This window comes from Muscardinus avellanarius (genome assembly GCF_963383645.1).
Source record: "Muscardinus avellanarius genome assembly, chromosome: 1".
NCBI lineage: Eukaryota > Metazoa > Chordata > Mammalia > Rodentia > Gliridae > Muscardinus > Muscardinus avellanarius.
In genome coordinates this window covers 113817842-113962020 of record NC_137786.1, presented here as the reverse complement: position 1 = coordinate 113962020, position 144179 = coordinate 113817842, and the positions used below count along the sequence as shown (strand labels likewise).

The window sequence follows — 144179 nt, the reverse complement described above, 5'->3', positions numbered from 1 at the left end:
AAGCCCTATTTTATTTTATTCTTTATTTGAAACAGGGTTTCACTGAATTGCAAATTGCCTAAGTAGTAGCTGAGGCTGTCCTTGATCTGTGATCCTCCTGTCTCAGCCTCCCCAGTACTCAGATTACAAGTGTGTACCACCATGTCCCGCTCTTAAAATTTAAGTTTCAAGACATTCTGTAGTATCAAAGACCTTCAACCTACCTTGATTCTATTTTCTATCGCAAACCACCTGCTCCACTTGAGACAGGAGCCTGGCTCTATCCTTGAAGCTACTCTTGGCTAGAAGCCTAGGGATAAGAAAAAGAAAGCTTTCTTCACAGGTTCCCTCAGAGGTAAACTAGCAGAGCCTTCCTGGGCAGCCTCCTCCAACCCAGGTAAGGCACTGAACTGCAGAAAAAGAAACTATGCATAGATTATGTGCTGTTCTGCTTCAGCATCTTGCTTAGGCTAGGCAAAACAAATCTCACACCCCTCCCCTCCGAAAATTAAGTGACCAAATGCATAAAAGAATTTGCATGTTTTGATCTCTGGATTCAGAACGGGTGCTTTGCTTATTGAGCTACATGGGTGAATAGAGACCTGCTTTACCCTACTCTAGCCTGTTTCTTGTTTCTGAGAACGAAGCCTCTGGAAACATACTCATGGTCTCTTGAAGCTTGTTTTCTTCAAAGTTTGTTCCTACTCCTTATAGCAATCTTTTCTAGCCTCTTGACTCTGAAGTTGGGTGGCATCCATCCCACCTCTTTACTACCAAATTATTCCTGAATATTTATGGGGAATTATTCCTCTTTGGTATTTACCAAATGGTTTTGAAGCTCTTGGTCTTCATATAATGCTTCCTATTCACCATGTTTCACCTGTTTACTTTTGTTGACATCTAAAGGTTCAATAAATGGAAACTATGTATGTATGTATATATATTTCCCACCTGAATCAGGATGCTTAAGGCAGTTATTTGGTGCACGATCTTTGTATACAAGTTTGTTCATCTCTATTTCTCTTGGTCTGATAGAAAATGCCTTTTTAAAAAGCTAGTTTTAGTTGAAAGGAAGCAACGCAGAGATGACGTAAATTAACACGTTCACTGAGGACACATGAACATATCTGCTGGAGCGCGGGAAGGAGCACTGTGAAGTGCTCTCGGGTGTGTATGGGGGTCTCTGGCCTCTTTGGACCATAAGGTCTGCGGTGCTTTGGGCACCCCGCTGTCTCTCCCACCGGCTCAAGTCGCTTTTGCTCTGGGCCACCTGTCAATATTTTGGATTAGCCGCGGTCGGCCCCGGTAAACGGTTAATAACCGCCCTTCTGGACCAGGCCTCTGCCCTCCATCTTTGCGCGGACAGGAGGGGCGAGGGCGCCAGGTGCAGCGGGCTGGCCAGGACTCGCGTAGATCCAGCCCCAACAGCCGCCAAGTTTTCAAAAAGCCCGCGCGTAGCGCCCGAGGCCGCATCCGCTGGGGGCGGCCCGGCGCGCTGGCCTCTCCTCGGGCCGGGGCGGGAGGCGGCGAGGGGCGACCGAGGCTCCGCGCCGGGGGCAGTAGCGGCACTGCAGGAGAGCGCGCCCGACCCGGCCGCCGAAAACGGAAGTGGGCGCGGGGAGTTGGCGGTGATTGGCTGGGCCGCCACGTCTCTCAGGGGCTGGCGCGAACGCACTGCAGAGTGGGGCGAGGGGAACGGGCCCGGCGAGGGGGCCGCCGAGGGAACCGCCGCGCGTCCGGAGGGCAGGGAGCGCGCGTCCGGAGGGCAGGGAGCGCGGCGGCGCGCGCAGCGAGCAGGACCCCCGGGGCCGCGGCGGGGGCGGCGGCGGGCGCGCAGGGCCGGCGGGCGGGAGCGGCGCCGCGCCGGGGGCGGGACTAAGGGCAGCGCGGCGGGGATTGGTGGGCCGCGCCGTGCGTGGCTGGTGACGCACGCCGCGGGGAGGGCGCGCGCGCTCAGCGGCCTCTTTGTGTGGTGCCCGGATCGGGGAGCGCAGGCGGCGGCGGCCTTGGTCGTCTTCCAGGCTCCTCGGTCGCCTCCACCGGCGCCTCTCCCCTCCCTCCCCTTCCTTCCTCTCTCCTTCCTTCCTTCCTTCCTTCCTTCTTTCCTTCCCTCCCCTCCCCTCCCTCCCCGCCGGCCGGCGGCGGCAGCGACGGCCGGGCCCTCGCGCTCCTGGGGAGGCCTCGCCAACGACCACGGCGACGGCGACGCCGCGGAGCGCGCAGGGCGGGGGCAAGGCCCGGGCGCTGGAGATGGAGAATTCCCAGCTGTGCAAGCTGTTCATCGGCGGCCTCAACGTGCAGACGAGTGAGTCGGGCCTGCGCGGCCACTTCGAGGCCTTCGGGACTCTGACGGACTGTGTGGTGGTGGTGAACCCCCAGACCAAGCGCTCCCGCTGCTTTGGCTTCGTGACCTACTCCAATGTGGAGGAGGCCGACGCCGCCATGGCCGCCTCGCCCCACGCCGTGGACGGCAACACGGTGGAGCTCAAGCGGGCGGTGTCCCGGGAGGATTCGGCGCGGCCCGGCGCCCACGCCAAGGTGAAGAAGCTCTTTGTCGGGGGCCTTAAGGGAGACGTGGCGGAGGGCGACCTGATCGAGCACTTCTCGCAGTTCGGCACGGTGGAGAAGGCCGAGATCATCGCCGACAAGCAGTCGGGCAAGAAGCGCGGCTTCGGCTTCGTGTATTTTCAGAACCACGACGCGGCAGACAAGGCCGCGGTGGTGAAGTTCCACCCGATCCAGGGCCACCGCGTGGAGGTGAAGAAGGCGGTCCCCAAGGAGGATATCCACTCCGGCGGGGGCGGCGGCCGGTCCTCCCGCGGCGGCCGGGGCGGCCGAGGGCGCGGCGGGGGTCGAGACCAGAACGGCCTGTCCAAGGGCGGCGGCGGTTACAACAGCTACGGGGGCTACGGCGCCGGGGGCGGCGGCTACAACGCCTACGGAGGCGGCGGCTCTTCCTACGGCGGGAACGACTACGGTAACGGCTTCGGCGGCTTCGGCAGCTACAGCCAGCACCAGTCCTCCTACGGGCCCATGAAGAGCGGTGGCGGCGGCGGAGGCAGCAGCTGGGGTGGTCGCAGTAACAGTGGACCTTACAGAGGCGGCTATGGCGGTGGGGGTGGCTACGGAGGCAGCTCCTTCTAAAAAAGTTTAAAATGCCTGGGAGTGGCTATAGGGGTAGCTCTTTTCAACAACCCAAGTGGGGTCAACTCCTAAGTTCCTTCCCCTCCCACCGCCTTCCCCGTTTTGCCCTTGGGGTGCCACTTCTTGGGCTGCCTACCCATGGAAGTGTTCCTCTATTTGCCTGCCACCTCTCTTGTCTCTCCCTATGAAGATGGACTCGGCCCCACCTACACATTTTTGTGTTACAGTCATTGATGGACTCTATTTTTTTATTATTACTTGGACCTTGGTCGTTTTTATACTAGCAAAATGTCCTGTTTTAATTTGTGGTTTTTTTGGGGGGGGTGGGAGGGAGTGAACTTGCTGATTCGTAGCAAAACCTGGGCGGGGGTTGGGGCGGGGGTGGGTGGTAGTTTACTTTGTTGTAAGGACTTGATACCTGGCTCCAGCGTTTTCTATGAAACCTATTTGGATCCCATGCCTGAAATTTGGAAGCATATGTAAAAAAATCATTTTTATGTTTTATTTTTAATAAATCATTGTGTTTGACCGTATATGTCTAACATTTTTTTTTCCTTAGGGTCTATTCCGTACCATTTTAAGGGATAATTAATTTAAGAATTTTCGTGTTAGTTCTTGATGTGGACTTTGAGAAACAAGAATTCCTGTTTTTTTTTTTTTCCTCTTTTATTTTTCCTGTTGCCCTGTTAGTGACATGTTGAATTTTATCCCATACAGGCAAAACTTTTTGAAGTGGTGGATGTGGCATTTTAAATTCTGTATTAAGTTTCTGTGCATCCATCTCTTGTACTAGGCGATTTGCTTATCTTGACATGGCTGGTCACTACTTTCTATAAGAATTTACTTCAAAGTATGTACTGTGTTGTTCTAAAAGAAATAGTTTGTGTTAAGCATGTGTTTTCGTTCATATAAACTGTTTTAAGAATTTTCCTAGTTTCATCCCTCTTACTGGTTAGTAGTGAATGGTTACAAATGAGAGTTATATTTTGCCCTCATTAAATGAGTTTGTGTTTTCAGAGCAGGTTTTAAAACATTTTTTCCCTTTATCTGTTGTCCTTAGGAAAATCTTCCTAATCTTTGTAGCACCATCTATTGGCAGAATAGCAGTACAGCTGCAAAACAATTTGTTAAACTGTTTAGGGCAATTGCATCAGATTTAGTTTTGCCCCCAAGAAATCTGTGCAAACTTGGAGGTTACATATTCACTTGTAACTGAGGTGGGCCTCACAGGAATGTAGTTAACAGTCTCAATCACAATTGCCCTTTTTCTATGAGATTTGAAAATGTAAACTGCTATACATAGCTTGGGCAGTAGCACCAAATTGCTATGACAACTAGTGAACCAGCTATGTGTATTGGTATCTTAGGTACAAGTTGTAAAACAAAATATCTGTATTCTGCTTGGTTAACAAATGTATATTTGTAGCCCTTTCATGCAATAGAATTTAAGTTGTTTATTTAAAAAAAACTGGTAATAGAAGGACATTGCCTTCCTGGATAGAAATAATAGAATAGCAACGTTTATGGATATCACAAATAAAGAATTCAATTCTTTACATGATTGAGTGAGAGTATGTATAACCTGGTGGGCGGGTTCAGAGTACCTATTAAGATCTAGTATATGCTTGAGTTAATTTCATGTTATAAATATTTAAGTTAGATCTTGAAGGCCCAAAACTTAATAAGTTTTCTGGAAAGGAGATTATTGGATACTAAAGGAATAATTTTCACTTATCGCCACTGTGGTTCCTAAGGTTTAATTCTTAATTTTTTTCTTGTCTGGGCTCTACTTTTTATTATAAAGAGATGAAAAGAAAGGTCAAGGTTACTAGGCTTAAGTTATGGCTGCTCAGTAGTTACTTTGGCAAAGGATGACTGTAGATTGGTACAAATACTTAAAATACACCTCTGAGAAGTGGAATTTTTGTACATTGAATGAAGTAAACACTGAAATCCTTTGCACTTGAATAGTAATACAATTTCCTTAAATTTTCTGCTTTATTTTCTTACTTTAGTGATAAGCTACAGGTGAGCTACTCAGTAATTTAGCCCAGCTTCTTTTTTTGGGGGGGGTGTGTCCTCGAATTCAGAAAATGATTTGCTTAAATTTTTCATTATTATTAAGCATTAACTCTGACTTAGTTTTGGTTGAAAGATCTGTATCTTCTGGGTCAGTTGGAATAGTTCATCATCTGAAGGGGTTTTCAGTCTAATTATTGTAATTTTATATTCCCAACCTAATAGCGTCTAAAAAATTGGCAAATTATATAAAAAGGATTTTTTTTAAGTTAGAAGAATAACCTACTGTTCTATACATGGTGTATTGGTACTTCAGTGTTATGTCTACCTTTATAAATTTCTATAGTCTGGACTGGCATTTAGTGAAGGAAAAAGTTTAGTGGTATTTAGTCTTCTGGGATCTTCTTGTCATTTTTTATGTAAATATTTTGGTGTGTGGTGCTATTTGGGTGTATGGGGCAATTTGTTTTCATTCATTTCACCTTTGAGAATCAGCATTGTTGCTTCTATATAAGAATTTATGTGAGAAGAAGGTATTACAGAACCTGAGTACAATTTTTGTGCCATGTTTGAATGTAACTTCGTAGATTAACAAAATAAAAAGCTATTTTTTTCTCAAATGTGAGGATCTTTGATATAGTACTTTTTTGTGTACTTTAGTTGAAAGTACTGAAAGGTCTTTAAAGATTGTAATTTCAGATCTTTTAAGGTTGCAAATGGTTAATGTTTGTAGAGATGACTATCAAATCTAAATGATACCATTGTTTCCTCCTATAACAGTGATTTGTAATATTTAATATTTAGATCTAATGTTTTTAAGGAAGGTTAAAGGATTGAGCATATTTTAGAGTTTGGAATTTGATTTTCTCAAGACCAGAAGTGACTATCAGTTGTCTGATTTGTAGGGTCACCTTTTAAGTGAACTTAATTTTCTCAAATTTGGAAATTTGCATTTTAGGTTAAATCTTGTGTGTCTTTGTCTTTGCTCACTGAAAGTATTGGGTGTTTGGATATTGGATTTGTTTGAGCATAACTTGCATCTAGAGAGTACTTGGATTTTACCCCCAAAACACTTAAACTTCGGGCAGATCTCTTCCTTTTTAGCCAACTTATCTCTAACAGTATGATCATTAGAAATAATTTCTTCTCCAGCCTATTCTGGCCTTGAAACAGGGCTACAAAGACTGCTTTAGAACCAAGATGGGACGGTGCTTTTTTTTTTTTGGTGTCTTATGGTAGGTTACCCTGATGTTCCTTTATCTTGTATGTTTTAATATAAGTAAAAACAAAATTTTTCTTTTAGTAAAATGCCTAGGAAATGTATTTTCTACTATTGCTACATTAAAAAGTATATGGTATAACATTTGGATTGTGCTTCTAAGTCACAGAAAATAGTATTACTAGGAAATAGAAATCTTAATGCTTTGGGCGTTGGTGTAGTTTTTAAAATAACTTGATTAGAATTCACTAAAAAGTAATTCTAACAGGAGCAAACCCCTTTCTTGTGTAACCACTATAAATAGGTATTTAATCAGCTAGATGCTTTTGTGTGTACCTACATTAGCTTTTAAAAATACTTAGTTTTTGCTGCTTATATCATAAATATACTTGCCTTTCAAGACAAGTAGTCCTGTCTTATTGTTAATCCCTGTATAATGTTCCTCTAGCATAACTTTGAGGGTTTTCCCCCAATTTCAAGTCTTACTCAGAAATGTGCATAACAATTTGTGGCTTTTTTTTCTTCTTGAAGCCTTGGGGTAAATTTCAGCCAAAATATTTTACTAAAAAATTTTCAAAGGTAGATTATATATGATAATACAGTGTTAGTAATTCATGAAGACCATTGAATTGCTGCCCTCTTGGTTTCCTCCAGTAGTTTTACTGAGTATTTTTTCATATGATGTCCATATTTATCTCTTAAGAAACTTCATTATTGTCTGAAGTAATAAAACTGTCATTTATCTGCAATGTGCCGTGTACTGTGGTAAGTACATGCATCATTTCATTATTTTAGTAATTCTACAAAGGGATCCAGTTATCTCTGTTTTGCATATTCGCTATAGGCTTATAACTTAAGCAGTTTGCCTAAGATCATGTATCCATTGATAAGAAATGGGGATCTTTAAGCTTAGTTTTAAAGTTATTTTGTAAAAAAAAAAATTATTTTGTTAACTACTTGTGTCCAGAGATAATGTATGTTCATTGTTTTGTTCTAGATTTTATTTGCATGAATACCACATTCTTTTTCAGAACAAATCTGGGACTCATATATATATATATATATATATATATATATATGCTTGAGTATTTTATATCAAGGACTTATAGCTATAGTTTATGGTCTTTATGGTTTGGAGGCACTATAATTTATTAACATTTCTGTTTTTCTTCTAATTAAAAACTTTTGCGGAATTTGTGTTACAATTTACAATGTAATGAAGAGGAACAAGGATAGAGTCTGAAGCTGTTTGTGACACTGGTGTCAAGGAAATCTGTGAGAGCCCTACAAGGAGTTGTTGGCTATTCTAGTCTTAATATTTCACTTTTTCTCTGTGAGCCCCCTTCCAATTTTTGTTTTAATTTTATGAGGTTTGATTAAAAAATACAACTTGTCTCCATTAAAAATAAACCTTAGTGCTTTTATTTTCTGAAGGTACTATATATTGAGGTCTGGGATTACTTTATAATTATGCCAATTATTACTCTTACTAGATTATCCCACCTAACACTTCAGCATGATATGTTCAGTAATAAGAGGTTTTCCAGGGCAGAGATTGCTTTTAATCAAATTTTAAGTGATTTACTTAATATTGTTGAGAACCCCTCTTAAAAGAGCTGAAAATATAACAAGACTGGAAAGGGTACCCTGGGAGAAGTTTGTTCTGGATCAGATGTGGGTAACACCAAAAATCTGAATTTTCAGTTGAATTGTGGATTTAGGTCTTGCTATTTACTTGGTAAGTAAATTTCCAGTTTAATACTTTGTTATTTAGTCACATTTAATAATTATTTGTAGCCTTCAAGAGGAACTCTTAAGATTTCATTCTTTTTGTGTATATGTGGTAGTAAGGATCAAACCCAAGGCATTCTATTTCCGAGCTACACCTCTAGTCCTATTATTTTTTTTTAATTTTGAAACAGGATCTCACTATGTTGTAGAAGGCCTCACTAGATTGCTTAGGCTAGCCATGAACCTGCAATCCTCCTGTCTTGGCCTTCCAAGTACAGGGATTTCAGATATTTTTGGAATTCACCATGCCCATCCATTTTTACTTTGTTATTTGAATTATTTTGGACTTTTATCAAGTATTAATAGCAAAAATAGTTGTGGGATGCAGAATTTAAAGTATACAATATTAAGATCTTACATGGGAAATGATCACTGTAAATGAGTAAATCGTTATAAAAAGTATAGAGCTGGACATGGTGGCACAGGCTTGTAATCCCAATACATGGGAGGCTGCGATGTCAGAATCACAGATTTGTAGCCAACCTCAGCTACTTAGGCCCTCCACAAGTTGGTGAGCCCCCTGTTTCAAAAAAAAAAAAAAATAGGATTGGGGTATGATTTGGAGATAGAAAGCCCTTGGGTTCAATTCCTATTACCACAATAAGAATAAAAATTAAAAGAAGTGTAATTCCTAAGCTGGGAGTGATGGTGCATGCCTATTAGTACTTGGGAGGCTGAGACAGGAGGAACGCAGATTTGAGACCAGCCTCAGCAATGTTGAGAGACTCAGTAACCTAGTGAGACACTGTTTCAAAGCAAAAAATAAAAGTTGGGGTAGATATAGCGTAGAGGTAGAATGCCCTTGGGTGGTTCCATCCCTAGTACCATAAAAAAAAAGTGAAATTCATATTTTGAAGACATCTTTATTAAGCTACAGGTTAGCAGTATGTTTGCTATTCTTAGGTTTTCTTATGTTTTCTCTACATTTTGACTTAATTTTAAAATTTTATCACAAAACCATTTTTATAGCGATTTAATCAGTTTGGTCAAAACAACTAAATTTGCAATAGTTGAAAGGCTATATATGTCCTTAATTTCATTTTAAATATAAAGTTAACAATTGTGTGATTTTGGATGGGGGTGCAATAATTCAGAAAGTAATGGCATGAATTAATAGGCTCAATGAAATATGAGTTTATTCCTCAATGTGTTATTGATGCTTAAATTTAGTCTCTTATTAAATATAAGGTGTGGAAGATTTACTTTAGAAATAGAAATTTATTGCTCATTCTATAGAGAATGTCAGGTATCATTTGGAAAAATTAGACTTTGACATTGGAACTGCTTTGGGTGAATTTCATTTTCTTCCTAAAAGAATTTAATTGGTACGTGTTAAAACATAAAGAGGTAATTTGACAGCTGGTACTTTAAGAGGAATTTCAAATTAGAAAGACTAGAACATGTAATTGAGTCTATCATACTTTTTCTACCTATTTTTAAAATTTTTCATTGGCATCTAAATGACTTGGATCTTAAGAGATGAAAAGCATTCAGAAAGATGTCTTAAACCAGGCTTTTCTTTCTCTTACGGTGCTGGATATTGGATCCAGGGTTGCTCAATCACTGAGCTACATCCCCAGCCCTTATTTATTTTTATTTTGAGACAAGATCTCACTAAGTTTCCCAGACTAACCTCAATTATCTTGTATCAGTCTCCTGAGTCCCTGGGATTACAGGCCTGTAATTACTGGGCATTCTTTTAACTATGCCCCCTTCTCTACCCAGGCCTATTCTTGTTGCCTTCTTTGATCATTTCACTACTTTGTATATTTTATTTTGTTTTGGGGGAACTCAAAGTTAAAGCCAGAGACATTCTACTTCTGAGCTATACCCCCACCCCTATATTTTATTCTTAATTTTGAAATAGGTTCTCACTAAGTCGCAGAGGCCTCATTAAGTAGATGATGCTGACTGCGAACCTGCGGTCCTCCTGTCTCAGCCTCCCAAGTACTGGGATTACAAGCATGCTTTACCACACTCAACTCTTTGTATAGTTTAAAAACAAAACACTGACTGAAATAAGTTTATTTTTATCTGTAAAATTTGTTCACATAAACTTGTGTCATTTAAAAAGTATGCTTGTTTCTGAGAGTTTACTATCAATTCCATCACGTTTATTGAACATCTTCATTGTGCAAAATGCTTCTGTGGTTTGCGGATATACAGTAGTGGGACAAACATGGTTGTGATCTTTATATAACTTGAATTCAGGTTGGAATTTAATTTATTTTGAAATGATGCATCTCTTTTTCTTTTCAGTATTGTGGCCTCATCTCAGATTGTTCATATCATCTAAGCAAATTGGAATTAGTCTGATTGCCATTGAATATACATTCTATGATTTAATTAAGACGTTTGTCTTTGGTGCTTATGTAATTTGCCTCATAGTGAGCATCTGGTTGAATATTTCTTAGATTTTAAGGACAGAAATCTTGGTGTCATACAGACCAGATTTCATTTCTCATCATGTTAATCTTTCTAGTGTAACCTGGAACAAACTGATCTGGGTCTTCCTATCTAAAAAATGAGAGACTACTGGTAATTCTTGCCTCATAATATTTACAAGAATGCATGAAAAGTCTGGTAAATAGTGATATTAATATGGCCCCTGAAAGGGAGATGTGACTAATAAAAAATATACCTTTATTTCACACCACCCCCCAACCACATAGTCATTTGAACAGGTCATAGATGAATAACTTTTTGAAAAGCGACATACATATAGCACTCATAGTAGCTGAGACCTGGACTTTTGGCTTTGCCTTTTACTTGCTGGTTGAGTGTCATGTGGGAGTCCCCTAAACCTCTGTTACCTTAATTCAAGTAGGAGACAGAGGAATTATGTTAACTCTGTAAAAATTTTAAGTAATTGTTACTATAAGGAAGGTATAAAAATAAATGAGTGTTGGGGAGAGGTGACTTCCAAATAGGAAACTGGATTAAGAGATTTGTCAGGTATGGTGGCACAGCCCTGTAATTCTAGTTCTTGGGAGGCTGAGACAGGATTGCAGGTTCACAGCCAGCCTTGGCAACTTAGTGTTACTGTTTCAAAAGAAAAAAAATAGGGCTCAGGGTATAGCTTGGAGGTAGAATGTCCCTGAGTACTCCAGTACCACCCCCCCCCCCCCCGAAAGAAAAATTTGCTGTGGGAGATTAAACATTTAAACTTTAAAAACTGGACTTATAACAGGAGGCTGGAAGAGAAAAGGCATTTCAGGTAGAAGACACACAGGCAGAGACACAGAATGCAGAGAAGTCTACCTGTTATGGGCCAGACAGTAAACTAGGTATAGTTGCCAAATGTTTTCACTGGATTCATTCAGGAATCTTCCACTTCAGAGATGGCAGCTGGAGCTTGCTTCTGAAAGGTTAAGTAATTTGTCCAAGGCCACCCAGCTGGTGAAATGGTAAGAGTTAAAAACAAATCTGAATGATCCTGTGGTCATATTCTTAGTACTATTGGCTTCCAAAAACAGTAGCTAATTAATACCAAGATTGTACTGAGAATAAAAATGGTATAAGAAACTGGGAAAAATAAGTTGGAACCATGTTACTGAGATTTTTTTTTTTTTTTTTTTTTTTTTTAGTAGAAGGCTGAGGAATTTGCACTTCACCTGGTGGGCTATGGAAGTCACAAGGTTCTTGAGCAATAATAATCCAGTGAAACTAGTTCAGAAAGATTATTCCAGTAACAGTGAGTAAAATAAGTAGCCATGGGGATATTTCAGGTGGCAAAGCTGCTAAGACAACTAATGTTTATTAGCTGAGAGAACTAGAGTATGAACAAAGTAATAGCATTGGAAATAGACTAAAAGGGAATTTGAAAGGAAATTATGCAAGTGTAAGTGGCAAATGATTGGATATTGAGGATATAAAGGGGAGGGGCCAGTTGAATCAAAGTTAGTGTGAGCAGAAAGATGGTGGTGACGTGGACAGGATGAGAAGATTGAGAAGCAATGTTTGGACTTAACGAGTTGAAGATGCTATAGCACAGTGAATATGATGTCCTGGCCACTGTGCTGGATATTCTCTTTTTGTTCTTCCTGACCCACCCTCCATCTTTTTTTTTCTCCTTTGCTATATTTCAGTGAAGCCAAGTTTCTAAAGAACTACTTGCTCTCTTGTCTAGCTTCATATATGTTTGGTTTGGGCAAAAGGAAACCCAGCAGATCTGGAGGATAAGTAAAAGGGGAGGCCAAGATATTTGTTCTTCTCTTCCCTAAATTAGCCTCTACAGCTCTGCTCCCATTGGCTCTTCCAGTTTGTCTTTTCTGGTTTATAGTAACCACTGTCTCCTGTTGTTTCATCAAGCTTCCTAGTCCCAAGGTAGTTCATGAGATTTTGCCCATTTCTCTTAACTGCGCACACCCTTGTAAATAGTTTCTCTTACTAAAACTCTTCAATAACTATATGAGTATATCCTCCATTGTGTTCTCTTCAGTACAATTTGTTAAATCTCTTTAACATTATCTAATGACTTACCTCCTGGGCATCACAGACTTGAAGAGGATGTTCATATTTCCACTTGGTCACTATCCTTAACTGTCATGAGTTTCCCCTCCATCCCTGAAATTTAGTCTCTCTCTGTTTCTTACTATGTCAGGTTAAATTTTACTAATCTTGATTCCCCTGACTATAGTAGAGAACAAAAAAGAAAAAAAAATCTATGTTCTTATATATTTTAGTAGGGAGAGAGAGACAATACAACGAAAAATTATATGGTATGTTAGAAAATGATGAGCACTGTGTGTGGGGGGAGGGTGAGGAGTGTTGCGAGGCAGGATGTTTTCTAAGAGTGTTTCCTTTTTTAATTGTAATATCAAGGATTGAACCCAGAGACATTCTAGTTTTTTTTTTAATACCAAGGATTGAACCCAGAGGTATTCTATTTCCTAGTTAACATCTGTAACCCTTTTCATTTTTATTTTGATATAGTCCCACTAGGTTGCTGAGAGTCTTGCTAAATTGCTGAGTCTGACCTCCAACCTGGGAGCCTTCTGCCTCAGCCTCCCAAGTATAGCAAAAATTTAAATGAAGTGGTATGGGTAGGTCTCTGAGAAAGTTGAAGTTGAAGGGAATGTAGAAGTGAGCACAAGATAAAGAAAGCATTTCAGGTAGAGGATTAAGAACAAGAGCCCTGAGGCAGGATTGTGCCTGGGCTCTATGGAACAGCAAGTTTAGGATGGCTATAGTGAGAGAAGGAGGAAGGAGAGAGGGACCAGATCACATACGGTTTGTATGTGGTTATAAGGATTCGGGGTATTGCTAAATGAATGACAAGTCATTTCATGATTTTGTGGAGAGGAATGATTTGAATTATAAAAGCTCTTGGCTTTCTTGATCTTAAGCCAGGCAAGGTGGCGCATGCATGTAATCCCAGCATTTGGGAGGCTGAGACAGGAGGATCATGGTTTGAGGACAGCCTCAGCTACTTCGCAACTTAGACCCTGTTTTCAGAATTAAAAATAGGGCTGAGGGTGTAGCTTGGGGGTAAAATGTCCCTGGTTTCATCCCTAGTACTGCAAAAACAAAGCAAATTTCTGTTCTTAGCAGGGCATGGTGGCACACACTCAATCCCAGTATTTAGGAGGCTGAGATGAGAGGATTTGCAGGTTCATGGCCATCATTAATTTAGTGAGGCCCTCTGCAACCTAGACCTTATTTCAAAATAAAAAGTAAAATAGGGACAAGGAGTGTGTAGCTCGGTGGTAGAATGCCACTGGGTTCAACCCCCAGTAAAACACACACACACACACACACACACACACACACACACACACACACACACACTCCTTTAGTACAGCTGTTTTCAATGAGAATCAGGAGGAAAGCAATTGGAATTACTTGGATTAAGGTGTAGAAGGTCTACAGTCTATAATTCTACTATAGGTGTATATAGTTTCTGTTATTTGATAGATGGTGCTTTGGGACAGAATGAGTGTTAAATTTGTGGCATGCAGAGAAAAGATTATGTATATGAGGGTTCCTGCCATCATTTTAGAGGGACCTATTTACAAAGTTGGTCTTTATCTGGGCACTTGGATGTAGGGAATGTTCCCATGTATCTGTAATTGATGAGGGTGGTTCACTGTGGCTAGACTGCAAACAAATGCCTGTTTCTCTGGGACTCTTAATTTTGATATGTGCCAGGTAAAAGGTACCTCACACAAAGGTACACTCTATGTGACCCTCCCGTCCTCTTAAAAGGAAGAGATTATAAAGAAGTTGGCATATGGATTCCTCCAAACTTCACCTGTGTTTTTCCTATGCAGTACTACTGTTAATGCTTTCAATGTCACTATACTCAACTTTAGTTGTGGGTACAATAATTACCAATTCTGAGTCTGTAAGCCCTTCTAGTAAATATCTGAACGTGGGGATTGATCTTGATGATCCGTGACACAGGTACCTTTTTAATTCAATTTAATTTTTTTAATTTTAATTTTTTTTGTGTGTGTGGTACTGGGGATTGAACCCAGAGGCATTCTAAGATCTACACACCCAGCCCAATTTTCTTATTTGGAAACAGGATCTAGCTAGGTTGATAAGAAATTCACTTCTTGCTGAGGCTGTCCTCCAACCTGTGATCCTCCTGTCTCAGCCTCCCCAAGTACTGGGATTTCAGATGTAGCGTATATGTAACCAAGTTATTTGAAAAAATGTCAGGCTGAAGATAAAATTTGCAGTTTGGGGCAACTAATGCAAATCAGCCCTGTGACTGGTGGAGAGCTCCTTGAGCTGTTTTTTTTGTTTGTTTAATTTATTCCTCCCAAAGCTTCCCTCCAATTGGCTTTAGTCACACTTTTGTAACTGAAATCATCAACAGTAACTCTATTAGGGTGGGGAAAATGTGAAATAAGGTTGATATAAAATATGGATTTATTTAGTAAGAACTACTAATTTATGTCCTTTGCCACTGTTATTAGGAAATTAACCTAAGAAAACAATCTGATGTAAGGAAAATAGTACTTGCATAAATATCATGGTTATTACATTATAGAAAAAAGACATTGTCAAACATTAGGTAAAAATTAAATTGTGCTTGGTCAAAGCTGAATTAATTAACCCAGTGTTCATTAACAGGTGAGTGGGTGAACAAAATGTGGTGTACACATAGAATTGAATATTATTCAGCCATAAAAGATGAATTTCTGGTATTTGATGCAATAGGGATAAACCTTGAAAATAGGATTTGCTAAGTGAAACACAAAAGAACAAAGTATTTGATGATTATGGTTATATGAGGTACTAAAAATAGGTAATTCATAGAGATAGTAGGATAAAGCTGGGACTATAGCTCATTGGTATAGCACTTGCCTAGCACAGTGCAAGGCTCTGGATTTGATCCTTAGCACTGTCAGCCCCCAACCCAACACCCTCAAAAAATAGATAGAGGTTAGTAGGGGACAGGAAGGGGAGGCAGTGGGAAGTTACTGTTTAATTAGAACGAAGCTTCTTTTGAGATGAAAAGTTCTGGAAGTAGTAGTAATGGTTGTACAATATTGTGAATGTACTTAATGCCACTGGATTTTAAGTTTAAAAGCTGCTAAAATAGCAAGGTTTGTATTATGTATGTTTTATAATAAAATATAATATATTTAATGTAACAGGTAAATATGAATATTGAAACTTACAATATTGAAGTAATGGCATTAAAAGCATCTTTATAGTAAATTTAAATGAAATCATGATAAATTGGAATTATCTAATTGCAATTATTCATAATTATAAATGACAGCCAAGCATGGTGGTACATGCTTATAATCCCAGTACTTGGGAGGCGGAGACAGTAGGATCTAAGGTTCATGGCCAGCCTCAGCTACTTAGGCCCTCTGAAACTTAATAGACCCTGTTTCAAAATAGAGTAAAAAGTAGGGCTGGAGGTATAGATAAGAGGTAGAATGCTCCTGGGTTCAATTCCCAGTACTGAAAAAAAAAAATTATAAATGGTCCCTTTAGCTGGGCATGGTGGTACATGTTTGCAATCCCACTATTTGGGAGGCTGAGAAAGGAAGATCTCATGTTCGTGGTCAGCCTCAGCTACTTAGGTGAGGTCCTCCACAACTTAGTGAGACCCTGTTTCAAAATAAAGAAATAGAGGGTTGGGGGTGTAGCTCGGAGGTAGAATGACCTGAGATCAATTCGTGGTCACACACACACACACACACACACAAATGGCCCCCTTTAAGAATGTAGTGCTGAGGTAGAACCAGTTTGCCTAGTGTGCACAAGGCTCTGGGTTTGATCCCCAAAACTGCCAGCAACTGTATATGATACATGTATAAAATGAAAGTGCTATAAAAAGCCAGACATGCTGGTGCATACCTTTCTTTTTACCCAGTGATTTGACTAAGGAGGCTGAGGCAGGAGGATCACAATTTTAGGGCCAATTTCAGCAACATAAGGAGGCCCTGTCTCAAAATTAAAACTAAATAAGGGCAGCCGGGCGTGGTGGCGCACGCTTGTAATCCCCACGCTTGGGAGGCGGAGACAGGAGGATCCCGCTGGTTCGAAGCCAGCCTCGCTGGCTTAAGAGACTCTGTTTCCACATAAAAATGTTAAAAATAGGTCTGGGAGTGTAGCCCGTGGGAGTGTATCCCGGAGGTAGAAGGGCTTCCAGGAACCCCAGTACCACCAAAAAAAAAAAAAAAAAAAAAAAAAAAAAACAAGGGCTGGGGCTATAATTCAGTTCCCCTGGTTTCAATTCCCAGTATTAAAAAAGAAGAAAAAAAATCCTCATAGAATTATTATGTTCTTAGTTTTATTTCTCTTTCTTGTGTTCTTTTCCTTTTTTTTCCCCAAACTGAAAGACTGAAAGTTGTTTCCTGCTCAGTTCCCATGGTACCTTCCTTTTCTCCTCTTGAGTATGTATATATATATATATATATATATATATATATATATATATATATATATATATTTACCATTTTTATGTTACAATGTAATTTTCCCAACCAGCTGTAAGGCATTCTATTCATATAGGATTTATGTTATAGCTTCCTGTGCATAGAAACTGTATATTCTGTAAAGATTAGTTGACTGAACTACAAACATGTATGAAGGTACATTAAAAGTTTTTGAGCCAGGTATGGGGGTGCATGCTTGGAATCCCAGCATATGGGAGGCTGAGACATGAGGATTGCCCTTCTCAGACAGTCTCTGCTACTTGGTGAGGCCCTTGGCAACTCAACGAGACCCTGTTTCAAAATAAATAATAAAAATAGGGCTGGGGGCAGAGCTCAGAGGTAGAATGCATCTGGGTTCTATCCCCAGTACTACAACAAAAAAAAAAAAGTTTTTTTTTTTTTTTTTTTTTTTTTTTGAGCTGAGTATGGTGGGGAGTACTTATATTTGGGAGGCTAAGACAGGAGGATCACAGGTTCTTGGCCAGCCCCAGCTACTTGGTGAGACCTTTTGCAACTTACTGAACTTATTGAGACCCTGTTTAAAGGTAAAACAACAACAACAAACAAAACAAAACAAAAAAACAGTACTAGGGGTGTAGCTCAGGTAGAATGCCCCTGGGTTCAGTCCTCAGTATCACACACACACAAAAATTATATATATATATAATTTATATATATATATAATATATATATAAAATATAAAATATATATATATATACATATATATATATATATATATATATGTTTGTATAATGGGTTTTACATTAAGTTTATGCCTATTCAGTTCTGTGTACCTGCTAGGTATACAGACATGACTTCACATATACATCAGTGTATTCTTGACTTTTGAGCAATGTGTCATCTTTCTTCTACATTTTTATATAAAACAGCCTAGCTTTCTTTGTACCCAGAAAGAGAAGACCTGGAGAGGTGAGGCAAGGGCGGCAGATAGAAGAGAAGATCTGTGCCATCAATTTAAAGTCATAAGTAATCCCATCAGTTTAAAGTTATAAGTAAGACTTAATGCTCACTCTTGAGCAGAGTGTCTATCAAAGGAGCAGATTTTTTTTCCCCACCTATTTCAAACCTGCTGGTATAAACTTGTTTCACTTTTATTTCAAAGAGATACATTTTTGCCAGCAGAGGGCATCTGTTACAGATTTAGGAAAGGAAGGCTTTTTAGGAAGCTTTTGAGAGGTTGCAGTGACCTGGTCTGTTGAAGCCCCCTTCCTGCTGCTGCAGTTGGTCTGGCTTTTCTGACCTCCCTTGAGATCTTGTGATCTCTGGTTTTCTCCAAGAACAGTTTTTGGCCAGGTTTTAAGGTAGGTGACCAAGAGGCTTTTTATAGTAGGCTTTTGAAAGCCATAGATGTCAACATGTATATAATGTTTTTAAGGGTTTGAATATTGTTGTCCCTTATCCAGAGGTTGTCCCTTATCCAGAGGTGAGGTAGAAATGGTATTAGGACTGCACACCTAGCTTGACCCTCTGAATGGTCTTGAGCCAGTTGTTTTGTGTCTTTCTCAGTTGGCTTATCTCTAAAATAGAGATAATAGATACGGGTAGTTCCTTCCCTGTACAGTAACTAAGAGTGGGCTTTGAGGTCTGGCAAATCATTCAAATTTCAGCTTTGCCACTTGTATGATCTTGGTTCTCTCATATTTACAGCCCTCACAGGATTTTAAGTTTTACTGAGAAGGATACACATAAGGGGTGGAGTTTAGAATCTGGCCCAAAGTAAATATACCAGGAATGGGAGCTATTACTATTCAGGGAGTGTTATCTTGAGTTAAAGAGGATGATGAACATGAAGCATGTTGTAAGATTAAAAGTATAACATAAATGCCATATGTTGATTATACTTTTGAATCTCTTTAGGACATGTATTTTTTTTTTTTTTATCTTTAGGACATGTATTTTTTTTTTTTTTTTATCTTCCAAGGAAGAGTCCTGAGGAAAACCAGACATTCCTCTGGATAAGATGCTGTCTTGTTTACCTTTTGACTTTTTTTTTAAATCTCAAGTTACTTTTCAAATTTTGCCTAGATTTTGGGGGGGCACTCTAAGCAGATATAGGGATGGTCTACTCAGCAAGTGGTTTGGAATCTGAGGGAAAGTTTTGGTGGTATATGGGCCTTAATTTAGCTCTGGTCTTAACCAGTCCTTCCTGACCTATTGGTAAGAGTCACCACTGGAGATATAACAATGGTTCCAGAAAGGACCCTACCCTGACTAACTTTTTGCTTGATTCTAGCACCAATGGCTGAAATGGCGCACAGAGGTTTAGTTTGGTAGCATTGCATAAAAAATGAAAATAGTAGCTGCTATCTTGGCATGGTGGTGCACTCCTTTAATCCCAACACTTGGGAAGCAGAAACAAGGACCACAATTGTGTTCAAGGCTTGCCTTTGCAATTAATCAAGACCCCATTTCAAAATCAAATAGGACTGTGGGTGTAGCTCAGTGGTAGAGTGCCCCTGGGTTCCATCTCTAGTACCTCCCACACATAGAAGAGAGAGAGAAAAAGAAAAAAAAAATCAGCTGATAATGGTTATTGAGTTCCAGTTATAGGCACAATTCTCTGCCAAATGTTTTCACATACTTTCATATTTAAACAATGCTGGAAGGTAGTTACTGTTATCACTCTATCCCCCTCCCCCTTTATTTATTTAGTGGTACTGGGGATTAAAGCCAGGGGCATTCTAACTTTGAGTTATATCCCCCACTCAAGCCTTATGTTTTATTTTTTGAAACAAGGTCTCTGAGGCTGTCCTCAAACCTGCAGTTCTCTTGTCTCAGCCTCCTAAGTACTGAGATTACAGGTGTGTGTCATCAGAGAAAATCAGGGCTTTTACAGTAATTTGCCTACAGTCATATTTCTGGTAAGTGTATTTGGTCATTGCCCTATCTGATTCTAATAATCTAGATTCTTTTTATTGTTCTAAGTGGTCTTTGCATGTATCTATGCATTATACATACCTCTGGTTTATTAAAATTCTTTTTCCTGTGGCTCTGCTTTTATAGATGTAAAGTAAAGCCCTGCAGTGTTTTTTTCCCCCAGTATATTGAGATATAATTTACATAAAATTTACCCATCTGTAAGTATATAGTTTAAAACATAGTTGTTGGATATAAGTCTTATAAGTATCATCACAATCAAGATATGGAACATTTACATAACCCTAAAAAGATTTCTTGTGCCTTTTGATTCCTGATGCCTACTTTGTTTTTTGTTTTTGCATGCTGGAGATTGAACCCAAGATACTTATACTTTTCACTGGATGGGCAAATGTTCTGATGCACAGATAGATGTGAGACCACTATATTATGATGACTGCAAATGTGAGGGACTGAATCCTACAAAGGAAGGGTAAAAGCAAGAGAAAGGGCCTATTTCTAAATAAACTGCAATACTACTCCCTGTGCCAACATGGAATACGAAAAAAAACTTCCTAGCTTAAACTCAGCTTAAAATTTTTTTCTTTTTTCAAACATGATTTCTTATCCTTCTACCTCTGGGCTATACTCCCAGACCTATTTTATATTTTTATTTGGAAACAGGGTCTCTTAAGCCAGCGAGCCTGGCTTCGAACCTGTGCGATCCTCCTGTCTTGCCTCCCAAGTGCGGGGATTACAAGCATGCGTCACAACATAATTTCTTTTTTTCTTTGTTTTTTGGTGGTACTTGGATTCCTTGAAATCCTTTTACCTCTGGGCTACACTGCCAAACCTATTTTTATACTTTTTTAAAATTTGGGAACAGGCTGGCTTCGAACCTGCACAATCCTCCTGTCTTCGCTGCCCAAGCACGGGAATTATAAGTGTGTGTCACCATGCCCTGCACGACATAATTTCTTAAAGCAACATAAGAGCTGAAGGATCTTGAACAAAGGTGGTGTGCATGATTGGATAAATTGCTGTGGAGTAGAGATGTGAGCTCACGGGATGTACTTGGTAATTTGTGGAGAGATCCTGGGGTTTGTGAGGGTAGGCACTATTGAGGGGAATCCAAGTATTGGAACTTTTCCTCCAGGCAGACACCACTTTCTTTTGACTCTGCAGAAATCTAACAGCAGCTCTCCTTAATCTGAAGTCCAGTCAGAAAAGTTAGCCTAGAGCAAACAGGTTCAAACTTTGGCATAGAGAACATTTGAGTAATAAGGTTGGAAATATAAAATTGAACTCCAAAACCAGAGATTTATACTAGCAGTCTAGAAACATTGATTCTTAGCTCTGCATCTGATTTTGCTAGATGGCTTTCTCTGAGTGTTCTCTGTTTTCTCATGGATAGTGGTAAATAATGCACACAGGTGTTAGCAGTATGTTTTTTTTTTTTTTTTTTTTTTTTTTTGTGTGTGTGTGTGTGTGGCACTGGGGTGGAACCCAGAGGCTTTCTACCTCCAGGCTTTACTCCCAGACCTATTTTATACTTTATTTGGAAACAGGGTCTTACTAAGTTGCTGAGAGCCTCACTAAGTAGCTGAGGCTGACATCGAACCTGTGTGATCCTCCTGTTTCAGCCTCCCAAGCGTGGGGATTACAAGAGTGCGCTACCAGGCCTGGCTAGCAGTATGGTTTTGACACATGTAGTGACATTGATTAGTATGGAAAAAGTCACTTTCAAAGGAAATTGTGTAAGATTTTTGTATTTCCTCCAATAGTTGTAATTTGAAGCTTGAATATACTAAAACCCTTACATCCCTTTCTGAACTCTTTTTCTTTCTCTGGTTTGTTAGACATAACATTTCTCCTTTCCTGTGTGGGAAGACGTGAATGAGGGCATGTGCGAAGGACACGTCATCTCATTCTCAAGTCCCTCTTATGAATCACTCAGCTGTCTTCCTGGTGGGTGCCTGCCGCTAGCATGGATTCTGGGATTGGATTTCCTTGTTTGTGATGTTCAGCTTCTTGTGGTCCCTGTGATTGACCTCAAGAGGAAATATGTGGAACAGAGCCATAGGCTGATTAGAGGAGGAAGGGGACATAGAGGGAGAAAGATAAGCAGAGTATTGTTGTGGAAGGAAAAAGTGAAGGGTTGTAGGGTGTAAGTAAAATAACCCATGCCTTTTCTCACTTGAAGAGTTTGGGTAATACCCCCATCTAAGAGGACACTTGGTGTCAGAGGGGGAAATTTTTTAAAAAAATTTTTTAATGGTGCACTGTAGTCATACATCTTAATGGAGTACAAGAGAGTAGAGGCATATATGCACACATAACTCATTTAGCCCTTTCCCAATTCCTACCCCAATCCCTCCCCCCCTCCCAGAGGAGGAAATCTTGAAAATAACATCCTAGTCATTTTGAGTTCAGGAGACTATATAATAAAGTTTAAGTTGCTTGTGAGTTTTTGTTACCTTTGTGTACCTCTCTCTGCTGTATGATGATAATGATCATTTTGTTATACTGGGGATTTTACCTAGGGAAATTCTAGCTCTGAGCTATTCCCCCAGCCCTATTTTTACTCTTTATTTTTTGAAACAGGGTCTAAGTTGCAGAGGGCCTATGTCACTGAGGCTGGCCGTGAACCTGCAATTCTCCTGTCTCATCTTTCCAAGTACTGTGATTACAAGAGTGCTCCACCACACTCAGTGCTCTGCCCCGTTATTTCAGTGAAGAAATTCATCAGGTCAAAATCAGAACAGTAAAAATAGATGTACTAAATGATCATACTTCTCTGAAGCTTCCTGCAATATATCGGAGTCTTGTAAATATTTTTTCTCAAATGATCATACAGATTATGCTGAGACTAAAAATGGGAAGGTTTTTTTTTTTTTTGGTTGTGGTACTGGGGATTTAACCTTGAGGTATTCTGCCTTCAAGATACACCCTCAGCCCTATTTTTATTTTGAAACAGGGTCTTGCTTAGTTGGTGAGAGTCTTGTTGCTTGTTACAGCTGTCATTGAACCTGTAATCCTCCTGTCTCAGCCTCTCACAGTATGGGAATTACAGTCACACACCACCATGCCCAGCTGAAAAATGAAAAGTTTAAGACCTTTTTAGTATCAAATGATTTAGAACTGAAAGGTACTTAAGAGACTGACTAGTCTGATGACATCTTATGGAGAAGGGACTGAATATGGGGTTCAAAATGGGGAAAAGACTAGTAGCTTAAGGATTCTCAGCCAGCTCATACAAGAGTGGATCCTGAAAAGCCACATGTAGCTCTGAGAGATCCTAGACTAGAGATGCTTCTGTTTGGTTTTTCTGAGGAACCAAGGAAGCTTTTTAACCAATTTTTGTGGCTAACTTCCCAAATCACCTCTAATCCTCTTGGCTGTGAATAGAGAACAAACTGGCTTCTTGCTTTCTACAAGACTGTATTTTGGTTTGGAGATAAAAATAAAAATGATGAATTTCCCAAGGCAATATATTAAGCATGAGCTGAACAGTAAGGACAATATGTTTTGTAGGTATTTTGGAGGTGATTTGCTATCCTTTCTGTGATTAGAGAAGGTTTTATGGAGACCTAGAAACTGATTGCCCTCCCAGAAAGATTCAAGGGTCAGGATTAAAGAAGGCATTCTAGGTAGGAAGTTATGTTAGTCAAAATAGAAGCTCAGCAGCTGGAATTTACATGGTATGAGATTTGGCTGGAAATAGGGATTTAGTGAACAATTTACTGGTTAGAACCACAATTCAATTTCAACACGACAGACTTTAGGAAGATGTTTTGGGTTGTATTATAAAATTGTTGGTCTTAGTGTAGCCTAGGACAATAAGCATATGCAGAATTCATTGTCATGCTTTGCTGCAATAGCCTTTGTCCTCTTGTAGTAAAATAGAGTTTGTTTCAGTTTCACTACTATTTTCTAATTTCTAATTTGTCTGTGTCCTATTAATTTTCTTTTTGGATCTTTTGGGCTCTTTCCCCATAATTTCTCTTCATCTGTCAGACTCCCAGGGATACAATAGATTTGGGAAGGATTAATTGAACTGCAACTGTGGCCCACAATTGAATTTCCTCAGGTGGATTAACCACTGCAGGCCACAGAGGGGCCTCCTCATTTCAGCAATCTGGCTAGCTTGATAGACTCTAAGCCTATGGAGAGGGGAGGAGGAGCAAGCCAGTGTTTCTTAAGCTTGTGAGGAACTGCTTGATTCTCTGAAGCCTTTGCAGAGGAGGCAGGAGTACCTACGGTGGGCCAGTTGCCAGCCTGGGGATGCCTGGGCAGATGCAGAGGCAGCTGGGAAGGTGGCACCTCTCTTGGGTCGCTGAAACTGCCGCTGCCACGGTTCCTAGGAGACGAGCCGCAAGCCTGCGGGGGAGGGGAATCCAGTGGGTTGTGCTGCTTTTAGCAGCTGAAAGGGCTGCAGGGAGCTCTGGGTAAGACATTTTCTACTGCTGCTGCTTCTGCGGTAGAAGCTGCCGCGAGTAAGTCAGAGGAAGGAGGATCTCGAGGGAGGAGGCTTCAGATGCAGCCATGCTGAATCACTGTTGCTGATCAGAGCTCGTGCCCGCTGCTGAGAGAACCAGAACAGAGCTAGGATATTCAGCATAAGCACTGTTCAGCGGCTACCACCCCTGCTGGGCCTCACACAATGGAGGGTGAAAGGTATGTAAGTACAAGTATATATACATTGTGTGTGTGTGTGTGTGTGTGTGTGTGTGTGTGTGTGTGTGTGTGGTCAGTATGTTCGTGCCATTAGCTTTTGTATTTGCATTGGCTAGTCAGGGTTGGAAAACCTGGCTACTGATGGATCCCAAAGGCTGACAGACTCAGAGCAGGAAAGCCCCTTTCCAAACCCATCCCTTTCCAGAGCTTAGAGTTCCAGAGACTGGCTTCTGCAAAGGCAGGTCTGGGTTTGCTGTGCAGCTGAATACACCAAAAGAAGGGACTTCCTGGCTGGTGTTTGTGATTAGTTTCAGCATGGGATGAATCAGGATTGCCTTTTAATGGCTGTTTCAAGGAGGCATTTACCTTTGGGGGCATGTTTCTTTGGTGGGGGTATTTGATGTCATAGCAGATCCAGCCTGGCATAGACACTTGCATTTTTTAAATATTGGATCATCAGAAAGTATGCCAGTCTAATGGCTTTCCTAAGAGTGTGTGTGTATGTGTGTGTGTGTGTGTGTGTGTGTGTGTTCAGAGATGAAAAGAAACCCAGTCAGATGACACTTGCTCAGAACTGAGTTCCTCTATATTGAAAAGTTTGAGTGACATGACAAGATCTGCACTTTAGAGGAACTCTTGATTCTTCCACTGGGATTTCCTATGAAATAAAAACCAATAGACAAGATTTTAAGTATTTGTGTTGAGGGCAAACTAGTCAGGGTTTATTTCCTGGCACTCTCATGTACATAAACCCTTATCTGAGATCTGATCCTTCCATTGTGAAGGTGTTCAGTGCAGTGCTGGGGAGGGTCATTCCTATTTATGATTATTGACCAGAAATCTCCTGAATGCCAAGCATTTTCATTCTGTGGGTCTGTGATGGCATGGGACTTACTATTTTTCTTGAGGGCAGAAGATGGTGTGTGTGGGGTGGTTAGGCCATGTCATTGCACTACTGAGGCAGTATGGGTTTGATGCAGACAGTAACTGGCTGTTTTAATGAGAAAAGGCTCAATTGAACATTGTCTGGAGAACACCCTGATAAATACTTTCCTTTGCATGGATTGTCATGAGCTCTGAACCTCATGGGGCAGTGTGATTCCATTAAACATCTCTTGACCCTATTAGAACTGTCATGATTGCTGAGTATCATCTTCTTGTCTGAAGAGGACCAAGGGACTGTGCTTGATGTTACTGCTGCAGGAGGAGTCTGGGACTTTGAGGGCCAAGTATACTTCTAGTGCACCCTCTTTTTGGGTAATGTTTGCAACATGAGTTTAGTGTTGAACTCTATGTGGCTTCCTGGGTAATAAATAGAAGGCCTTGGGGCAGCTGGGTATGGTGGCATTGGCCATAATCCCAGTATGTAGGAGTCTGGTACAGGAGAATCACAGGTTCTAGGCTAGCCTCAGCAACTTAATGACTGTCTTTCAAAAAATAAAAATAAAAAGGGCTGTGTGTATAGTTCAGAGGTAGCATGCTCCTGAATTCAATCCCCAGTACCACCAGATAAATAGATAAGTAAATAAATCTGTCACCTGGACAGTGCCCTCACCTTCTTTTGTCCTCACCATCACCTAGCAGAGGGCAAGGGTGATGGGATAGAACTGTAGAGATTCTGGACCTATTTGCTTGAACCATGGCATGCTGGGGCTGAGAGATTAGTGTGAGACTATTAGCAGGTGATCAGCTGTTTGGGGCACTTGAGCATGTGAAATGTAATGCGTTCTTCTCCCTCTCTGATATTCTTCAATACTCTAGTGCTTTCATCTGGGAAAGATGATATCTATGGCTTTAGAAAACCTAGTTGAAAATCTTCTTTTGCTCTTCTTTCCTCTGTTGGAGGCAGAGAAGAGACAAATCAAAATTGAGCACTTCCAGTGTTCGTGAGGTCACCCAGCTCATTACCTTTGTTTCATTCCTATGCCAAGTCCACTCACATGCCAAGTGTGTGAGTCTTCTTAGATCTGGTTGCTGTCTTCATTCCCATTGTTTACTCATGTCCACCATAATTTCTGTTGTTCTCTTTTGTGATCACCCATTCTACACATTACTCCATGTAGCCTTAGATCCTTAGCTCCCAGAGTTCCTTTTGCTGGATGTCTTTCTCTTCCTATTTTGCAAAAGTTATCTGTCAAGGATGTTTTGAAATTTTACTTTGTCTTGGAAACCTCTTTTTTTTTTTTTTATCCCCATTGATGTTCTTAGTACCTTTAGTTACCAGGTCTTTCGTGCTTTTGTTTCATATGTCTTATCAAATCCCCAAACTTGGAGTGAACCTCAAGCACAAGGATGGTTCCTTGTGCTTCTTTTTGCAAACTCCTCATTGACTGCTATATGGCTGCACAAATAGTAGGTGCTGGGCAGTTATTTGCTGGTTAACTTATAAATTTTGTCAGAAACTCTGATAATTAGCCAGGGGCATGATGACACATGCTTGTAATCCCAGTACTTGGGAGGATGAGACAGGAGGATTGTGGATTTGTGGCCCACCTCAGCTACTTAGTGAGGTCCTCCACAATTCAGTGAGACACTGTTTCAAAAGAAAGAATAAAAAAGAGCTGGGAGTGTAGCTCAGAGGTAGAATGCTCCTGGGTTCAATCCCCAGTACTGCCAAACAAAACAAAACAACCCAAACAACAACAACAACAAAAAAATGATAATCAAAAAAAGAAAAAAAATGTTAAGAGGTTGAAACCCTTGGCTAATAGATTTGAGCCTTACCTTAGCATGTGTAATTGACCTCATAAAATCATTTGAGGTATGAAGAGTACAGAAGAAGCAGCTTTATTTCATAAGTTCAAACTGTAGGCCAAAGAGGCTGAGTGACTGACTAGGATTACATGTCCAAACTCCAGGGACTGGAAGGATCCCAAATCTAGTGCTAGTTCCACATTTAACCTGCCATAGCTTAATTTGGGCTGTTTTTAAGCATTAAGAAATTTTAGACAAGCTTGGTGTGGTGGCGCATGCTTGTAATACCAGCATTTGGAAGGCTGAGACAGGAGGATCACGGTTCACGGACAGCCTCAGCTAGTTAGTGAGGACCTTTGCAGCTTGAGACCCTGTTTCAAAATAAAGAATTACAAATAGGGCTGGAAGTATAGCTAGGAGGTAGAATGCCCCTGGGTTCTATCTCCAGTACTAAAAAAGAAAAACAAAACAAAAGCCAAGAGATTTATAATGAATAATTTTCTTTCTTTCTACCTTGAAAGTTTATTAATTAAAAGCATAGGTATTTGAGACATAGATCTAGTAGTGAATCTGCTTTACAACCTATGACCTAGAGTATGTCAGAATTTTATGAAATTCATTTTTCTTTTCTGTGTAAAGGGAGTAATAGGTATCTGTACTGCATAGAGTTGTTGTGAACATTAAATGAGACAATATATACAAAACACTTAAATTTTTCTGGCACAGAATAAGTACTCAGTAGATAGTAGTTGCTGTTACCATTGGTGAACCTTTATTGCCATGTCTTATCCTATGACTCACTGTTGGGATACTAACTAAGGCATACTTTAGGGTTTTAACATCTGAAGCATATTATGTGGGACCATTCCCATGAAAAGATTAAGGAGACCTTATCAGCTATCATCTTGCTTCTTACCTAAACTATCTCCTTATAGTAAGATAGCTTACACCATTTGGTATTTTTTTTTCTTTTTTTTAGGTTTTACCAAGATCTACTTTAGCCTTCCTTTTCATAGACACCCTGTCTAGATTTCTTACTGGTTTAGAACCATAAGTTGGATACACCTTTCTTCAAATTTAGATCTTAAGAAATCTATGATTTCTTAATCATAGATCTAAGAAATCTCACTTCTGCTGCATCTCTAAGCTCTCCAGCTCTCTGCGGAACCTTCCGATGCTAATTTTTCCTCAAGTCTCTCTATGGAAGAATCACTGTGGTTTGATAAGTTTGAAGGAGGTGACTTTGTCTTCTGTTTTGCAAAGGAAAGGGATCTCTGGCTCTTAGCTACTACAGTGATAAATTCATATTCAAACACTCTCTCTCTCTCTCTCTCTCTCTCTCTCTCTCTCAGATAGACATTGAAAATGGCAGTTACACTTGCTAATAGGATTTTATTTCAGTTCTGAAAATCAGCCTTGTGGATGGATTAAAATAAATTTTCCACTTATATGATTAGTCAAATTCAGAGAGATGGAAAGTAAAATGCTTCCAAGGGACTTCAGGGAGGGAGAAATGAGTATTCTTTAATGGATATGCAGTTTCAATTTGGTAAGATGAAAAAGTTTTAGAGGCCGGGCGTGGTGGCACACACTTGTAATCCCAGCATTAGGGATGCTGAGACAGGAGTATTGTGGTTTGTGGACAGCCTCAGCTACTTTGTGAAGCCCTCTGCAACTCAGTGAAACCTTGTTTCAAAATAAAGAATATAAAAATAAAATAGGGCTGGGGGTGTAGCTCAAAGGTAGAATGCTCCTGGGTTCCATCCCCAGTACCACACACACACACACACACACACACACACACACACACAAAGTTTTAGAGATGGGTAGTGGTAATAATTGTATAACAGTGGAGTGCAATTAATGCTACTATATAGTGAAACATAATTTAAATTGTAAATTTATGTTTCATGTATTTTGCTATATACACACACACACATACACTTCTAGGGGATGGACTGGCAGATTTGCCAGAGATGCAGAGAACCACAACTTTTTGAGAAAAGTGTCATGAAAGAGAAAGTATGTTGTCTATTTTTTTTCAAAATTGTGGTTATATTTTTCATTGGAAGCATCAGGATATTTCTGCTTGAGAGGAGCATCCTATACCCAGCTCTGTGCTATGAATTTATTTGGGTTTTCTTCAGAAGACGATTCTTCCTGACTGATTCTTACTAGGAAAAGAATTTTTTTTCTTACTAGAAAAAAAAAGCCTGTTCCCAGATTTCAGGGAGCTTCTGAGATAAAGGGATTTATCTATTTGTCCTGATCCAAAAGCAGCAGATAAAATAATATATTTGGGGGAGTCATGACTTAGCCAATGTTCCTTAAATGCTAAGTTTTACAATGCCAGGTAAAAATCTGGTAACATAGAGGGAAGAGAAGTGTTGAGCAACCTAGTATTTTTTTTTTTTTCTATTCCTACTGGCAAATCACTTAATTCTCCCACAAAGTCATAGAATAGAAACTTTTATAGAAGTTTTTGGGCATCACTACTACTTCCTGAAGCAGATGTGTATGCATTTCAGCAATGATACTTGAAACCACATTTTCCACTTTGAAATACATTTTGAGTGAAAAAAGATTTTCAATCACAAAAGCAAAGTGAGAGAAACCTCTTGCTTTCCCCATGCTCAGATTTGGCTCTTTAGGATTTTCCTTGCTAAACTTTAAGTTACTAAGACCTAAAAAATAATATTTTACCTAAGTTTTCTAAAGCATGTGTTTTATCTGATAAAATTTGCTATTGTAGGACTGACCTATTTTTTTTTTCCAATTTTTGGATGAACACTAAAACTAGGTTAAACTGAACAGACCATTAATAAACTTTGTAAAAAATAGCCCAAACATGCTTTGTCTTTAGATTTTTTTCCCCTGTTAAATAAGTTCACTTGCTCTCAGGTTAAAAATCTGTATCTTTTTATAATTTATGGGAATTTTTAGACTCTGAGCACAGCTTTCCTGGATGTTTCTTTGTAGCCTGTTGAAAGCATATCGGTGGCTTCTATCAAGACCACACAGAGGGAAGAACTCAGCTCTCCTATTCAAACTAAATAATAAGCTTGGCTTTCAAAATGCCACATAACAAGGGATGTTTTTTTGTTTGTTTGTTTGTTTTTTAGTCTATCTGTCTGAACTCAAGTGTTTGGCTTATGTTTTACATTTTTATACAACTCGTGAGTTTTCCCTCTTGATTTTGAAGAAAGTTGTAGTGAGTAGGGCTTTTCGGAATGTGATTTTAGTAATGTCTGTTTGTGATCTTATTTATGAAGGAGCACATTATAGAATGGTTGCAGCTGCCTCTCAGCTTTCATGGATCATGGATCATGTCGAAGACCTGAGTATGGAAATGTCAAGTTCAGAACAATTGATAATATTGATTAACTTCAATACAATCTGCAAGTTTCCACAATCTATAGAGTAGAGCAGTGCTATGCCACAGGTCCCAGAAGATTTAGTGTTTTTTCATATGGTCTGATTTGGCTACCCAGAGAAGAACTTCAAAGAGTGAGACATAAAAGTTTTCATTACAGTTGGCCTGATAGGGTGTGAACATTATCCTAAATCAGTAACATTGCTTTTAAGAGCACAGGCCCTGGAGTGAGTAAACTTGGGTTTGAGTGTCGTTTCTTCATTTTCTAGTTATAGGGGATTTTGGGACAAAGTTTATCTTAGTGCCTCAGGAGATAATAGTACCTACTTTACAAGGATGTTCTGAAGATAAAATGAGATAATGGAGGTAAGGTGCTTTAATATATCATCAACAACTATAATTAACTAACTTGGAAGCTGTAGCTTACTGTTGCATGTCTTCTGTGTCCATATGGACTATTTCATAGCATCAGGCTGTGAAATGCCAGGGAGAAACTTCTGAAAAAGCATACCAAGTATGGTGTTCTGTACTTAGCACCTGTGTAAATGGTATTGATCCTAACCCAACTGTTAAACATTTACCAGCATGCACTGTGAGGAGGTAAAAAGTATTTACAGTATAATACAGAGAGGGTCTAGATGAGCAAAACAAGGTTGAAGAAGGAAATTCCCTAATGTACATGATGTACATTCACAAACCTATCAAAGTCAATCCCTAAGCCAACATGAGAAGGAAGGAGGGGGGAGAAATTGGGGTGGGAATTGGGGAAGGTCTAAATGAGTGGCATGTGCATGTATACCTCTGCCATCTTGTACTCCATTAAGATGTGTGACTACAGTGCACCAATAAAAATTTTTACAAAATACAGAGGGAAGCACAGAGTACTCTGAGAACACAGAATGAGGGAGACTAATCTCATGTATAGTGGAGGATGATAGGGAAGGCTTCCAAGAAGAGGCTTGAGGAACTGGTAAGAAATAGACCTAAGGAAGAAAAATAAGGATAGAAAGTATTTTCTAGGCAGACAAAGTTTCTCTAGGAAGAAGAGCCTAGTATGTGTAAGCAGCTGGAAGTATTTTAATGGTAATGGAAAATCCGCAGGGAAGTTATGGTATTATGAAAAGCCAGGTTAGGTCATTCTGAATAAGCGAGGGATAAGTGAGAGCCTTTATGCAGAATGCCTCAACCACACTGGTGTTCTGGAAAGGTTCTGGGGTTGGGGGGGCGTTATTGTAATAATTCAGGCAAGAAATCATGTTGTCTTAGAATATGATTATGGTGTTACTGTGTTGAGGGAATGGGGTGCAGAGATGTTAAGAGACAGGATTGCTAGGACTTGTGGCTGGATGTGAGGAATATTTTTTAAAAAGGAGAAGACAGCAGGGCAAATAGCCTGGTTTCTGGCTTGACTAGATGAGTAGGTAGTTTGTTGTACCTCTGAGAGATTGCAGCAAGAATTGTCTTGAGGGAAAGTGAAGAACATCATTTTCAGATATGCATGAGTTATCTATGTAAACTACAGAGGAGTTGTATTGTCAGGATTCACTAGAGTAACAGAACTCAGAGAACACGTGTATAGAAAAGGGGGATTTAATAAATTAGCTCACAGTCTAAAGCAGTGTAGTTGTCAGTTTCTGACTGCATGTGAAGAACTAGAGCTGGCTGAGCCATCCAAGAACTGGAGTCTTAACGATTAGAGCAACCACTAATTCAGTTCCAGTCCAAGATGGAAAGACCAGAAAACTCTCCAGAAAAAGATGGTGAAGATCCAGTTCAAAGACCTGAAGGTTGATATTTCAGATGCGAGTAGACATGCTTCCTTCAGGAAGAACCACGCATGCTTTCACGTGGTTTTCTCCTTTTATCTAGGTCCTGCGCCTATCAGAACCATGCTGCCTACATTCGGGGCAAGACTTCCACTTCAGTCTGCCATTACATAAACCAGTCATCTCAGCAACACACCCAAAGTCACATAATCTTAGGTGTTTCATGATTCAATCAAGCTGACAATCCAGACTGACCCTCACAGGAGTCAAGTAAGACATTGAGGTATGTGGGTTTGGAATTTAGAGGATAGGGGAGGTGGTGTCCTTGTCTTTCAGGTAGAGTCTAGTGTGAGGGATATAGGTAGTGAGGTTTGTATCATGAAAAGATAATCAAACGGGGGCAGTTTGGACTGAGTTATGGACCAGAAACACTATAGGAATTTAGGGAAGGAAGAGATCACTTAGGATCTCTGTAGTCTCTTTAGAGGGCTTCCTAGAGGAGGCAAAGCTTAATAGTCCTTGAAAAACAGATGTTTAGATTATGATACAGGGAAGGTAGGGGAAATCTTTCTGTAGTGGATGGTTTATTTGCTTGGTGCTTCTTAGGCACTTAGTAAATATTTGAGTAGCCAGGCATGGTGGTGCACGCTTGTAATCCCAGTACTAGAGAGGCTGAGATAGGAAGATTGTAAGTTTGCGGCTAGCCTCATCAAGTTAGGGAGGCTGTCTGTAACTTAGTGAGACCCTGCTTCGAAACAAAAGAATAAAATAGGGCTGGAGGTATAGTCCAGAGGTAGAATCCCCCTGGGTTCCATCTGCAGTAATCACACACTCAAAAAAAATTTTTTTTTTTTTTTAGTAAGTGAGCATGGCATTCAGATTCAGTCCAGGTCAAGTAGGGACTAGGCAGGAATTGTGTCTTTGTCCTACAGGCCAGTGATGATTTCTTAGCTCTTTAGTTATAGAGTCCTTCGAAAGGAAATTGTACATGTTCCCTCAATAAATAGAACAAATGGCTCTGACTAAACCTCTAGCACAGAACCCTCACAGCCAATGAGAAGAGAACTGTGGGCAGTGAGTAAACATGAAACACATGATTCTACTGACCTTTTAGACTAGTTAGGCAATGATGTGCCAAACTATTTGAGGGAGAGCATTTGGAATGGGGGAAGCCACTGTAATTGGTGTAAGCCAGGGAAGAAGAGAAGTAGAAAACCTAGGAAGGTAGGGTCAGTTCTGTCTATCCTTATGTCTGTGAGTGTTGTCTCCCTCACATGTATGACTTTTAAAATGAGGTCATTAGGCATTTGAGAGTGTGAGGATTGTTTGAGCCAATTTCTAACATACACTGGGCATTGATAGATTGTTGGCCTTATTATTGGTTGTGCTACTGGAATCATTCACTGTTGTTGGTTCACCATGATAACAATGTTGGTTCGTGAGTATATTTACAAGTAACAGGACAGTGAATGGAATTAAATTATTGAGCCAGATACCTAGTGGTTAATTTGGTATGCTCTGGTTCTGTTGTAACTTATGTGGAAAATGGCTTAGGTGTCCATTTCTATATATTGCTATAGAAAGAACAAGTATTCTTTCTGGCCTGTACTTTCTGTGATTGTTTGACCCATTTGGATATAAACTGTAACTCAGTGTGACTGTTTCTAGAACCATGGACATGGCTGGAAGGGTACATTCAGATTAAAGTTAACTGTAGAGGGAATTTGATAGACTCATACCTCTTGGAGATCACGAGAGCCTGAAGGCTGAATCACCTCAGCTAAGTTAATTAGAGATTTTTGAGACTGGTATCATTTTAATGGGAGCTGGAGCTAGTTTTTACTTTTGGCAAAAATCAACCATTTTGCACTTATAGTAAGAATATTTATTGATAATTTCTTTTTACTAGAAAACATTTTGTTGGCTGAGTTGTGTCAGGGTGGGGGTTGGGGGGAAGGAAGGGTGAAAAGTACAGTCACAGGCCTTGGAGAGTGGGAATATAACTCAGTGTTGTTATCTTACCTGGGTGGGGATGGTGGTAATCCACCAGCCTTATTTGTTATCAAGAGCTGAGAATGCTGGTGATTGGGCTGGGCATTGGTCAGGGAATGGGGCAACCTGATGGAGACTAAATAGTTAAGACCTGGTATGAGTTGAGGGAGAAAGATTTAGGGGAGGAAATGGTAGGATACAGCAAGGTTTTTTTTTTTTTTTTTTTTTTTTTTTTTTTCCTGTACTGGGAATGGAACCCAGGACATCCAGGACATTCTACCTCTGAGCTCCATCCACAGCCCTATTTTTTATTCTTTTTTATTTTGAAACAGGGTATCACTAAGTTGCAAAGGGCCTCACTAAGTATCTGAGACTGTCCTCGAACAGCAGTCCTCCTGTCTCAGCCTCCCAAATGCTAGGATTACAAGCATGCACCATTACGCCCAGCTCAGGATATAGCAATTCTTTCTATGCCTGGACATGTGATCCTAGTCTGAGGCAGATGTATGTGTGTATATATTTATGTACATGTATCACTATATTGCTGGAGGATTTGGACTGTGGTGGAAATAACTTGAGGATATTTGCGCTCAGGTACCATTTCTGCTATTTATTATTTGTGTAATCTTCTATGAGATTCTTCTTTGAGCTCTCACAAACTTCTTTCAAATGTCCTGTTCTCTGGATGCCAGTGAGTGGCCAAGAGGCTTATACCTTACAGGAACCAAGAATCCAGAATACACTCTAGGCTTCCTGTGTCTTCACAGAGTTGTAGGGCAGGGAAAGAAAGAGGTTTTGGGTCCCTGCTGATGTCAAGTCTTACCTCTGTATCAAAAGTGGAAAGGGATCTGGATGGATTGAGAAAGCCGATATCTTTTTCCTAGGCAGCCCTGTGTCTTTAGCAAGTCACTTGTTCTTTCTCAGGAGGCCCAAATGTGAATTACATTTTGTTGGACTTTAATCCTCTGAAAATAGGAAATCAGTGTTTGAGGCCCTTTGGTAAACACAACATTGTATTCACAGGGAGGCAGGTGCATAGGTGTGTGTGTGTGTGTGTGTGTGTGTGTGTGTGTGTGTGTGTATCATATATCATTGAACCATTCTGGAGGCTGGAAAGTGCAAAGAGCAACACAAGGAATAATTAGCTGTCCTGCTAATTAGAAATTAATGGTAATGCTTTCAAAATGACTTTATTTGGTCCACACCTGTTCCATATGTGTGAAGTAGAGCTAATACTATCTGTCCTATAGGCATTTTTGAACTCTGACCTTAGTAGTTTCCTGTCAAAAATATTCAGTGATTCTCTGATCACTGAGCTTTCTCAAAATTTGAGAAAATGTTTTCTCATCCTGGCTTTTAAATTTATTCACCGTTTGAAGACAATATTTATAATGAATATTTATGTAGTATTTTATTGTTCTTATATTTACCTCAAGAATGCAATTATGGTTTAGCATTAGAAAGGATATATGTTATTTACCACAATAAAAGATTAAAGGGAAAAAAGCTCACATCATCATCTCATTAGATGTACAAAATCATTTGGTAAAATTCAGTGCAAATTTATTAAAGACTCTTAATAAAAAAAAAGGGATTTTCTTAACCTGATTAAATGCATTTACAAAAATCCTATAGCAAACATACACAATGGCAAAACATTAGAGGCATCTTTACAATCAGGATTATGACAAGAATACCATTAGCTGGGTGTGGTGGTACATGCAGGTAATTCCACTACATGGGAGTCTGAGACAGGAGTATTACAGTCTTGAGACCACCCTCAGCAGTTTAGCAAGACACTTTCAAAATAAAAAATAAAAAGGAATGAGGTTGTAGTTCAGAGGTAGAATGCCCCTGGGTTCAATCCCTAATACCAAAAGAAAAAAAAAATAAACCTCACTATTGCACTTTCTGTTTGACATTGTATGGCTATCCTAGCCAGTGCAAAAATGATTAAGCAGAGAAATTTGAGACCTAAGAATGGGAAGAAGTAAAAAATGTGGGTATTATATGTAGGTAATATAGTTTTCTATGTGGACCACCTAATTGAATTTATGTTCAAATAGTTAAAAGTAACAGGGTAGTTAATAACATGGCTGGATATAAGATCTATTTGCAAAACTTGATTGCATTTTATAAGCTATAATGATCAAAATATATAGGCAAAATTTTTATTACAATACAGAAACAAAAACTATACCATACTTAAAAATAAATCTAATCAGCCGGGTGTGGTGGCACATGATTGTAATCCCCACGCTTGGGAGGCAGAGACAGGAGGATCATGCAGGTTCAAAGCTAGGCTCGCTGGCTTAAGAGACCCTGTTTCCAAATAAAATATAAAAATAGGTCTGTGAGTGTAGCCCGGAGGTAGAAGGGTTCCATCCCCAGTACTACACACACACACAAAATCTAATCAAATATGAGCCAAGCACAGTAGTATATGCCTATAATCCCAGCAACCTGGGAGGCTGAGGCAGGAAGATTGTGAGTCTGAGGCTAGAATTAGCAACATGGTAAGACCCTGTCTCAAAGAGGACTAGGAGTGTAGCTCCTGGGTATTGGAGTACCCATGGCTTCAATGCTCAGTACAAAAAAAGTCTAATCAAATGCATGTAAAGCTGGGAGTGGTGATGCATTCTTGTAATCACAGTACTTGGGAGGCTGAGATAGGAGGATTGCAGGTTTGAGGACAGCCTCAGTAAATAGTGAGACTCTCATCAACCTAGAGAGACCCTGTTTCAAAAAACAAAAACAAAAAACTACGTATAAGGTCCTTATTACAGAAAAGAATAATGAAAGTTAACTGATGTTAAAGAAATAGTTATCTCCTCTTCATGAATAAGAAGGCATAATATCAAAAGATGTTGGTTTATCCAAATTGACCTATAAATTCAGTGTAATTTTATTAGAATTTTTCATAGAACTTGACAAGCTGATGCCAAAATCTGTAGGAAAGAGTAAATAAACTAGAGTAGTCTAGATGCTTCTTGTGAATAATAATAGGAGTTGGGAAATGCCTGTCAGATAGTAGGCTTTATTATGAAATCATATAAATAATGTGCTACTGGCAGAGACAGACTGATTAATGGAATAGGTTAGAGAGTACGAAACTAGATCTCCTTATATTTGAAACTTTAGTTTGTGACCTAAGGCATGATAGATGAGAAAACAAGAAAACAATTAATAGAACTTATGGCAAAAAAATAAATTTCTGTTTTACATCATGACATAAAAAGCAATATCAGGTAAAATAAGGACTTAAATATGAAGGCAAAGAGCTTAAACTTTTAGTAGGAAACAAATTATCTTTCTGGTTTTAGAGTAAGGAAGGACACTATAAAAGAAATTATGAGCTGGGCATGGTGACACATGCTTGTAATCCTAGTACTTGAGAGGCTGACACAGGAGGATCACAAGTTCACAGCCAGCATCAGCAACACAAGGCCCTCCATAACTTAGTGAAACCCTGTTGCAAAATAATAAAATAGAACCAAGGGTGTAATTTAGAGGTAGAATGACCTTGGGTTCAGTCCTCAATAACACACACACACACACACACACACACACACTCCCAAGAAATTGTGCTTATAGGATTTCTTTTTTTTTTTTTTGGTGGTACTGAGGTTCCTGGAAGCCCTTCTACCTCCGGGCTACACTCCCACGGGCTACACTCCCAGACCTATTTTTTTACCTTTTTATGTGGAAACAGGGTCTCTTAAGCCAGCAAGGCTGGCTCCGAACCAGCGCGATCCTCCTGTCTCCGCCTCCCAAGTGCGGGGATTACAAGCGTGCGCCACCATGCCCGGCCTTGCTTGTAGGATTTCTTACATGAAGTTTTTCATCTTTGCTGGGTGCTTTGTCTCTCTGAACATATTATCTGGCTTAAGAATTTATTTGCCTGTTTAGGTAATCATTTTTCTTTGTGTATCCCTTGATAGTTATCTTCTTCTCACCTCAATTTCCTTGTACCCAGAATCCAAGCCAAAGGAGGAGTCTGTTGTGGTCAGACAAGCTGTGGGTCTGGTGTGCTGGTTATATTTGAATGTTCCAATAGTTATGAATCTCAGCGTGAGATCTATAGAGACTCTCGGGCCTCTAGAACATTCTCTTAACCACAACAGACCCATTCTCTAGCCAGTTTGCAAGGGTATATGGTAAGCATGAGGTTCACTAGGCAAAGTCAAATGAGTCTAGCCTCAGTATCCTGGAGTTGGAGTAAACCATGGGTGCCCAAATCTACACAGATGGAAAAAGTTCTATTTTCCTACTAGCAACATAGAGCTTACCGTGTTCTAAACAGAAGTCCTACTCTGGGACCTTGGAGATGAATAGTTTTACCAGTTTGGGGAAAATATTATTTTCTTGTCTATTCTTTTGGTTTTTCTTTCCTCCTCCCTTTCTCTCATAAAGTTGAGAAATGTTCAGGAATAGTTGAGTAGTAGCTATCTGGAACTTTATAGGGATTTTATTTTAGTGTTTTGTTTCTTGATTTCAGTACAGAGTGTTGAAATAATGGGTATCTTGCTAGTTCCTACTGGCTTTCCTTAGTCCACACAGATGTCCTTTTTTCCCATAATAATTATAATTCCTGTCTTTCCATGGAACTATGTTTCTTAGAAATTTTTACTCTGATGCCACTGTTCTTCATATCATAACCAGTGTGATCTTTCTGAAGCATAAATTTGCTCACCTACTTCCTGTCCTACTTCTCTGTTTAAAACTCTTTCATGTCTTCTCATTAATCCAGAGTGATATCCAAACTCCCCAGTCTTCTAGCCTTTTCTCTTGATATCCTCTTCCTGTGCTCTCCTCTGGTTTTACTGAACTGCCAGTACTTTGAACACTCTTTGCTTTTCTTCTCCTCTAAGTCTTTGTGCATACTGTTTCCTCTGCATCTTCCTTTTTACCTGGCTAATTTCTGCTTTTCATCTGGGTCTCTACTTATAGGAGTTTCCCCTCAACTTGGTACCACTGGGATAGTTTCCGATCCCATGTGCTTCGGTAGCTCCTCTTGAATTAAAATATTTAATATAGGATGTTTAGTTGGCGTTTTCTTCCACTGAACTCTAAGCTTTGTGAGGGCATGGACTGTGCCTCATTTATTGTGTCTTTACCATACATTTAAATATAGCATTGGCACATAGTAGCCTCCATTAAATATATATATATATATACACACACACATATACATATTTGTACTACTGGGGATTGAGCTCAGGACTTCATACATGCAAGATTTAAAAGGAAAAAAGTGCTCCATCCCCAGTACTTAAAAAAATAAAAAAAGTGCGGGCAGGGATTGGGTAAGGGCCAATTGGGTGATGTGTGCATGTATGCTTCCACTATCTTGTACTCCATTAAATGTATGACTATAGAGCACCAGTAAAAAGTTTTAAAAAAAGTGCTCTATCACCGAGTTTGTCCCCATTACACCTGGATTAAAAAATTTTAAATTATATGTTTATTTATTGGTACTGGGGATTGAACCCAGAGGAATTCTACCTTTGAGCTGTACCTCCAGCCCTTTTTATTATTTATTTATTTATTTATTTATTTATTTATTTATTTATTTATTTATGGGTCTGGGGATGGAACCCAGAGGCATTTGACCTTTGAGCTACACCCCCTGCCCAATTTTTTTTTAATCTTTATTTTGAAACAGGGTCTCACTGAGTTGCAGAGGGCCTCACTAAGTAGATGAGGCTGTCTGCGAACTGTGATCCTCCAGTTTCAGCCTCTCAAATGCTGGGATTACAAGTATGCACCACCACGCCCGGCCTCCTTTTTATTTTTGACTTGAAACAGGTCTTGCTAAGTTTCTGAGCAAACTGGCCTTAAACCTGCAGTACTCCTGTCTCAGTCTCCCAAATGCTGGGATTACAGATGTGTGCCACCACAGCCAGCCTGCCTGAATTAAATATTAAGAGAACCAACATCCCTGTGTAGTAAGTAATGGGGTGCTTACTTCCTCTCCTGTTTGGAGAGAAAGGTGGGCACAGCATAGGGACCTACACAAAGTCACATGGACTTGGTGGAAGAAGATGAGATAGAAGCTGGCTTTCTTCAGGATAGCTAGACCCTGTCCTTCCAGCACTTTGTGTTAAAAGATTCTGCAGAAATACCTGAACAGTACATTTCCTATCCTGCTGGGTCTGTGTTGAGAACAGACCAATAGAGATGCCGCAGGTGGGTGGGTAAATGCAGGGACTTATTGCAGTTGGCTGAATGGGTTTACCAGTGTATGATCTCTTTTTCCCTTCTTTCCTGTTCCCAGTGTCAAGTCAAACGCACAGCCACTAACACAGGCTGGGGATGATGAGAAGAACCAGAGGACCATCACTGTCAACCCTGCCCACATGGGGAAGGCCTTCAAGGTTATGAATGAACTGCGGAGGTACTTTTCATATCTTGCCTGTGCCCTTTCAGAAGGAGCAGGGTGAGCTTTATCAGGGACTGAGAACAGAAGTTGGAATGCTACCACCTAGTTAATTCTGACTCTTCCCCTCCCACTCTCAGTCACTTGACTTCCCTTTTCAAATTCTGAAACAGAATGATGGCCAGAAATCTCTCTTTTCCTTTGTATTTATTTAACATCTATCCTTTTAGTGATGAGTCACAGGGGAAAATTCCTTTGTTGTTACAGCAAGTCTTTTCACAAATTTGATTCCCAACACCAGCTGCTTGAAAACCAGTAATAGAATGAATGCAACACCTACACACAATTGCAGACTAAAGATTGTGAATGCTATGTTTTTTTTGGCCTCATCCTTTCATGCTTCAGGTTGAGCTTAGCTTGGCAAGTCAGCTATATGAATGGCTAAGCTTCAATTTAACTCAAAAAGAAAGAAATGAAATGCAAATGTACTCACCCTCTCTTAACTGAATACTGAGGCTATGCTGGCTGTTTGTAAGGCCAATGTGCGTGTTTGAGAAGCTCATTGCAAGACAGGTTCAGGGCATTGAACACATTTTTCTATGCAAAACCAGTACATACGATTTCTTTACTAGCGATCTCAGAAGCTTCCTTTGCTTGTGGTATTATTTACTGCATTCCTTCTCCTATTATGATGTGTACTTGTTCACCTTTTATCTTTGCAGCTCTTGGGGAACAACTTTTGAGTAATTTTGATATCTGTCTCTTGCACTTCAAAGGAACTTTGATTCATTTGTCAAAGATGCCCAGAGGCACTGGCTGGGACCTGGTTTGGTTGGGGGATATACAAAGTCAGAAATATAAATAAGTCAGTAAAAATAATCTTCCTGTTATGTTACAAAGGTGGAACTCATTGGGTATCTGACAGGTGGTGGGTATGCAATAATGATAATTTACTTCTTAATGGATGCAAATATGTCACACCAGCTTTGGAGAACACTACCTAAAGGGGTGTGATGCTTGAGCTGAATTTCAAAAGGCAAGTAAGAGTTTAAGAAATGAAGCGTGGTAGAGGTAAGGAGAAACATAGGCAGAGGAAATGGCATATAGCCAAAAAAGTGTTTGTTGAATGGAGGATTAAACTATTTTAAAAGCAAAAGTTCACTGGGTGTGGTGGCACATGCTTGTAATCCCAGTGTTTGGAAGGCTGAAACAGGAGGATCACAGATTTGTGGCCAGCCTCAGCTACTTAGTGACACCCTGTTTAAAAAAAAAATAATAGGGCTGATGATGTAGTGTAAAATGCCCATGTTCAATCTCCAGTTCTGCAAAAAAGAAAAGTTCTATTTGATTCTGTTTGTTTCCTCATTTCTTCTTTCTGTATGGCCCAGTCTTTTGCATTAAAAACTAAGTTAAATAGGGCTAGAGGTGTAGCTCAGAGGTAGAATGCCCGTGGGTTCCATCCCAAGTATTGCAAAAATAAATAAATAAATAAATAAATAAATAAATAAATAAATAAACAAAAACTAAGTTAAATAAATGTGTTGTATGCTTTACTGCTCAATTTTTATTAGTCCTCCTGCCTTCCAGATTTTCTTGAAATTCTGCTCATATCTGTCTTAGGCATGGGGCAGGGCTGTACTCATGCCTATGGGCATGGATCTCTTGTCACTCAACAATTTGTGTAGTGTTTCCTAGACACAGTTCAGGTCCCCATTTAGTTCCCTTCAGTATAGCTTATGGTCTTTAAGAGTCACATCTTTCACAGGCCTTATTTTGCTTGGTGCAGCCAAATCCAGTGATCCCTGAAAGGGAGAGCTTGGGGAATCAAAATGTATGCAGTATTCCACTTTCTCTAACCAGCATAATTTCATTTTCTCAATAACTTAAAAAAAGTATCTAATGCCTGATTGCTTGTCGGGCGCAGTGACGACTCTTACACGATCTTCCTCAAGCAGTTTTATTACCCCAGGTTCTTGTACAGTTACCATAAATCTTCTTCCCGTAAATCTTCTCCCCCATCACTCCACCAACCCTCTTAGCTCCTTCTCCTTCTTTCCCGCTAGGGCATGCGCGCCTTTTAACCTTCTCCTGGGCGGGCAGGTGGTAGCACGAGGCGTTGCGTCACTAATTATCCGTAAGGCGCCTGATAGGGCTCACTGCGCAGGCTCAGGGCACCGCCAGCCTCGTGAGCCTCGTGACTTGGCTGCAAGCCCAGGCGCCATCTTGAGTCCACGCTGGCAACAAGCCTGGGTGCCACCTCGGTCCTGCCGAGTGGGCCCCAACATATCTCCCTTTTTGTTTTATTAAAATAAGGCTCGGGATCGTGCCTGTCTTAGGTTGCCGACCCTCAAGGACCATTCTTACCCGTCATTGGGAGAACAATAGCATGATTGTTTCCCTGTCTTAGGTTGAAAGGTCCCGGGGACGATCTTACCCGTCACTGACTACCGATCCAGCATACTGAGCCATACATGGGGAGATAAGCCAGCTTCAAGGGCTGCCAGAGCTTGCACCAATATGCGCTGTTGTTGCAGTGCGCGTTGTCGAGTTCGCCTGATATATCCAACCATGAAACATCATGCTACCACCAGCAAGAATGCCCAGAACGCCATGCCACCCCAGTCTTTTAAAAAACCCAATGTTCCGTGTATTAAGTCCATTCATTGTTGTACTGCGGCGACTTCCACGCGGGTAGAATTAATTGCAGCGATGGATGCTCATAGTTCAATCATGGTGTGTTCAAATTCACGGCTCCAAGTTCCTAGAAGCGTCTTGCTTAATTGACGAAACAAATTGCCTGCATGGGAGAAATTCTGATACTGCACATACGTTATACATATAGTCCAGATAATTGAGCTTACTGAGCCATGCCAGCAGCCACATGTGAGGATAGAGCATTCATAGTGGCTGCAATAACTGCCACGGCCACAGAGGCCACAATTACAGCAATAAGAGCAGAAATTCCAAAGTCTCCAAGGGTGCATAGAAGCATAGCAGAAAGTCAGAAAACAGGTATCAATAAAACAACCTAAACCATCATTAACCAAGGTAAAGGAAGAGGGAAAGTAGAAATAATTCCCCAAAGATCTTAAAGAAAACGACTCATCTCTACGGTACCGAGCAGCAGTTTACAACTCTTACGTTAGGAACTAATCTTCTGACCTATCCTTTACACATTAGGCGCCTTTTCCAACTAACCTCAGGTGTCTTCCATCTATGGTGGCGGATTAGGAGAGGGAGTCGAATCAGGACCAGCCCGATTCTCTAACTTGCTTACACTAAAAAATATCCTCCTTAATGGAGCCCCCTTTGATCGGGGAAAATACAGCGCTGTCCCTCGCTTTTCCGCGAGCCTCGCTTATCCGCGAGCCTTATTTACTAAATATCCTCCTTAATGGAGCCCCCTTTGATCGGGGAAAATACAGCGCTGTCCCTCGCTTTTCCGCGAGCCTCGCTTATCCGCGAGCCTTATTTACTAAATATCCTCCTTAATGGAGCCCCCTTTGATCGGGGAAAATACAGCGCTGTCCCTCGCTTTTCCGCGAGCCTCGCTTATCCGCGAGCCTTATTTACTAAATATCCTCCTTAATGGAGCCCCCTTTGATCGGGGAAAATACAGCGCTGTCCCTCGCTTTTCCGCGAGCCTCGCTTATCCGCGAGCCTTATTTACTAAATATCCTCCTTAATGGAGCCCCCTTTGATCGGGGAAAATAACCCTCCGTAAACGGAGCCTCCTCCTCCCTTTTCGGAGTCAAGGAGTACTTACCAGCCAGCTGCCCTCCTTAATGGAGCCCCCTTTGATCGGGGAAAATAACCCTCCGTAAACGGAGCCTCCTCCTCCCTTTTCGGAGTCAAGGAGTACTTACCAGCCGGCTGCCCTGGACTGCCGAGGTTCTGATCAAAGCGAAGGTCCCCGTACGGGCCACCATTTGTCGGGCGCAGTGACGACTCTTACACGATCTTCCTCAAGCAGTTTTATTACCCCAGGTTCTTGTACAGTTACCATAAATCTTCTTCCCGTAAATCTCCCCCATCACTCCACCAACCCTCTTAGCTCCTTCTCCTTCTTTCCCGCTAGGGCATGCGCGCCTTTTAACCTTCTCCTGGGCGGGCAGGTGGTAGCACGAGGCGTTGCGTCACTAATTATCCGTAAGGCGCCTGATAGGGCTCACTGCGCAGGCTCAGGGCACCGCCAGCCTCGTGAGCCTCGTGACTTGGCTGCAAGCCCAGGCGCCATCTTGAGTCCACGCTGGCAACAAGCCTGGGTGCCACCTCGGTCCTGCCGAGTGGGCCCCAACAATTGCTTTTATTAGAAGTTACTAGGTTTTATATCTTTCCCCAAAAGCATTACTTGACTTCTATTTAATCTTCTCCAACAGTCCTGCTACTTCTTCCCTTTTATATTATTTAGCATTTGCCGAGTCTATTATGAGGAACAGTTGTTTCCTCAGGGTTATCTACAAGAAAAAAAAAAGGCCCATTTATAAATAAGTATACTATATCATCTCTAATGTTCATAATGTATGTGGGCATATTAAATGCTCTCAGAAGTCCTAAAGCCTAATTATCTGAACACTTTCCACATTTATTTGACTATCAAATCCTCTCTGATTGTTATGTATAAACTGAGTATTTTGTGAAACTTGTTTTGGAAAACACTGGTTTAACACCAGACATAGTTCTTTGCTGAAGTTAAAGTGAATCTTATTCTTTCTCTCTTTGTTTCATTCACATGGACTATAATCTGTATATATTTGACTGGGAAAATTTTAGTTGAGGTTTTAGGTTTCTCTCTTTTACTCTATTTATTTTGGTCAAAATAATTATATTTATTGCAGAACACTTAGAAAATACAGGTGATTAAAATTCATCTATAGGCTGGGCGTGGCAGCGCATGCTTGTAATCCCCGCACTTGGGAGGCGGAGACAGGAGGATCGCGCTGGTTGGGAGCCAGACTAGCTGGTTTAAGAGACCCTGTTTCCAAATAAAAAATATAAAATAGGTCTGGGAGTGTATCCTGGAGATAGAAGGGCTTCCAGGAACCCCAGTACCACCAAAAAAAAAAAAAAAAATTAATCTGTAATTTCAATACTAGTGGTAACCATTATTAACATTTTAGAGAATATTCTTCTCTTCTTTAAAATATATGTCTAAACCTGATTTTTTCCTCTTGGCACTATGTTGAACAAATTTTTCTGTTGCTCAGTTGTTTTACAACAATTAAATGAATGAATGATATTCTATTTCTGGTTTATTAAAAAGTAGTTGCCCACTGTTGGATGTCTAGGTTTTTTTAATTCCTCATATATAAAACACCTACAGTGGTTATATTTGTAGAAGTATAATGTAGTGGTCATAAGCAGAGACTGGTTTCAAATCCTGACTTTATTATTTATTAACTCTATGACCCTGAGGAAATTAATTAATCTCACTGATCTTACATTTGTTACCCATAAAAGGTAGCTAGTAGTAGTACCAGTCTTGCTAGGTTATTAAGTGGATTAATGAAAAAAGTGCTTAAACACTGATAGTACATATATTACTGTTTTAAATATTTGTTCAGATTCATGATTATTTCTATAAAATAAATTTTTCGAAGTAGAATTGCCTATTTCAGCATCTTCTAGTATAATAGCAACTATTCCTTATATACTGCTGTGATGCCTGGCACTTAATGAATATTCTGTGTCAACTGATGATCAGGAGGAGGAGGAAGAGGATGAGGAGATGTGGTGATCACTGCGCGAGTTCGCAGGAATATGACCATAGTTAAATGAATTAAAGTCTTAAACTCGGTAAAGCTTATTTTCCTCTTTGGTGTTAGGGATCAAGGCCAAGGCCTGGTACATGCTAAGCATGGAGCTTACTCATAGCCCCTTATTAGTTTTAACCTCTCATTTAACCATTGCAAACAGTTATCAAGTTATCAACCCTTATCTTTTCCTAGGAAGGGGGCAGAGGGTCTGCTACTCTGCCTTTATCACTAGGAGTGAGCCAACTAAAAAAATTGCTTTCTTTTGGTGACAACTGTATAAAGATAACTATGAATATACAACATATTTTACTTATAGTATATGATTTAATGACTTTTTAAATATTTACAGAATTATACAACAATCAAGTTTTGAATATTTTCATTGCCCCCAAAAGAAGCTTTAACAGTCACCATGTTCTATTTCTTCTTCATTTCTCTTTTTCTCTTCTAGCCACAGGAGCTACTGGTATACTTTTCATCTCTATAGTTTGCCTATTTTAGAATCATATAATGTATAGTCTTTTCTTTCTGCCTTCTTTCACTTAGCATAATTTTTTTTAGGGTATATCCATGTTATAGCATGTCTCAGTCCATCATTCCTTTTTTTCCCAGAATATTTTGTTATATAGATATAGCACATTTAGCTTTGGCTATACTGAATATTGCTACTATAAACATTCATATACATGTTTCTGTGTAGATTTGTGTTTTCATTTGTCTTAGGTATATATCTAGGAGTAGAATTGCTGGTGGTCCAGCAATATGGAAACTTTATATTTAACTTTTGGAGAGATGGCCTGACAGTTTTCCAACGCAGCAGTACCATTTACATTTCCATCAGCAGTGTATGAAGATTTCAATTTCTCCAATTTCTACCTAAAACTTCTTGTTATCTGTTTTTCAATTATATATATCCAGTAAGCATGAGGCATTTATCTTATTGTGGTTTTACTTTGCATTTCTATGGTGACTAATGATGTTGAACATCATTTTACATGCTTATTGGTCATTTCTATTCTTTGTTTACAGAAATGTCTATTCAGACTTATTGCCTTTTAAAAAAATATGGGGTTATTTTTTGTTTATTGTTGAATTGTATTTGAGTACTTATATTTTAGATACAACCTCATTATCAGATTGACAGTTTGCAAAAAAATGATTGTCTCATTTTATGGATTTGTTTATCATCTTCCTGATGGTGTCCTTGAAGTATAAATGTCTTAAGTTTGGATGTCTAATTTATTATTTTCTTCTTTTGTTGTTTCCCTTTATGGTATCATAGCTAAGAAATCTCTGTCTTATCTCATAGTCATGAAGATTTACTCCTTTGTTTTCTTCTAAGAGCTTTATAGTTGTAGCTATTACACTTAGGTCTTTGATTCATTTTGAATTAACTTTTGTATATGGTATGAGGTACGGATCTAACTTCATTCTTTTGCATGTTGATATCCAATTATCTCAATACCATTTGTTGAAAATACTGTTGCTTCCCAATTGAAAAAAAATCAATTGACTCTGGGTGTGGTGGCACACACCTGTGATTTCAGTACTTGGGAGGCCAAGATAGAAGGATTGCAGGTTCCAGGAATGTCTCAGCAATTTAGTTAGGCCTTCAGAAACTTAGAGCCTGTTTCAAAATGAAAAGGGCTAGGGGTGTGGTCAGATGTAAAATGCCCCTAGGTCTAATTCCCTGTGCAAAAAAAAAAAAAAAAAAAAAAGAAAAAGAAAAACCCAAACAATAAAAACAATGGACCATAAATGTAAGGGTTTATTTATCACATTGTCTATTTTTCTGATTTTTTCCTGCATCTTCTTTTGGTCTCTGTGTTGCCCAGGTTGGCCTTGAACTCTTGCTCCTCCTATCTCAGCCTTCCTAATAGCTTGGACTATAAGTATGCTCCACTGTGCCTGGCTTTCATCCTCTTACTCATATGCCAACTCTGAATTACAGACCTATCTGTTGCATTCTTGATAACCCTACTTAGATGTTTAAAAACAGCTCAAACTTAACATGTCCCAAACTTAACCTGTACTCTAAAAGGAAATATCTTGTAGGGGAAAAGGAGAAAATAAGTTACCAGTTGCCAACTACTTACTACTAGCGCTGGGCATTATCTAATTTATAGTATAGCTCAATTCTATGAGACCCTGGAGACAGTGAATACTTGCCTACACTAGAGAGTGATGGGGCAGAGCCTTGAACCTCACTCAGTTCAGTTCCAGTACCTTAGCTCCATCCTAACACCTACACTGTATTTTATAACTTAAAATGGCAAAGTGTACAATTCTGCTTTTCTCTCCTCGAGACTCCTTTGGAGTAGCAATATAGTTTAGGAAAACAAGACCACATGATAGGTAGAGTGGGAGTGCTCCTGAGCCACACAGTGCTTTGTTGCCACCACTTCCCTCTTCCATAGAGAGTGGACAGGTGTCCTACCCTCAGGGAAATCCTGCCACCAAAACTCAGTTTTTGGCAAGTTTCTTTTGGCCATTTTCCTAGTAAGAGTTTCTCTGGCCTTGTGGTCTATTTCCCACCTGTCAGAATTGCTCTCATTCATGTGCTTAACTGTATCGCCCATCTTTATTCCCCAGTCCTTTATGTCTCCTTCCAATTTGTTCATGAATTATCAGCTTTCCTGGGTTTGTGCAAGATAATCTCACTCTAACATTTCCATATTTACTTCTAGTACTGAAAATTTGTTTAAATTTTCTTCCTTGTCAATAATATTCTGATTTGAATATTGGTTATTAAAAATTATTGGTTTTTTTGTGTATGGTACTGGGGTTCCTGGAAGCCCTTCTACCTCCGGGCTACACTCCCAGACCTATTTTTTACATTTTCATTTTGGAAACAGGGTCTTCTAAACCAGCGCGCGCGGCTGGCTTCGAACCTGCGCAATCCTCCTGTCTCTGCCTCCCAAGCGCGGGGATTACAAGCGTGCACCACTACGCCCGGCAAAATTATTGTTATTTTTAAATAGCAGTGATAGCTCCATTTCCCCCCTAAAATCCTTAATAGAAGTGAAAATAACCAAGGTGAGTCTATTCATATTGGAAATAACTTTTTTTCTTTTTGCAGTACTGGGGATAGGACCCAGGGGCATTCTACCTTTAAGCTACATATGCACAAGTTCTATTTTTTATTCTTTATTTTAAAACAGGGTCTCAGTGAGTTGCAGAGGGTCTCACTAAGTATCTGAGGTTGTCCATGAACCACAATGTCTCAGCCTCCCAAATGCTGGGGTGACAAGCATGCACCACCATGCCTGCTTTTTTTTTTTAACATTAAGTTTTGACAAGACAGAAAAAACAGCCTTTTCTCAGGTGACTTCTGCCATTCTATTTGGTTCTCATGATGTGTGTTTCAAAGGCAGCTAAAACAGATGAGAAACTATGGTGAACTAATTTGCCCATGTTCTCATAGCCAGTTAGAGGCAGAGTCAGTTCCATTCTTGTGTGTACTGGTTTATTCTGATAATGTTGGTAAGGTCTGCCGTCCACTATAGCATGAGGTCCCCCTAGATTTTTCTCTTTGTATCCACAGGTATTGCCCTTCTTAGAAGCCCCTCACTGATTGTTTATTCTATGTGTTGAACATTTTTTAACCACCTCTCCCTGTTGGAGATAATCTATTTACTGTCTTTTCCCATTCTAAATGTCAGCCGATCATGAGGCATTGTGATACAGTGGAAAAAGTACTATATCTGAAGTTAAGAGAACTAGATTTAAGACTGAGATGTCTGTGGCTTTAGTTAGCATCTCGTAACTTCTCTGGGCTTCATAGACAAATGACTTCTAAAGGCATTTGCAGCTCCAGCTATCTCAGGCTTTATAATTCCAATTCTCCAAATGAACCTGAACTAAGATGTTCATAGGTGACAGTGGCATACTGTGCTAGACCAGAGATGGTAAATATGTAGCTTCTTTTCCATATGTCAACCATGGCAGACTCATCAATCAGTTTTAACAGCTTCACATGAAACCTAGACATGACCTCAGCTTGTCTTCCCTCCTGTCTCTCATGCTGTAACCTGAAGAAGAGACTAGTGGGGATCAAGGTACATAGAATGGGCCCTGGAGCTAAGCGATTGCATTAGAACCCTGCCTCTGCTTATCTGTGCTCCATTTCCCTTGGGAAAGTTGCCAAATGTCTCTGGATCTCACTTTCATCATTTGTAATATGTGCATAAGAATTATTAGCCCCACCTTATTGGGTTTTAGAGAGAATTTAAAAAAGTAATATGTGTTAAATGCTAAAAATAGTGCCAGGCATAATAGTTCAATACATTTTATCTATTAAAGACACAAATACTTAGAAGGCTGATAAAGGAAAATATCTTGGACTGACAGGGTCTTGTGGCACCCTATCAATGTCTAAAATAGATATTCTGTCTATGAATGTGGATTAATTCCCTTTAATTCATTTATTCAGAAAATTTTAGAGTATATTTTGTGCCAGGTATGGAGCCAGATAGCTAGAATACAATACTAAACAAGACAAATCTTTTTCTAAATTCACAGTGTAATGGGGATGACAGCCATGTGAAAAGATTGTCCTTAATAATTGCATTGACTGGGCTTTGTGACAGGGTTCTCAGGGAATATAGTATTTGTAAGCAGAGTCTTCTTAGTGGCAGTATTAAATTTGGATGTGAGAAGAAATACCTAGTCTGGCTTGCCTCTTACCAGTGTTGCAAATGCAAGAAACCCTTGGGGAGCTGTTAGGACTCAGTTGCTAGTGGCACACCTCAGTGTGCCTTGACATTCAGTCTGTCACTCAACTGTCAGTCCCAAGCTTTGGCCACTGCTCCCTGAGCTGCCATCTCCCTCATTTTCAGGCAGAGCTGATGGAATTGGGGAGAAGAAGGATGAAGACTAATGAAGCAATCTTGAATTTCCAGCCACAGAGTAGTTGGGGCTCTCTTTGTGGAAAGTTTTTAGGGTACTTGGAAAAGTGATTAATCTAATCACCTGTATAACTCAAGACAAAGCATCACACACCAGTTTTGTGTGGTGATCGTGTGAAGTCTGGGTGGGAGGAAAAATATCCCCATACTATTGGGGTAGGTGTCTGTGCTGTGACCATCCTGTCTCTTCACTGGTGTCTTACAGTAAGCAGCTGTTGTGTGACGTGATGATTGTGGCAGAAGATGTGGAGATAGAAGCCCACCGTGTGGTTCTGGCAGCCTGCAGCCCCTACTTCTGTGCAATGTTCACAGGTATGGTGAGGGGCACATGATAACCTGTAGCATGGGGCTGCTGCCCCACTGGGAGACATAGGGGGTAAGGGTGTGAAGGGAGGGAGGAAAGAGAAGGCTGTGGAGTCTACTAGGAGAGCACCCCTGTTCTCAGCTTTTCACCATGGAGAACCTGTGACCCCTTGTCTAAAACAAGAAAAAAGGATGAAATCATATAGTCTGTGAGTTTTCACACTACAACATACATCATGTGGGAGAGTCTGTTAAAACAGTGTAGATTTGGGGGCTCATTTCAAGGCTATCTATTGCCTCATTTTGCAAATGGGGACAGTAAAAGGAAGAGAAAGGAAGAGACTTGCCCAAGGTCACAGAGTTGGTGGGATTTGACTTCTTGAAACCTGTTCCAGTGTTCTACCATTGGGCCCACACCTCGTCTTTCCTTAGCCTTTCCTTCCAGGCAGGGGCCATGGACCTCGCCTAGCTCTTATAGAGATGTGGAAGAAATTTGGAGAAATGTGGGGTTTGTGGGGGCAGATGAGACAGGAATTTCTGGTATAGTTGCAGCACCTCTCCCAACCTTCCAGGGGGTCCCTATTTCCTGGGCATGCTTAGAGAAGGAATAGCCTGCCTTTCACATACATTAAATCTGGGCTGAATTCCTTAAAACATGTGGGCTGTGCTTCCTGTCTATAGTTCCTCACAGCACCTCCCCTGAATCAGGTACATACAGTGTTCTATAGGTCACTGCTGCTGGGTTTGTGAGCCCCTCAGCCTGGGCCAAGTGTTCCTTTACCTGCTTTTCAAGTGCCCTGTTTCTTCTGAGTTTGGTAGCCATTACTTTGCGTTGTTTCTCTGGTCTGCTTCCAGGTGTCTGCAATACCCATCCCCTGGCAGTTATCTAACCGGACATTTTTCACCTGCTCATGTCTCCTCCTCTGAGAGGCCTCTTCTGAGCAACCTGGCCATGCATGCTACAAGTTTTGTCATGAAAAGGCCCAACTGACTCTTGTTAAGTTCATTTTTTTTGTCAGCATGTTTAAAAACAAAGGAAAATACTTATGGATTTCTTCCAACTGAATTGTGATTATGAACTTTTAATTGGGCTTAAGTTATTTTTTTAAATTTTTTGTCTTCTGAGTTCACATTGTGCCAATGTCCTGTGGTGGTTTTAAATACCAACCCCACAGTCCTTGCCCATATCCTGCCCACAATAACTTGGAATACAAGTTGTGAAACCAAGGTCTGTGTGCCTCTAGAGAGAGTCCTAATCCAGCTGGGCTGTAAGAAGATCTGGGATGGGCAGTCACCTTAATTGCTCTCTACTCTTTTTGGAATAGCATGAGTGGAGAGGCCACAGGGCTGTATTCTGCCCATCTTTTTCTAATGAGTATGGAAAACTTAATTACTGCCCCCCCAACCCAGTCTTCTCCATCTAGTACCTCTATTCCAGGGGATGCAATTTTTCTATAAAGTAGTCTAATCAACTTTTTCTTTCCTTATATCATCTCTTTCTGGATTCTGTATACTATAGTTTTTGTATTCCTTATGAGTATCTGACTATATCCAGATACTTTAAAAACAACCCTCATTTTATGATACTAAACTCAGGAACTGAGGTCTAAAGAACATGTAGGCTGAGGGGGCCTATGCCTATCATCATGGCTAAAAGACATTTGGGCTTCCATCCCAAATGCATACTTAGGTGTGATTTTGTCCCACTCCTCTGGTTCTATTATACTATATACAGTGCCTGATTCTCATCAGTTTTTTTTTGTTGTTGTTGTTTTATGCTACCACCACTGCCTCCTCCTCCTCCTCCCTGCCTCCTCTCTTCCTTCTCCTCTCCTCCTCTTCCTTTTTCTTCTTCTTATTATAATCATACATCTTGATGAAGTTCAGGGTTATATAAATAAGAATTACTCTCTAATCTTTATTAGATTTAGCCTGATATTCAGTCTTCTCTTTGAACATAGGGTGAGTAGAAACAGGAAGAAGAGGTTGGGAATGTGCTGGAATTAAGAAGCAAGGGGCTTAGCATTTGAGTAGACATCCAGTCATCCTTTAAATAGGATGACAAGGACCTGTCTCTCTTACTCACCACCCCACTCAAGGCATGCTTTCATTCCATAGAACCTTTGTTTTATCTTTTCTGCCTAAGAAAACAGGCCCTGTTCCTGGCCTGTGACCTGTGTCTGTGTTGCTGGATGTTTACATGGGGTATTAATGCCTTTGAAGAATTTCATATCACATGCAACTCAGCAAGATTTAACACAAGGCAACAGGGCAGTGGGGGAAGAAGAACTAGGGAACTGAATCCTTCCTTGGGGCCTTGAGGGAGTTATTGTAGTAGTAGTGATGGTGGTAGTAGTAGTAGTAATAGTAGTAGTAGTAGTAGTAGTAGTAGTAGTGGTAGTAGTAGTAGAAGAAGAAGAAGATAGGGTCTAGTTTCCAAGAATTTTCTGAGGAATCAGGGACTGGATAGAACTGGAGTGTCAGAGACTGTCTGGGAGTGAGGAGTAAAGGTCTCAACCTTCCATGTGACTGTCTTCTTGAAGCTGTCTTCGTTAGGCTGAAATGACAGTGATGTGAGGGGATCTTTTTCCTGTTCCCAACACAACACATCAAAGTCAGGCCTCCTTTTCTGGTTTAGGAAATCCAAATTTGGGGGTGAAATGTACAGTTGATATGTACATAAAAACAATATGTTGCTTTTGATGCAGAAATGGTGAGTTTTTAAAGCAGGGACTTGGGTTATGGTCAGCAGAGTGCCTGTAAAGCGCCTAGGAATAGAGACTGCTGTGTGCTCCCTGCCATCTCCCCATTCGGTGCAGCTGGTTTGACCATGATGGTCTAGGGTAGGCTTACTGGGCTTAGAGAAGCTCAGCCTTAAAATTTACATCATCATTGGAGATCACTATTGATAAGTATTATGAATGCTTAGGCCTTTTTGCTAAGGCTTAAACACTAGATTGGTAATACTACCTTGCATTGAGAGAGAGGTAGTCTCATGGAAAGGGCTTTGGAGCCATAATGACTTAGCTTCTGATCCTGACTCCAGCATGTATTAGGTGTGTGTGTAATTCAGTTACTTTCTTTGATCCTAAGTTTTCTTATCTGTGGGATTGGAATAATAATAATAATAATAATGATGATAATAATAATAATAATAATAATGTACTACTAATAATAATTGCCATCCTCATGGTGTTTAGGGTTGATTAAAAACATCAGACTGAGCCTGGTGTGGTGGCGCACACCTGTGATCCCAGTTCTTGGAAGGCTGAGACAGGAAGACTGCAGGTTCAAGGAAGGCTTCAGCAATGTAGTGAAACTCTCAGCAATCTAGCTTAAAAAGACTCTGTTTAAAAAAATAAAATAAAATAGGGCTGGGGATGTAGCTCAGAGGTAGAATACCCTTGGGTTCAATCCTCAGTATCAAAACAACACAACAAAAAAATGCATCCATTTTGCTAAAAGGCATTTCCTTCTGCTACTAGCTGAGCACAAAAACAGATCCAGGTGGAAGAGGAATGAGATTCCTGGGAGGTGGTAACCAGGTGATACCCATCATTGTGGCTCTGCTGGGTCCTGCTTTCTCAGCTGTCACACTCTTTTTTTTTTTGTTGTTTGTTTAGTATTCTCACATATTCTAGAGGAAAAGGCAGGGCAAGGAATGTCCTTATTTCCCACAAAATGGTGGTCAGACTTTTGCAGTCAAATGGCCCAGACCTCTAACCTGCAGGAGGATTGGCTGGGGTGCAAGGAGAGAGCAGAATATTTCTTTCCCTTATGTGAGGTTACTGGTTGATATCAACCTTAGTGCTCAGCTCGAGCCAAATGAATCATCAATACAGATATCAGGATTTAGACAAAGGAGGGTCAAGGGGAAGACAATTCAGTACCATCAATACTCATGACAGACATGATAGATCATTCTGCAAAGGGTGTGTGCTTCTGTTGTTTATTTTTCTACCTAGCCCATGAAACTATACATTATGTAGAAAGGATTCAAATTAGGAGTGAAGAATTTTATAATATAAGAACTCTTGAACACACCTTTCCCTTTAGGAACAAATAACTTTGTAGGAAAGCTAAGTTTTTTTGTTTTTGTTTTTTGTTTTGGTACTAGGGATTGAACCCAGGGGGTTGCTACTTCTGAGCTACACTTATAGCCCTTTTTAATTTTTTTTTAACTTTGAAACAAGGTCTTGCTAAGCTGCTGAGACTGTAATCCTCTTGTCTCATTCTACAAAGTACTGAAATCACAGGCATGTACCACCATATTGGCTGTTGCATACTGGCTAATATGGTTCTTCAGAAATACCTTTCATCTGATCTACTATTATCCTCAAGGCTTTATTTACTTAATAATAGGATTAGATTTATACTAATAACTTGGAAAGTGAGCCAGTGATTTTTCTGGATTTCTTGAATCTTATGTGGTAGTAAAAAACAAATGTTCTCTTTTATTCCTCAACTTAAGCCTCCTCCCTCCTCTTCTTTGGCAGTATTTCACCTAAAAAGATCTCAGTTGTATACATGGTGTACTTGATAGGATCTAGAACAGAGACTTGGGCATTTGTACCTGATGAGGTTTAGAATTCCTTGCTCTCCTAGGTTCTTGGAGACTGCTCAGTACAAGGCCTAAGGTAGGGTCTAAGGATTTAGAGAAGTTAAAAACATAGTCTTTTAGTGAGACTATTAACATCTTTCACTTGGTACTCTGCTGTAGCCTTCTAACTGTTCAAACTGCCTATAGTGATCTTCCTCAAATAATAATCTGATATATCCCTCACCTGCTTAAAACCTGGCAGGGGCTTCTGATTGCCTTCAGGATGAAGTCTAAGCTATTTAGCATAGGCTGCAAGACCCTCTAGTGGTCTAGATGCTGCTTCTATCTCCATCTGTTCTTCTTTTACATGCTGTGCTTCAGTTAGGCTGAAATTCCTATGGCTCCCAGATAGGCCATGTTCCTTCTTACCTCCAGGCCTTTCTAGGTTTCTCTCTCTTTGGAATACTCTTGCCCTATTCTCACATTTCTTCGGAATAACTGTGACTCTAGATTAGTGTTTCTTAACCATTATGGATCAATTTGAGAACAGTGGACTCTGTCCTCAGAAAAAGAAAATGTGCTCTTGTGTGCTAGTAATTTTGCATATAGCTTTAGGGTATAGGAATCCCTGGCATGAGGACTTCTCAAGAAGAGTCCCTTTGCTAGCATTTAACGCTCTTTGCAATTACTTATTTACTTGTCTCTCCACTGCACTGAGCTCCATCAGGAAGGGTAATGACTTGTTTACCTTTTTGTGTCCTTCGGACTTAGCATAGTGCTTGATACATGGGGGACATATTTGATGAATGTATGCTGAATGGATGGATAAATATCTTTCCTTGAGTGGATGATATCCTGTTTTGAGAAATAGGACATAAGTGTTAGATTGTGACATATATTAACACACCCATATATGACATATATTTCACAGAGGATGGAAAAGGCTAAAATGATATGTAACTGGCAGGCTTCTCTGCAAGGTAGCTGGCTGAGCCTCTTGGGGAAAGCTAACAGAGGAGGGCTCTTGGGTTGACCTTAAAGATAGAAAGACTTATGAGGCTCATGTTCTGTTTTCTAGAAATAGGTTTTCAAACTTTTAGAGATAAGTGAAGGAGCAAGAATGACCAAGTTTTTAATGGTTCCTATCCCTGAAAAATTACTGAACCCCTTGGAACTGGATGCCAAGAAAAAGCCCCCCTTCTTCTTTATGTCCCCCACTCCAACAAATATTTTCTAAGTGCTTGTTTTATGGTAAGCACTTGTCTATGTGCTGAGGCTTTCTTGACAAAAAAGCTTGATAAGGGCCCAGCCCTCTTGGTTCTTATTTGTTCATTATTAATTGCTAACTTGTGCTCAGTATTTGGACCAATACCCATCAACAGATGAATGGATTGCAAAATTATGGGAAGTACACACAATGGAATTCTATTCAGCTATAAAGAAGAACAAAATCATGTCATTTGCAAGAAGATGGAAAGACCTGGAGAGCATTGTGTTAAGTAAGATCAGCCAAGCACAGAGAGAGAAGGGACATATCTTTCCTCTAATATGCCCAAACTAGGGAGCATTGGGGATACCAGAGGGACTCCAGATAATGGAGGGGAAATCTTAGCAAAGTTTGAATGGAAAGATAGGAGAGGAAGAAGGCTGAACTTGATTAATGAGGGTCTACATCCAAATATGTGTAAAAGTATGAATATAGCATGGTTACCCTGGACAATCATTTGTGGGAGGGGAGAAAGGGAAAATGAGGGTGGGAGGGATAGGGTACCAAGTACAGTTTAAATGTATACCATTTATTTTCAATAAAAATATGTATAAAAAAGAATTTAGAACAATAGTTTAGTTGGGGAATACTTTTTATTAGGGTTATTGATCAGACCAAATTATAGAGTGATTTATTAGGAATGATACAGGTATAGAGTTAGGCCCAGTTTCTAATCCCAGCTCTGCCTCTTACTACCTATGTGTTAGTACCTCTTGAAATACCAGTTCTGTAAGTTGTAAAATGCTAGTAATGTCATTCACCTCTAGGAGTTGTTACAAGGGTCTGTGAAGTAATGTGTATCAACCCCTAGCAGAGTTCCTAGCACATATAAATGACTATTATTACTTCCATTTTCAGGGCCTTTTTAAGCTGAAGTCTTAGTTTGAAGTAGTCTTTCTGTTGGTTCATACGAAAAAAATAAGCTATGATTTCACAAGTTTGATTTATACAGGCTTCTTCTTTACTACAAGGGAGATTTTTTAGAAAATAGCCATTGTTCAAGCCTCTGGTGTTCATTCATATCATTTTAGCTTGTTTACTGAAGTTTTAAGCACATAATGGAGAACCTTAGAAATTTCAGAGTTATATATAAAATGAAACAAAAAGTCTCTCAAAGTCCCACTGTAGAATACTTGCATTAACCTTTTGTGAATCATAGAAACCTTTAAGAAATATAAAATGATATAAATTATATCTCCTCCCAGAAAAATCAAACTTTTGTATATGTATATGTATAAAAATACTTTTATACAACTTCAGGAGTATTACTTTGTTCACTCCAAAGTTATAAAACCCTAACTTGACTCCCAAGCACAAATTCCACTGACAAAACAATCAGCCCTGGCTCAGATTACATTGTTATATTAGGAATTTCCAATGTATTAGTTTTTGTAGTCAAAATCCTTTTGTTTTCAGTCTTATTTGTTAAGGCCTAAGTTCTTAAACTAAGAATTGGTTTTCTTTGACTATCATATGCAATATAATTACTAAGTGGACCCTCATTAATGAACTTCTTAATAGCTTTTAGAGAGTTTCAACTTCTGATATACTTTATCTGTACTTGTTTTTGTTTGTGTCTCAGTATAAACTCAAGAGAGATTGTAATAGCCTGTCTAATGGATGGAAAAATGTATCTTTTCCTGTTTCATCTTTGCCTCTTTGCTCTGCACCAGGGCTCTTTGTGTTGGGCCCTTTTTACTGGCCTCCACAGCAGTCAGAAAAAACAGAGTAGAGGGTCTCTGGTACAACAAGGACTAGCAGTGAAGGGAACAGACAGGGTTTAGAAACCTCTACCCCCACCATCCTCCCTAATCCAGAGTCATTCAGATCTAGAATTGTCAGGATGAACATTGTGGTTTGCTGGAGAAATCGAGTACAGTCCCTACAGCTTGGAGGTGGGCGTACAACCCACATGCTGTACTGTACTTTCTTTTCTTGGCTACAGTGCACAAACTCCACAGAGAGAAAACAGCCACCCTGGCTCTGACTTCATGCTCACATTAGGGCTTCTGAATATCTTGTTTCTTGTAGCCAGGTTGTTCTTTATTTCAGATTACAATGACACATGTGTTTCCTGTCTTTCCATCTGAGATCAGTAGCCCTTCATGAAGAAAGCCTGGCTTTAGGTAAACCCATGTGTCATCTACATAATTCAGGCAGAAGTCAGGGGCCTCAGGACTGGGAGTGTGGTACCACTGCTGGCCTTGTTCACGGCCCTTCAATCCTCTCTTTCTTGGATTATTATTAGAGCTTCCCAACAGTTATCCCTGCCTTAAATCTATAAATGCCTTAAACTCTGCTTCCAGAAATTCATTCAAAAATACCCATCTGTTGATATTGTCCCCGTGTTTAAAACTTCTTAATGAGGCTACCCTCCAGTAAAGTCCAAATTTATTTACATGATTATAGGGCATTGCAAGTCCTGGCTTTAGCTGTGTCTCCAGATTTCCTTCTTCCTACAGTACCCCATGTACAACTACACCAGCTTCTCACCCATCCCCAAATGTATCCTTTGGCACTTTCCTCCCTTCAGTTATAAAGTACATATCCAGCTCATCCTTTCTTACCTTTGTTGTGCTCTTTGTCCTCTAATACCCAACTCAAATATGACCCTCTTCTGCCTTGCTGGAGTTCACAGGCAGGGTTTCTCCCTTGTCTTTGTCCTTAGGATTTGAGATAGGAGAGTGGGTAGAAGTGTGGACTCTAGAGCCAGACTCTCTGGCTCTCACCCACACCTGACTCCTGCCTGTCTAGATGTGTAAACAAGGGCAAGATGAATTACCCACCCTTCTGTGCAATAGTTTTTCCTGTGCAAAATGGGGATAATATTAACAAATCTCACAGATTGTTGTGAGGATTGAAAAAGGCAAGAATTTAAAGTACTTAATTCAATGTTTTCCCTCCCTTAGCATTCAACAAATGTTACTTTTTCTTGTTATTGCAGTATATTGGAAAATCTCTACTAAGTTCTTAATTGTCTAGTTTATGAATATTTTTATATGTCTGTCTAACTAGACTTGTGCTTCTTGAGAACAGGCACAGATTGTGTTCACCATTCCTGGCCCTGTATTTAGACATTTACAGTAAACAGTTGAATAAGTTATTGCAAACTGATTTGTCTTCACAATGAAAATGGGCAACAAATAGAGTAGGGAATGCTTAAGATTGAGTTTGAGTGTTATCAGAGCTCTAAAGTTGATGTGAGCTTGAGCTCAGCTGGCTTACCCTCATCTGTGCCTGAGTCCCTTCTGTTGCTTCCTAGAGCACAGGCGGTACTTGTATGTTTTCCAGATAAGGGAGGAGGCTATATAGAAGTTAAGAATACCTTAGTTGGCAAATTCATGTTCTTTTGTTTTTATTGTTAACTGTAGGTGACATGTCTGAAAGTAAAGCCAAGAAGATTGAAATCAAGGATGTGGATGGGCAGACACTTAAAAAACTGATTGACTACATCTATACTGCTGAAATTGAGGTGACTGAGGAGAATGTGCAGGTGAGCGAAGCCCCCGTCATAGTACCATCTATTGCATATTCAGGACCTGCTGTTTTGGGTGTTGTAATCCTCACAACAACTTAGTGGTCACTAAAAAGAATCTAAATCTCTGGAGAAGTTGGGTGACCCCCATTAGGTCACATGGCAAATAGGTGGTCCAGCTGGCCCCTAAACTCCTGTTTGTCTGCCTCTTAACCCCTAGATCATAATACTTCTGAAGAAGCCTAGAACACAGGAGCAGAGTCTTTAACTCATGTCAGTTCAATATCTTGTGAAGAACCAGAGGTGGAGTGACCCATGTCATCTTTTCATCTCAGGGTGTTGAGTACTGGATTGTGAGGCTGTTAAAAGTTTTACAATTTCGACCTTAGTCTTCCAAATGTCTCTAAGCATGTAAAGGTGCCAGCCACCAGAACTGAGTCTCAGCAGGAGTGTGCAGTTCTGAAACATATCATCTGTACTTTTTTCTTCTTTCATGGCTCTGCCTAGCCCTCAGCCATTTGGAGTCTTGAAAAGAGGAGCCAATGAAGACAGTCTTTCCCCTAAAGGAGCACATTGCTTTATGGCCCAGTCAGGGCAATGGTTGAAGGGATAGCCCACTCTTGAACCCCACAGATTACTGAGCTAAACACAGGCACAGGCCATGCTATTTTCTGTCCTGAATAAGAATAATAAAAATTACATGTGATATATAAGATGTTTTTTCTTTTGTTTTAAGGCATAATGCCACCTTAACTATTTTACTTGACGTTGAGACCTCTCTAGTGATCAAACTATCTGTTGTTCCTATCCAGAATGCCATGCTGTGTTCAGGATCAAGGTCTCTGAGATACTGACATGATAATTGCTTATTCTTGCACCTCGCCCCACATGTTGTGAGCTCTTGTTTTGTGCATATGTTCAGTTTGGTACTTCAGTTCTCACGGTCGAACAGTGATAATTCCATTTCTTGCTCTCCTGGGGTTTAGTCTGGGGGTGAAGACAGTATTCATCAGCTAAGTGCACAAGAAATGTCTGTGCACAAATTATGATAAGAGCCTTGAAGGAAAGGAACACGGTATAGTGAAAGAAATCGGGGACCTCTGTTTGGAGGGAGGAGGGGATCTGGGAAGGGTGCTTTCAGAACGTGAGCTGTAAGCTGAGGCTGCAGTGTGCAGGGCGTTAGTTGGTGTGAAGAGAGCACTTCTGGGGGCAGGTCTGAGGTATGCTGCTCTGGTCTGGCAAAGCCTTGTCCCAGTGGACCCCCTGCTTTTGTCTTTGATCCTGGGTGATACAGTTTCTATAGCCTAATCCTCCTCCCATTTTTAGTTGGAGGGTACTTATGCATACAAAAATACATAGCCACTCTGTTTTGTTGCTGGTTTTTCCCATGCAGAGTGGAACAGGCAATGCATTGGTTACATATTGCATCCAGCAGCAGAATCCAAGCAGCTGAATGACTTTTGGGCAGTAATAGTAAGTGCAAAGTAATTTAGTGTAAGTGAGTATAGAGAAGGTTGTAGAGTTATATAGTTGAAACCAGTTTTCTGCTTTGTTTTCATCATGTATTTATTTAATAACTTTTCTTCCTGCAGAGTACAAAGTGTTTATAAATTTGAATACTTAGAAGATTTCCTGCTCTGTATCCCTATTGCCTGGTTAGGTAATAATAGTAGCAATAAGGTACTAATAGTATAATGTAATAAGCAAGTACATAAATAATAAGTAAGATATTGATGAACGAGTAAACAAGAAGCAGTACGGCAATGACTGGTAAAAAGGTAATCTTGGCACCTTTGAGTCTGACCCAGTCAGGGCCAGTCTCTCCAAAGTAGCTTAAAAACTGAGAATCTTTTTTTTTTTTTTTTTGGTACTAAGGATTGAAATTAGAAGCCTTCTACCTCCTAGCTATAGCCTCAGCCCTTCTTTTATTTTATTTATTTTTTGCAGTGCTAGGGATGGAACTCAAGGGCATTCCATCTCTGAGCTACATCCCAGCCCTATTTTTTATTCTTTTTATTGAAATAGGCTCTCACTAAGTTACAGAGCACCTAACTAAATAGGTGAATCTGGATTAGAACCTGCAATACTGGGATTACAAGCATGCTCCACCATGCCTAGCCCTTTTAAATTTTTATTTATTTATTTATTTATTTATTTATTTATTTTTATTTTGCGGGTCTGGAGATGGAACCCAGGGGCATTCGACCTCCAAGGTACACCCCCTGCCCTATTTTATTGTTTATTTTGAAACAGGGTCTCACTAATTGTGAAGGGCCTTACTAAGTAGCTGAGGCTTTCCGCGAACCATGATCCTCTTGTCTCAGGGCCCTTTTTATTTTGAAATGGGGTCTGGCTAAGTTCTTGAGGCTGGTCTTGAATTTGTGATCCTCCTGTCTCAGCTTCTGGTATCCAGGTACTGGATACAGTGGTACAAAATGAGAATTTTAAGGCAGATAATGCAGCTAGCACAATCATAGAGTTCTGGAGAAAATGGCATCACCATTGTTCTTTAAAATACTTTTTGGGTAGGGGGAGGGAAGAGGCAGGGTGGAGATGTGTGGTTCAGAGGACAGGTGGAAAGAGAACTGAGACAGGAATTGAGTACAAAGGGAGACCTGGGTCCCACCTTGGATAGGTCACTAGTTCACAGGGTGCTGGCATCCTGGCATTTTTCCCTGCAAGGTGACTCTTTCCCAGTCTGTAAAGTGAGGGCACGGCGCTCGGTGACCTCTGGCCAGAGAAGGCATTCACACTGCCTGCTTATAATTTGCTTTTTCTCCCTCTTGCCAGAGCTTCTCCAGCACACTAACACCCTACCTCAGGATCATTTTCTCATCTTTAAAGTAGGAATCATAATAGTTCCCATTCTATAGGGCTGCCAGTGAGCTATAGACTGCTAAATCCTCTTTTCAAATCTTAGCTTCACCATTTTCTAGCTGTGTGGTCCTAGCAAGTTACTTCCTCTCTGTGCCTCAGTGTTTTCTTCTGTAATATGGTCATAATATTAATATTTAGCCATTTAGGGTTTGTGTGAGGATTAAATGTATTTTTTATTTTTTGTAGTACTGAGGATTGAACCCATTGAACCCAGACCCATTTTTTATTCTTTATTTTGAAACAGGGTCTCACTAGGTTGTAGAAGGCCTAAGTAGCTGAGGGTGGCACAAACCTTCAATCTTCCTGTCTCAGCCTCTCAAATACTGAGATTACAAGCATGTGCTACCATGCTCAGCTGATTATATGTATTCATATAGGTGAAGCCCCTAGAACAGTGCCCAGGACATGTTTTCAATAAGTCAGCTATTATTACCTAAAATGGGGAACTATTAGTGGAGCCATACATATGCAGAAGACTGCCTGGTTTCTCTTCTGCTGGGTGCTGATGGGATCCCAAAGGGAGGAGCCGGATAGGTAGTGGGAGCCCTGGGAAGAGGTGGCAGGCAGGGACTAGCCTGATCTGGCCTGAAGGTGGCTGGGAATTCTCCCAGAGAGAGGACAGATTGGGATTCCTCCTTCCCTGGGTGTGCTTGGAATGCTTGGCAAGAACAAGGGCCTGGGTCGGGTGCCAGCTGTTCCTCTGAGGAGAGGACCCTTTAAGGGGGCTGGTAAATAGAATATGGAAGGCACAGGGCTAAGGGGCTTTCCATCCCTCCTTCTTTCCTATGGTAGACTGAGTGTAGAGTCTCATCTTATTCCTTCATTCAATCATTTAAAACATGTTTTTCTATGCTTGCAGAGAGTATGGGCAAAGAGGGTGCTGTGACAGGTGGCTTCTCCTAGTAGCAGGTGGCCCGAAGGTGGAAACAGATGGCTGAGCAAGCGGGTAGCCTACAGTGGGGTGGGCCAGGGTGGAGGTGCCCAGGAAGCAGGAAGTAGTCATTGCTGCCCTGGTGAGGACAGACCAGTGGACCCCACCAAGGAAATGCCACACATTGGGCTGAACCTTGGAGGAAGCCTGGATAGTCAGGCCTGCCTTCTGTGCCCTCCTGCCCATCCCACTGGACTGTGAACACCCGCATGGGCCTGCTGTCTTCATCTTTATGTGTATGGAGTAGGGCTGGGGGCACCTTGTGGGACTTTCAGGGAACTGTCACTATTTGGAATCAGTGCCATATATTAATTATTCCTTTCCTTTTCCTTCATCTCTCTAAACTGTGATAAAGTCAGGGATGACCTTGGGGGAAAATGAATCCAAAAAGTTTGAGAAGAAGAAAATTTGAATAAAATGTAGATTGCTTATAATGCTATTCGTGTCTGGTGGGGTGGCTGCTCACATCAGTTTGTGAAGATGGTATTGGGTAAGGACTTGCCCTGAGCAGATAAGCATGGAGGCACAGGGCTCTTCTGGGCTCATATTTGGGCCTTGGTTTAATGACCATGAGAACTACACCCTAGTGTTTTCCTAGCCAAGCATTCCTTGGAGAGATCAAGGAATCCTAACCAGCAATCCTAACTAGCACTTATTAATACTCATTATAAGCCAGACATGTGACAGTCACTTCATACATATCATTTCATTTAATTTTCATAGCCACCAATGAAACGACTAATATGATCCCTCCTATACAGATGAAGAAACTAATACACACAGGGGTTAAGTGACCCACATGCTTGCATAGAGGCCTCCAACATGCTGTACTCTGCAGGGGTGGCAACCTCTAGTTTCTTGTTAAATGAGTGATCAGAACCTTGGCCTCAGCTTATAGTAATTGATCAAAACTGATTGTAACTGTGCACTCTGTATGTGTTGAACACTTTCTGTACTGCTTTAAATGTATTACCTCATTTGATCTCACAAGCCTTTAAAGCAGTACCATTATTATTCTCACTCTACTATTGAGGAAACAGAGGCACATAGAGTTAAGTAATCTCTCCTCAGCACAGTGCTGGTAAGTGGAGAAGTCCAAATCCCAAATGGCATGTTCAGTCTCCATGCTGTTCTGCAGCTCTCCTGTTCATCTTCATACCCCTCTCTCATCCATTCTCTCAACGACTTTTAATTTAGCACCTTTTCTGTGCCAGGCTGCCACATGGAGAGACCAGGGCAGAACTAGGTTAGTTTGGAAGCCCTGAGTGGCCTGGCCCTGGCCCTATGGCTGTGCCTCCCTCTGTGGCTGTCTCTGTCTTCCTGGAGTTGCAGGAGCAGGTGCTTTCTAGGGTAAGGCATTTCCTTTTGTTTTTGCTAAAGGAAACAAACTCAGTGACGGGATATCCTTTGCTGTATTTCCATGTTATCTGAGGGAGAAAAAACAAAACAAGGCCTGCATGTGAACGATGGAGAGTTGGCTCTTTGCAAGTTGGAAGAGAACCTGTGAACTCTTTTCTGAGGGCCATTCCAGGCTATCATCTAATGCTGAGGTAGTGAAAGGCAAGCGAGGAGCCTTTTGATTTAGGATGATCTTCCATCTTGATGAATGATTCCAGCCAACTACTTCTCTGTCTTCAGCTTCCTCTCTCAGGAACCAAACAGGTGTGCCTAATGTTTCTACTACTAGGAGAGTCTCATTTCAAGCTGAGAGCCCAGGCTTGGCCACCTGTTCATAATCTTGTTATTGTTGCCATTTGAGGGAGTAAAGTTTCAGACAAGATCAGAGGGAATCTGAAAGCTTTTTTGATGTAGGGATGAAATTGAAGAGTCACCTCATGGATAGTTTGCTTAATGAGGATCTGTTTTTTACTTGTGTTCAGACCCCAGAACTCTACTAGATGTGCCCCAGTCTATCTCTGAGACACAGTGTTTGAGCAGTAATCCATCTCTAAGCCTCCTATCACCCATCCCCCTGCATTCTGACCTTTTAAACGTTTGTTTGCTGTGTGACTAGAGGGAAGAAAAGGGCATTTAACTCACACTTAATCATGGTGTAAGATCAGAGAGGGAAAGTAATTAGAGAAACCACAAGCCCCATTCCTTTTAGGAAGCCAGTTCAGGAATGCTTTTGGATGGGTGGGAGTAGACTGGAGTAGGATGTATGGAGAGGTGAAAAGCTTTATAGTTTTTGCCAAGTAAGTAAGTGGGTTTTGTGACAATAGGGAAGTTTAAGGCTACCCTCTATCTAGGGATGTTTTAAAACTGAAAATATAACCTAGGTAGTATGTTCAGTAAGTATTATCACACTTCTCTAGTTGTCATGAGCTTGAAAATTTAAGCACCAACCCTTGCTGATGTCTTCCTGTGTAGAAGTGGGAAGGGTGATCATGTCACTGGCATGATCTTGCTAGGACTTGACCTAAAATATAGTTCTGGGGTAGATTAGAATCTCAGAAATCCTAGGAGTTACTGATTAGAAGTAACACCTAGAGCTGGGAGTGGTGGCACATACTTGTAATCCCAGCATTTGGGAGGCTGAGACAGTAGGATCACGGTTTGTGGACAACCTCAGCTACTACTTAGTGAAGTCCTTTGCAACTCAGTGAGACCCTGTTTCAAAATAAAGAATAAAAAATCAGGCTGGGGGTATAGCTTGTAGGTAGAATGTCCCTGTGTTCCATCCCCAGTACCGCAAAACAAACAAACAAACAAACAAATAAATAAAGTAACAACTAGAGTGATTTAGTGTCCCAGTTTGCCCCAAAATCGAGCAGTCTCCTATGATGTGTGACTTGTGTCCGAACCGTCAGGGTATCAGGATGATTAGTAAACCTGTGGTCTAAACTCCAGGCTTTGTAGCTAGTGTTTGGTCAAGGGGGGTGGAGTGACACTTAAAGTAAACCTTTCCATTCCTGGTATATATGGTTAATGGATCTTCATTTAACCAGAAAGCAGAAACTAATCTGGTTCTGGGATCTGCTCAGCCAGCTTGAACCAGCTCACAGGTTAATTGAGTTTCCTAGTTTATGGCTTCTTAGTGGGGCTGGTGGCTGCTGAGGTGGGATGGGGTGCTCAGGTGGTTAGATTTGGAGCCTGGTTGTGTTCACCTATGGTCTAAAACTCCCAGGCAAGGGTGATTTTTATCTTTTTCTTCTCCAGGAATGAATCAGTGGGCCAGAAATTACCAAGGACATGGTGCTAATTTACTGCTGTCCTGCTGGGAACATGGGCAAGTAGAAGAGAGGGTGGAGCAAGGGAACAGGGACAGGCTTCCTAGAACTCAACTGTTGTGAAGGCAGTTTCAGCTGGTGGGTAGACAGAGCTCTCCTGTCCAGAGTAGACACTTAACTCAGAATATGACCACTGGTCATGGGGGTTGATGGTTACTGCCTGTAGGCAGGGACAATGGGGGGCCACTCATTTCAGTTTTAGCGCTGAAATTCATGGGAAACCCAGTTCTGGACAAACCAGAACAAGTGGAGGGACAAGACCTGAATGGATAATGGGTTGGGTTAGGGCCTGAGCACATTAAAGGTGATAAGAATCAGAGCTGAGCGCTCAGAGCTATTTTGGGAGAAATTCAGGGCCCAGAATTTAAATCACTTTAAAAAAAAGGCTTATAGCCGGGTGTGGTGGTGCACGCTTGTAATCCCCGCGCTTGGGAGGCAGAGACAGGAGGATCACGCAGGTTCGAAGCCAGCCGCGCGCACTGGCTTAGGAGACCCTATTTCCAAATAAAAATGTAAAAATAGGTCTGGGAGTGTAGCCCGGAGGTAGAAGGGCTTCCAGGAACCCCAGTACCACCAAAAAAATAAATAAATAAAAAAGGCTTATAGTGCCCAGAGTAAAGAAAAAAAATGTATGTCAGGCCATGTATTCCTGGGTAAGCCCTTGTGGATGGGAATAGCTGGAGTCTGGCTGACTCAGTCATTCTCTAAGAACCAGGGAAGTGGCTGAGAACTTGGGCCAAGTGGATTGTTCTGGGGTTCCCAAGCTAAGCAGCCATAAATTGCTTAAAATGTGTTTGGTTTCTTCTCAATTTTTTTTTTTTTTAGAAAATTATTCTGACTCCCTGCTCCTTTACAGAATGGGGTGGGATGGCAGAGCTGGAGTGGAGTAACTTTGGCTTCATCTTGTGTGTTTGATCTGAAAGGCAGGCATCAGCAGCTGTAGGAAGTCCCAAGGGAAGCTTGGCAGACATTGGCAGTCTAAGCACTCTGGTCTGCTCAAGCCAGTCTTTTCTGGCTCTTAGGAAAAACACATGCATACACACCTGAGTAAGGACTATTTTTGTATTCCAGGGTACAGTATAAATGTGCATGTGTCCTGTGACCTATTTAAAGAAAACTCAACTAGCTCTCTTTTCTCTCAGAATGTACCCAAAGATGTTGTTTACTTTTTAATATGTTGGATAGGAGAACAAACTATGATTTGGGGTGTGTTTCTTGTTTGGTAGACATAAACTTCATAAGAGCAGGATCTGGTCTGTTTTGTTTACCTCTGAATCTTAGGGCCTAGGCCACTGCCTGGCTCATGGGGGCTCAGCAGTCAAGTAGTGAGTGAGCTAGTAAGCAACACAAGAAGTACGTCTCAGGGGCAACAGTACACCAAGGGCAATAGGGCATGGGTTCCCATACTTAACCGACCCTTAAAATACCAGTTTCCAGGCCATACCCCATATCTATAAGTTGGAATATTTGGAGGTGACAACTGTGTATCCGTATTTTAAACTTTCCAGGTGATTACAATGTGTACCCAAGTATGAGAGCTAGTGCTATAAGATATGTATACATGCACACATAATTTACTTAAGTGTGTTCATGGACCAGTAGTTTCAAGAACCATGTGGGGGGGTTTCTTGTTAGAAATATTTAATCTCATGCCCTTTCCTATACTTACTGAATCAGAATCTGTTCTGAATAAGATTCCCAGCAATCGATATCACCATGGGAAACACTGCCGTAGGTTGTGTGGATACAGAGAATGGTGCTTTGGGTCCATGAAGTGAAGAGTAGTGGGAAATAAGTCTGGAAAGCAGGCTGGGAAGTGTGGTCTTAATAGGCAGGCAGCAGAGATCCATGAAAAGATCTCAAGCCTGGGAACATGATTAGAACAGTGCTTTAGGGGGATGAGTCTTTGTTAGTGGGATCCAGTGTCTCAGAATGTTACCTTGTCTTGCAGGTACTGCTCCCAGCAGCCAGCTTACTGCAGCTCATGGATGTTCGGCAGAACTGCTGTGACTTCCTTCAATCTCAGTTGCATCCTACCAATTGCCTGGGCATCCGTGCATTTGCAGACGTGCACACCTGCACAGACCTTCTGCAGCAGGCCAATGCCTATGCAGGTAACAGGGAGCGGTGCTGCTATACCTCCCCCAAGCTTATGGATTTAATCACCTGGCCTCCTCAAAGATTATGAGAAATGGTCTCTTCTGTAAAGCATTTATGATTTAGTGCGACAAGGCATGGTTGGAAAGATAATTAGCAGTAGTGAAGCTTAGCTCATTGCCAAGTGGCATATGATTAATTGGATATGAGTCAGTAGATGGTGCAGACAGTAGAGGAAGGAGATGAGAAGTCTTAGGGATAAATTGAGCAAGGTGTTGAAATAATAGAGGTTTTTTTGTTGTTTAAGAAATTTTTAATTTTAGTTAAAAGTGTTCTGTAAACATGATATTAAAGGTTAAATATAGCTGGGCATGGTGGTGCCTAGTATTTGAGAGGCTGAGACAGGAAGATTCCAGGTTCAAAGCCAGCCTCAGCAACTTAGTGAGGCTCTCAGTAATCTAGCAAGAACCTGTTTCCAATAAAAAACAAATAGGACTAAGGATGTAGCTTAGAGGTAGAAGCCCCCTGGTTCAATCCCTAGCAACACACACACACACACACACACACACACACACACAGAGAGAGAGAGAGAGAGAGAGAGAGAGAGAGACAGACAGACAGACAGACAGACAGACAGACACAGAGACAGAGAGAGACAGAGTCAAATACTATTGTCAGGCTCCTAAGGATAAGGAAATGCCCACTGCCTTTCTTTTTTTATTTTATTTTGGTGGTACTGGAGGTGGAACCCAGAGGCTTTATACCTCCAGGCTATACTCCCAGACCTATTTTATATTTTATTTGGAAACGGTCTCACTAAGTTGCTGAGAGCCTCACTAAGTAGCTGAGGCTGGCTTCGAACTTGTGCGATCCTCCTGTCTCAGCCTCCCAAGCACGGGGATTACAAGCGTGCGCTACCATGCCCGGCCACTGCCTTTCTTTTCACACTTTTTGCTTTTTAGAGCCACTTACTTTCAGTTCCTGAATGAGCTAAAACCTACTTCATCTGCTATCTGCATTTATCTAAGAAAATTTGTGCACACTGGTAATTTTTGCTTTATTGATTTTGCATATTATCTGTTGACTTCTGCAGAAGATTGGGTAGTCTTTCTTCTCATATCCACTCTCATCTTCTTTTTTTCTGTCATTCCCACAACAGAGCTGAGTCATGTATTACAATAGATTTTTTTAAAAGAAAACTTTTTAAAATATAAAAGTGTCTAATAATTGCCTTTTTCTTTTGCATGTGTGTATTACTACTGTTATTCTTGTCATACAGGTAAAACTGCACAATCCCCAATTTGATAATGTATTTTTTTATGCTTTTGGGAGACATTCTCTCTGCTAAAGTTTGTAATCCTGTTAATGAGGCCTTGGGAGGGAGTAGGGATAAATATTTAGTCCATCATGTTTAGCAGGACAAATCTTTACCATTTACTTTAGTTAAAGGAAAGATAGTAAGAGACCTAGGAAACAAGTCTCAACATTTTATTTACAGATTTACTAATGCTTTCTCCTTCCCTTTAAATAAAAACCCTCATTTTATTTCCTGCTCAAACAAATACTGCCATGACTGCTATTCTTTTCTGTGTCTCCTGTCTAGCTAGTGAATAGGAGCAAGGGTTTCTTGAGCTTTCAAGTCAGAGGCTACTAGTCCAGTCTTTGAGGAAGCCATTTTCTTGAGGGATGTGTTTAGGCTTTTCTTCGTCAGGAGATGAGAGCATGGCCAAGGCAATAATTTGTGGTATAAATTCTTGTTTCTCCCTCACCAGCCCTCTCTTTCTACCTAGCATGTGCATGCATGTGTGCACATAGGGCATATCTTCATCCATTTGTAGTTGGCTGATAGCAGTCATCTGAGATGTAGAAGAATATGATGAGCCCTCACCTTTAATAAAGGCTCCCAGGCTTCAGTAGCCTGGCTTCCCCCCACTTTCAATGTCTGTGTTTCTCCCTATCTAATGGGGAGACACATCTGTGGGAGAGAAGAAAGTTGGGACACAGCTGTCTTTTTAGTGCTTCTGGTGCTGATGCTGTTGTAGTGATTGGGTTCTAGCAGCATTGTGGTTGCCTGTGTGAATGTGTACTGCAGATACCCTGGTGAATTGTCCTTGGCTAGCATGAATAGAGCTTGCACATTGGGTCATACCCTGTACTGAGCATTTGATAGGCATTATCTCATTTAATGCACACAACAGCTGAGGAAACCAAGGCACAATGAGGCGAAGTAATATAGGGACAGAAGCAGAATTCAGGCCCAGACAGTGTGATTCCAGAGCCAGCGTTTATAACTACTTTCTAAAGCTTCCAGGCCTATGTTCCAGTTTAAACATAGGCAGCCCTGTGAGTCAGTAAGTGAGGAGTGCAGGTGGCTAGAGTTGGCATTTTTCATTGGGAGTATGTGCCTGGAAGCCTGTGCCATGTAGTCACCAAATCCCCAGAACAGATCGTATAGACAGACACCCAGCTGTCTGCTAGACACAGGGTATGTAGTCATCTGGGATTGGGGGAAACACCATGTGTTGTGCCCCTTCTCTTCCTGGTCGGGCTACTCCCTCCTGTGCAGTGGAGCCTCGCTGCATGAGTGAGCCCTGCCCTCCTTCTTTGCTTGGCCCGGCCATCATGGACTGCAGGCTGAGAGCCTCCTCCCTGCGGTACAGGCATGTGACTCTTCCCCCTTCCACAACTTGCATGGTTTTCTCGGTAGCCCTCATCTGTGAACAGCAGGAAGATCATATTTTTAAGGTGGTGGTAATACAGAAGTTGCTAAGTCCATGATGAAAAGATATTAGCAGATCTAAAGTGATGGTAAAACTGTGCAGTGTTTAGATGAGAAATTAGGAAATGATTATCAATGCCTACTCCCTTGCACTGATGTGGGCCTGCCTTCAGATGGGGCCTGGTGCCCTCTGCCATCCCTGCTTCTTGAGGCAGACCTGCCACTTTGGCCCACCATAACTGTGAGAGTATAGACACCTACTAAGGTCACACATAAAGGATAGCTTTAGTGCTATGGTCACATTCTTCACTGGGCCTATGCCTACTGTTAGGAGGTATTTAAGCCAACAAATTGCAAGAAGACCTTCCAGATCAGAACCAGTAACCAGACAAGCCAACTTGGAGCCACGTGACTCTGACCTTCTTTTTTCCTCTATGATGGGGATAGAACATCTTGCCCTGTTTCCATGATGACTTGGAGATCAGTGTGTGTGGGGGAGTATCTTGCAGAAACAGACATTGCCAGGGATGTGTTCTGAAGCCTCCCTGCCAGCCTTGTCACCTGCACTGAGTGAGCCTCAAAGCAGGCTTCAGAATTGGGTGCAATGGTACACACCTGTAATCCCAGCTACTTGGGAGGCTAAGGCAAGAGTATTGCAGTTTTAAGGCCAGAACACAATAACTTTGAGAGACCTTATTCAAAATAGAGCTGAGGATGTGGTTCAGAGGTAGAATACCCCTGGGGTCAATCCCTAGTAGCACAATAAGCAAACAAACACAGTTGGATACTGGCTGGAGAGCAGGAATCTCTGGGTAATCATAGATGCAAACCATGGAACCACACACACACTTTGGGGAGAAGCACTATTTCTAAGGCTTCTGCTTTTGGTTCTCTCTTTTAGATACACAGGCATGTTCTGTGCTGCCACCTTTCTCCCACACCTGTTACTATTATTATTTCTGTTATCACTATTTTAATACAAAAATCATCTCTGATCATTACAGAAGAAGCAGATAGGCAGAAAAATGTGGAAAGCACTACAATCCTACCCAGAATCACAGCCACTAACCACAAACCAGCACCTTTGTATATATTCTTCTGGGTCCTTCCAGGTCATTTTCATTATATATTTATACTTTCTTTTCTCCTTCCCTTCTCTAATTCCCTTCCTGCCTCCCTGCCTTCCTCTCTCCCGTTTTCCTCTCTGTGGTACTAGGGACTGAGCCCAGCCTTGCTTTATTTTAAAACCAGGGTCTGGCTAAGTTGCAGAGTTTGGCCTCAAACCTGCAATTCTCCAGCCTCTCAATTCCTGGGACTACAGGAGTGAGCCCCAGTTCCTGGCTGTACATGTATATTTTCTAGCTCAAATATTTTTATCAGTATATTCTGAACATTTTTCCATGTTAGCAGATACATTTCTATGTTCTTGTTTTAAAAGTTTAGAGAATTTTTCAGTAAAAGCAGCTTACACTCAGCAGTGTGGGTAGAAAATTTGAAATCAGCCTTAGCAACTTAGTGAAACCCTTAGCAACTTAGCAAGGCAAGACCCCCTTTTCTTTCTTTCTTTCTTTCCTTCTTTCTTTCTTTCTTTCTTTCTTTCTTCTTCTTCTTCTTCTTTTTTTTTTTTTTTTTTGGTGGTACTGGGGATGGAAGACTTCCATTTCTGGGCTACAATCCCAGACCTACTTTATATTTTTATTTGGAAACAGGGTCTCTTAAGCCAGTGAGTCTGGCTTCAAACCTGCATGATCCTCCTGTCTCTGCCTCCCAAGCACGGGGATTACAAGCGTGCACCACCACACCCAGCCCAGCAAGACCCTATTTCAAAATAAAATAATAACAAAGGCTGGGGATGTAGCTCAGAGATAGAATGCCCCTGGGTTTAATCTGGAGTACTGGAAAAAAAGTAGCAACTTACATCAATGAAAGAAGTATACGACGGTATAAAAAGTAAAGTCCTTCTTCTCAGATCCTCTCCTTCAGAGAGACAAAGTTGAGATTCCATATACAATTTGCATTATGATTTTTAACTGATTCAAATAGAAGCATTCTGTACTCACTGTACTTTACCTAATAAACAGTCTTAACAGATCCTTGTGGATGGCTGTGTCTTATTATTTTTTATCTGCTGTATTATATGGATGAAGTATAATGTCTTCTGTTGATGTATACTAATGTTCCTAGTTTAATCATTTTTAGAAAATGCTTCAGTGGGATTCTCTCTCTCTCTCTCTCTCTCTCTCTCTCTCTCTCTCTCTTTCTCACTAGGTTGGGAAAGTCTCACTACTTGTTGAGGCTCTCCATGTACCTGCGATCCTCTTGTCTCAGTTTCCCAAGTGTTAGGATTACAGGCATGTACCACTATACCTCGCTGGGAACTCTTATATGTACATTTTGAAGTGCACTTGCTATTATACCTGTAGGATACAGCCTTGGTAACACAATTCATGGACCAAAAAAATGTGTGTGTGTTTAAAAAAAATTTTTTTTTTGATAGGGCTTGTGGGTATAGCTCTGTAGTAGAATGCTTGCCTAGCATGTTCAGGGCCCTGGGTTCCATCCCCAGTACCACAAAAACAAAAAACTAGATATTACCAAAATTTTCTTTAACTAAAACAATTATCAATATTGTCAAATCTCTCTCAATCTCTCTCTCTCTTTTTCTCTGTTTCTGTCTCTGTGTGTGTCTCTGTCTGTCTCTCTCTCTCTCTCTCTCTCTCTCACACACACACACACACACACACACACACACACACACACACACACAAAGAGAACCTAATTTTTAAGGCACTCACTTGCTTTCTGGTAAGTCCTTAGCCTGTCTAGTGAGAGTAGGACTTTGTGGGGCTGGAGTTTCACGTGCCTTCATCCACTGCCTGTTTGGTGTCCTATCTAAAGCATCCCTGTCTCCTCCTGCTGTGGTAGCTCCTACTGCTTCCTCTGGATCCAGCTTCCCTCTCAGGCTGATGCCCCCACATTTTTTCTGTGATGTTATTCTGTGGTGGAAGAGAGTGATTCTACATTTATAGGTTGACTGCTTCCAGATGACAGTATCCTTCTGGGTAGCTTAGTAGCTGGGGAAAGGACCCCCAGTGTTTTGAGCAGCTGCTTCTTATACCTCATTATTGTTGGTTCTTAAGGCTGTTTAATCTTTAACCTCAGTGGCCATAGCCCAGGTCTATGTGGACTCTTTTGTTTTGCCATGAACTAGGCTATCAGCAGAGCCTGTGGGGAGGGATGTGAATGGGACCTTATTAATGAGAGAGCAATTAAAATTCTTTGGACATGCTGTTTACATCAGCCTGCCAATGCTGAGCTGAAACCCTCCAGGCACAGGATGGAAAAGCCATCAGATTTCACGTGCTCGTGGAGAGAAATGGGCATTTTTTTAAATTGATTGAGTCATTTGAGATCGTGGAATGAAGTAATTAAATTAAGAGCAGCAGAAAAGTTTGGGAAAGCATTTAAAAATCACCAGCCTCTGACTCAGTGAAGGTCTTCTATAAAATTGCTGCCCCCACTTGGCATCAAGAAATATTAATAATGATGATAATGGTGGGAGTTTTTGTCACTTTTGAACATTTGTGGTGCTATACATATCACAGGCATTGCCTTATTTTGGTCACTTAATTATAGGAGGCACTTATTTTCCCAATTTATAGGTGAAGAAACTAAAACTCCAGGGAGTTTAGTAACTTGTCCAAAGTGATACAGCTTGTAAGGGCAGTGCCAAAATTAACAGTGAGAATGTCTGACTTCAGAGGCCTGAGCACTAAAGCCCCACTATCTACTCCCCAACCTGCCAGGCCAGTGTAGCCTATTGATTGCTTCCCTTCTCCCTCCACCCTCCTCCCTCCTCTTTATTTCCCTTCTCACTTGAAGGTGACAAATGAAGCTGCAGTGCAAACAGATTTTTCTGCTACTTCTCTCTCAGGATTTAGGAAACTTTTTTCTTTTTTCTGGGTAACAGGGAACTTCAGTGGTGTATCAGTAGCACTGATAACTGGGTAGTTTTGAAATAGCCCTTGGCTGTGTGTGCACATGTGCCCTTGCCCATGCAGGGGGGGGGGAGAGAAGAGGAGAGGAGAGGAGAGGGAGAGGAAGGGGGAGGGGAGAGGGAGAGGGAGAAGGAGGGAAGGACACCTGTGAGGGATGATTCATATATTTCTGGAGTCAACATGGAAAAGAAAGTCAACAAGGAAGGAAGGAGAGCTCATTTCCCACCATCCCTGACAAGGGCAGAAGTAGTGATAATTAGAGTCTAACTGCTAGTGGTGGTGGTCCTTCTAGTAAGATGGCAAGGTAAATGCCTGGTACCTCCCAGTGGAAGCAGAGAATTCTGCCTGGTGCAGAGAAACTATGGGCCTGGAAAGTCAAATATTGATTCAAGAAAGTTTGACTCTGTTCTCCAAAGATAGGGTAATAAGGAACCGGGGGTCGGGGGTGGGGTCTTAAGGCAGTTCTGTTTTATTTATTTATTTTTTACCTTGCCAAGTGTTTTGATTCTGTTTGTGTGCTCACCTGTTCAGCTGGGCTCTCCTGTGGTTGGGCTCAGTGGCTCAGCTCAGAGCACTTACACCTGTTCTCTGGGGCCACTGGTCCTGGAAACCATTGAGTTCATTTTATCTCTGAGGGTAAAAGAAGTCGCAGGTGGGTCATCAGTTCCATTTGTTCAGGGATAAGAGTTCAGATGGGAGGAACAAGCTTGGGAGGTTGCCTGAGCCTTAGGCAGTCCTAAAGAGGGAAATGCAATAATAATTACAGAGCTCAGTATATGCAGACACTGTGTTAGACACTGAAGAGATTCGACTTCAGACAAAATAGACTTGGTCCCTTCCTTCCCTCACGGGGTTCCCAGTTCCAATATAACAGATAGACCTCATACAATTAAGCAGGATGATTGGGGATATGACAATTATTTCCTGTTTTGAGAACATTGAAGAATATCCCTTCATCTAGCATGGTTGCCAGGGAAAGATCTTAACTCAGGGTCATGTCTGTGTTTAGAATGCTACTACTCTAAAAATAGTTTTGTATTTTAAAGAAAGATCTTTTAGTTCATAAATAACATCTGTTTGTCATCAATTTATCATTATATCTAATATCCCTGATATATATTCTTAGGGTTTTCTAATGCCTCTATTGAATTTTATCCCAGTGGCCTGATCAGGTCTGAGCTTCATTATCTTAGGGACTAAGGTACTATTCAGAGTTTTTGTTTTTGTTTATGTTTTGGTATAGACTGTCTTGGCTTTGAAACAAGTAAAGTAGGGATATTGATACTTACCTTAGCAGGGATTTGGGAAGGGTTAGTATAGTATATAGAAAGTTCCTAGCACAGTGTCCAGTGTTAGCTACTATTAGGAAATATCTTACCTTCCTCCACTCCTGTTTTCTTTAAAACACCCACCTGGTCCCCAAAGAAAGCCCTTTCTTAAGTATGTGCCATCTGTTTTCTCATTCTTTCAACATTGGGACAATATGTGTGTTGATGGTGGGGAAAAGACTAGAAGTTTTGTGGTGCTTCTCCCTCTTCTCCATAATTTCTCTCCCAAATAGACAGGAACATACATATTGTGTTTCATGAATCAGAATTTGGAACTTAGACAGTATTTGTTACTTACAGTAAAGTCAGATTAATTAAGACTCTTAACCAGAATACTTAATAGATTCTTTTTTCTCTGTTTCTACTTCTCTTTAAGGAAAAAGAATAAAAAAGACAAGAAAGTTGGAGTTTATTAGTAGAGTTCCCCTGCAAGGGGCTAGCCCATGTATCCCTTGCACATGCACCTCTCCCCTGGTACTCAGCTTCACCTGTCTCTCCATTGCATCTCCTAAGGCCTGGCAGAGTTCTCATACTTAATGAGCACTCAGTAGACCTTTGTTGGACAACCAAAACATGGCCCTGGTTCTTGCTAGACTCTACTTCTCATGCTCTGAAGTTTCCTGCCTCCTTGCCTTTGTTTATACTTGAAGTGCTTCTCCCAGCCCTAACCCTGTAGACTCTGGATTGGAATTATTGATGCCTTGTCTTATCTCTCTTATGAGCCAAGAGGCTTCTTGTAGGCATCAGCTCAGTTTTCTTCTTTTTTTTTTTAATAAATGCTATCTTTGGTACATCAAATATTAACAGTTATCTAGTGCTTACAATGGTCTCAATAAATGTGTGTTTTCTATATTTGCTTATTTGTACATAATACCTTTATGAGATGCATACTATTATTATTCCCATGTAATAGGTAGAAAATTTGCAGGCTGAGGAAATTAAATAACTTGCATTTTAATAAAGTTTGTTGAATTCAGTAGAATTAAACTTGGTTTCTAAGACCTTGAAAGTCCACTCCTTGCAGTTCCAGAGGATGTGTCCATGTCATGAAGCAACTTTTCTGTTAGGGGATTGTGACGTCAGAATTGGTGTTGTGAAATAGGAATGTGGACTAACATTCATTGCTCGTTTCTAAAAAATTTCTTAAAGATTACAAAATAGACTAATATCTCTTATCACTTTGGGCTTCAAGTGAGCAATCCCAAGACATAGGTGAGGTGTTATTTATTTATTTATTTTTTTAATGGATGAGGAAGTCAAAAGAAGTGACCTTAGGAAATAAACCCAGATCTCCTCTTAGTCAAAATTCTTCATCATATTATCTATTAATACACTAAAGGCAAAGCAAAAACAAATATAAATCAAGTCATGGAGGTATTTTTTTGGAATTAGAGTGAGTGTTATTTGGAAAGCCACTGTGAAGAGGGCTGACTTGAATACACAATCTTCTGGGGAAATTCTACTTCCTAGGCAATTGAATGAGCCAGGGCATCCTGTTTTTATTTTTCTGTCCTGTTTTTTTCCTTTCTTTCTATTTGTGGTACTGGGAATCAAAGTCAGGACCTTGCACATTCTAGGCAACTGAGCTATATCCCTAGCCCTTTTATTTTATTTTGAGATAGGGTCTTGCTAGTTCCTCAGGCTGGCCTCAAACTTTGTATCCTCCTGCCTCACCCTCCTGAATAGCTGGAATTACAGGTATGTGCAACCATGCCCCACTCCCTTGTTTCTTGAATGTTGCTAACAGGAAGGGGACTATAAGCAAAGACTCTGGGGGCCTAACACTGTTACCTCAAGGCTAAAGGGAATAAAGAAGGTGTTTCCTTTTTTATTCCTTCCTCCCTTTTTCACTTCCTTCCTTCCAAAATCCACTTTTATTTACTTACTTTTCATTAGTTTAAATCCCTAAGGGGTACAACAGCATATATATCCTATGGCCTTTTAAAGTTTCCTCTGATTTGAGTAGGAACCATGATCCCCAGATCACTTAGGTTTTGTTTAGCTTGCTTCCAGGAATCACTATGTTGTTTCTTGCTATGTATACATAACAACATATCTTGCCCAAATAGAATTCAGTTTTATCTTGAGCATAAACACATTAAATTTTAAGAAGAACTGTATGCTAATTTTAGTTCTAGAGATCTTGCTTATAGCAGCAAACATAGCCTTATACCAACGCCTTCCAGACATATTTGACTTTTAAGAGTCCTCCTCCCAAGATACCTTTACAGGTTCCAAGATGTATGAAAGACACTCTTCCTTGTTCATTCCTTTTTTTTGTCTCATCCTGTTCCTGCCTTGCAAATCTCTTGGGTTTGTGGGTGCCAACTTTGGATGGAAGATTGCTGCCCCTTAATTCTTTGTTGTGCCCTCCCCACCAGATACTTCATTCTCAGAGAATTTCTGGGTAAGATTTCAGTGGAAGGTTCCCATGGAAAAAGAAACAGCATTCTCTGGAAAGAAAGAACCTAGATTCAAATCTGGCAGTGCCCTTAGGGACAAGAGGTTGAAGATGTAGGGGATTCTTATCTAGGATTTTTGGTTGGTGTTTTGGACCACCTAGAATGTGCTGTACTTCCATTGTCTTCCTTTTCAAAATCCAATTCCATCTACTTTTAGCTTCATGAGCTGGAAACAGTTTATTTTTTAGAGCACAGAATTTTGCTTGCTTACCTCTTGTTCTCTTCATTCTTTTCCTTCTTCCAAATGGCAGGGTTTTTGTTCAACTAAGGATAAAAGTGGGGAGGCCAAAGGTACCTCTGGACCACAGAGATTTGCTGTGCAGGACTCTCTTGAGAGCCTAAAAGCCAGAGGCTTTTTAACCTAAAACCCACTGACTTATGGAGAAGCAAAGACCAGCTTCCAGCCCTGCTGACTACACAGTTACCTCCCTTCATAATGAATCTGACTTTTAGGCCAGGTATGGGGGGCATATGTTTGTAATCCAAGCTCCTAGGGAGGCTGAGGCAGAAGGATCACAGAGTCTAGGCTAGCCAGGGCAACTTCAGGAGACCTTCAAAACAAAATTTAAAAGAGGAGGGGCCAATAAATATAGCATTCTCAATGGTAGAGTGCTTGTTTCGCATGTACAAAGCCCTGGGTTCCATCCCCAACACTAGGGGGGGAAAACATGACTTTTATATTTTTTTATATACAAAAATTCCTGAGTTTCAGCGTGAATAGGCATTAATAGTGACCACAGTGATATCATTAGGTTGGTAAAGAGGAAATGGAGAGAGCTGATTTATAAGTTCATCTTTAATGTAAACATTTAGGAAATCTGGAGGAAGGTAGAAATCACAGAGTTCTTTGGGTCCTAAATTACTTCAATATAAGAAGTTAAAAATGACTTATTCAAGAAATGCTTTTGCTGGGCGTGGTGGCACACGCTTGTAATCCCAGCATTTGGGAGGAGGGGGCAGGAGGATTGCACTTCACAGATAGCCTCAGCTACTTAGTGAAGCTCTTTGCAACTCAGACCCTATTTCAAAATAAAATGAAAAAAAATAGGACTGGGGGTGTCACTCAGAGGTAGAATGTCTCTGGGTTCCATCCTCAGTATGGCAGAAAATAAAAAAGAAAAAGAAATGGTTCAAATCTTAAGTTCTTTAATTTTTGAGAATTTGATGCACGTGAGAGAGGTGCTTAACATGATCTGACTTTTTTATTATGTCACCACACCAGATTTGTATTTCAGTAGCCTCCCAAGGCTGGAGAGACCATGAATTTCATTTAACAGGCTATCCAGACTGGGTGGTGTAGCCCTTTAGAATTTTCTAGGAGGCTGTTGGGAGGAGGGCAAGCAGAGAAGGAAGAGAACAGTCAGGAGGACAAGGAGCACACATGCTTCTCAGTGGTGCAGGGCTGTGCAAGAACTGAAAGGAGCAAGGTCTAGGGCAAATGACCAAGGTCCTGTGATCCCTAGAGGCTGTTAAATTGGAAGTTGTCAACATTTGGGTAAATTCACCTTAGAAAAGCTTGGAAAACATTTTCATAGATCTGTCACCATCAGAGCAAGGGAATGAAGCAAGACAGGCAGTGTAATCCCCATTTTACTGAAGAGGACAGTGAAGCCCAGGGAAGTGATGCTTTTGGCCAATATAACTCAAAACCAAGTTATGAACCTGGATTTCTTCTTTCTGAGGTGGGTAGCATTTCACTGAATATAATGTTCTGTAATAGTAGAATGATGTAGGCAAATGTCAGGGTAGGAATTATGCCTGGAGTTTTCCTTGTGTGGACCTCTGGCCTGCAGGTTTTGCCTTGTTCCAGCTGTCCTGTAATCCTCCTCCATCCTAGAGTGCCACAGGTGGCTGCTATGGACTGTTTTCAGTGAGTGTGGGGCCAACTGTTGACACTACATTGGGATAGATGCTTAGTTGGTATTCCCGGTAAACCAGACACCCACTATAACAGGTTTGAATTTGGGTGAGAAAGGATGAGCCCATCTTCTGACCTAATGATAACTTCCTACAAGCACCCCAGAGATTTCCAGCCACACAGCTGTTCTGCACAACTTTTGTTTGGCTGAGCTGCAGGAGGGATGATGTTTGTACCTTAAAGGGAAATGAGCTCAATTCTATAGGCAATTCCCAATGAGGCACTGAAGTGCCATTATTAATCTCATAGAGTATGAAAAATATATAACTTCATATCTCTCTGCCCCATATTTTTCTGTAGTTATGTTCAGGATATAAGAGCACACAGGAGGACGCGTACTGTTACTGCTCAAGTAAAAGGCTAGTTTCCCTCCAGCCAAGTTCCTTTGTCTTTGTCCCTCCCTCTTCTTCCACTCCCACCCCGATCCAGGGCCTCTACTTTGAGTTCCATAGATTTGGCATGGCATTGGCTCATAGAAGAGCAGGAATAGACTGTAACTTTGTTTTTCTTAACTTCTTCTTTTTCTCCTCCTTCTTTTTTCTTTTTGAACAGAACAGCACTTTCCAGAGGTGATGCTTGGGGAAGAATTTCTTAGCCTAAGTCTGGACCAGGTGTGCAGCTTGATATCCAGTGACAAGTTGACTGTTTCTTCAGAAGAGAAGGTATGACATGGGCTTTTGGTGAAACAAGCACCTCAACTGTGAAGGGATCATAGGAGGAACTTGAAGTTCAGTAATATCTTTTTTTTTCAGAAGGGAAAAAGAAACCCATTTTTAAATCCTTTTAAAAAACGCCCTCCCCCAACTAAAAAAAAAAAGGCCTTTCTGGTCCATTGTGGACCCTTTGAAGAAGAAGAAATGATAGAGATGCTGCTGCTACTACTGCTGCTTCTATTTACTGAGGATTTATTACTTGCCAAATACAGCCTTTAGGTTCTTCAGTTTATTCAGCCTTCACCATAGCTCTGCAAAGCAGGCATTGCTATTGTCCCCATATTAAGAAAAGGAAACTAAGCTGGGTGCTGGTGCATACCTGTAATCCCAGTACTTGGGAAGCTGAGACAGGAGGATTACAGATATAAGGCCAGCCTCAACAACTTAGAATATGCTCAGGAGTTTAGTAATACCCTGTTGCAAAATAAAAAAGGCAGAAAGGGCTGGGGTTCGCTCAGAAGCGAATGCCTTTTCCCCAGTACCAAAAAAAAAAAAAAAAAAAAAAAAAAAGAAAAGAAAGAAAGAAAGAAAAAAAAAAGAGAGAGAGAGAAAAGAAGAGGAGACCAGTTTAGATTCCTCTTCTACCAAGAGTTTCTTTGCTCCAGGGGATGTGTCTGCCACAGTTAAAATAAACATACTCTTCCTTGTTGGCCAGCAGGGTCCAAATCTTTGGAGTTTATAAATTAGTTGTGTGACTTTGGGTGAGGTACTTTGCCTCTTTTCTATTTCCTCATTTGTAAAGTGGGAATAATAGTATTAGAACAGATTTCACATGGTGATTGTGGTGCTTCTGAGGACTAAATGGGATAATCTAGTATAGAAAATGCTTGTTATATGACTAGTAGATACTCAGCATTAGATGAGTTTATTCTTGTGTGTGTGTGTGTGTGTGTGTGTGTGTGTGTGTGTGTGTGTGTGTGGTACTAGAGATTGAGCCTAGGGGTGTTCTACCTCTGAACCATATCCCCATTCTATTTTATTTTTAATTTTGAAACAGGGTCTCACTAAGTTGCTGAGGGCCTGGCTAAGTTGCTAAGTCTGGTATCAAACTTGGAATTCTCCTGTCTCAGCCTCCTAAATACTGGGATTACAGATGTACACCACCACACCTGGCTCAGAGTTTATTTTTCACCCAGCATCTGGAATTAATCCCTTCCTCCTCTGTGTTCTGGTATAATACTCATCTTGACCTGTTTGATTTAGTTCTGAGCTAGCTTTTCTTCCCATGTATAACCCCAAGTTCCTTGATGGAAACAACCATATCTTATTTATTTCTTATTCTTAGAGAAGCTCCATAGATGTTTCCTGAATCATCTTTAGTGTCTAAGATTGAGGTTCTTACCTGAGAGGATAGTTAAGGAAAAAATCTTGAAAAAAATATTATATCAGAGATGAAATTGTTCAATGGCATGTGAGAATGAAGTCATCCTGGAAAAGTATGGTCAAGAAGAAGAGCAATTTTTTTTATTAGACTTCAGGCCCTGAGTCCTTTGATGGACTCCCAGGAGGCCTCTACTTCTATTTGCTTCCATTATTGTGCAGGCTGCACCGTCCTGTCTCAACCTCAGAAACACAGAGGCCACTTTTGCTTCTTATTGCCAGGTGTGTTTATTCTTGTCTCTCCATTTTGCTATCAAAGCAGAATTATTGGAATGAATGAACCAGTTATTTGACTGGCAGTGAGAATATTGAGGCAATTGGCTAGCTTGGGGCATATTTTCAAGGGTAGATTGAGAAAATGAAAGTGGTCTTAAGGATTTGGATGAATTTGGAAGTGTTTGGGATTGAGTTCATGCTGGTAAATCTGTTTTGAGGTCATAATTAAGTTTTCCTTAAATGTAGGCTGTTTGTGCTTGCTGAGTCAGGGTGGGGGTGGGTAGGATGGGTTTTTAGTAGGAAGAGACATTATAGTGCCTTGGAAACTAGTGGGGCTTTGGACTCAGAGACATGATTTCAGCCTTTGCTCACTGACTACAGGACCTTGAGAAACCACTGGTGTCTTTGAGCCTTAGGTTTCCCTAAATGTAAATGGGAATTCTAAGAGTACCTCTTTAATAGAGTTGTCAGAAGGATTAGACATTGTTTGGTAGGTGCTCAGTAAATGGGAGTTGTCACTATAATTGACATGATCCTCTATTTTGAGACACCATTGATAATGATAGTAATATTAACTTTATCATCACTAATGTTAAAATATGTCCTTAAGTTAATTGCATCTTTCTAGAAATAAACAACACATGACTTTAAGTATATACAATTAAAATAATGTGTAGTGGTTCTCATTAATTCATGTGCTTACATATGAGTTTCTCTTTCTATATAGGCAGAGTTTGCAGTATGTATAGGTTTTTTTCACATTAATGAAGTTCTATATCTTGTTTGGTTCTTAGAAACTATGTACAACTTCAGAATTATATCTTTTTCATGGAGCATATTATTCATGCTCTTGATCCCTTTAGTACCTTTAATATTGACAGTATAATTTTGAGGCTTATTAAACAGTAGTAGGCTGGGCGTGGTGGTGCATGCTTGTAATCTCAGCACTTGAGAGGCTGAGCCAGGAGGATCGCACAGGTTCAAAGCCAGCTCAGCTACTTTGTGAGGCTCTCAGTAACTTAGTAAGACCCTGTTTCCAAATAAAGTATTAAACAGTAGTAGTATTTCTCATGGAATAAACCCATAGTTTTATTTTCCTTTAACATATTATTTATTTCTGGAAGCTAAATAGGCTGAAAACTTTTGACAATTAGATGTTTGTCATCTGAATGCTATTCCTTCAGGTTTTGACCAGTCTATGTCTATTCCAGGAGATTTTGTGATTTCTATTTCCTTTAATTATATTGCATGTGCTAAGCAGTTCCTGCATACACAGTAGCTCTTCCTTTCAATATTGTTTTATAGTGAGATTTTCAGAAGATATTTGAAATAATGTTAGGGATCTTGCCCTAATTTATGTGAAAATTCAACTGCATTTAATGTTAATATTTGTAAAAAATTCAACTTGTTGGTAGTCAAATAATCTGTGTTCAGCTACATTCTTATATGGACAGCAGAATCAACTATATTAATGACTTAATTCTCTGCCTGCAGCCCATAGTTTTCATTTAACATTCATTACAAATTAAAGCCATAGTTTAGACATTAAAGTAGGGAAAAGCTGTGCACTATAAAATAGAGTAAATGTGGTATTTTACTATTAATGATGAAAATAAGCAGCAGTTGTAAGCCAGGCAACATGCTTCTTGGGGGCTTGAAAGCACTGATAGGTTCTGCAGTTAGTGTCTGGATTTGAATTTTCTCTTCTTTACTTAAATAAGCAGTTTATCTCTCACCAGAATGTATACACCATATGGTAAGAGATTCTAATTGTCACTGCTAGTGGTATCAAGTTCATGGTAGACACTGATTTTTTTTGTTGTTGAATGAATGAATAAAAGAACCTTTCTTTTTTTTTTTTTTGGTGGTACTGGGGTTCCTGGAAGCCCTCCTTCCTCCGGGCTACACTCCCAGACCTATTTTATATTTTTGAAACAGGGTCTCTTACGCCAGCACGGCTGGCTTCGAACCTGCGCGATCCTCCTGTCTCCGCCTCCCAAGCGCGGGGATTACAAGCGTGCGCCACCACGCCCGGCTATAAAAGAACCTTTCTAAGGCTCTGTTTTCTCATTTGTAAAAGATAATCATGTAGTATCTATCCAGTAAAGTTGCTCTAAGAATAAAATGAAATGACACATGAAAACTGCTTATAGCACAGGAGGTTGTTCATTACTGTGTGATCCTATTATTGCTGCTCTTATTCTCATTAGGACTGCTGTATATTTTATTAGTATTATCCCTGGTCATAATAACTGTTGACTTGGGCCTTTCTCAGGGGAAGTTCTTCCAAGTGCTCATATTAGTCTGGGAGATATATATATATATATATATATATATATATATATATATATATGTATTTTTTTTTTGGTTGTACTGGGGTTCCTGGAAGCCCTTCTACCTCCGGGCTCCACTCCCAGGCCTATTTTATATTTTTGAAACAGGGTCTCTTACGCCAGCGCAGCTGGCTTCAAACCTGCGAGATCCTCCTGTCTCCGCCTCCCAAGCGCGGGGATTACAAGCGTGCGCCACCATGCCCGGCTCTAGTCTGGGATATTGGTCTGGCCTGAAGTCAGTGCCTAATAGGAACGGAGAGTGGGAGTAACCTCACACTCCTCAGCTTCCCCAGCACCCCTCGTCCCATCTGGGTCTCTCCTGGGGCTCAGAGATTATTCTTCCTCCAGCATGGCTTGTCCATACCTTTCATCATCCACTGAACCAATACTCTTTGAAGGCTGTGAGGACATCTTAGTCATCTTTGTGTTTTTGCACAGTGCCTAGCTGATACAGAACCCCAGGAGGCACCATGGAGGTGTTTGGTAGAGGTTCCCTGAGGGAACCAGCTGGGGTTATAGGAGCCATTTTAACATTCTTTCTCAGAGAATCAGAGGGATGGGAGTTCTTCCATGTGGTTTTTAACAATCTCTGTTACTGGAGAGGACAAAGGGATCTCATATGATTTATAGAGTATTACTAATTCTTTGGGTGGGACCCCCAGTGCCAAGATAGAGCTAAGCCCTCTGTATGGGAGCTCTAGTAGGGGCAGAGCTAAGGTGGTGGGCATCACCATGTTTACTGTGTACCCTTTTGAGATGCTCTGGCAATGCATATCCTCAGTATATCACAGGGGAAGAGTAACCAACCGTATGGGACAAGCATACAGTAAGGAAAAGAGACAAATGTTATTCCTGAATTTTAGTGGTTTTGTCACTTGCTGTGGGACCCAGAAAGTTATTTGATTTCTCTGAATCTTTGCTTTCTTAGCTGGTGCATGTATTTTAGCATCTCAGGAACTCCAAGCCTGCTTAAGAAACATTGTTGTGGCTTTTCAGAGACACCTCTGAGTGAGTATTAATGGGGAATGGCTGGCATGTTAATACAAGACAAAAAGAAATTAAGTCTCTTTAAAAGTAGGTTGTCATGTAGTATATAACATTTAAAATATGCCATACTGCAGCTCAGGGCCCAAATATAATATTGTATGTCCTGGAAGGGACTCTGATGTCTCTCAGGATTTTTAGTGTTACATACCCTTCTGTCTGAATTCCTAGATTCAGTGGAGGAATGCAGGCAGGGGAGTCTTGGCCAGAAGGTTGGACGTTGGTGCTTTTGCTATGGAGGCATTATATGGCAACTGAGGAGGCATACTTTGCTGCCCAGTCTAAGCTGTTGACAGCCCTGCCATCCTCTGAGATCAGTTGCCAGAAAATCTGCCTGGAAACAATGATCTGGCCTGGGTGTCTGCTTCAATGTTACTCTTTACTCTTCTTTGGGGAATGCAATTCTGTCACCACCTTTATGCAAAATACCACAGCACTTATGAGCAAAATCTACCATGACCACCACTGTTCTCCAGACACATTTTACATTTTTTTATTTCTGTTTTTAATGTGGAGTTTGTATTATGGTAAGTTCGTAGAGAAGTAAACAAATAAAAACTGCAGTTCAACATTTTACAAAGTAGAAAATCCATAAGGCTAGTATCTAGAACAGAAAACAGACCCAAGAGCTTTCTTCCAATCAGTACCCCAGGAAGCATAATTACCATTTGACTTCTCATACCACAGATATATTTTACCAGTTCTGGAATGTTATACACATTGAATAATGGTGGGTATGTGTTTCTGTGTCTGAACTCTTTCCTCCAGGAAATCATTTCTAATCCTTGTGATGACTTTTAAGGCAGAGGTTATTGTGCCCATTTTGTAGAAGTCAGTGAGGTTGTCTATCAATAGACAAATCCATGATTTGAAGCTAAGAGTGTCTGCCTCATATGCCTTTCTCTTTGTCACAGGAGGACATAAAGTGGAGTGACACCTGGTCATTACTCTTTTAAGAGCTCATGGTCTGTTAGGCAGATGGACCAAATACATGAATCATACTATGCGGCTGAAAGAAGTAGTTGCTTGAAATCAAAGATCAAGAAAAGCACCTTGAAATATTTTATTCCAGGTTGCTATGTAGGAAAGGCATTGTGGAAGAGTCAAAAATTGAGCTAATACCGGGCGTGGTGGCGCATGATTGTAATCCCCGCGCTTGGGAGGCGGAGACAGGAGGATCGTGCAGGTTCGAAGCCAGCCATGCTGGCGTAAGAGACCCTGTTTCAAAAATATAAAAAAATATAGGTCTGGGAGTGTAGCCTGGAGGTAGAAGGGCTTCCAGGAACCCCAGTACCACCACCAAAAAAGAAGAAGAAGAAGGAGGAGGAGGAGGAGGGGGGGGAGGAGGAGGAGGAGGAGGAGGAAAATTGAGCTAAAAATTGGAAAATGAGAGTAGAGCTCTGGAAAGCCATTCAACTTGGAGGAATACTGGAAGCAAAGATAGAAGTTTGGAGTGCTTATTGTACTTGTGTGTGAGAGAGTAACATCTGTGATGATAATCAAAGGACTTGGAAGAGGGAAGAGTGGGAGATGAGGCTGGGAATAGAATAGTTGTCTGCAGAGGGTTAAGAAGTGTGAACTTTCTTCTTTAGGTCAGTATTTGGCCAACTGTGTTCTGTGAAACCACAATATTGCCGGGTATGTTGGCACACACCTGTATTCCAGTGCTTGGGAGAGTGAGACAGGAGATAGCAGGTTTGAGGACAATCTCAATAGTGTAGCAAGACTTTCAGCAACCTAGAGAGAACCTGTCTCAAAACAAAAAATAAAAATGGCTTGGGGTGTAAGCTATTGTCCCTAGGTTCAATCAGTTCCTGGTACCACAAATCAAACAAAACCTACAGTACTGCAAGATGTTTATAGGTGTTAGGATTCAAAGAAAAAGGGGTTCTCAGGTCAGATACATGCAGGAGACACTAGCTAAACAAAGTAACTAGGTATCTTTACTGCAGGAATTATTAAAACTTTTATAATGTGCTATGTCAATCTCTAAGGAAGAGTTTTAGAATGTGATATGATATATCTTTAGCTCTGGGTTCTTTAGCCCAGGATTCTTTAGCTCTGAGCCTCTTTACTACAGAAAGTTTTCTATGTCTAGTATTCTTAGGTACATACAGAAAATAATCTTGGGCTAACTTTCTTTGTTCATACCAGATATTCTACTATTTATTGCTTCTGTTGATACTCCCTTTGGTAATGTTTCTTTAGTACTTCATAGTTTTTTTTTTATCATAACTTCGTCTTCAAAGGGTGTTGCATCTGTGGGACTTTGGGTCACCCTGGATTGTGGGCCCTACAGTGCAGGTTCACTAGTTTGGGAAGTGTTAATATTGCTTTTCTCAGATATCCCTCACACCACCTGGATAAGATTAGTCCTAACTCCATGTCTGTATGTGGCAAGTTCAGTTTTCTCAAGGATGTGGTTCTTACCTCCACGGTAATATATAGGAGATGGCAAGCTTCTTGCCCTCTTCCTATTGTAGATGGGCAGAATTCATGTAGTTGTAGTTTTTGTTTTGTTTTGTTGTAGTACTGGGGATTGACCTCAGGGACATTCTACCTCTTAAGCTACACTCCTAGCCCTTTATCTTTTTTTTTTTTTTTTGAAACAGTATCTCACTAGGTTGCTTAGAGTCTATCTGCATTGGTAAAGCTGTCCTTGAATCCTCCTGTCTCAGCCTCCCAAGTACTGAGATTACAGTTGTACATCACTGTGCCTGACTTACAGTTTTTTGTATGGGTAGACAGTGTACCTATTGGAACACCAGTCCCCCACAGCTGAAACCCCTATCTAATGTCCCTGTGAGCTGTTTAGACTTCAATTTCCATTCACTTCCTTGACCTGAATCCTTCTTTTTCAATGTCGTTGAGAATTTTTGTCATGCTTTTGAGTGCGGCTCAAGTCTTTATTAATTTTTTTGGTAACACATCATGTTCACATGTTATACAAGGGAAGATTCTTTATGAGGCAGCTCAGTTCTCCATGTTGACTGCAAGCATTCCCCACCCTAACATCAGCCCCAGTCACCTGTAGTGTTAGTGCCACTCTGTAGTCTCTCAGTTTACAGGCAGTTCTGACAGATTGTTGTGCTTTGGTTCTTTTCCTTATTCTTTGTAAAAAATCATAGTAAAGTTTTTACTGAAGAGCAATTTCTAGGCTTGGTGATGCCACTGTTCTTCTTTTACCACCTGTTTTGTTTATCTGAAGTCAGATATATGGCAGTGTGCTATAATAGTGAATCATGCACCTATGCATTATGCTTTAGTTAATATAACCATCCTTTCAAAAATACTTATTGAGCACTTTCCATGTGGCAGATAATGTATTAGTTATAGGAGAGACATTGGTGAACAGGTACCCACCACTGGGGTACCTATAATCATACAGGGAGACAGATTCTCTCAAATATGTGTGCAAATAACACATAGTGCTATGAAAGTGCAGATTAAAAGCCAATGGTTCAAATGAATAAATAAATACATGAATGCCAGTGGTTCTAATTGCTGCCCTCTCGCCAGTTAGCTGGGTAATATTGGGCAAACTATGCTGTCACTTTCTGCCTCATGTCTTCCTTTCTAGGTGAATGGTGTGGCTGTTTCATAGGTCCCTTGTGTGTCCCAAACAAAGCAACTATGCAAAAAGCTCTTAGATGTATAAAACCTTAAGATGATGGTGTTATCGTGAAGATGTGTGTAACTGGGTAGGTTTCAAGAGTCTGGGAGCCTTCAGACCAGGGCATCTACTAGCAAGTGGTTTAACACTGGCTCTCCAAAAATATTCTAAAGATCCTGATTTGTTTGCTGAGTAATTTTCTGATTTCCTCAGTGTCAATATTTCCACCAAGTATGATTTCAAACCACTAGTGTAATGTCAGTAAACACTGAGTTTGAAGCTCCAGCTCCAGCTTGCCACTGATTCTAGTTCTTCCTGTGGTTGTATGTTACAATTAAATGGGAGTATGGTGAATACAACTTGTTAAGCTTTCATTAAGAAACAAAAATAGGAGTCTGGTGGAATCATTCTTATGTCTAGAAGCCCTGCATTCTTTATTTTATTTATTTATTTTTACAGTATTGGGGATTGAACCCAGGGGCATTCTACCTTTGAGCTATACCTCCAGCCCTATTTTTTATTTTGTATTTTGGAACAGGGGTCTAACTGAGTTGTGGAGGGCCTACTAAGTGTCTGAGACTGGCCAGGAAACTGCGATCCTCCTTTCTCAGCCTCCTAAGCACTGGTATTGTAAGCAAGTGCCACCATGCCCAGCCTGTATTTGTTATTTAAATTCATGGCAGCAGATTTGGTCAATGCTATTGCCTTGATCCCTGGAAAAGGAACATGGTCTTCAGGAATGCTATCCTAGAGGGGTATGGAGGGCTGTGATTGGTAACAGAGATTTAAGAACTCAGTTTCCCAATTTAGCAGTCTGCCTAGGGTTTTCAACTAATTGTGCCTCTGAATGCACTATTGTATAACGTTCAAGCCTGAGTTCTTGCAGGTAGAGGTGAGTTTTCATCCCAGATCCACTCTTCTCTTCCTGTATGACCTTGGTCAGTTTGCTGCTCTCTGAGGTGGTTTCCTGTTCTATACAATGTTAACAGTAGCACCTCCTTCATAGAGTGTTTTTGTGGATTAAGTGAAATCATGCATATAAAAATGCCTTGTTATTATTGATAAAGTTGGTCCTTCTCCAATCATGAGTAAAAATAATCAGGTCCACTGAAGAAAGTTAGTTTTTTCCTGATGTGGTCAAAATTAGCTTCTCCCTCAACCCCTCTTTTGCTGAGACTCACCCTTAACTGGACCTCTCACTTTGCCAAGACACTGCCCACTCTTTTTCATTTGTGTGCTCCTTTTTGATTCTCAGAATATATTTTGAGAGTTTGGTGAGTACCTTGGAACCTTCCATTTTACTCAAGGAATGCAGGTCTAGCCTCTAGCCAGAGAGTAGGGTAGAAGGGTCAGGCTTAGCTGGTGTTCTCTGGTTTATGCTACATCTGAATTGAGGTGAACTAGGAACTATTAAATCTTTTTCTCTAACTCTTCTGCACACAGCAACATTGTAACACCCATGATATCCCTTAAACAGCACACATCAGTTGAGAGAATGGTGCTATTTCTCTGTTTGAAAGTGAAACCCTGAGTGTGCCTTATGGGCAACTGAGTATTTCACTAGGGGATCAATGAAGAGTATTATTTGAGTAGAGATTTCTGCTTTGATTTTAGAGCAGGGATTGAAAGACTTTTCCTAAAAGGGGCTTGACAGCGAATAGTTTTGGCTTTGTGGTATATAGGTGTTCAGCTCTGCTGTTGGGACATGAAAGCAGCCTAGACAGTCTATAAGCAAATGAATGTGGCTGTGTTCCAACAATTTTTTTTTTTTTTTTTTTTTTTTTTTTTTTTTTTTTTTTTACAAAAACAGGCACAGGATTTGACCTATGGGCTATAATTTGCAAACTCCTGTTAGTAGACATCTGAGACACAGCTAACAGTATAAGAATTGGAGTTGGGTTCATGAGGAATCCAGTTCTGCCACTTTCTAGCTCTGGAACTTGGGCAAAAGTATCTAGTCAATGAATTATTATGAAGATGATGTCTATAAAGAATCCATTGCTGAGAAGGCTATTGGTAATGGCATTACGTACACTGAAGGCAAAAGCTATTTGGAAATTTATTTGCTTGGCCTCCTCTGGCTCCTGAGGTCAGTTCTTGCCGAGTGCTATGGCTTTCACAGCTGAATAGGTAAACAGTGCAGCTAAGTGGAACCAGTTAGACTAGTCAAGCCAAATATGAAGATAAGGTTAAATATCGACTTTGGTAGACTCAGATTGCCTTTTAACTTTATAACAATGATTAAGCTGGCTCATGGGGAAAAACATGATCAATAAATCAACCCTACCTTCTTAAAGGCTTGTGGCTCATTGATCAGCAATACTTGTCGGCCAACTACTTGGTGATGCATCAAGGGAAGGAGATACAGAGAGAGAGAGCAGATACTTTTTCCACCTGGCAAAAGCTCACAGTCTAGTGAGGTGGCATAGGAAGAGGTATGTATAACTACATGAAAGGCAGAATGGGGTTGTGCTCACCCACCACCTCCTCAGCAACACCAAACTTCCCCCATCAGCCCCTGGTCTGCCTTATCTGCCAAGATTCCAGCCCTTGCTGTCCAGCCCTGCAGGCTCCACCCACCTACTCATAGGCTGGTCTGAGCTCCTGTCCATCCATTTACTAATAAAGTATTTGAGTGCATATTATATGCCAGCAAATAAGACAGGGTCACTGTTCTCATGGATCTCTTAAGGGCTAGTAGAAAAAACACATTCACAAAACAAAGCTATGAGGATCAAGGACATAACTCTATAAGGATTTATAATTTTTTTTAAAAAAACATTACACAAAGAGGATTCCCATGGTGTTAGGTTATTTTTTAATTAATTAATTAATTAATTAATTTTTATTGGTGCATTGTATTCATACATCATAGTGGGATACAAACTTTTGTAGACATACATGCACACATCGCCCAGTCAGCCCCTACCCGATCCCCACCCCATTCTCTCCCCATCCCTCCCTCCCATGCTTGGCTTAGTGGTTGACATCTAGTATTATAGCAATTTAACCAAAATTAAAAATATTAATCTCTCATAACAGTTTCATTTGTCTGATACCAAGCTTTTGATGACTTAAAGATAACATTTCAATATTTCTTTTTGCTTTCTTACCAGAGAATACTTTTTTTCTATTTTTTAGGTGAAACTATCATATATTTATATATTTATTTTTCAGAAAAAAATCTATCCTAATATGGAATATGGACTCTAGATACCCAAAACGATCTTGAAAAAGAACAAAGCTAGAAGATATATATTTTCTGATTTCAAACCATATAAAGCTACAATAATTGAAACAGTGTAGTACTATTCTAAAGGCAGATATATAAACCATTGGAGTTAAATAAAAGCCTAGAGCTAAATTCTTTTCTATATTGTCAAGTTATTTTTGACAAGGTTTCCACGAACATTTGGTGGTGGAAATAATAATCTTTTAACTAAATATTGTTGAAACATAATAATTACATGGAAAAGAATAAAATTGGACCCTTACCTAACACCATATACAAATATTAACTCAAAATAGATAAAAGACCTAAATATAAATCTTAAGACTATAAACTTTTAGGAGAAAATCTGGGTCATAAAACCTCACAACATTGAAATTGGCAGTGATTTCTTGGATATGATTTCAATGGCACAGGCAACAGAAGAGTATACAAACTCCCTAAAAAATAAAAAAAATATTGTATATCCAAAGACAATGTAAACAGAGTTAAAAGTTACTAATAGAATGGGATAAAATATTTCCAAATGCTATATCTGAAGGTATATTAATATTCCAACTAGACATCCTAAAAATTAACAACAATAAAGGCAAACAATACCATTTAGAGATAGGTAAAAGACTAACATAAATAATGAATCTCCACAGATAACCAATCTTAATTGTCTGTTGGATGGAAAATCTTGTTTCTCTGGTTCTGGTGTGTGTTACCTATTTCTTCTTTGTAGTTAATCTCTTTGAGTATTTTCTCTAGCGCTGGTTTTGAAGACATAAATTCCTTCAGTTTCTGTTTGTCATGGAAGCTTCTTATTTCTCCATCTAATTTGATAGAAAGTTTTGCTGGGTAGGAAATTTTTGGCTGAAAGTTGTTTTCTTTCAGAGTTTGGAATATGTTACTCCAAGCCCTTCTGGCTCTCATGACTTGGTTTGGGAAGTCTGGAGTGATTCTAATTGGTTTGCCTCTGAATGTCACTTGGCCTTTTGTTTTTGTTGCCTTTAAGATTCTCTGCTTGGCTTCCACATTGGTCATTTTGACATTTATGTGGCGTGGGGATCCTCTTCTCTGATCCTGTCTAAAGGGAGTTCTATAAGTTTCCTGGACCTGTGTATCAACCTCTTGCTCTATGTTTGGAAAATTTTCTGCTATTATTTCCTTGAAGAGATTGTTGATCCCTTTGGTTTCACTTTCTTTTCCCTCCTCTATTCCAATTATTCTTAGGTTAGCTCTCTTAAAATGGGCCCATATTTCTTCAATGTCAGATTCCTGCTGTCTGATATTTTTTTCTAGATTAGAAACTATGCGTTCATTTTTGGAATGATCATCTTCTAAGAGCGAGATTCTGTTCTCTATGTGGTCTAATCGGTTGTTTGTGCTTTGAATTGAGGCCTTTACTTCATTAATTGCATCCTTTATCTCTTTTTGGCTCTCTCTGAGTTCTTTTCAAAGCACCTCTATTATTTCTACAGTTATTTTCCTGATTTGATCTTCTAGAAATTTCTGATTTTCTGTTTTATCTGGTTCTGATGTTGTGGAGTTGTGGGCATTCATTGCTCCAGTATTATTCCTCTTTCCCATGATTTCGGAAGTTTGTGCCTTCTCTGGGTTCTTCCCTTGGGTCACTATGACTTCACTTAAGGTGCTCTAGATCTCGAGTCAGTAGTATCTCAGACCCCACTACTCCTTTACTGGGTTGTATCACAGAGTCTCCGACCCACGGAGTCGATAGAGGCTGCTTTAGACTATGGAGGGTGCCAGGTTGCACATTCTCCTATGGTGTGAAAACTCTGCCACCGCCACTCCCCCACTGGGTCAAGTCCCAGGGAGTACAGTCCTGGGATTTCTCCTCTGTGGCCCGCAATTTGACTCACTGTTCTTGAGTACGCAGATGTAGCTGTGCTGGACTCGGTGAATTCGCTGCTGCTGCCGCCGGTGGCAATATGGCGCTGCTGCTACGCCCTCGGCCGTGAGGCTGGCATATTTCCTCTTGGTTTTGAGTTCCACTCTGAATCCCTGCAGCGTGTGCTGAGCTCAGCCACTGGGAGCTTTAGATGCTCCCTGCGCCGAGAAATCCCGCCTGGCTGTTCCTCAGCGGCTCACCTCAGCTTGCTGTAGTTGTCCAGTGAATTCGCCACTGCTGCTGGCAGTAAAACGCCTCTGCCGCGTCCTCGGGCGTGAGGCCGGTTATCTCCTCTGTGGCTCTGAGCTCTGTTTTCAGTCCGCTTTCTCTCTGGAGCCTGGTGATTTTTTTGTTTCTCAGGTGATGGTGTTTTGTGGCTATGAAAGGCGCTGATTTTGTGGTAATGGAGATTCGTTGTTAGCGGGGCTCTTAAGCCCCGCTTTTCTCGGTCGCCATCTTCCCGGAAGTTCCCGTGATTCTTGTTAGGTTATTTTACTCAGAAATTATATGCTGCTTCTATCCTTTTGTCTTGTTCCATTCCATTAAAAACAGATTTATTTTGATACATAAAATGTAAAAACTGTACATATTTGTGGGATCTCATAATGTTTTGATACATGTATACATTGCATAATGTTTAAATTAGGGTGAACATATTTTTCTCCTCAAATATGTATTATTTCTTTACATTCAAAATCCTGTTTTCTAACCCATCCTCCTGTACAATAGTACATCTGAAGTTCTTACTCCTATCTAACTTTGTATCCATTGATCAACCTCTTCTACCATTTGATTTTGTTTCATTTTCTTTCCTTTCTGATTGAAAACTTTCTGATTCCTTTTCCAGTTCACAATATGCCCAGGAAATGGGACCAACTCTTTTTTTGTCATTTATACAAAGCATCATTAATATAAACATATTAAATATATATATTTAGGTTAAGAAAAAGAAGGTTTTTTTTCCTGGTAAGAAAAAGTTTTCATTTCAACTTTATGCCATGTTGCAAATTTTGTTGTCCCCCCTTTCCCTAATAATTTTTTCTTTCATCCACTTTATTTTGAAAATGTCAGTCCTCTAGTAAAGTTAGAAAGTGAACATCCAAATACTTATTACCAAGATTTATCAGTAAACATTCTTGGCTTTTCTTTCTCTACTGATTTGATGTCTCATTTTACGGAATCATTTGATAGGAAATTGCAGATATCATAACACTTGACCCTAAATATTTTACATGTATCACTTAAGAACATGGAAATTATTTTCTAACCATAAGATTATTATTATGCCAAGGATATTTAACACTGATATAGCAATGTTAATTAACATATAGTCAGTATTCAAATTTTTCTAGTGGTCCCTAAAAAGTTCTTTATAGCTATTTCTTTTTAATCCATAAACAAAGTTTCATCACTGTCCTTTGTTGCTATATCTCAAATTTTTCATTAATCTATAATTGTCTCCATGATTTTTTTTGTTTTCTCATAAAAAGTTTTTTTTTTTATTTTTTTATATATATATATTTTTTGGTGGTACTGGGGTTCCTGGAAGCCCTTCTACCTCCGGGATACACTCCCACGGGCTACACTCCCAGACCTATTTTATATTTTTTATTTGGAAACAGGGTCTCTTAAGCCAGCGCGGCTGGCTCCGAACCAGCGCGATCCTCCTGTCTCCGCCTCCCAAGCGCGGGGATTACAAGCGTGCGCCACCACGGCCAGCTAAAAAGTTTTAAATAATGCAGCCCAGCTGTTCTTGTAGAATGTCCCAAATATATATTTTTCTGTTTCCTCACTATAAGTTTTAGGCTAAATATTTGTAAGAAGAATACTACAGAGTGGATGCTATGCTGTGTCCTTCCCATTAAATCACAATCAGGAATATAAGTTTGTGTTATTATTGGTGGTAAGTTTTAATCTTTTTTATATACACTTATTGGTGCATCATAGCCTCACATCATAATGTAATTCACAGTGATAATGACATACATGCACATAGCACTTGGTGATGTTTCCCTCTGCTCCTGCCCCACTGCCCCCTTCCTCATGCATGATATTAAGATTGATATTGGGTGGGGCGTTGTGGCACATGCTTGTAATCCTAGTACTTGGGAGGCTGAGACAGGAGAATTGCAGGCTCGAAGCCAGCCTCAGCTACTTAGTGAGGCCCTCTCAACTCAGTGAGACCCTGTTTCAAAATAAAGAATAAAAATAGGGCTGGGGGTGTAGCTCAGAGGTAGAATTCCCCTGGGTTCCACCCTCCGTACTACAATAAATAAATAAATAACATTGGTATACTCACATATGTACAGAATGTCAAAGTGTTTCCTTCATTAAGTCTTCCTATCTTCCTCCCTGATCCTAGGCCACTTCTCTCTCTCTCTCTCTCTCTCTCTCTCTCTCTCTCTCTCTCTCTCTCTCTCCCCCCCCACTGGAGTTTTTCCTCCACTATCTAAAGTCATTCTTGCTCTTGTCAGAGCAATAAGAGAAGGATATCAAAGGATTTCAAATAGTAAAAGAAGAATTAAAATATTTTTGTTTGTAGATGGTATAATCCTATATCTGGAAGACCAAAAAAGCCCAATCAAAAGATTACTAGAACTAGCTTGGCGTGGTGGTACATGCTTATAATCCTAGTACTTCGGAGGCGGAGACAGGAGGATCACAGTTTGCAGCCAGCCTCAGCTGCTTAGAGAGGCCCTCCACAACTTAGTGAGACCCTATTTTTAAATAAAGAATAAAAAGTATGGCTGGGGTATAGCCTGGAGGTAGAATGCCCCTGGGTTCTATCTCCAGTACTGCAATAAAAAATAAAATAAAAAAGACTACTAGAGCTGATTAACCAATATAAAATCAACTTAAAGAAATTAGTAGTTCTTCTATTTGCCAACCATGAATCTGCAGAGAAAGAAATATAGAAAACAATCCCATTCACAATAACCTCAAAACCAATAAAATACCTAGGAATAAACCTAACCAAAGAGGTAAAAGACCTCTACAATGAAAATTATAAAACAATAAGAAATTGGAGAATACCTTGAATGATGGAAAGATCTCCCTTGCTCTTGGATAGGCAGTGGAATTATCACCAAAATGGCCATTCTACAAAAAGTGATCTACAGAATCAATGCAATCCCTATCAAAATACCAATGTCATTATTCACAGACCTAGAAAAATCAGTCATAAACTTCATATGAAGAAACAAGTACCCAGAATAGCCAAAGCAAAAGTAACAAGAACCATGCAGAAGGCATCACAACTTCTGACTTCAATTATACTACAGAGCTATAGTAATTAAAACAGCGTGGTATTGGCACAAAACAGAAACACAGACCAATGGAACAGAATAGAAGATATAGAAACTAACCCACACACTTATAGTCAACTGTTCTTTGACAAATAGGACAAATACATAGGCTGGAGAAACAATAGCCTTTTCAATAAATGGTGCTAGAAAAACTGGCTATCCACTTGTAGAAAAAAAGGAACTAAATCCTTAACCTCTCACCCTGCACAGAAATCAACTTGAAATGGATCAGACACCTAGAAATTAGACCAGAGTCTATGAAGCTGTTAGAGGAGGGCATAGATTCAGCAAGCTAACATATAGGCACAAGTAGAAACTTCCTCAACAAAACCCCCAAAGCTCAGGAAATTAAAACAAGAATTAATAAGTGGGATGGCATCAAATTAAAAAGTTTCTGCTCATCAAAGGAAATAATCAGAAGTCTAAAAAGAAAGCCTACAGAATGGGAGATCTTTACCAGCTATTCCTCTGACAGAGGTCTAGTATCAAGAATATACAAAGAACTTAAAAATCTTTACACTAGAAAAACAAATTAAGAAACGGTCAACTGAATTGAATTGACATTTCACAAAAGAGATACAAATAGCCAATTGGTATATGAAAAATGTTCAACATCATTATAAATCAAGGAGATGAAAATTAAAACTAAACTGAGATCCCATCTAACTCCAAGCAGAATGGCAATCATAAAGAAGCCAAATAACAAATGTTGGTGAGGATATGAGGAAGTAAGAACTCTTCTACACTGTTGGTGGGAGTGCGAACTAGTTTAGCAGTTATGAGATTAGTGTGGAGATTACTTAGAAAACTGGGAGTGGATACACCATTTGATCTGGTTATACCACCCCTGGGTATCTTTCCAAAGGGGTTGAAACTAGAGAACTATAGTAACATATGCATACCATGTTCATAGCAGCACAATTCACAATAGCCAAACTATGGAACCAACCAAGATGTCCATTGACAGATGAATGGATTAAAAAATTATGGGAAATACACACATTGGAATGCTACTCAGCAGTAAAGAAAAATAGAATTATGTAATTTGCAAGGAAATAGAAGGACCTGGAGAACACTGTGTTAAGTGAAATTAGGCAATCAAAGACAGTAAGGAGTCATTTGGGTTTTTTGTTTGTTTGTTTGTTTGTTTTTGCTGGTCTGGGGATGGAACCCAGGGGCATTTGACCTCCGAGCTCTACCCTCTGCCCAATTTTTTATTCTTTGTTTTGAAACCGGGTCTTACTGATTTGCAGAGGGACTCACTAAGTAGCTGAGGCTGTCTGCAAGCCACCATCCTCTGGTCTCAGCCTCCCGAATGCTGGGATTACAAGTGTGCGCCACCATGCCTGGCTCATTTGTTTTCTTTAATATGTGTGGAATAGGAAGTAATTGGGATACAAGAGAGACTCCAGATGATGAGAAATCTCAAGGGAGCCAGGGAGGAGATTTAAGGGTAGAGGTGGAGAAAGACTTAGCTTTGGTAATAGAAATGCTACCATAGACTATATGTATACATGTGAATATATATACCAACGTCAATCTGGGCACTCTGTATTGGAAGGGAGGGAAGGGGGGCACCAAGAGCCTGTTCATGTGTGTCATTGTCAACATGATTTACATTATGATGTGAGACTATAATGCACAAATGAAAGCACACACACAATTCCTCTTGTATCCAGATTACCCCCCTAGCTTCCACATATGGGAGAAAACATATAAGTGAAAGACTCTTCAATTTCTATGGCTAGCTAATCTCAACGTTCTGTTTTATTCTTAACAGCTGAAACAGGGGTGCTATTTTTAAATTTCTCTGTTAGTGGGCTTTAGGTTGTTCCTTCTTTCTCTTGCTATAACAGTCTGCAGCAAACATCTTGGACACTTATTCTAGCACATTTATATGAGCACTTTTTAACATTAGAGCTCTAGGAGTAGTATTTCTAGGCCAAAGAATATGCATATTTACATGTTCAATCAGTGTTGCCAAGCTCTTCCCTCCCTTTTTAAAAGCACTGTATTAAGTTTCCACTAATGTTACTACTTCCTACCTAGACTCAACAACATCAGATTTTGCAGAGGTGGTTTATTTAGAGTTTGAGTTTGGACTTATTCTTAAGCAAAGTGAACATCTCAACCACAGATCCCCTCTTGGTTCCATACCCTCCAGTGTTTGTTGATTTACAGAGAAGAGAATGTTCCTCAGAAAAGAAGTTAAATTCAAGGGAAAACGTTTGCCTTTCTCTCCCCTTCAGTGTCACATTCATCATCACAGCCAGCTTGAGGCAGGGAACATGCTTACCATTCCTATTAACTGTACATGGGAGGTACTGAGGAAAGTGAAGCTGGAGGATGACATTGCCCTCAGGACATCTGATCCTCTTGGGCAGTCTTTATACATTTGGTTTACAGTTCCTGCTTTCATTTTCACCCTTAAAGAATTATTAGAACTATTATTATTAGAATTATTATATTTATGTATTTATTTTTGTGGTACTGGGGATTGAACTCAGGGGTATTCTCTGAGCTACATCCTCAGCCCTTTTTACTTTTTGTTTTGAAACAGGATCTCGCTAGCTTTCTGAGAGTCTCACTACATTGCTGAGGATGTCCACCAACATGCAATGCTTATGTCTCAACCTTCCAAGTCCTAGGATTATAAGCATACATCACCACTGCCATATTTTAGAATGAGCCATGATGATTCTACATTTGGGACAGCCGTTTAGTCATTGTATGCGTGTGTGTGCACACATGCATTTTTATTCTAAGACAAGCTAGTACACAAAGCCTTTGTTTTTTTTAATATTGAATTTTAAATACCTTTGTGGATGCTTTTTTGTCTTTTTACAGATTGAGGATGTTTGAAAGTTTTGCCTCTTTTTTTTTTTTTTTTTGTGGGTGTGGGGATGGAACCCAGGGGCATTCGACCTCCAAGCTACACCCCCTGCCCTGTTTTTTATTCTTTATTTTGAAACAGGGTCTCACTAAGTAGCTGAGGCTGTCCATGAACTGTGATCCTAGGGTCTCAGCCTCCTGAATTCTGGGGTTACATGCATGTGTAACCACACCCGGCTTTGTCTCTTCTTTATAGGTATTTGAAGCTGTGATTTCGTGGATCAATTATGAGAAAGAGACCCGTTTAGAACACATGGCAAAGCTAATGGAACATGTCCGACTTCCTCTCTTGCCCAGGGATTACCTAGTCCAGGTGAGTGCATGCCTATTCACCCAGGCCTGAGGCAAGCCTGGATGTATGGCATGGCAGAGGAGTTAAATGGGTCTTTTGCAGGGGTGGAAGGCACCAACCCCCTGCCTGGAGCATGAGAAGTGTGGTAATGTAAAGTTTAAGAGCTTAAGTTTCAGTCCCTGCTTTACTACTTATCAGCTTTGAGTTTTATTTAGCTTTAGTGTCTCCTTCCAAGGATCAGATGTAATAGAGGCCAACTGGGTTATCATGGGGGCTGGCAGAGTTGTCAGTTTTAAGCCAAGTGTTTAGCATGGAACCTGACATGGCAAATGTTCAGCAAAAGGTAATTGCTCTTCTTGTAGAAGACCAAAGCAAGAAGGATGATTTTCATAATGTTTCTGTTGCCTCTTTGCCAAGGTTTTAGACAAATTGGAGCCAAATCCAGCATTGTAAAAACAGGTATTTGTAAAAACCAGGGTCTGCACAGGTACTTCGAATACATACTGCTCTTACTTACTCCAATAAAGGAAAGGAAAATTAAGAATTTTGGGGTGCCCTTACTGAGTTACATGTTTTCTCACTCTATCCTTTTAATAAACTCATGAGACAAAGATTTTAACTCCCCCCCTTTAAAAAAAAAAAAAAAAAAAAACATTGGGCCTTGAAACTATGGAGGTTGGGATTGATCTGGGGTCATTGGCCAGTACTGGGGAGGGTCAGGTTTCAAATTCACAACTGCCTGGCTCTGAAGCACACACTTATTCGAGCTGCCACCTTTAATACTCTTGTACTCCTTACCTATTACATGGTTTATTTTGAATAGTAAATGTCAATTGACACTCTTATGAGCAGATAGAGAAAAGAGTTTAAAATATGGATACCAACCCAGATATTTTCAGCTGTCCTTGAAGCCAGTCTCTGGAAGGAAGGGAAGTAGATGCAAGAATAAGAGAGGATATCCACAGCCTAGAGCTCAGTTTTGGTTACTTTCTTCTATTCTTAACCTGTTTTTCTTATCTGGTCAAAATAGAACCTGTCCTGATAAGATTGGGAACAAAGTGAATGCTAGTTGACTTGGCTGTCTTTGTGACTATGGGTGACCAGCATTTTTGCAAACACTTGTAAAGTCCTTTTCCTGACCCTGCTGAAAGGTCCTTTGACTGCACTTCAGCCTTTTTAGGTGCTGAGGGACAATCCTTTACTTGGGCTCTCATGCTACCTTGGAGGACTCTACTGCCACCTGGTGGCACCATAGTCTTGCTGTAGGAAAGAACCTCAGGAACTGAACTTGCCTGGCTCCCCTTGTCAGACATACCTCCCACTGTTTTGTGGAAAACTGACCAGTGTGGGCATCTGGCCTCAGCACAGTCTCACTTCCACAGGGAGGGTGGGCAGCCAGAGGACCCTAGTTCCAAAGAAGGCTGAAGGGCCCTTTCAAAACCCTGGTCACAACCATCAGGTGCCCACAGATGAAACTTAGCAGACATTAGGAAATAGTTCCTGAGCAATTATGGAAAAGTAGGGGTTAGGTCAGGAAAAGGAGGTTAGGGGAAGTGGGCAGGATAACTTGCACGGGACCCCCTTCTTTCAAAGGGCTTCTTATTTGGTCTCACAGGGTGAACATCTCTGAGAAATGATATTTCCTTAACATTCATTTGACCTTGAAACTTCACACTAGTGTAACCTGCTGGGAATGACTGATTATGGTACAGGAGGAAGGGAGGAAGGGAAAGTTGTGGGCTGCCTTGTACCTAACATTGCTTTGCTTCTGGGCTTCACAGAAGCTGATGTGTGGACTTTTACTTTAAGCATAAGTTTTGTGATTTTGATAAGAATAAAGAACACTCAGCATTTAAAAGTATATAATTCATTTGCAGTAATTATATTCGCAATGCTGTGTGATCATCACTGTATTCATTTCCAAAACATTTGCATCACCCCAGATTAATATTCTGTACCTTTGAAGCACTGATTCTCTGGGGACTTATAATTGAAGCTGGATGAGTTAGTTCTTTGGGAGAAGTAGCTGCTCTAGAATTTTTTTTCCTCCCTAGCTTTTCTAGAGACCTTCTCCCATCCTTCCTATTTTTTATTTATTTTTGTATGTTACTGGGAATGGAACCCAGGGGCATTCTATCTCTGAAATATACACACACAGCCCTATTATTATTTCATTTGAAACAGGGTCTCATTCAGTTGCAAAGAGCCTCACTAAATTGCTGAGACTAGCTGTGAACCTGTGATCTTCCTGTCTTAGCCTCCAAATACTGGTATTACAAGCATGTGCCACTATGCTCAGCCTTTTTATTTTTTAACTCTCAAAGTTTGTGATTTGTCTCAACCAGGCTCAGTCTCCTAGTAGGAGGGTAAGAAAGTTCTTCCAAGGAAATGGAGAGTATTCCTGGAATTATCTCTGGGAAAGAAGGTGCCCAGCAGTGACAGATGCCTTGTCTTGCCAATCCTTCTTTTCTGCCAGCTTTAATGCTAGCCAGCAGGTGATGACCCTGGACATATTTCATTGCTAGTGATAGATGGTGACCCAGGAGAGGTTCAGCCAGGCCTTGTACATGACTGGCTTGAGAGCTAAAGTGACTGAAATGGGAGACCCTTCTCATTCTTTGACTGGACTTGAGTTCCTCAGGTCAGAAACTGTGTTGTTCATCATTTCCATCCTGGGGACCATCACAGGGCTACCAAACCAGGAGACATTCAATTGGTGTTAGCTGTTGGATGGAAGTGAACTTTTCCCAGCATGACCTAGCTTCAGAAGAACACACAATTCATTTTAGACTTGCCACATGATGCTGTGACATGGGCAGAGCACCAGAATGCCTTTACCCTTAGTCTTGCTCATATGACATCAAGGCCTGCATTCACTAAGCTCCTGCTTAGGTCCTGAGCTCTGGAGTATGGTAGAGAAGCCACACTGCAGCTTACAGGGAGTCTAGGCAAGGTCGATATGTGGGACTTTGTGTAGGACCTCCTTTCTGCTCTGGTGTCACTACTCTGTTATGAAGAGCTAGACTAACCAGTTTTCTCCCTGAGACTTCCACTGTAGAAAATGGATATAAATCTTTCTCCTTGGCTATCTGATTTTACTCAGTGACTCTAAAGGTTAGCCCTTGATCCAGCCTCCTTTCCTCTTTCTGTCTCTCTCCTTCCCTCAGATCTCTGACCATTTGTACTAAACATCATAATGCATGTGAACCAGGAGGATAGTGGAAGAGGTGTGCAAGACAACTACTTATCTTTGGTTTCTGATGAACCCATTAAAGCCTCAAAACCAAACAAACAAAACTAGTATCTTTGATATGCCCATTTTACAGATAAGAAATTTTAGAATCAGAAATGTTAACTAGTACAGCTGGAATTTGAGTCTCTGTCTGATGCCTCAGCTTGACCCCTGTGCTTTTGAAATCCAGGAGGCAAACACTAAGTTGTATCTCTGTGGATTTTATTCTTTGGGTCTGAGATGATGTGAAGTGGAAATAAATGAGAATGAGAATGCAGGAGTGGCCCAGTCCAAGGAGAGAGTATGGGAAATGTGGCCAAGCTCTGATCCTGGATCACCTGTGGGTTATTACCTCCAGACAGTTGAAGAAGAAGCTTTGATAAAGAATAACAACACCTGTAAGGATTTCCTCATCGAGGCCATGAAATATCATCTGCTCCCTCTGGATCAGAGGCTCTTGATTAAGAACCCCAGAACCAAGCCCAGGACTCCAGTCAGCCTGCCTAAGGTAAGCCCTGGCCTGGCCACTGCCCAGGGTCGGGACCATGTACATCCTGGGAAAGTGGCCTTCCACTCCTGTCTCCTCAGAGAGGCTGCCCCACCTGTGTCCTGGTTGCATTTAAGACACAGGTGATAGAGTCTGCTGGTTCCCTTGAATCTGCTAGTGTCTCTCTCTTCCTTTTCTAACAGTTTCAAATACCACTTGGGGTGGGGGTTGAGAACAATTCAGAGCTCTTCTTTCCTCACCTCATTTCACACTACGGTTTGTGCTTTCTTTCTATTGGATGAGGACTGGCTGTATTGGTCTTCACTTTGTGGAGGCAATAACAGTTCTTCTAGTGGGCCATGCTTTGGGTCAGAAAAGTTTCAGTCTGGTTCCCTCCCCTCATCACAGGGAGGGACATAAAGGACAATTATAACTGCCAGAGGAGAGAAGGGAACTTGAGCAGTTTGACAGGTAATGAAACAGGAGAAGGAAATGGGGGAAATGAGGACTTGCTAGCAAGCAGCCAGCAGGAGTGAAGAATGGCCTTTGGAGAGGACACTGTGACTGACTGGTTCCTTGGCTGAGGAGGGGGGATGTGGCACTCAGTGATCCCTAGTCTCTTCTGGTTTGGCATTCAAGCAGTCTTTCTAGGAGTCTAATGTACTGATTTCTGGAGGGGCCAGTCAACCAGGAGGGGCTGCAGGTGGGAGGAGAGTGAACCCTGCTGGCTTGCAGATGACACAGTAGCAGCGCCCTTGCTCTGTGCTCCCCTTCGCTCCCACTGGCTGCCATCCTCTTTGTCAGCTGCTTCCCAGAAAGTTTCACAGGTAGAGAAGCATATTGGTCTGAGACTTGATGTTGAGATTCTGAAGTTTGTAGTTCCTTTGTTCCATGACCCTGGAGCATGGGATTTATACAGTTCAATCAATGTGAACAAACAAGCAACTGTTGTGTGTGTGTGTGTGTGTGTGTGTGTGTGTGTGTGTGTTTGTTTTTGTTTTGCTACTAGTACTGAGCCCAGGGCTACACCCCTGGCTCAAGCAGTTTGTCTTTATTAAGTGCTTATTTGTGCTAAGCCCTTGGCTGTGTGTATCTTTTCTTCCCTTGTGGTACTGGGAATTGAACCCAGGGCCTTGTACATATCACCAGCTCTTTTTATTTGGTTTTGAGACAGGGTCTTGTTCGTTGCCCTGGATGGCTTGGAAACTGCCATCCTCCTGCCTCAGCCTCTTAAATAGCTGGGATTACTAGCATGTGCTGATATGTGATATCTGGTTCACATATCTCTTTTCTTTTTTTTTTCTTTTTTATTGGTGCATTGTAGTCATACATCTTTCTGGAGATAAGATGGTAGAGGCATAAATACACATACCACTCATTATTTTATTACTTAAACTTCTCCCCAAATCTATAAGGTAGAGACAGTTATTACTCTAATTCTACAAAGGAGAAAACTGAGGTTCAGAAAAGTAAAGGAACTTGCCCAAGGGTCAACACAGCCAATGCAGCAAGACCTGTGTTTGAATTGAGTCCTTCTCAGCCTGCAAGCCTGTTCTGTGAACCATGCTGTCCTGCACCTGACTTCACTCAATAAGCTTGAGCGTACACTCACCTGTCTGCTTCATGTGTCCAGATGCTTGCTTAGAAGATGGTGCAGTCACAAGGCAAGGGCCTTGGTCTAGCTGGCCATTACCTTATTGCGGCTTGATGGTTTTTTTCCCCCCTTCATTTTGTTGAAACACTGCATTGAAACTTCCTCATATCTTTCAAAATAAAAATAACTTTGATCTCTTTAACTATAGAAATATATGCTCATTGTAGATTATTAAGAGAACACTGCAACTTAAAAATAAGGTAAAAGTCACCTGAAATCCTTTACAGGGACAATCACTGCTACAATTTTGGTGAGTTTTCTTTCTGACATATCTCTGTACACTCTCTCACAAATAGGTAAAAAAGGTAAATGGAATCTTGCTGTACAGATTGAAATATTCCCCCACCCAACTCAAACATATGCTATAGACTGTTTTTAATGTCACTGATATACATGAAATCAGCACTTAAATTATAATGGATATATGGTATTGTGTTTCTGTACCATTACATGTTTAATTGTTCTTTATTAATGGCCTTTGTAGTTATTTCCAATTTTTGTATTACAAACTAATTTCTGTGCCAAATATTCTTTATGACATTTTATTTTGCACTTCTTTAATTGTAAGAATATTATTTTCATATGATTATTGGCATTTGTATTTATTTGGAGGAATTTCTCTGTTCATGTCCTTTGCCCACTTTTCTGTTGGATTGTACATTTTTATTGATAGATTTTAAGGGCACTTTCTATGCTAAAGAGATTAGACCTCTGTATGTATATATTTAAAGTGATTTTTTTTCTCAGTGATCAGGTTGCATCTTAACTTGTTTATGATATTTTCTTTCAACCTATGTCTTGTTTTTTCTTAATAGCCTTTTAAGAAAAAAGGTTATTTTTTCTAGAAAAAATAATTATTTCAGTTGACAAGGAAAAATTGTATATATTTATGGTGAATAACATAATGACTTGAAATGCATATACATTGTGGACTAGATAAATTGAGATAATTACATATGAATTACCATTACATTATCATTTTTGTAAGAACATTTAAAATTTACTCTTAATCATTTTCAACAATGCAATGCATTGTTATTAACTATAGTCATCATTTTATTTACAATGGAGTTTCTGAACTTACTCTGCCTATCTAAATGAAATTTTGTATCTTTTGATCAATATCTCTCTATCCAGCCCCTTCCCTTCAGGTTCTAGTAACCAAATTCTACGCTCTGTATTTATTTTTAATTTTTAAAGAGTCTGTATGTAAGTAAGAGTATGCAGTATTTGTTGTTCTGTGCCTGGCTTATTTCACTTAACATAATGTCCTTTAGATATAACTATACTGCAAATGGCAAGACTTCCTTCTTTTTAAAGATTGAATAATATTCCATTGTGTATGCATGTACCACATTTTCTTTATCTCTTCACCTATAGTGAACATAGGCTGATTCCATCTCTTAGCCATTATGAATAATTTTTCAGTGAAATGGGAGTTCAAACATATTTTTGACATACTGATTTCATGTCTTTTAGATATATACTCCCTAGTGGAACTGCTGGATGGTATGGTAGACCTATTTTTAATTTTTGGAAGAACCACCATATTCTTTACCATAATACCACATTTGGAAAAACAGAAGTTTAATATTTTTCAGTCTTCTTTTATTATGTTTTATTTAGTTTTCCATCTAAAAAAAAAACTCACCTAATCTAATGTCACAAATATTTTCTCCTATACTTTATTTCTGGAAGTTATAGTTTTTTTCTTTCTTTTTTTTTTTTTTACTGGTACTGGGGTTCTTGGAAACCCTTCTACCTCTGGGCTACACTCCCAGACCTATTTATATTTTTATTTGGAAACGGGGTCTATTAAGCCAGCACGACTGGCTTCAAACCTGCGCAATCCTCCTGTCTTCACCTCCCAAGCATGGGGATTACAAGCGTGCACCACCACACCCGGCTGAAAGTTATAGTTTTAAGTTTTACATTTAGGCCTATGGTCCATTTCAAGTAGATATTTAAAAATATGGTATATGAAGTAAGGATTCAGGGCCAAGTTTTATTTATTTTTCATATGAATGTACAGTTGTTTTCATACCATTTATGGGAAAGATACTTCCTCCATCAAATTGCCTTGCCATTTTCATTGTAAATAGCTGATTGTATATGTGTTTGGTGTATTTTGGGTTATATTCTTCTCCATTTAGCTCTATGTCTCTATACCAATTCCATGTTGTCTTTTTTCTGTTTTTCTTTTAGTACTGGGGGTGGAACTTAGGGGCATTCTACCTCTGAGCTATGCTCCCAGCCCGAATTTTTATTCTTTATTTTGAAACAGAGTCTCACTGAGTTGCAAAGGGCCTCACTAAGTAGCTGAGGCTGTCCGTGAACTGCAATCCTCCTGTCTCAGCCTCCCAAATGCTTGGATTACAAGCATGTGCCACAATGCCCGGCTGTTCCATGTTGTCTTGATTGCTACTTTATAATATTGAGGTAATGTGAGTTCTCCAGTTTTGTTCTTCAAAATTGTTTTCATTATTCTAGGTCTTTTAAGTTTCAGAATCAATTTGCTTATTTCTGCGAAAAGCTATGGAGATTTTGATTGGGACTGAATTCAAACTCTAAATCATTTATAGGGAAATTTAATCCTAATACTAAATCTTCTGATCTGTGAACACAGTATATATTTCCATTTATCCAGATTTTCCTTAAGTTCTCTCAGTGATATTTTATAGCTGCCCATGTATGGGTCTTGTATGGCTTTTGTCAGATTTAACCTTAGGTATTTAATAAATTTTTTATGCAAGTTTGAATATTCTCCTTTTAAATTCCATTTTTTAAAGTTTATTGTTAATATGTAGGAATATGATTGGTGAGAAAGGTTATTTAATGGAGAAGGAAGGGTCAGATGGTTGACGACTTCATTAGTTCTTTATTTTTATTTTTTTCTTCTTTTTTTCTACTGAGGATTGAGCTTAGGGTGATTCTACTCTGAGCTATGCTCCAAGCCTCCTCCCACCCTTTAAAAATTTTTATTTTGTTTTGATACAGGGTCTCGATAGGCTACTGAAAGTATTATTATGCTGCTGAGGCTGTCCTCTAACCCATGATCTTCCTGTCTCAGCTTCCCGAATACTAGGATTGCAGGTGTGCACCATTATGCCTAATGACTTAATTGGTTTTTGAACAACAGGGATAGTCGTTTAAGGAGATTGCTGAGTACTCTAGGCTGAAGCTTTGGGAAGATTTTGGGGGGGGCAGGTTTTTTTTTTCCTATGGTGACAGTCTCTCCAGTAAACTGTAGGTTCATTATTTATCTGTCCCTGTTACACAGCCCAGATCCTGGCACTGGATGGGCAATAGCAAACATTTTCATGAATGAAAGATACATTTTTTTTTTTTGGGTGGTGGTACTGGGGATGGAACCCTTCTACCTTTGGGCTATACTCCCAGACCTATTTTATATTTTATTTGGAAACAGGGTCTCTTAAGCCAGAGAGGCTGGCTTCGAACCTGCGCAATCCTCCTGTCTCCTCCGCCTCCCAAGCATGGGGATTACAAGCGTGAGCCACCAGGGCCCGCCGAAAGATAATTTTTGTGTGTGTGTGGTACTGGGGTTCCTGGAAACCCTCCTCCGGGCTACACTCCCAGACCTATTTTATATTTTTATTTGGAAACAGGGTCTTTTAAGCCAGCAAGGCTGGCATCCAACCAGCGTGATCCTCCTGTCTCTGCCTCCCAAGTGCAGTGATTACAAGTGTGCACCACCATGCCTGGCTGAAAGATACATTTTTAAAGAAGTAACTTTATGGAGATTTAGTACTAACCATCATCCCAATGATTGCAGAATTCATACTTTACTTGAATATGGTGAAAATTTATGTCCTACTTTATATCTTCCTTTGATCATTATTGTAGGTTGATTCTAGAACATTTGCTTCACCCCACAAAGCCATCCAACACTGAATTAATCCAGTTATCATCCACTGAGGATTAAAAGAATTGTGAGGCACATAGATTAAACAAACAACCTCTCTCTAAATCTCAGCAATACATTATAAACCATCACTCATCCAGCACATTTCTGCAGAGAAGTCACTAATTGCCAGGCACTAGAGTAGGTGCTGGAGCCCCCAAAATTCATGTGAGATGATTCCTTCTCCAAGGGATTCCCAGGTAAGGGCAAGGGAGACAAATGTGAAAAGAAATTTATGGTGTAGCATGTAAGTACCACAAGAGGGGAATGAGAAAAGTATTTTAGGAGCACGGAGAGGGGTTAGAGGAAAACTTTTTGCAGGAGCTAATGTAAATTGTCTGTGGGAAGGCACATCCAGAAACTGGTTCCTGTGACCACAAGGAGAGTACTGGATCATGCCTCTGATGGCCACTCAGAGCAGTCTGTAATAGACATTTTTGTTTCTTCCTGGGCCATTGTCCTTATCACCAAAAGCATGGATGACAATACAGTAGTGTTTAAATACCAATTACTGGGTGAGGAGGAAGATGGTGACCAACACTAGCAGTGTGTATGAATGCTGCTGACACTCCATCCCCATTGTCCCCAAAACTGAGTGCTACGTAGTCAAATGATACTATCAGTAGAAGAATAAGAAAAATAAACACAAGTGACAGAGTAAAAGAAGACCAGAAGACCTACCAGAGGAAAAAAAAAAGCCCTGCCCACAGTGGCGAGTGCCAACTCCAGCGCAGGCTTCCCGCATAGTACTGCACGCCAGTGACAAAAGGATAACAAGGATTTGAAGGGAGAAGCAACAGACCCATGGGTTGAAAGTCAGCTGGTGTGACAAGACCTGCTATAGCATACAGGAGCTTACCTCGCCATCCAGGGACCCAGAGTGGAGCTCAGCACCAGAATAGAAATTCGCCACATGGCGCACAGCTGTGACGCCATTAAGCCAGCGACAGCCAAGTCCACCTTGTGCCCCAGAGTCCCAGCCCAGCGAGCATCAGAATCGTAAGTAAAGCTCCATCCCAAAGGGGAACTTCCAGCTCTGTGCCCTTAGGGACTCACACAGCCATGATCAACGCCCTGGGTCTGAGATCTTGTGGTTCAACCCAGTAAAGGGGGAGTGGTAACAGAGTACCACACTCTCCAGAGACTCAGAGCTGTGCTCAATAACACTGTAAGCAAGGTTGTGGGCCCCATGGGAAATCACCCAGCTGGATGCATTTAGGGTCTCACATAGCCCCAATAAACGCCCCAGGTCTGAGACTTCCCAATACAGCCTGGAGAAAGTGGGAGAGGGGTTGCTGTTGGACATAACAGAAGATCTAAGAGACTCAGGCTATGATCAGCAGAAAATGTGGGGGAGAAATCTAGATAGACCCAACTAATAGAAGCTCTAGGATCACCACAGAGCTCCCAATCATGGCAAACGTGGGGAAGTCAGACCAGACCAGCCCTAGCTGTGGAGAACAGAGACTCCTACATTGAGTTTGGTCTCAGAGACATACGTCACTAATTGTGGCAGAGAGAGACCTAGACTCCAAACTGGCAGTATGCGTGAAGGTGACCTGCACTTAATACCTAACACAGCCTGAATGGGAGTGGCCATCTACATAAACTGAGAAAATCTCAGAGAACCAAACTCACAGCAGGAAGGGTGCCAGTGGTACTCAGTATCTGCACAGAGAGAGACTACTACAGACCTATATGCTGGATAGTCATTTAGTTGTAGAGTTGCATAAAATCATGGTTGAGATTGTTTTGGGTTTTTTGTTCCCTTTTTTGTGTATGAGTGTGTATACCTGGTTGGTTTTTTTATTTTAACCTATTCCCAAACCCCCTCCCAAACTTCTTTCTTTGTACATACCAACTCTCTTCTCACTATCCCTTTCCTATCTTTCTTCTGCTTTTTATCTCTCCCTTGTTTTGTATCAAACCTACTTCATATCATTATTACCACAAATTCTACTTGGTTACTAGAACACTACTTTATCCTTACTATCTCTAATCTCTAGTATATACTACTGTAGCAAACTCATGCTTTCATTCTATTCGACTCTATCTGAGATTTTACCCTATTCTTCCATTTACTCCTGAACTTCCCTTCTTCCTCAATCTTCACTGTTGGATACAATACAAACTGCCCTTGGATATACCAGCTGACACCTAGAAACTAAGAGAAATTCATCAAAAGCAACGGAGACAAACGTCTGAAGTCATGAAAAGGAGGAACAACAAAGGAGCAGTGAGCTCCCACAATTACACAACTACAGAACCTGATAACAGAATTGCAGAGATCTTCAGAAGGCCAAATGTAACTGTAGAATTAATACTGGAATTCCAAAAAGGATTTAGAAAAGTCTTAAAGAAATAAAGGATGCAATCACTGAAGTAAAGGCATCTATTCAAACAATAAACAATGCTTAGACCACATGGAGAATAGAATCTTGCTCCTAGAAGATGATCACTCCAAAAATGAACACATAGTTTATAACATAGAAAAAACAATTCAACAGAAGGAATTAGACATTGAAGAAATATGGACCCATATTAAAAGAGCTAATTTGAGAATAATTGGCATAGAGAAGGGAAAAGAAGATGAAACCAAGGGGCTCAACAATCTTTTCAAAGAAGTAACAGCAGAAAAATTTTCAAACATAGAGCAAGAGATTGACACACAGGTACAGCAAACTTATAGAACCCCCTTTAGACAAGATCAGAGAAAAGGTTCCCCATGCCACATAATAGTCAAATTGACCAATGTTGAAGCCAAGGAGAGAATCTTAAAGGTAACAAAAACAAAGGACAAAGTGACATTCAGAGGGAGACCAATTAGAATCACTCCAGACTTCTGAAACCAAGTCATGAAAGCCAGAAGGGCCTAGAGTAACATTCTATACTGTGAAAGAAAACAACTTGCAGCCAAAAATTTCCTACCCAGCAAAACTATCTCTCAAATTAGATGGGGAAATAAAATTCTTCTATGACAAGCAGAAGCTGAAGGAATTTATGTCTTCAACACCAGCACTAGAGAAAATACTCAAAGAAATTAACTACAAAGAAGAAACAAGAAATGCACACCAGAACCAGAGAAACAAGAATTTCCACCCAGCAGACAACTAAGAGACAAACACTATTTCATACAGAAGTAAAATCTAACATGTTGGGAATTAAAAATCATCTCTTAATAATCACACCGAATGTAAATGGACTCAACTCCCCAATAAAAAAGACATAAAGTGGCAAAATGATTAAAAAACAGAATCCATCTATATGCTGCTTGAAAGAAACACACCTTACAAGTAAAGATAGCAACAAACTCAAGGTAAAGAGTTGGAGCAAGGTAATATCCATTAATTTACCATGGTACTGGCACAAAAACATATACATAGACCAATGGAGCAGGATAGAAGACTCAGAAAAAAATCCACACAGAGCCAATTGATATTTGACAAAAGGGCTAAAAACATATACTGGAAGAAAGATAGTCTATTCAACAAATGGCGTTGGCAAAACTGGTTAACCATATGCAGAAAATTGGAAATTAATCCCACTTTCTCACCCTGTACAAAAGTCAATTCAAGATGGATCAAAGACTTGGAAATCAGACCAGAGACCTTGAAGCTCCTAGAAGAGGGCATAGGTCCAACACTGCAACACATAGGCACAGATAAAAACTTTCTCAACAAGACCCCAAAGGCACAAGAAACCAAAAGGCAAATCAATACATGGGACTGCCTGAAACTGAAAAGCTTCTGTTTAGCAAAGGAAACTGTCAAGATCCTAAATCATGAGCAAACAGAATGGGAGAAGATTTTTGCCACCTATTCCTCAGAGGACTAATATTTGGAATATACAGAGAGTTTAAGAAACTCAACAAGTGAACTAAATAGGCACTTCATGAAAGAAGAAATTCAAATGGCCAATAAATGCATGAAAAAATGTTCAACATCATTGGCAGTCAGAGAGATACAAATCAAAACTACCCTGAGATTCCATCTATCTCCAACTAGAATGGCAATCATTCAAAACACAAACAACAACAAATGTTGGTGGGATTGCAAATTAGTGCAACCACTTTGGAAAACAGTATGGAAGATACTCAAAAGGAAGGGAACTAATTTACCATTTGACCCAGCAATACCACTTCTGGGTATCTATCCCAAAGAAAGCAAACCAAACTACCAAACCAATCCATGTGTATCTATGTTCATAGCTGCATAATTCAACACTGCCAAACTATGGAACCAGCCAAGATGTCCATCAACAGATGAATGGATTACAAAACTGTGGGATATGTACACATGGAATTTTACTCAGCCATTAAAAAAAAAAAACAGTTACATCATTTTCAGGGAAATGGATGGAACTGGAGGGCATCATGCTAAGAGAGATTAGTCAGTCACAAAAAGTAAGAAATCAGATGCTTTCCCTAATATGTGAAAGCTATGAAATGGGTCATAGGAGGATTTCCAGGTGAAAAAGGAGATCCTGTAAGGTGCAAACAAGGCAACCTAATGGGATAGGAGGGGGGAAGAAGAAAACTCTCTAAAGTACATGATCTACTTAAACAAACATAGATGTCAACCACTAAACCAAGTATGGGAAGGATGGGAAGGGAATGGGGTGGAGATAGGGTAGGGGCTAACTGGGCAATGTGTTGCATGTATGTCTACATAAGTTTTTTTTTTTTTTAATCCTATTATGATGTATGAATTCAATGCACCAATAAAAATAATAAAAATAAAAAATACCAATCACTGAGCAATTTCTTTGTGGTTTAGGCTAAGCACTAAGCATGCATTTTTTTCTTCATAAGGAACCCAGAAGCTCTGATGTTATATACTTAAGATTCATTGAGATTTAGTGCAACTGAGTGACCTACACAGGGTATTAAAGCTCGTAGGTGACATGCAAGGACTAGAATCCAAGTTTGGCTGACTCGAAGCCTAGGTTTCTAAGGACTACGCAGAACTGATCCCCATTATGATGAAAATAGCGTATCTCAGTTACTGAGCCCTTAAGCACTAGACACAGAGCTAAGTGATTTGCATTTATTGTATCATCTGATTTTCATAATTGTAATTAGCCCCATTTTGCACATAAGGAGATTGCAGGTTATGTCACCTACTTATTATGTACTAATTATCTATTTCTGCATTACAAATTACCCTAACCTCATTGGCTTAACACACACACACACAAAAAAAAATTTGATTATATCACAGTTTTCGTGGGCAGGCATTCCAGAGTGGCTTATCTGGGTCATTCTGACTCTGAGTCTCATAAAGTCAAACTGTTGGTCAGGGCTACAGACATATAAATCCTTATTTTGGGAGACCTGATTCTAAGCTCATTCACATGGCTGCTGGCAGTCCTCAGTTTCTTTCTTCCTTGGGCCTGTCCATAAGCTGCTTGAGTGTCCTCATGACACAGTAGTTGGCTTCCCCCAGAATCTGTGACTCCAGAGCAAGAAAATAGAGCACACTCAAGACAGAAACATTGGCCTTTTAATAACCTCTTCTCAAAATCGATGCTCAGTGCTTTTGTAATATTTTATTTGTTAAATGCAAATTACTTAGGCTACTACCCCTCTCAAGTGTAGGGAAATTAAGTTCCATGTATGAGTGTAGGAATCTCATGAAAATCACAAGATCTGTGACCCATCTTTAAATCACAGCTAGTAAATGGCTGAGATGAGATGTAATATCTAGATTACTGGCCCCAGACCTGAGTTCTCATCTATTCTATGGTATTGACTCTAAACTGCACAGAAGTACTATATGGAAAGAACCCTTAATTTTGCCCTTTGGGAACATTTAAGTCTCTGTGAGAAGGCAAGATAGAACTTTGTCAGTGACAAGTACAGGATAGGAGTTAGGAGATAAATGGACCAGTTGGAGGAGCAGCCGTGAGAACTTCAATAGCAGGCTAATTTGAGCTTTCATTTATTTATTCCAGATAGGCTTCTGACAGAGAAAACTTGGAGAAATGAAGTGGTTGAGAGAGATTTACACTATCCTCCATAGTTCTCAGCAGTGGATCTATTAACTAGACAAATCCTTTCCCCAAAAGGAAAGGATTCTGGGTTGAGATAGCTGCAGAGAGTAATAGCAGTGTTTTCCTGAGTCATAGATGCACAGCTCATACTGACATATTCAAGCTGGAACAGCTAACAGCATCATCTTGGTTCCCACGCACTTGCTGCCCAGCACTTTCCCTGAGGCTGGGTTGCCGTGGGCAACCAGGCTGTCTCCCGCCACTCTGAACCCTCCCTGCTTCACAGATGGCAGCAGAGGGATGAGGTTCCAGGGAAATGCAATGGATCCTTTGGAAATAATACTGGACATGGCACTTTTAACTTTCAGTTAGCATCCCTATTCAGTTCTTTTAAAAAGACACCAAAATGCCACTTTGGCTGGAAGAGGGCAGTTTGCTCCTGAGTGGGCCATCTTCCTTTCAATAGATAGCATTGGAGGCAGAGGCCGCTGTCAGATGGGTAGGATGACCTCTCATCTAGGTCACGTCCCTTGGTGAGCACTGTCTATCTTCTGTCATGGTCCATACCCTGGCAAAAACCCTGGAGTCCTGAAAGTACCAAATCATCACCCCTGAAATTAGTAGTACTCTCATTCTCCCAGTCACAATTTCTGAAGTTCGTTTCTATGACTTGTTAGGAATCTGTTTTCAGCATCTATCTTAATAATAATTATGTGTTGATCTAATAATAGAAGTTAGTATTTGATGGTTACCATTTACCATGATTGTCATTTATATTTATGTAAGTACTTTGTGCCTTTAAGCCTCCTGACACCCTATGAGAAACATCCTATTATCTTGATATTGTAGGGATGAAACTGAGGCTTAGCAAGGTCAAACTCTTGCCTCTGGTCACACAGCTAATTAGCAAAGGGGCTGACATTTGATCTCAAATATATCTGACCCTAAAGCCCATTTCTTTCACCTTTCCATTTATTCCCTGGGCTTTGCCCTCATGTTGTCTGGCTCTCAGACTCCCATTGTTTCTGCACCTTGTCTGTCAGTACTTACCAGGAGCACCTGTTGCTCAGAAACCTGCTGGGACAAGCCTGCTGGTACGACCTGGACACGCACCTCTGGATGAATCTTGGTGTTAGCCCTGCGGCCCCACGCACCAGGGTAAGAGAGACTCACTTCCTGCCCTGGCCCGAGGGACCGACTGGCTGGGCCTACCTTCTGCCCAGTTCACCGGTCATGGAAGAGAGTTTGGAGATACTCTGCTTTTGCCCCCTGAAGAAAGTGTGCCCAGGTTTCTCTCTCACCTCAATGGAGAGGCAGTGACTTATAACCCTGTGAGCAGAATTAGGGTCTTAATCCTCTTGCAGACCCTAAGGCTCTGTTCTGCTCACACGCTTCCCTTTCTCTAGTCTCTGGCACCTAATGGCTCTCAGAGCACCAGCTCAGATCATGCTGGTGGAGTCATCCTGATCTATGTGAAAAGGAGCACTATATATGTATTTTAAAATGTGTTATACTGGGATTTTTTCCCCCTAAAGAATCAGGTAGTCGTTCCTGGTTTCAGTAATCTTAAAATAAATGGTCGTCTGGCCTTCCAAAGTGAGAGCATTTCCCTTGGGACACCTTGACACAGTGGAGTTCAGCTCACTGTGTTCCAGATCAGTGGAGTTCAGCTCACTGTATTCCCAGCCTCCAGAAAACCTGCAGCCTTCAACACAGAGAAAGTTGACGCCTGGGGCCAAGATTCTGAGGCTCCCTGCAATCCTTGGGAGTGATTAAATGATGTTAGCACTAGCAAAATTGTTACCTTAGAAGTAGTTCTTTATTGTGATTTCTACATGAGAACAAACATTCCTACACAGTGTTACCCTGAAGTATAAATGTAAAAAAAAAAAATGATCATTGCTAGGCACAATGACACATGCCTGCAATTCCAGCTACTTGGGAGGCTAAGGCAGGAGGATCACTTGATCCAAAGAATTTGGAGCCAGCCTAGGCAAGATAGTAAGACCTTATCCTTTTAAAAATATTGATAAATAAATAAGCAGATCTAATCTGACAATCTCTATCAAAAGTCTCATAAATCTTTAGTAAATTGGGGTTTAGAAGTGTTGGGGAAATATATACTTGTTGAACTACCTGGGCTTGGGTGTTTCTGGAAATGTAAAATGAGGACTTCTGGGAGAGGATGGCTTAAGTCTCTTTTTGCTCTGACATCCTATGGTCTTTTTAAGCATCTAGAAGTTTGTAATTTCAGAGATGTAATACATGTGGACTTTGGGAATACTCATTTTGGTTTTGTTTTTTTCTTAATTGGTTGTTAAGATTAAGTATCTGTGTAAACAACTTTTCTGTAGTTGTCCATGTAGGATATTTATTCTTTTTACTCTGCATGATCAGCACAATGGTAGCTACAGTGTTCCTTGTTTGATGGCTTCTTTCAAGAACAGCCACAAAAATTAGATTTTTTATGTTTGCTGGACCGTGCACTTGTTCTTCCCTGCTGCCTGGAGCTACCTCCAAAGCTGACAAACATACCCCACCAGAATCTCACGGTTCCTCTTCTCATAGTTTTACAAGGTTTAAATGTTAAAAATCACTTCTCTCCAGTATATCTATGAGCTTAGAAGCAAGCTTACTTTGAAAATTGTGCCCTGTATTATTTTTGTCTTTATACTCAGGTTTTAACATAAAAATTTCCATATCTGTCATATTGTTTTTGTGTTACTATGAAATTTCTCAGAGAAAAGTGATAGTTTTTCTCCAATATGAATGTATTCTTCCCACCCCTGACAGTAAAGTTTTGGAAAGTTTTACCTTTTTTTTTTTAATTTACAGAAGAAGCTTGAAATCTGTGCAAGGAATAAACAATTTTTTTTCTGGTCAAGTCAAAAGATCGGGAAAGTCTCTCGTGTACTCTTTTTATGTTGCTTGTTTTTTTTTTAAGTGTTATTGCAACTGTATTCAGTATTTCAACATGTCTTAACCAAAGAAAGTGACACTATGGTTTTGTTTTACTTTCCTTTTTTTTTTTTTTTTTTCTTTTTTGGCGGTATTAGGGATGGAACCCAGGGGCAATCTACCTCTGAACTATACCCCCAGCCCTATTTTTTTCTTTAATTTGAAACCAGATCTCACTGAGTTGCAAAGGGCCTCACTAAGTAGCTGAGGCAAACTGTGATCTCCAGTCTCAGCCTCCCAAATGCTGGGGTTACAAGCGTGTGCCACTATGCCCTGCTTTACTTTCCTTTAATATGTATTTTCTTCATTTAATTCCTTGCTGTCTACTTTTTATTTAATGATTTTTTTTCTAAAGAAACATTTGAGTCCTCAATTTTATCTGGAAATAAGAAGACTTAGGACTTGATGACTGAGGCAGATAAATTTTCTGCTTTGGCAGGGCTCACTGTCTAGGTGAGAAGATAGACAAGTCACCAAATGGTTGCAGCACAATGCAGAGTCCACAGGGTATCTGAAATCTCAGCAGAGGGGCACACATAAAAGTCAAAGACATCCTTTTTAAGAAGGCGATATGTAAACCCAGACCTGGAAGATAAGCAGGTCTTAAAGAAGAAGGACCAATAAGGAGGAAGAATGTCTAAAGTAGAGGGAATGGTGTATGCAAAGTGTGGGGTGTCTGATGTCATTGCAGAAAAGAAACTCAAAACTAGTTTTTTCCCTCTCAGCTCCAGAAATTAGATTTCAAAACACTCTGTGCAATTTATTGACTTCATTTGACTTTTAGAGCCCCAAATCAGGACAATGCAAGTTCTAGGTATGCTTATGAACACAGGGCAAGTCTTTCTGCCCAAAAGAGTAAGTTGGGCATTGTCTAAAATTTGCTAAGAGGTGTATTTGTTAATGTTCCCCTGGACCTGTTCATGGATGCAAAGAATCACAGATAGGATGTAATGTAAAACCCAGCTTTTCTCTCAAAAAAGCTACTCTTGACACAGAGCTACAGACCCTCTGAGCTAAGGCATATGGGAAAGCTAAATGCAAACCATTTATTTCTGGAAGAAGCAGCAGCTCAAGTGTAGCCTGTGTGTCCTGGGTTCCTTTGGAGTGTTCTAGAAGTCAGAACTGCTTTCTGAGCTTTGAGCATTTTGTGACTCGCATTTGGTCACAGATCATGGACTAACTGATGATCAGCTGCCACCCACAAGGGCAGCACATGAGCCTGAATCTGGAATCCTGAGGCATGATTGGTTTTCTGCTCTGGTGTTGCCTCTCCATGCACTGGATAATGTCCACCTGAGGTTTGTGCTCTTGAATGCGCACCCTGGTGTGTGTGTGTGTGTGTGTGTGTGTGTGTGTGTGTGTGTGTGGTATTGGGGTGAAATCCAGGGACTTTTCTTTTGATCAGTCCTCTTCCCCAAAAATACATTGTGGGAAAATAAAAGGCACATTGATAATTTATAATGGCAAAATGGCATATTGTTATGATCATTATGAAATCCCTACAGGCCATGGGTTAAAAAAAAGTGGCTCTCGAGGTAACAATACCAGAACACAGCAGCATCACCACCTAGGAACTTGCTAGAAATGCATATTCTCAGTCCTACTCTAGACCTGGTGAGTCAGAAACTGTTTGGGGCCTGGTAATCTGTGACTTTACAGCTCTCTGGGTGATTCTGATGCTCCCTGAAGTTTGAGAACCAATGAATAAATAAGACAGGCTACAGGTAATGGTCTCATACTATGGCTTTTATTGGCTGGCTGGCTGCAACTTCTGCCCTACTCAGTAAAGTGTATTGGTATGTAAGGTGTATCAGTGAATGACAGTGATGTTGGTATGGGAACAGTGCAAATATAAACATTAATTATGTGAACTGTAGCTTTGGTACTTTAACTTTTATTTTTCATACCCTGTGACAAAGGTCATAATAATGGGCCCTGCAGTTCTATTAATATAGTTGGAGCAATGGCTTTCTTCCTCTTCTTCCTTTCTTCTCCTCCCCTCCCTCTCTTCCTTCCTTTTCAACCATTCCCTTCAGTAAGAAATGCATATAAATTCTCTAAAAATGTATATAAATTGCTACCCAGAAGACACATACAACTATGTATAACCAGAACAGATAGATATTTTATGAAATAATGCCCTGCTATGATATTTTCTGTGCTATTTTATTTAAAATATGCTGGTCACAATCAATTATATTGGTTTAATGACCCACTAATGAAATGTGACCTGCATTTTGACAGAGATGCAAGCTGTGTTTGCAAGGACCAGAGGGGCCTCCTTCATCCTGTCTCAGGTGGACTTGGGTTTCAGTCTCTGTTTTTTTACCTTTTACTAGGTGCCCTTGGTCCATTTGCATGTTATCTTTACTTCCCTTATCTGTCAATGTGGATGATAATATCAACCTCACAGGGTCATGGGACAAGCAAATGACAGTCAACACACTTCATCTGGTATCTGGCAGTGATGGTAGCTAAATACATTTGAGTTTGTTTTGCTATAAAATTTAGTTCCCTAACCCCAATCCATGAGGGTAATGATATTGTAGACGATGTTGTAAGTGGCTTCATGTACCCCAAACATTGCCCTGAGTGGGACATTTTAGAAGTATAGTCTTTAGGATTGTGTTTCTGTGAGAAGATGCTTATCCTACTTTTCTTGACTATTCATACCTCTTGGAGACTAGGGGCAGCATTTCCATATTTATAGCTCTGGCAGCCTATATCACCCACAGACCATGAACAATAGCATGTGGAGGGACCTGGGGTTGATCACACTTTAACATCGTGTTGGGGAGAGCCAGCTAACATCCACTTGTCTTTCTGGAGGTCATGATTGTGGTTGGCGGCCAGGCGCCCAAGGCAATCCGCAGCGTGGAGTGCTATGATTTTGAGGAGGATCGGTGGGATCAGATTGCTGAGCTTCCCTCCAGGAGATGCAGAGCAGGTGAGCAGCATCAGCCCCAGTTCAGCATCTTCCTTTTCCCAGCTGTCTTCACTCTGTTGGAAAAATAGTGGTATTCTTTATTTCCCCAAACATCTATGCATTTTAGGCGCCCTTCTCTTCCCTGCCTGCACAGTTTCTGGTTGCCCCTTTCTAAGGCCAATTCTTAATGTGATTAGCAATTCATGCTAATTCAGGTACTTGCTTGAATCAAGCAAAAAAAAAATTTTTTTTTTTTTTGTGGTACTGGGGTTCCTGGAAACCCTTCTGCCTCTGGGATACACTCCCTGATACCTATTTTTTATATTTTTATTTGGAAAAAGGGTCTCTTAAGCCAGCAAGACTGGCTTCGAAACTGTGCGATCCTCCTGTCTCTGCCTACCAAGTGCAGGGATTACAAGCATGCGCCACCACACTTGGCTGAATCGAGCAAAATTTAAAAAGCAAATAGGAAAATAAATCTAGTGGACCCCATGACTTCCAGGTCCCTGCAGCTGGAAGTTGTTTTCTGCAGTTATTTGTGAGCCTTCCTTGCTCTCACCTGTTATGGTCAGCATGAACAGCCCACTGCCTGGCCTCACCTTCATGCCTTGGTTCCTGTGCCTCAGGTGTGGTGTTCATGGCTGGTCACGTGTATGCTGTGGGCGGGTTTAATGGCTCACTGCGGGTGCGGACGGTGGATGTGTATGACGGCGTGAAGGACCAGTGGACATCCATTGCCAGCATGCAGGAGCGGAGGAGCACACTGGGTGCGGCGGTGCTCAATGACCTGCTGTATGCAGTGGGAGGCTTCGACGGCAGCACTGGTAGGTCCAGGATGCACCCTGCATGAAGCCAAGTCTGGGACTAAGCTATGTCCATTTCTAGCACCACTCAAGGATCATGGGCATCTGTGTTAGTCAGCTTTTTTTCATTATGAAGAAATACCTGAGATAGTTAAGTTAAAAGGAGAAAAGCCTCAAGGGTTTGGAGTGTCTAGTCTAAAATAGTTTGGCTCATTGCTTTGTGCCTCTGCACAGAAGCATGGCATGACAGGAGTGCTTAGCAGAGCAGAAGTGTTCAATTTGTCAGGCAGGAAGCAAAAAGGGAGAGGAAAAGACTGGGTCACACAATCGTCTTAATTAGGGCATACTCTTAATGACCAGCACCTCTTAGGAGGCTCCTAAAGGTTTTACCATCTCCCAGTAGAACCGCACTGGGGACCAGGTCTTCAACACATAGACTTTTGGGGGCTTTCAAGATCCAAAACAGAGCACCATCCTTCCTCACCTTGCTTTTGAGGCCAGAGCCAAGCCTTACACACAGGATAATGGAACTTCCCATCTAATGTGGTTTCTAGGACTCTGGAAAGGACCCCTATACTTAAAAGAGTTCCTTCATTACTAGTTTCCAGCCTGTTTATTCAGATGAGACAGAAAGATAGTGTGGCCAGCTGGAAGCACCTCAGGATTAGTTTGAGCCTCAGCTGAGCAGATGAGGGAGCTGAGACTCAGCAGTTAGAAGAGACTTGGCTCAGAGCCCACAGAGGGCCAAGCTGCCCACTCACATTACCTTTGCCAAGCCCCACTGAGAGAGCCTTCGCAAAGAAAGCTTTACAACCACAGGCTCCTGGATTTTTTTTTCCAAATTCCACTTTTAACTATTAGTGGATATGGACTTAACAGAGATGATCTCATCTCTACTCATATTGCCAAGTAGATGATGGCAACTCTACTAAACTAAAATTGTTTTCTGCCCCTGCCAACCCTGGGAGGTGACAAAAAGTATTTCTTCTCTGAATTTACATCTGTATCTTTATAATTTGGTGATGGTTCTCAGCCTTCTTTTTGCCTCAATGACTCCAGCATCTTTAGCTTCTCTGGAAGCTGTGTTTTTATTGAGCAGGACCTGGGATAAAGAGAACTTCTGTAGTAGTATGCGTTGTTTCATTTAGGACTTGATTTTGGTTCTTAGTAGAAAGTCTAAGCTGTAGTTTTACCAATGAGAGACTTGTTTCAGGAGTAAAACTTGATCCAGTTGCTCAAGGATATTGGGGCCAAGTTCTTTAAGATTCTCTTGGCCTTTCCTTCATGATTACAGTATGTGTTGTAACTCTAGCCAACACGTTTGTGTTCTAGATAGCAAGCAGCAGGGAAAGCAAAGATCATTTGAGAAATCCTCATGAGATTTCAGCTTAAGTTTCATTGATTTGGTCATCCCTAGCTGGAAGGAAATCTAGGAAGGCAAGTTTTAGCTTTGCAGCTTCTATGGTAGGAGAAGACAAGGGAAGCAGGGTGGGCATGTTCAGTGTGGTGACCTGAGGCTCCCTTGGAGTTGAGATCCTTTTCCTGAGCATAGCAATTTGCAGCACAGTGCAGGGATGTCCTCATCCTCTCACAGCACACCCTTGGAGTCAAGTTTTAGTATTCCTCTGGTGGATACCACAGATGTATTTCAGGGAGATACTCAGGGGCCACATAGTGAGGCAGAGGTGTCAGTGAGCCACACAGCCAGCTCTGCACCCGGGTTTGGAATTTTCTCCCATCCTCAGTGTTTCTCACATAGCAGGCCAGGCCCGTGCCACAGGAATCTAACAAGTGTCTTATCCCCCAGGCCTCGCGTCAGTGGAAGCCTACAGCTACAAGACCAATGAATGGTTCTTTGTGGCCCCGATGAATACGCGGCGGAGCAGTGTGGGTGTGGGCGTCGTGGAGGGTAAGAAACTCTGTCACCACAGGTCTTGTCCTGGGTCTGTCACTGTGCTGGATGCTTCCTGCAGTGTCGCTCCATTCTTCAAATCACTGCTCAGAGTCAGTCACTGTTGCTCTAATTTAACAGATGAAGAGGGTAGAAACTCAGAGACATGAGGCTCCTGACTCAGGGTTGAAAGTGGCAGAATGGACTGGGAAAGAGGAGGAGCCTGGAGGGTAAGGCCAGCCTGCTTCTTTGGCCATTGGTCAATATTTTTGCCAAAGATGCGAGGGGAAGAAATCAAGAAATTCAGAATTAATATACAACCCAGGAATGTGATGTGGGTATGAGAGTTAATTGTGCTTAGTTAATTTTGTTAATTCCATAATATAATATAATTCCATATATAATTCATATATGGAATGTCTGCAGAGACATGAGAAGGGTGGGCACCTCTTCCCAGGTCAACTGTCTTCAGGGCAAGCTGGTCAGGAAGAGGGTGTGGGGCGAGGTGGGAGAGTGTCGAGGTGGCAGTCTTCATTGCACAGTAGGCCATCGCACAGTAGGCTTTTAAATTCTTATTTTTCCCCAAAAACCTTTCTGAAGAAGATAAGCATAGCTCAGATTTTCTCTGTTTTCTGGATGGGGAAACAGTCCCAGAGAGGTTAAGTCATGCACTCCACATCACACTGAGAGTAAATAGCACAGCAAGTTCTCAATGCAGGCCTTCTGACTCCTGGCCCAGTACTCTTGTGCTGTGCCACACTCCTTCAGAGCACTGGCAGACCTCATAGGTAGGAGTTAATATGTGTGAATTTAAGGAGCTAAGGCATAGAGTATTATTTGAACCAAATGTTAGAATTAACAGGACAACATTGACTCATTACCCTGGCCAGATGTAGGGATTTAGCTGGAATATCTGTTCATTTGGACACATACATAGACACACACTTTCTCATATACACTCAAGAACACACAGGTGCAAGTATGCTTTGGGTAGAGTGACTTAGTGAGTTAGACATTAATAGAAATATTCTTTTACTGTACCAGTTTTGTGTAGTTTACATTTTCACTTAAAGGTATATAATTCCAACATCCTGAACAAGTCATTTTAGTGAGTCCAAGGATTTTGTCCTATCAAGATAGTTTCTTGCCATCTCATCCTCTTGGTGGTACAGAAGTTGATTTATCTGCTAAATATAAATGTAAGTCTAGCCACTTTCCAATTTTTCCCCTTGCTCTTTAGCCAGGAATACCAAACAATAGACCAGGGGTTAAAAATAGCAAATCTCGGTTAATAGATTCCAAGAGAAACATTGAGTGGGTATTTTTTTTAAGCTGATGCAGGGTTGGAATGGATAATGGGGGTTAGAGAAGGTGCCTTAATGGTAGTAATTTAAAATACTTCCCTTCACAAAGGCTTTTGTGAGCATGTCCTTTATGAGGAAGAAGTACTCTCTTGTCCTGTGGAGATGGAGGAGAGCGTGGCAGTTTGTTTTTCCTGATCCTCCTGAGTCTGAAGCTCTGTGAGCTGTTGGGTCACCCCTGGGGCAGCAGCAGGTTCACTTGACAGCTCTGGGGAAGTATGGAGGGAAGGACTGAAGTGGGTTCTGCTTCTCTGAAGCCGCGTACATGCAGCTCTCCCTGCTGCTTGCCTTCCTCCATCCCTTATCATCTCCTTACCACAGCTGTGTAGTCTGAATGGCACAGAACAGACATGGGAGAGGTTAGAGTACTGTGCTCCTGGATGTCAGGAAGCCCTCTCCTCAGGGAAGGGACAGTGAGGGCCAGAATGTGCGCAGCAGCTCCCATACAGCGAGAGCATGTGTGCAGAGACATCACGTCGAACCAACACACCAAGTGAGTGGCTGAGACCCCGGAGCACCTGCTCAGTTTTTGTTCTTGCTGCTGCTGTTCTTACTTTGGTGAGCACAGAACTGGGGAAGAGGAATCCCTTCTAGAAAGGTCTGAGAGGACTCTGGGGGCAGAAAACCAAACCAAGCTCAGTGACAATAGAAAAATAAGTTTATATCTGCTACATCAGTAGCCCTGAGGGTAGAGCAAAGTTTTCATCCTAACAATCTTTCTAACTTAAAAATTGCAGGTTTTTACACACTAAGTGTAGTTTTGGTGTTAGGAAAACATGATGACCCAAAAATGCATTGATTAGGTGATCCTGTTAAAATAATTTGCATTTGGTGGTGTTTGTCTAGCCTACAGCTAGTGAATAAGACCCTTGTTGTAACTCATGGTCCTCCATAGATTGGAGGCCCACAGGTGAGGGCTCCTCCTTCCCACCCCCACAGAAAGGACTATCCCATTGCATTCTAAGACTAACTGTTAAGCCCAAAATATTTAAATCTGTGTAATCTATGTTCTCAAACAACTCAGATAGCAATTTTTTCTTTTTGTACTGGATTGAACCCTCAGCCCTTTTTATTTTTCTGTTTTGAAACAGGGTTTTTCTGTGTTGCTAAGGCTGGCCTCGAACCTGTGATCCTCCTGTCTCCCAAATACCAGGATTACAGGAGTGTACCACCACACCTGGCTCAAATATCAATTTTCTGCTTCCTCGTCCATCCTTATTCCTAGTCCCCAGCCCCAGCAGGAAGTGATGCTTTTGGATAATAGCTTAGTGGTATTTTTATTTTAAAAAAGGTAATCATGCTTCAGGTCTCTTGTGCATGGCTCAGAGATCATAGGGTAGTCTGCAGGAAAGTTACAGCCACCTCAGCAGAATGTACATAGAACACTCTGTCCACAGATTTGATCTGCCAGAGAAATGGAAGAAATGGAAACCGTGGCCAAGATAGATTTGGCTTCTCACTGAAGAATACTTTTCCATATTTTCCCATGTGATTAAAGCTGAGAGCCCTCTATCTCTTCATCTATCCAAATACTGGTGCTTTGTTCTAGAGAAGTTTTGCCCTAGTTCACCAGAAAGAACTTTTTGAGCCCTAGTGGTACCAGGTTATAGGTTTGCACTATATTCAGGGTATTTATTTAGAATGAGGTTTGGAATCACTTATGAAAAGCTCATGGGTTAAGAGCAACATAAAAATGTGAAATATCTTTCCCTGGCTGAGTTGGGGGTGGGGTCAGTTGGTAGTCCTCTGGAGGAAGGGGGCCCAAAAAGCCGATTGGGTTAAAGGTGGAGCATCAGCCAAGTTCTCTTTCCATGCTGGCATTCTGGCACTGCCCTCAGCTGCTCTGTCTGTTTCAGGGAAGCTGTACGCTGTTGGGGGTTATGATGGGGCTTCCCGCCAGTGCCTGAGCACCGTGGAGCAGTACAATCCAGCAACCAACGAGTGGATATATGTGGCGGACATGAGCACCCGCCGCAGTGGTGCAGGTATGGGGGCTCAGGGTACAGGTTATGTTTGTTTGGTGTACAGCTGGGTCTTGAGTCTAACAACTTAACACTATATTTTACTCCCTTCTTTTCTTTACTGTATATAACCCCATTAGCACCTTGTGGTTAGACACAGTGCTTATAAATCAATGTTTCCCAGGGGATCCCTTTGCTAGGGAATGAAAGAAATAATGTTCTCTTTCTCATCATCCTGTCTGTTTCTGTGGAGGGCTACATCTCTTGAAAGTGCAGACGTACTATGTGTCAGGCACTGTCCCAATACACACATTCTATGCCCCAGTGTCTTAACCCTAAAAGGTAGAAACAATATTGATACCACTTACCAGATTTTGAAAGTAAGTTTACCATAGGTTGAGTAATTTGGCCAAGCTCATAAAATTATAACTGGTAGAATTAGGTTTCTTTTTCCAAAGTTAGCTCTCTTAATCCCAAAATTATTCCTGTGAAGTAGTAGAAAAAGCACTACTGTGTCAGGCTTTAGTCAGAGCCTGGTGTGCCTATCTGAAGTTCCTGTTTTGTGGGTTGAAAGACAACATATTGGTGTTCATATCTGCAGATAAGCCTTCAAATATGAGCCTCCCTTGTCCCATCTTTGCTCACCTCAGCCCCCTCCCCCAGTGTGGGAAGAATAAGATCCCTAATGATTTTCTACTTCTGCTTCTTGTGAGAAGACCAGGCTCTTCTGTGGTCCTTTGGGATCTTTCAGGAGCTTCAACAATAGCCTCTCCTCTCTGCTTTGTCTCACATCATCCTAGGGGCCCACCAGCAGGGCATAAGAGGGCAGGCAGGGACGAGGACGTGGTTCTGTATGTGGTATGTGGTTACTGATTCCCATTCTGGGGCTAGTGAAAGCTGTGGAATTCTGGGCAGGGAGTCACAGCTGGGAGGCTTCCCCACAGTGTTATCTCTTCTTCCTCCTTCTCTATATATTTGGAAATTGAATTGTGATCTCACTTTATAGTACCCAAAACATGACCACTTCTTTATCATTCCTTAAAAATTATGCTATTTTAATATTTTTCAAGAACCTTTATATGTCTACTGGTTGTAAAAGAAAAACCTGTGCAATCCCTCTTCAGAAGCAGTTGTGTTTGGAGTGCTATTTTTAGGACACTTGTTTTTGCTGGTCATGACAGATTTGCCTTTCCTGAGTGTGGAACAAATGCCTGGAGGTCAGGAAACCTGCACTTTAGTGCTAGGTCTGCTCTAATTTGCCATCTGACCTTGGACATGTCCTTTCCATTTCTGGCCTTTGGTTTCTCAGATGTGAAATGAGCAGGTTGCAATAGATCTCTCCTAATGACTGGTTCAGTTCTAAATTCCATGATTCTTTCCTTTTAGTAGTTGAGGTTCCTAGTGTCAGTGGAGTCTTGTTTGTATTTCCTAGAAGTCCTCCAAGTGTGGCTTGAGCATGCACACAGGTGTTCAAGGCCACGCTGGAGAACTGCTCAGCAGGAATGGGCTGTACACACTGAGCTGCCTTCTGCTCCCAGCAGTGTGATGAGGCACTCTGCTGAAGCGAGAACTTCTGCTTGCCTTGGAAAGCTCAGGCGCGCTCAGGCGCGTCCTTGTGAATGAAATGGTCTCTCCGTGCACACTGCCTTGCAGATTGTTGCTAGGTGGCCATCACTCCCCAGGCCTGCCTCACTGCCCGTGTCTCTGGGAGTCCTGGACGCAGGGAGCGTGCTCTTCCCTTAGGTTCCTCTCAGAGCCCTGGCCTCAGGCATCCAGGCCTACCCTTCTTTGTGTTTCACCTTCCCCAGGCTGGGGAAGATGACCTCTGGACTTGAGAACCCCTGTACTTGTTGTGGTGAGTGGTTTTTTTTTTTTTTTTTTTTTTGGTGATTGAAAGCCCAGAGACCAAAGATCTTGTCCTCTGGCTAACCGAGGCCTGTTGAAGTGCCCAGAGCCCCTGTTGCTCCAGGGCCAGGAGACCTCTGCATGGATCTGGCTGTGGAGGGGATGGCAGAGTTGTTGGGGTACTGATGCCCCTGAGTTCTGGGGGCTGCCTGCTTCCTCAGTGGGGTGGGGGACGCTGGTAACCCCCCCACCCCCACCCCCCGTGCTAGTTTCTGCCCAGCCCATAGGAAGGGAAGGTGAGGCAGCTTTGGCATCCACTGACTTGCATTAAACACACAGCTGTTAGCTAGCCATTGTTGGTACAATAGCACCATCTGCTGTTAATCTAGGGCAACTGATAGAAACCATTTATTTTTCTACAGTAATTGCTGGAGAAGGTTTTACATACTTTGTCATTGAAATAGTATCTGCTGGGAACCTACCACCACTAGGGCACAGGACACCCAGCAAGTACAAGACAAACACGGCCCTTGTCCTTATGAAGTTTATATTCTATAGATTCAATCTTTGGATTTGAAACCTGGCTGCACATAAAGGTTTTTAAAAGATTGCATTTAAACTTGTAAATTATATCTTTTTAGCATTCATCTCAGGCTTATCCACCCCATCAGTAGTCTAATGTACCCTACTATATAGGAGAAAGAAAAGCTTCTGGTTACAAGACTAGCAGGGAAATCTCCCTACTTATAATCTCAGCATACCTGCTATGTCACTAGTTTCAACTTTTTTTTTTTTTTTTTGGTGGTACTGGGGTTCCTGGAAGCCCTTCTACCTCTGGGCTACACTCCCAGACCTATTTTTTATACATTTTTATTTGGAAACAGGGTCTCTTAAGCCAGAGCAGCTGGCTTCGAACCTGCACGATCTTCCTGTCTCTGCCTCCCAAGCGTGGGGATTACAAGTGTGCGCCACCACGCCTGGCTAGTTTCAACTTTTAACTCTTTTTTTTTTCCCTCAAGTTATACAAAGCTGAGTAGTATAAATAATACAGCATTTTTGGAAAAGAAGACAATATAGGTAAGCAAAAAAGGAAACAGAAAAAAATATGGTTTTACTGCCCTGAAGTAACTACTTTTAATATTTTGGTAGATTTCTTTCAGTCTTCTACCCCTACCCCATATAAGTATAGACATATATATTTATATTTTTCAAACAGAAATGAGGTCATATTTGCTTTACTTTTCAGTATTTCAAGCTTTCCCATCTTAAGACACAACAGGCAGGGTACCATTGTATTTGTTTTACACATGTGAACACTGAGGTCCAGGGAGACAAAACAGCATTCCCCAGGTCACCCTGTGGGTGATGGCCATCCAGGACTGGACACTGGGCCTCCTGGTTTCTAGTTCCTGGAGCCAGCCTGAAGCTGAAACACTATGCTCTGCCTTTCAGGGGTTGGGGTGCTCAGTGGACAGCTGTATGCCACAGGTGGGCATGATGGACCCTTGGTGAGGAAGAGTGTTGAGGTTTATGATCCTGGAACAAACTCCTGGAAGCAGGTGGCAGACATGAACATGTGCCGGCGCAATGCAGGTAATACAGCTGCTCTTTCCTTCTCCCCTTTGGGGTCCTGGATCTTTTTTGTTGTTGTTGTTACTGGGGATTGAACCCTGGGGTGCTCTACCTCCAAGCTATACCTCCATCCCTATTTTATTCTTTATTTTTAAACAGGGTCTCAACTAAATTGCAGGGAGCCCCACTAAGTTGCTGAGGCTGGCAGAAAACCTGTGATCCTCCTGTCTTACCCTCCCAAGAACTGGGATTTATAAGCATGTGCCACCATGCCCAACTGTCCTGGGTCTTTTCTTCCTGTGCATAGTAGCTCTAAATGAGGAGAGGGGGATACTCACAGGTTCTCAAACTGAGCTTGTATCTTAAACAGGAGTCACTATTTGTCAAGTGTGCCCTTGGGTAGGGGAGGGAAGACCTCAGGACCCAGAAAGCTCTTTCTGGGGGGCCCCCCATTTAGATGCAGATTGGTCCCTTCTCCCCAGTGAAGGGTGGTGACTTTTCCTGCACACAGTGCCCCTGCCCAATGGCTTTGCTGGTAGCACAGTGTGCATGTGGGTTCTGCCTTTCCTTTGCCCATGTCTGGCTAGAGCCTCTTGCTTCCCCTGAATGTAGTTCCTTTGCTCCAGAGAGAGCCCACCTTGGCTGGTCTCCAGGGAGCTACCTCCATTACTCTCTTGTTTATACTTCCTGTCTTCCTCCCTCTTCTTCTCCCCCACCTTCCGTCCTCCTAGTAATACTGAGTTACCCTAGAGTATTTAGGTTTGTATTTATTGGAGCCTGACAACCCTATCAAGCTATTTTCTCTAAGCACTGCCCTTTGGGTCATGTCCTGTGTTGGTATATCTTTTATGTTTCTTTGCTTTGGGAAAGTATTGGCCGAGCCCACCCTCCCAGGCTGGAAAGACAAACAGGTTTTTTTCAAGAAGATTTTTTTCCCTTTATTCTCATATTACCCGTTTTTTAAGCCCATTTGTGGCTGATTTGTTGGAAGTATTAATATAAAGGAAGTTTATTGACTTACTTCTGGCCTAAGCCTGCTGTGATATAACTTGACATTTGGCCTTAAGACACATAAGCAAGGAATTACAGAACCTTTAAGGCAGTAGACTATCTGGAGGCTGAGAATTAAGTTTAAATGTAAATGTGAGAATATATAAATATTCACATATAGATATTTCTATTTATTTAATAAAGTGAAATACCACTGTTTTATAACCTGCTTTAAAAAAACTTCATCTTTTATTGATATCTTATAACACTAAATTTACTCACATATTATTTTAAATGGCTACCTCATAATTTGAACAATAAATTTATACATTATTTTAATCTTTTATAGATTAAAATACCTTTTAGAGTATCATCAATCCCTTAAATCTAATTTTGCAAAAATACAAACTTTATTGAGCTATGGCCTTTTAAAGTCTTGATGAACAAAAATTACATTTTACTATCCTTCATTTCCCACTTCATGAGACCATGCCCCCAACAAGCTCACTCTGATATCAGAATAGGAGGAAAACCTGGACCCTCGGAACCTGTGTAGATTTAGATCACCCATCTGAGGAAGGGATTACAGATACACCATTAGCACCACACAGGATAGTTATAACATATGGCTTATCAGGGGCATTTGCAAGTAATGAAATGAAGCAGGTAAGAGTAGGTGTGTGTATGGGGTGTCTGTACACCATGCACAGTGCTCCATAAAGAGGGCCCTGACTCACAGAGCTCTTGGAAGAAACTCCTTGGGGAGAAAAATGACCTTGTTAGAAAAGAAGATCCTGAGAGCCTAATGGCTCTGGGCATCATGTGCCTCTGTTGAGCAAACTGAGACCTGCAAAGTCAAATCTCCATTTGTCCAATGTCAAGGTTAGGGTGTGGGGGTAGAGCTCAGGGCCATCTGCATCCCCATCTTCTGCTGTAGTAACATATGTGGCTTCTCTTGGACTCCCAGGGGTCTGTGCAGTGAATGGGCTCCTGTATGTGGTTGGAGGTGATGACGGATCCTGCAACTTGGCTTCGGTGGAGTACTACAATCCCATCACTGACAAATGGACGCTGCTACCAACCAACATGAGCACAGGACGAAGCTATGCAGGTCTGTGTGTCCAGCTTCACCCACCCAAGGCCCTCCACCTCAGGGCATGGGTGGCAGGAGGGGGTATGATCTTCCTTACCTTGGGACTCAGTGCTTCCTCCAGGGTGGCAGGTCATTGTCACATGGCTACTGCTCCTTACTCTGCCTAGAATAGATGCCCATAACTGACACTTTTTTCCTTGTGAACCTGAATGTCACCTTGGAATTCTTAATGCATTGTTCCAGGGAGCCATTTCCAATATCTAAACTGTGACCAAAGATTTTAGCATCTTGGTTTATTTTGTACCAGGCTGTACTTCAGGTGGCATGAAGTACAGTTCTTGATCTCTAGAGGTTGAGTTAAAAAGATAAGACCTGCTTTCCCAGAACAAGGAGAAATACAAGATGACTTACACACAAGTTGTGGCTGGAATGCACTATACAGCTCTGACATGACATGACCAAGCAGTGACAACCTCAGAGTCAGGGACCTCTTCCCATTAAACTTTGAGAGTGGGCCACAGCCCGGCTCTTTGCTGTGGGCCTTCTCAGTGCCCTCAAATGGTGTGTTAGGTGTAGTGTTTACACTTGCTTCTTTTTTTCAGCAGCCCTCAGGATGAATGGGCCCAGATCCTTCCATTTTACAGATGATGAATCCAAGTTTTAGAGAGTTTGAATAACTTGCCAAAGCCACACAAGCTAATAAATGGCAAAGTCAGAATTCAAACCTAAGTCTAACTTCTGAGCCATATAATATGCCACCGCAGGATTAGGGCAAGAGGCTGGGAGGCACAGTGCATGAGGCCAGGGTGGAGGCTGTCTCCTGCAGACTGCGTGATGGGGTTTGTGAGGTGCAGGACTGAGAGTGGCATCAGAGTTGATGTTGAGGTCAGAGGCCTCACTGGGAGACAAGCAAACACATATCCATGATGAAGCCAGTTTCTTATGCTTGGTCCTCCAGAAACTGGAATAGTTAGGCCAAACATACATTTATTGAGCACACAAAGGTGCCAGGCATTATCCTAAGTATTTAAGAACCACATTTAGTACACACCTTCTCCTTCCCATTTATAATGAAAGGCCAATCTTTGCTTGTGCCCTGCAGGCTCCGAGAGGTTCTTACCACATTTTTCTAACACACTAAACTTCCTTCACTTTTTTCTTCCTTTAGGCCTTTTTTTTCACCTTGTCACATTTTTCTTTGCTAAATATAAAAGACTTTAGTAGGTAATCATAAGCACCATCATTTTCTTTCTGAAGCTACAGCAAGAAGAGTTGGGCATCTTCTGGGAAGAGACAGTAAGGCATGGGAGGGGAGGGATTCCCCTTTAGCCCCCAGGTTCCCTAATGAGAGGGAAGGGTAGAAGATTTCATGTGCCTTTTTTATTCTTTACTCACTCCAAAAGTGGGTGGGAAGGAGACAAACATGCAATTTTGCCTTCAAATCCATTGAATGAGTGAGCCTGTTATCTTAAAATCTAGGAAGATTCTCTGAAATGCAAAAATTTATGGACAAAATTATTAGAGTATTGATTATAATAGCAAAAATAGAACTACTTAATGTGTTACATGAGGGAAATAAATCTATAGAATGCTTACATAAGGGGCATTTTTTTTTTTTTTTTTGGTGGTACTGGGGTTCCTGGAAGCCCTCTGACTCTGAGCTACACTCCCAGACCTATTTTATACTTTTTTATGTGGAAACAGGGTCTCTTAAGCCAGCGCGGCTGGCTTTGAACCTGCGTGATTCTCCTGTCTCCGCCTCCCAAGCGCGGGGATTACAAATGTGAGCCACCACGCCCGGCAAGGAGCATATTTTTAATGTCATCAGAAAACGTAATTGACTGTTAGGTTAAAGGAGGATGCAAAGCTGTATGTGCCACATGTGTTCAGTCCTGTAGTCCTGTATTGGGGTGGGGTGGGGGGCTAAATAGCTACTGCTTCTAGAAATGGATAATGGAGTTAGATCTGAATTTGAATCCGCTTTGACACTTGTCTGGGGTATCTGGGCCAGTTATGCAATCTGACCAGATCTTTGCTGCCTGTCTGTAAAATGAGAATGCAAGATCATTGAGACTCTGAGGGTTCTTGTGAAAAATGAAATATGATAATATGTGTAAAATGCTTAGCAGGACCTCACCTTTCAGTAAGTGATTGTGATTACTGTTACAAGCTCAGAAGTATTCTAAAAAGATAATGGTTCTCTTCATGTGGAGAGATTAAAGATTATTTTCTTTGTGTTCTTCTGTGTTTTCTAATTTTTAATAATAAAAAATGTATCACTTTTATAAGAAAAAGATAAAGCTTATATAAAAAAAAAAACAAAATAGGAACCTGCTTTAAAAAATTGCTGCTTTATCGCCAGGCAAGGTGGCGCACGCTTGTAATCCCCACGCTTGGGAGGCAGAGACAGGAGGATCGCGCAGGTTTGAAGCCAGCCGCACGCACTGGTTTAGGAGACCCTGTTTCCAAATAAAAATGTAAAAATAGGTCTGGGATTGTAGCCCGGAGGTAGAAGGGCTTCCAGGAACCCCAGCAACCACAAAAAAAAAAAAAAAATTGCTGCTTTATGAAAGGGATGTCCACAGTTCAAGTGAGATGCTCTCAAGGTCAGTTGGTACCTCTCTGTCTGGACCCAGATGCCTCCCGCCTTCAAGCATCCATGTCTGCATTTTTATCCAGGATTAACAAGAAGCGATATTTTCACAGAATCTCTCCTATTAGGTATCCTAGGCTTTCTTTTAGCAACATTCTTTTAATCTCATCTTCAACCAGCACATTTTATATTTATTTATTTATTTATTTATTCATTCATTCATTTATTCATTCATTTATTTATTCATTTATTCATTACTGGAGATGGAACCTAGAGTCCTTCTACCTCCAGGCTACACTCCCAGACCTATTTTTATTTTATTTGAAAACAGGGTCTCTTAAGCCAGCTGAGGCTGGCTTTGAACCTGTGTGATCCTCCTGTCTCAGCCTCCCAAGCGCGGGGATTACAAGCGTGCGCCACCATGCCTGTCCAACCAGCACATTTTATAGTTGTGAGAATATGTTAACTAAGGTTGCAGTAACCATCTTACCTGTGGACATGTTTTAAGTTAGGATTGTGTTTAGCAGCAGGTGCCGGAAAACCTGATAGATGGTTGCCTATTAAGGAAGGAATGTATTTGTCTCAGGTAGAAAGAAGTCCACAGTTGGCCTTGTGGCCCAGAGTGTTGTCAGAGAACCAGGTTTCTGTTCTCAGTGCTCTTCTGCCAGCTTTTTCACTAGCTGCTACTGCTGCTGCCACCCTGTGGGCCTTTCATGAGCATCCCAAGTAGGACAAGGACAAGCCTGTCCTTCCAGCACTGGCAGGCTTACATTTATAATCGCACTGGCAAGGGCTCAACCCCATGACATGTCTAGCTGCAAGGTAGACTGGGAAGCTAAGCTCATAACTAGCTGCTGTCTACAGTAGAAGACAACAAGTAAAAAGATGCCAAGTCAGTTTCTGACTCAACCTGTCACACCTTCCACATGGTGTCAGTCTATTACAGTGAAATTTTGGGTCACTTATGGATTTACAAAATGCTGACAATGGTTCAGTTTTATTTAAAAAAAACATATACACATGTCTGGAGTGTGTATTCAAGCAGAGAATTTAGCACTGAAAAGTTCCATTAGTAAAACGATATTTAATCATATGGCCCTGAGCCTTGAGAGTTGAATGGACTTGCCAAGGGCCACAGTGCAGGACTGGTAGCAGAACTAGGACTGGAATTTAGCTTTTATTCTTCAAAGTCAGTCTACCACTTTTTCCATTCATTTCATTATCTTCTGGAAGAAAACATAAATCACCCATCACTTCTCTTACAGTAATACAGATTTTGAACTGTGCAGGGCCTCCGGGTTCCCAGTGAGGGTGCTGAGCATCCTTAAGCTAAGGGAGGAAGGGGATTGCACAACACTAGATGATTATATGATGGTGTAGGATGCAGCCAATGACCTGGGGTATTTGCAGGATTGTGCTTCTGGGTTCAAATGTCTTGCTAGAACTTGGCTGGTAGAGTGGGCAACAGCCAGCTGCTATCTGCCTGAGCCCACAGACAACTTCAGTATCTGAATAAAACTTATATCCATTCTCCTGGGCTGTGGCTTAGATTTATGAATTCCTTGGAACTGAATAATTTTGGAAAATCTAAAATGGTAATTTCCTTCCCCTTTCATGTTAGGTGTTGCTGTGATCCACAAGTCCTTGTGACCCAAACTCTCACTGCTGAGAGGTGGAGGGGGAGCGGAGCTACCTGTGACTTGGAACTCCGGGCCATGGTGACTGGATTCAATGCACTGGCAGGTTCCAGGTGGTCGAGCACCTCCATTCCCTGACTTGGCAGACTGATGGCATTCCTCATAGTATTGACACTGATTACCCATTCCTGCCCTTCCCCCTAGGTGCTTTGGCCTCCACCCTGAGCAGGGGGGCTCCTGAGGTTCCCAGCAGCACCTTAGGGTCTTTTGTGTTTCTTCAGGGACAACAGAGAATAGAGGGGGGGGGAAGAGGAAGAAAAAAAGGAAGAAAGAAAGAAGAAAAGAAAGATGGTTTTTCACTCATTTGGGCTGAGGATGTGTGATAGTCTACTGGATTTCTTTACTACTGACCTTTCCACCATGCTAAAACTCAAATCACAGAAACCTCTCTCTGGATTTGTCCCAGTGACTGTAAGATTACCTGAACTGCTGTCTTTTGGAGGTCTCATTGGACAGGATGGAAATGTCCAGAAGTAACTGCCATGGGGCAGGCATCTGACCATGCCCACAAAGGCCACTTGACTGCTGTAGCTCTATGGAAGAGCTGGACCTTCTTGAAGCTGCCTGTCCTCTGGATACTAAGCAGGGATAAGACAGGTTCCCAATGCTCCTCACTGGCCAGTCTTCCTTGGGCTTTAGGAAGCAGATGAGAACTGTCTAGTTTTGTATCTGGGCCACTGATCTTTGAAGTCATGTATTACAGGTTTGGAAGATTTTGTGTCTCTTCCACAGGGAATACAAATTCTTCAGAGAAACCCCAGGTATCACACTGGATAAAAATTATACAAGAAAAAACAAATAAACAAAATAACCAAAGTGGTAAAGATTCAGTCCTTCTCCAACATGGGCTCAGAGAGAGAGACCCTATTTCTGGGTTTTCCTAGGACAACATAGCACCTGTTTATGTTTATTATCCAGGCATCATTCTTCATAGCACTCCATTTTACTCACAGGTGTCCTTGTTTGGAGGATAAGTAAAAGTTCACCCTTGCAACAAACCCAGAGATAGGGTTGTCCCTGTGTGCCTCAGAAGGACATGGATGACTGCCAAGGAGTAGACCACTGGAGAGAGCCTTGGCACTTTGTGAAGATGGTCAAGTCTGTTTCCATATCCTTGTCTTTTCTTATGCTTTTCAGGGTTTGTAAACCCTTCCTAATCTCCAGGACTCCACCCCCTTTTGCTTTTTCTACAGGGGAGGAGATGGCAGTGGGCCCTGGATTTGAGGTCTCTCCCAGGGATATTTGCATTTTTAAAAGAGGAGTTTGAAAAATTATTAATGATAAAAGTTCAGTAATCTGGAGGAGGATATTTGAGGGTACATAGAATCATTTACATTAAAAAATAACCTAAAAGCCACATGATTTCCAAAGTTCCCACATTGGAAATTGTGGTCTAGGAAAGTGGGACTTGAGTCTGAAGAACACTTTCACACCCACAGGAAGCTAAGGGGATAGCTGTGATTTGGGAGCTTTGCCTAGCTCTGGCTTAAAGCTGATAGAATGAGCTCTTTATTCCAGGTGCCTCTCCTCCCTCTCGGGACTGGTTTAGGGTACATGTGACAATGAGGCTGAGTGAGGGTCGGATGCTGCTGTCACACAAACTCTCTATTTTAAATGAAAAGTGGATTCCCCACCCTCTTCCCCACCACCAAGAAGCTAAGCTTTTATGCTTATGTGGGGAAGGCTAGATTTTGTGTGTCATCTTCCCAGAAAGGAGCCCTCCCTGAAAGCCAGCTGAGTTTCCTGAGGTTGGGTCCTGCTGTTGGTTCCACCTCATGTCTCTCTTCCCAGGAGGTGCTGCCTTTGTGGGTAGTGCTGCTGACATGTTTGTTTCATCCTCACACATCTTTATGGGGACTAGAACACTGGTATGTCACCACCAAAAAGCCAATATGCTCTAGCTGCCCACAGATGCCATCCCCAAATTGCTCTTTCCATCCCAAGTACTATTCTTTCTCAGACGTACTCTCCAGTCTGTGCAGGTGAAGCCTCCCTGCCCCCATTAGGGTGGCTGCTACAACTTATGAATTCTGCTTTGCCAGCGGCATATCTGAAATCTGCTTGTGGTGGTGGAATGGAATTGAAGCCCAAGGTTACAAGCAGCTCAGACGCCACTTGGATACTGATTTGGACAAAGTAGAAGTCGGCTTCTGAATTCCAAAGTGTTTTCTCATAAGTACCCAATGGCATCTCTCCATCTAAAAAGTTGCAGTATTATGCAAATGAAGTGACCTCATTTTCTGCTATGCAATAAAAATACTTAATTCTATTTCAAGACAGGCCAGTTGCAATATCCCCTAAGATGCTTTTTGAACTGTCTTACTTTGATATCTGTTGTGTAATGTTTGTATATTTCTGAGCCAGATCCTTTCAGAGATTGCCTTTTTATAAAATTGAAGCTACAGCTTTCAGGCTAAAATTTTAATGTAGATATTTTTATAATATGATTTTCAAGATATCTGACTCGCTTTTTATTGTTTGTGATAATGAGATATTATGTTGTATACAACATTCCTGCTCACCCAGTTCAGGTCATAGCTGTCTTCCCTTTGTTTCTCACTCTTCCAAAACAGATTTTTCAGGCGCTCTAGGTAGATGAGTATTATTTCTTATGCCATATTCAAGGGAGACTGCTGAATTTTAAAACACAGTGAAGCCAGGAATGTAGCTCCATAGAGCACTCCCCTAGCATGTGTGAGCCCTGGGCTAGATCCCTGCATGAAGGAAAAACAAACAAGCGCAGTTCTTGAATTGCCAGGGACCCAGGTTAGACTTGACTCAGCACTTGCCCATCCGTATTGCTTATCTGTTTGTCTGGGTTTTGGAATCTGATTTCTAAGGGGTGAGGCTGAGTCAGACCATCTCATGGTGGCTCTTGCTTCCTGGAACCGATCCTGGCACAGTGTGGTATGGAACAGCCACAGAGAAAGGCTGCCCTTCAGCCCACACTCCCTGAATTTTGGGGTTTGGCAGACCACTCCTCATTCTCTTCTGTTTCCTTTTTCTTCGGAAGCTCCCAGGACTCGAGGCCTTTGCTGTTGGGTGATGTCTCTTTTGGAAGTACCCCTGTGCTTTAAGATAGGGGTCCATCCCAGCCCCTGTGCAGAAGGCGTTAAGCACATACTCAGCCGATACTCATGCTACGCTTACGACTGATCTCTTTGTGTGTCCTACTCCAGGCTCTTTTTTGTGTACTTAACTGCCACAAGCCTCATTATTTTTTAAGCCCTTTATTTTTAACATTGTCAGGACAGGTGCCATTAATTTGCCTCTGTGCTTCCCATTTACACCTAATTTAGTCAAGTGGGAAGCCCAGCAAACTCAGATTCCAGTTTGATGGAGTTGCTAAGACTGCCTGCAGAAGCAGGGAAGCTGGAGTGTATTTTTTAAGTGTTTGCACTAGTTAGAGTCCTAAGTCCCTCATGTTCAGCTCTGTTGTATATACACTGGCCAAGCAGGGGAGCTGGCAGTACATCTGACATTTAGGAATGGAAGAGGCTTTGTGGAGGGGATAGTCACAGCTGCACAGGCCCTGTGCAGCCTGCATTGTGGGACTCAAGGACTCGAGTGCACATCAGCCATGGCAGGAATGTGTGGGACTGTGGCATTTGCAGAAACAAATGGCCCTAAGGCTGTGTTCTTGCCATTGGTTATGAGATTGTAAA

The 144179-nt window shown here is 41.0% G+C and overlaps 2 protein-coding genes across 2 annotated transcripts; both read left to right on the top strand.

The window, feature by feature from the left end:
- Window positions 1-2229: 2229 nt before the first annotated feature.
- Window positions 2230-3123, top strand: HNRNPA0 (heterogeneous nuclear ribonucleoprotein A0; the record flags this gene model as incomplete). Its single annotated transcript, XM_080697052.1, has 1 exon — window positions 2230-3123. The coding sequence occupies one exon, from the start codon at window positions 2230-2232 to the stop codon at window positions 3121-3123; it is 894 nt and encodes a 297-aa protein (XP_080553178.1).
- A 21448-nt stretch (window positions 3124-24571) lies between these two features.
- On the top strand, window positions 24572-140592 carry KLHL3 (kelch like family member 3; the record flags this gene model as incomplete). Its single annotated transcript, XM_080714286.1, has 16 exons — window positions 24572-24612; window positions 40715-40834; window positions 51685-51791; window positions 60961-61082; window positions 70054-70216; window positions 83177-83286; window positions 103443-103559; window positions 107129-107278; window positions 124612-124729; window positions 125335-125532; window positions 127319-127420; window positions 130620-130748; window positions 134022-134162; window positions 136099-136242; window positions 138861-138945; window positions 140439-140592. The coding sequence occupies exons 1-16, from the start codon at window positions 24599-24601 to the stop codon at window positions 140590-140592; spliced, it is 1974 nt and encodes a 657-aa protein (XP_080570412.1). The 5' UTR covers window positions 24572-24598.
- Between the last annotated feature and the right edge of the window lie 3587 nt (window positions 140593-144179).